The sequence below is a fragment of the Natrix helvetica genome (genome assembly GCF_964273705.1).
Source record: "Natrix helvetica genome assembly, chromosome: 1".
NCBI classification, from domain to species: domain Eukaryota; kingdom Metazoa; phylum Chordata; class Lepidosauria; order Squamata; family Natricidae; genus Natrix; species Natrix helvetica.
Genome location: NC_138548.1, coordinates 227,691,061 through 227,807,633, shown reverse-complemented (window position 1 = coordinate 227,807,633; position 116,573 = coordinate 227,691,061). Strand labels below are relative to the sequence as shown.

Below are 116,573 nucleotides of genomic sequence, written 5' to 3'. Positions count from 1 at the left end.
CCCATCGAGACTCTTACAGCCTCCAAGCAACAGGAGAGCACATCCACAGCACTGCTTAATTTGCCAGGCCTAGTATCATCAGCTACTGATGGTGATAGATGGTCTCCCTCAGCCGTTTCAGGTAGACATTAAATAGGAGTAGGAGAACACAAACCCTGCGGCATCCCAGCTAGTAAGGTAGGAGCTGAAGGCAAGATCTCCTGAGCAATATCGACTACTATCCGATCTTAGGAAGGAAAAGAACCAGCACAATATTGTGCCACCTACTTCCAATCCTGGGAGCCGATCCAGAAGAATACCATAGTTGATGATGTCAAAAGGTGCTGAGAGGTAAGGTAGAGCTAGAATACAGGCACTATCCTCAACCTGCTCCTGTCAGAGATCACCCAAACACGTAACCAATGCCATTTCCGTGTACCACCAGGCTTGAAATTTTAGGCCTGGATAACCTTGAACTACGCCGTCTATATTCCGACCTGAGCTTAGTGCACAAGATAATCTGCCATAACGTCCTACCTGTTAATGACTACTTTTACTCCAACTGCAATAAACACAGGGACTATCAATAGATGCAAACTAAATGCAATCCGTTCTGATCTTGATTGCAGGAAAAAAGATTGTGTTGTAAATGTGTGGAACACCTTTCCTGATCCTGTTGTTAGTTCCTCTAACCTTTTACCTTAAGCTGTCTACCGTGGACCTTACGCGTTTCTTAAGAGGTCCCTAAGGGGGCATGCATAAGCGCACCAGTCTGCCTGCCACCCCTGTCCTACTCTCCCATTTATATGTACTCTTTTTATGTGTTTATGGCTAGGTTTTGCTTATTTATATCTATTTATTTCTGCCATTTTTTCATGTGTTTTCATACTTGTTTCCTTGTATTTGTTGACAAATAAAATAAAAATAAAATTTCCATCCCATAGAACGATTGAATGAATAAATAAATAAATCCATCCTGACTGAATGGGAGCCAGATAATCTGCTTTATATCCAGGATCTGCTGAAGCTGCTGGTTTCTTGCCATTGGCAAGTATGCTTGAAGCAGAAAAAATAAGATGATCAGAAGTTCCCTTATTCTTGAATCAGAACCACCATTGCACCAAAGTCTTCTCTTCGAAGATCATGCCAGAGAAGGACTCTGCAACCCTCCTGATACAAACTACCCTCCGCCAATAGGAACAGCTCATATCGATTTTGCACATGCAGCATCTTTTCCTTTGGAGTTAAGTTGCGGGTTCCTAAGTACACACAACGTGACCTAGAATAGAATAGTCAGTGGGTCAAAGTTAAGCCTAATCAGCATTCTGCTTTCAGGTATGCCCCAGCCCATAAATGAGGCAAGAGCAAGCTAGCGACCTTGTTTTCCATACAGATTTCCAAGAATTAGTAGAAATAGGTTTATTTTCTCCAATTTGGGAAATAATAAATAGCCTCACCTTTACCATCATGTTGGCTTCTTTTTCTTTCTTTTTTTACAACTCTCATTCTACATCCCTACAACAGGCAGGGATCGGGCCAGCAGGAAATAATTGGCTCTAAGCGGTATTGTTTATCCAGTGCGATGATCCATTACGAAACCTCTCCTCTGCGCCTTGCACACCCGACGTGCACTTAACCCAGAAAACATGCAACGTCCTCAACCTATTGGGGGGGGAAAATAGTCCTCGTTTCCTGGTATGGACGGGAGTGAGTTTAATCTTCCGGATTTGCCTTGTGTACAAACGATCGAGGCGTTTGAGGTGTCTTCCCACTCACGCCTCCAAGAGGCATTTGGTATTTTTATCGGGGCCGTTTCCGCCGCCCCAGGGAGGACGACCCCCTTCCCCCGCCCCCATTCAACAAGCGTTTTCTTGATGGAGCTCTCACCTCACAATCAGGAGGTTGTCAGTTCGATCCTAGATAGAAGCAGATGTAGGGGTCTCCTGTTTGAGCAGGAGGGTTGGACTAGATGACCCGCAAGGTCTCTTCCAACTCTGTTAATCTGATAAAACATCCCCATCGAGGGCCGGGTGCCCTTTCTATGCACTTCTGGGGGAGGGGGGCGCTACCGATTTCGAAACAACGCCGTCGGAAGCAAGCCAACTCGCTCTATATGGCTTGCCTAATTTTGAAAAAAAAAGGACGAGGCTCTTTTGGGGGGGGGGGGTAGGAAAATCAGCGGTACTGTCCGTAGTACGGTTTGCTTTTAGGCATGCAGCAAGCGGAGGGGACGGGATCGGTAAGTTAAGGACGGGATTTAAAATGCACTACCTGACTCCGTTGTTACATCTTCGATTCCCCGAAACTTCAACCTCAAGCTGTCTACCATTCCTAAGGGGTCCGTAAAGGGGGCGCGCATAAGCGCACCAGCGTCCCTACAGCCCCTGTCCTTCTGTCCCCATTTATTCGTACCAGCTTCATTCATGCTTATGTTTATTCTTATACCTATCATCTTGTAAACGATTGACAAATCAAATACATAAAGTAAATAAGGATCGGGAAGCAGAACCAACAAGCGAACACCCCAGCCCCGCCCTTGATGCTGAAACTCCTTTCCTCTCAAATGAAGGCTTATCCTCCGGCTCCGAAGCCTCTCCGCCCCCCGCCCCCTCCCGCCCGACGTGATTTCGAGGACCCGACTAAAGCCCAGTCCAGAAAGTTTCGGTTTCTTTCCTTTCCTTTCCCCCTTACGTGTATATATGAAGCGGTGGCTTCGCTCCGACGCCTCAGTCATGGCTGGTTTCGTCGACCCGTTGTCCATGTTCAGGCTGGAAGAGGAGCTGACTTGCTCCATCTGCCTGTGCGTTTTTCAGACGCCGGTGACTACGCCCTGCGGCCACAATTTTTGCTTTTCTTGCCTGTGGATGACCTGGATGGAAGTGAAGGACAAATTCAGCTGCCCCCAGTGCAGGACTTCTTTCGAAAGCCGCCCCGAGCTGAAGAAAAACACGGTGCTCTGCATGGTGGTGGAGCAATTCCAAGATGGCCTCTTCAAAGGGACGTCTGGGGAGAAGGCGGAGAAGGAGAAGGTGGATGGTAGCCCGGCCAAGCCGAGGTCTCCCTCGCCAGTGCCCTGCGACAGCTGCCTGGTGGTCGACGCGGCCAAAACCTGCCTCACCTGCATGGCCTCCTTCTGCCAGGAACACCTGGGGCCCCACCTGGAGAGCCCAGCCTTTAAGAGCCACCAGTTGGTTCCACCCGTGAAGGAACTTCAGCAGCAGAAGTGTGAGGCCCATAGCAAGCTCCTGGAGTTCTTCTGCAAGGAGCACGGCGTCTCCATCTGCTGTTTTTGCCTGCTTTCTCACAAGACCTGCTCCACTACCCCACTAAGAGAGGCCAAGGGAGCAAAGGAGGTGAGAAAGGAGTGGATGGTGGCTAGGTTGTCACGCTGGGTGTTGGGAGACACAGGGCCACTTCGATTTCAGCTAAATGTCTCAGCAAAACCTCTGCTCTCGGAGACCACCTCGGGATTGGGTCCTGCAACATTATCCTGGGACATGTAAACTTTCCTTCATTTGTGAGAAATATGCAGAGTGAGTAACTGGCCTGAGGTCACGAGCTGGCGGTTTGCCTAAGGGGAGACTAGAACTCACCACCTTCTGGTTTTTAACCTGATGCCATAACTACTACACCAAACTGGCTCTTGCAAGTTACCATACAAAGCCAAAATTGCCTTAATTGGTCTTGTGTGTTATGAAGCCCCACTGATAGCGGTGGATTTCTTCATCAGTTGTTGTCCAGTTGACCTTTGGAGTCTGTTTCAGTTCTTTCACAATCTGTTTGCAGGACAGAGCAGAACAGAGTTCTCTGTATATCCATGGGTCACCTTTTCACCGGTGAGACTTGTGGATATTTATTTTCCAGCCACAGGGACTGAGCCAAGGGCCTTATGTATGAAGTGAACATTTTCCCTCCAAAGTGTGAAGTCTGCTTGAAGTGTGAGGACTTTGTTCCAAAATAGTAACAAAGGAGTAATCATTTTTCCGATGATTACTCATTTTGTACAAAGCATCCAGGAACATCTTATTACTGAAATAATCTAGTTCAGTGATGGTTAACCTTTTTTGTCCTCACGTGCCAAAATCACCATAAGTGCATGTGTGACCCTGCTGCGTTTTGGGTCTAGCGGGCCTCCCTGAAGCCTCCTGGGACCAAGAATAGTGCACAGGGGTATGCCGTGCTCCCACGCCCCCAAAACATGCTCATGCAATTCCCACACACCCACATGCGCATGTACCTCCCGCATGCACAGCAGAGACTTGAAAAGCAGTTGGCTGATGGGAGGTGCGCTCGCATGCATGGTGGAGCTGAGCTGGGGCAACTGCTCACGTGCCCGCAGAGAGGGCTCCAGGTGCCATAGTTTCACCATCACAGATCTAGTTCAGAGATGGTTTGGTCATAATATTATGGCTGCCAAGGAAGATTTAGTTAATTAATATAAGCAGTTCCAGAAAGATGGTCTGCAAACATCCATATCTCGGATAATGAGAGTTTAAGAGGGTATAAATCTCAGTTGAAAATAAAAAGACGGGGGCCTATATAAGATGGGGGAATCTTGTCTCTAGAAAACAAAACCAAAAGATCATCTTTATTCTACCATATACAGGTAATCCTTGACCGGGGGAGAATTCCTGTTGCTAAGCAAGGGGGTTGTTCATGAGTTGGGCCCGATTTTACCATCTTCAGTGCAGTTGTTAAGTGAATCTGACTTCCTGCAATGACGTGGCATGTTGGAAGCCAGCTTGGAAGGTCTCAAATGGCAATCAGGTGATCCTAGGACACTTTAACCGTCATAAATAACATGCTTGTTGACATGCGCCTGCAATTTGATTGCAGGACTCATAAGTCATTTTTTTCAGTGCCATCTTTGCATGGCAAAGCGAGTAAATTTGTCACTTTTGATGTAAGATTGGGGTTTGTGGCAGTAGTCACATTCTGCCAGAAAATTTGAAGTTCAGCGTTGACAAGTAGGGTCCTGTTTCAGCTTCCACTTTTATCTACAAAATTGAAATATATTGCTAGGGTGAGCCCTAGATGTAATTGTTCCCATTTTTAAACTGAGGGAAAGACTTGATTCTACTGTATTATTGTCTAATTAGTTTGGAGTCCATCAGAACTACATTGAAATAAATGAATACGTCTACTGAGCATAGTAAGCAAGGTTTATGCTCTGGCCTTAGAATGGAAGCATTAAGAATGGATGGGGAAAATAACTATTTTGTGCCTGGAATATATACAGGCTATAGATTGGGGCCCTATACCAAATAATACGTTAGTCCTTTGAGTGAGATAAAATGTATAGTAATAAGTCTAGAATCTTGCCCAATTTCTCCTTAATTCCAGGTTGTTTCACTCTTTGATTAATTTCCAACCATTGTTTTCTTGTCCTGCCATCTGGTGTTTTGGAGAATAATTTGATCCCTCCTTCTTTTTTGCAGCCCCCCAAATACTGGAATACTGCTACGTCACCCCTAATTGTTCTTTTCTTTAGACTAGCCAAACCCAAATCCTGCAGCCGTTCTTCGTATGTTTTAGTCTCCACGCCTTTGAAAAAAACCAATACTTTGAAAAAAAGAAAAGAAAATGGATTACCAGATTTGTGGCATACGCTGTAAACCTCTGTTTACTGTATTTTGTTCCTGGGTTGTCTCAAAATAGTCACACTGTACACACTCTTGACAAAGAGTGTCACACATAAAGGTGCATACAAGCACCTTTACTAGTCAAGCTTTAGTTGAACTAGCTTGTCAAAAAGCTCATTGACCCAAATTTCCATTTTTCCAAAAGATCCACTGTGAATGTCAAACGTTTGCTGCTTTTTGATGATTCGCCCATCAGCCACCTAGTAATCAGTTTTCAGAAAATCAAAATGACGATCTTTGCCACCCAAAACAGAAGAAAAAGCACTATAAATGTGGGGTATATAATAAATGGGTAGGAGATGATATCCAAGAGTAGTATTCCAGGATATGGGATTTTTTAAAAAAATATTGACTTTTATAATTTCATGGGACCAAAGAAATGCTTTCATAGATTTTAAAGGCAGACAATGCATTTCTGCAGTTTTGAAATTATTTGCAGCCAGATCACTAGTTCATTTGGCCTAACACTCACAACTGGGCAAATACAAGCCATTACAAATAGTGCAAACTAAATTTATAAGGAGGTTGCCTACCTCTGTACATCCGGTACAAACCTCTCTGTTTTTAGTTGGACAGCTGGCGATTGAGGCACAAACAGGGTAGCTAATATTTAATGCCTTTCCTCTGATCCCTTTCATCCACTATTCGTTTTTCTGGCCTCAGGCAGTTACAGGTAAACATTTGTCCTGTGTGGCAGCTAGTTTTACATCCCTTGGAATGTCCTCAGGTTAAGAAAAAGATTAGGGAATGGCTTTTAGATCTAAGATACCAAAATGAGATTAGCCTCATCCCAGGACCACTTAGCAAACAAGTGGAACGTGCCAGATAGCAACTGGCCAATCACATCCTGTTACTTATTTCTTCCTTCCAATTGAGTTCAGCCTATTCTACTATTCTATTTCACGGATGTCAAACTCAATTGCGTCACGGGCCGGATTGTGACAGTTTTTGCCTTTCTCAAGGCCTGGGGGCCAGATTCGACCCACAGGCTGCTTAGATCTGGCCCTGGGGCTGCCCTGGAAACAGTGAAAGGCCAGCCCGCAGTCCCACTTACAGCGAAAACGGAGCACGGGAGAGCCACGGGTGGTCCTCAAGAGCTCCATTTTCACTGGCTGAGGGTTGTTGGAGGCCGGAGCTCATGAGCCTATTTTTATTGGCAGGGCGCTTGCCCCCCCCACCAGCCCCCAGAGGTCAAACACAATCCCGATGCGGCCCTCAATGGAATCGAGATTGATATCCCTGCCCTAAAGTAACAGCAAAATTTGTAATTGCTTATTCATGAGTCAAGGATCCAGTATGGGGCTGTTGTTGCTGAAATAAATAGTAACGATACCTTTAACACCATCAAACAACCTGCCTATCCCAAGTTCTTGGGAAGGATTTGGTAGATGGGTAAAAATGCCAACTCCAATCTGAACATTGATGCTCCTGGCAACCATAATATGAAATTGATGCTTGTGTAAAATAATGGGGGTTTGGATTTGGGGGTGGGAGGTTGACATCCAAGGCTACAAAAAGAAGTAATTGGGTCAGTTTAAAAACCACTGCCATATATGCTCTAACTGTATCTGTTCTCTTACAGTTACAGCTGAAGAAGAGATTGACAGAACTCGGTGCCTTGAATGACAAGGCTACAAAGTCCTTGGAACAAGTACGAGCACAGCAAAAGCAACTCAGCGTAAGGAAAGAATTCTTTTTTAAATGGAAGTTCACTTCTTTTTGAAAGTAGGACGTGGTAATGTAAGGGGGCTCCCCCAGTTTCAGTATATAGAAGCCCACCTTGGAGTTATGCATTGTGTTTAGTGAGATTGTGTATGTATGTGTGTGAGAGAGGGGGGGGAGCTGTTGGGTCAAAGGGCGTGGGTCTTTGCTATTTCAAAGATTGCCTTTTGCTGTCACAATTTACTTGAATTTAATAATTTACTAGCTGATAACTCGGCATTGGCTGGGTATTTATAGAGGTCAAAGTATTTGTCTGACAGAGAGCCATTGATAGGGGCTTTTCTTCCCTCTGCTCCTAGGCCCATCATCCCTGCCCTCTCCCTTCCCCCTCCCATGTGCTCCTCTTTCCCGCCCTGTCTACGATCCTGGCACTTTGCCCTGAAGCGTTTATCTGACAGGGAGCCATTGAGAAGGGCCTTTCTTCCCTCTACTCCCATGCCCATCATCCCTACCCTCTCCCTTCCCCCTACTCCCATGTACTCCTCTTTCCCAGAGTTATGGCAATACAGTAGAAGCCATTGAAAGGCAAAACAGGCTGCATCTTAACAGAACACATACCCCGAGGGGTGTTAGGGGTATCTTACTCCACAGTATTTTTCTCCAGAGAGTAAGTGATCTGTAAACCAAGTTTTGTTGAAATTCCTCAAGGCTCTCCAGAGTTATGCTGAAACATACATACATACATACATACATACATACATACATACATACATACATACATACATACATACATACAGCTTTGATGGATGGATGGATGGATGGATGGATGGATGGATGGATGGATGGATGGATAGATGGGGTAGCTGGGATTCAAATGGGAGGGGGAATGAAGTTACACTTATTTCAAAATATTTTAAGATTGAGTTGTACTATAAAAATGCCTCCTTTGAATTGACTCATGATTTCATGTACACATTGCAGGTAAGTCCTCAGTTTACAGCAACACGTGAGCCCAAAATTTCTGTTGCTAAGTGAAACATTTATTAACAATTTTGTAAAAGTTCATTTTATTCATTTATTGGATTTTTATCCTGCTTTTCTTAATCTTGTAGTTAAAATTTGCTTTGCTTAAGGGTTAGCCCAAGTTTTTGTTTTTGTCAAAAAAAGGGCATGGATAGCATTTAGGAGACTTATAGAGTGCTCCTGGGGGCTGCGGGGGGGGGCAGAATTGAGCAAAGAGCGGCCCATTTTTCACTCATTTCTGTCCTCCCCAGCCTCCAGGAACACTCTGAAAGCCTCCTAAAGGCTCTGCATGGCCATTTTGGTGAAGGGGCGGGGTTTCAGAAGGCAAAAAACCTGCTGTTTTCAGTGTATGAGACGCACCCAGATTTTCTGCCTCTTTTTTGAGGGAAGAAGGTGTGTCTTATATTCCGAAAAATACGGTAGTTTCTTTTTCTGATCCTTGCACTCCAAAAGCGGAGCGGTGAGAGCAGAGGAACAACGGGACAAGAACACGCTGTTTCAGCTTGGCTGACTCACCGAGGCTCCCTGCACAGCACACCTGATCTGATTTTGGAGCCCGGGGCAGCCTCAGTTAATCTGAAGGAGGGCGAGATCATGTCCCCAAAGGCTTCTGTTCCTTGCCAAACCTTTTGGCATGGAGAACAGAAGCCTTTGGGGACACAATATTGTGATCCTTCAGACTCTCCGAGGCTGCCTGGCACTCCAAAAGCAGATTGGGTGTCCTCTGCAGGCATCCTCGGTGAGTCAGCCAAGCTGAGCAGGGCGCACACTCATCCTGCTTCTGCCTCTGTTCTCACCGCTCCACTTTTGGAGCGCCAGGAGCAGGGAAAAAATGTGGCAGAGAGGCTGGAAAATAGACAGCTTGCTTTGGTCATCAAGTTCTTGGAAAGATGAGTCTCCACAGGCTCAGTATCTGTGGAGACCTGGTGGGGCAGGATGGTGGAAGAGGGGACATGAGATATTTCACTGGGTCGGGGTAGGCCTTGGGTGGTCAGAAGCACTAGGTCTCCCATGGTCTTTCCCACCGTGAGATACCTCATGTGCAGTTACAACCTGCACATTCAATTAGTAAATGCATTGGGTAAAGCATTTAACATGATCCCATTAGAAAATCCTCAAGTTACAAATGTAATTGGCAGGCTTTGTTAAATTCGTAACTTGAGGATTACCTGTATGTGAACTTGGTATCCTTTTAAAGATGCTAACTATAGTTTGAGCACGATGGCTGTTCCCTCATCTCCTTGTGCTCAAAACCTATAGAAGACTGCTGCCTTGTGGTCTCCTCAAGAAAGTAATGGGAACAATATTGGGCGATCTCCCATCCTCTCTGTCTCTGGAAAGGTTCATAGAGCTGGTCTATTTTATTTTTATTTATTTATTATATTTACATGCCACCCATTTCATTGGCAAGTGACACTAGGCAGCTGTTCACCAGTTGTTCATTCTTAATTGTGGTCATCAGCTCCCTATCCAGTCTGGCATTTCTTCCTCTAGAGGTCTCCTAACTTTTTCTCCCATTTTTCAGCCTCCTAATAAGTAATGTGGCATTACTTCATTTCCAAATCATTTTTTATTTTGATGATATTGTCCTTTCAGAATACCACTAATCGGAAGCTGGATTTGCTGAAATCAGAATTCCTAGAAATAGTAGCTTTAATTCATGAAGAAGAAATGAATTCGTGGAGGAAAATCAAATTGGAAGAAAAAAGAGTCCTGGATAAATTTGAATATGTCCATGCAGTCCTGGGTAAGAAGAAGAATGAAATCCAGAAGGAGCGAGATGAAATTGAAGTGACCTTGGCCGAGATGGATGACATCACATTTTTAAAGGTAATTTTCAGGCAGTAGAAACTCTTCTGAACAGTGATTAAAGGATTCCCCAATTTCTCCAATTAGGGAGGCCCTTTCTCCAGTGAGGGACACGGTGGCTCAGTGGCTAAGATACTGACCTTGTCAACTAGAAAGGTTGGCAGTTTGGTGGTTCGAATCCCTAGCGCCACATAACATAGTGAGCTCCCATTACTTGTCCCAGCTTCTGCCAATCTAGCAGTTCGAAAACATGTAAAAATGCAAGTAGAAAAATAGGGACCACCTTTGGTGGGAAGGTAATAGCGTTCCGTGCACCTTTGCATTTAGTCATATTGGCCACATGACCGTGGAGATGTCTTCGGACAGCACTAGCTCTTCGGCTTTGTAATGGAGATGAGCACCGTCCCTTAGAGTTGGGAACGACTAGCCCAGATGTGCGAAGAACCTTTACCTTTCTCCAGTGAACTCTTTCCTGAGCTGCTTGTTCTATAGATGTATGGGTTGAACTCCCAGAATTCCCTGTTGCTGAGAATTCAAAAAGTTCCCCAGAAATTTGAACAGAGTGGAGATGGGTGTTTTAGTGTCTTTAGACTAAGACTACAGGTAGTAACGATCCTAGTTTAACCTGCCCAATCTGGTACTCTCTGGATGTTGCTGGTCTTCAGCTCCTAGAATTAATACAATTGAGACATGCCTTTCCTTGCTTGGAGTCTATTAAAAAAAAGAAAATGCAGAATGTATATTTACTTATAAATACTCCACTATTTTATTATGACTATGATCATGATTTATCACTTCTATGTACACTGAGAACTTTTGCACCAAAGGCAAATTCCTTGTGTGTCCAATTGCACTTGGCCAATAAAGAATTATGTTCTGTTCCGTTCCACTCCACACCACTTTCTATATAATGTGTCATGGCCTGTGGAAGGAAGTAGAGCTCTTCATTGGTTGGAGTTCAGATGAGATCTTAATGCTTTTTTTCAGAGATCAGCAAAACTGCGAGAGGTACCCTTCAGCGATGTGTTTGTTCCCAGAATAGAGTTGGATCAAAACCTCCTAGGCGCTGTTTATCAGAAAGCCTGCAACCTCAAAGAAGTTACAACACGGTTTTTGGGTATATCTCAGGAACAGAAGAAAAAAGGTGCTTTTATTTATTCATTTACTTACTGGGATTTTGTATTCACATACATTGTATTCGCATACATTGCTAACCTATGGAAGTGTTAATGAATTAACTGACTTTAGTTAATAAGATTTGTGGAGTAGTACAGGCAGTCCTCGGCTTACAGCAGTTCATTTAGTGACCATCCAGAGTTACCACGGCATTGAAAAAAGTGACGTATGACCATTTTTCACGCTTCCAACTCTTGCAGCTTCCCCATGATCATCAGTCAAAATTCACATACTTGGCAACTGACTCATATTTATGACGGTGGCAATGCCTCGGGGTCATGTAATCAACTTTTGCAATCTTTTGACAAGCAAAGTCAGTGGGGGAAACCTGATTCACTTAAAGACCATGTTACTAACTTAACTGCAGTGACTCACTTAACAACTGGCAAGAAAGGTTGTAAAATAGAGCAAAACTCACTTAGCAAATGTCTCATTCAGCAACAGAAATGTTGGGCTCCAATGTGGTCTTAAGTCGAAGATTACCTGTATTGCTAAACCATTGGTTATCAAAAACCATGTTTGCAAATATATAGTGGGTAAGATGGCTATGGTCCTCCTCCTACAGCAGCGGTGTCAAACTCACGGCCTGCAGGCCAAATGCGTCATGCGCTGGCCACGCCCACTCCCAGTTTAGCGAAGGAAAAGTCGTGATACGTGACGACAAAGTGACGCCGTGAATTTGACACCCCTGTCCTACAGTATTTAACTCTACAGGTAGTCCTCCACAATTGAGCCCAAAATTGATATTGCTAAGTGAGAAATTTGTTAAATGGGTTTTGCCCCATTTTGACTTTTCCTGCCACATTTGTTAACTGAATCACTTCAGTTGTTAAATTAGTAACCCGGTTGTTAAGTGAATCTGGCTTCCCCATTGACTTGGCTTGTCAGAAGGTCACAAAAGGTGATCACATGACCCCGGGACACTGCCACCGTCATAAATATGAAAGAGTTACGAACCAAGCGTCTAAATGTAAATCACGTGACCATGGGGATGCTGCGATGGTCATAAGTTTAAAAAATGTCACATGGGGAGAAGGACTGGGCTGGGCACACGAACACGGCGCAGAGCAGTTCTGAAAAACACATCTTTACTTCATACCAGCCTAAAGTGACCTATGAATGTGGCCCCATTTATCTTTAGACACTGTGCCAATGTTAGTTTGTCCATTGGAGTAAAAAGCACCCAGGCTAGAGTAACAGCCAACCCAGTAGTGCAATTAAATCCTTCCCTCTCTTCTGGGGTATCAAAGAGTTGTAGCAGTAGAGATAAAATTTGGAGATGGGTCTATTGTGTGCACCACCATAAACTTCAGGATAATGTTGCTAGTTAGTGGGTGAGATCTGTTTAACTTGCACATATTTTAATCTTGTATTTTAAAGTTGATATCATAGAGTGTGCCTTATTTTAATTGTGATGCTTCTGACACGAATCAACCAACCAACCAACCTCATGATGAGATCTCCACTTAACTAAAGAGAGTATAAATAAAGCTTAGTTGTATTAAATGAGTGTTTTTCCTGAGAAAAGAAGTGAAAGAAATGTCAGCTGTCTGAAAGGTGCTTTTTCAAAAGGCAGCTGGACTTTGTTTTGCCTTGAGGACGTTTCGCTTCTCATCCAAGAAGCTTCTTTAGTTCTGACTGAGGAAGCTTCTTAGATGAGAAGCGAGGCATCCTCAAGGGAAAACCAGAAAGTCCAGTTGCCTTTTGGAAAAGCACCTTTGGGGACAACCCATGATCTGGACAACTGAGAATCTCCACAGGGAAATGTCAGCTAAGGAAGATGCAGGTGGGTGGGCATAGCTGGAGACGATCATGGGTGGAGGGAGGGCTGTTGAAAGTAACAGTTGAACTTTTTGCTCCAGAATAATCTAGATGCTTTCTGGGATTGCATGGGGGATGTTGGAGGAAAGGAGGAATCGGCAGAAGTCATCATTCAGTCCCTTTTGCCCAGTGGGAGGGGAGCCCTTTTTGAACTTTTCCCTTGTGCATAAATAGAATCCTTTTGTCCCAGATAAGTCAGAAGAATCCCAAAGGTTACCTGTAAATCTATTTAAAGTATTGGAACAGGACAATCCCAGGCTAAATGCAAGGACTACCCTCCCATTATTCTTTTGGTTTACTTATATTTGCCTCATTTATACCCTTTTATCTTTTTTTTTCAGAAGGGCCACAGTGGAAACCCAAATCAGAAACTCCCATATTACAAACAAGGGAATTTATATCTAGTAAGTGAGAACACACACACACACACACACACACACACACACACACACACACACACACTGTTGTAAGTTGAGGACTACCTGTATTTGCTCCTGTAAAGGCAATTTGACAAGTACAACTGTCTTTACAGGAGCCAATGCAGGTAGTCCTCAAGTTACAACAATTCGTTTAGTGACCATTCAAAGTTATAACAGCACTGAAAAAAGTGACTTATAACCCATTTTCTACAGTTACAACTTTTTCACCATCCCCATGATCACGTGATCATAATTTGGATGCTTGGCAGCTGGTTCTTATTGATGACCGTTGCTATGTCCCAAGGTCATGCGATCACCTTTTCCAACTTTCTGACAAGCAAAATCTGTGGGGACACCGTATTCATGCACAACCCTGTTAACAACTTGGCAACTGCAGTGATTCACTTAACAACTGTGGCAAAAAATATTGTAAAATGGGGCAAAATTCACTTAGCAAATGCCTTGCTTAACCACAGAAATTTTGGGATCAATTATGGTCATAAGTCGAGAGAGAGAGAGAGATCCCACACATACACTTTGATGAGATCTTGTAAGTCCCACCCCATCTGTTTTCCAGATGGGGCCTGCTAGGGCGTACAAGGCACACCTGGTCTAGTTGAGCAGAGAAATAACAACACAAGGATCACTTTCAAATGACTGAAATGCTGAGGAACATCATGTTCTTCTGGAATTCACAGAGACCCAATGAATTTAAAGTGTGGGGAGCATTGTATTGGTTGTCATGTACATTTACTCATTCTCATACTTAAAATCATCCCCATTTACCACATCCTTCTCAACTAAGCTGCCACAAACTAGATAGGGGGGCAGAATCCACCAAGTCCATATCCAGGATAATTCAAAGAATGGGTAGGCTCCAGGACCCCCTCTATCCCCCAAATACTTGGTTTGTTGATTCACAACTCCAGTAACTGCTGATGAGATTGATGGAATTACCTTGTGCTCAGCACCCTGCCTACTTCCTCTGTTCTGGCAACATTTCTCCTTTGTTTCTTGTTTCCATCTTACTTACCTATTTCAGAGGGATCCTTTTGACAAGATTCCTGATTTTTGTCATCTTTCCTTATGTTCCTTTAGGTAATGCTGGCACTTTTGTACTCCCATTGAAGACATCCGTGGTGGAAGCGGTATGCCCAGCAGCTGCAGGAAAAACTAGTGAGTATTTCTAGCAAATCATAGTGATGGATATTTTTTGCACATGGTGGAGATTTTGAGAGAAGAGCAGGCAGCAGGAGTCCCTGGTGGAACATTTAGCTTTCTGTCTGAAGGACGCTGTTCTTAAGTGTTCTTGAAGGAAGAGAAGGACAGAAGGAGCTTCCCTCATTGGGTCATTAAATGTTGGAAGTGTTGGAACTTTATGGATCATTACAACCATTGCATGAGATAAAATAGCAGCTAATGATGGGTACTGGCATTTTGTTACTTATGATAATCCTCCCTCCCTTGATTCTTGCCCACAACCCTTTGAGGCAGTCTAAACCAGGGGTGTCAAACTTGCGGCCGAGATGCACCACGCATAGGCCACACCCACCCCAGCTCCGTGAATGGGGAAAAATACGAGAAACATCATGTGACAGCAACGTGTCATCACGAGTTTGACACCCCTGGTCTACACTAACAGCAACTCTCCCAAAAGCAGTCAAACTGAGTTAGGATTTTGGATCATTTCATTGTAACCTGACACATATGTTTTATCACACAAATTATTTACCCTTTGTTTATGTATTGATCAATTAATATGACCACTTACCTATCCAAGGTAATTCAAAATGGAACAAGCCAAAACACCTTTTCAACATTTTTTTTTCAATACTAACATTTATATATACATTTCAGTATCATTCATTCACATCTTGCTTTATGCAGATCTCTCCTCCTTTAGTTTCATCCCTAATCTTTTTATTACATTTATTTTTAATTCCATTCACTCTGGTAGAAGCTGTTTTCCAGTCCTTTTCATCTCTTTCCAAAACACTTTGCTTACATCATTCAGCAAAGGGTTTTCCCCCCCTTTTAATCTTAACTGTTCCTCTCTATTGCAGATTGTATTTTTGCAACTCTCCTTTGTTTCTTCTTCTCCATGTTTTGCAGCCAATCTTCCCTAATACACAATTTGTCTCACCTCATAGCTTTCTTCACCTAATTTTTTTTCATACTTCCTGTTAACTTCACTACGCACTCTGCAATATATCAAATCTTTGCTCATTCTATAGTGATCCAGAATCGTTGGGATGCTGGTAATAATTGTGTTAGCTCACAAGATTACAGTAGAAATCCTAGCTTGGATAGAAAACTAAAAATGAACTTGGAATAAAACTGGGCTTTGCTTGCACTTGTGGCAAATGTGCCAACATTAACTGGTATTCTTCTTTTCCAAGGGAATGATATAGATGCCACTGGTATAACTAAGGGTAATCTAAATTGCTCCCCCCCCAAAAAAGCTTATTTTTTCCTTGTTGCAAAATCTCTTGGGCTGATTTTTTACTTGATTCTGGCCTCTCTATTTTCCCCAAAGCCTTAGCTTATTATTGGATCCCTGCTTTCTACCCTGTTTCCCTGAAAATAAGGCACCCCCCCCCCCAGATAATAAGCCCAATCAGGCTTTTGAGTGCATGTGCTAAAATAAGCCCTCCCCCAAAAATAAGCCCTCCCCCAAAATATTGCAACACAGCAGCAGCCATGAGGTGACCACACTTGCCGCCTCCTGCACCTCAAAAATAATAAGACCTCCCCAAAAATAAGGCCAAACACTTATTCTCAGGGTCAAAAGAAAATAAGACCCTGTCTTATTTTGGGGGAAACACGGTACTATCTACGCATTCAAAATAAACGATTTGTTTATAGCATTTTATTTTTTTGTTTCAGTAATCATGTTGAAATTCTAGTAAATTTACTGGTGTGGTAGCGGTAATTTTCACATAGCTAAAACAAATTATTGGGATAATCAGGTCAAATCGGTAACGCTTTTAAAAACTTCAACAAATCCTAATAAGAGCTAGCCAGAGGATCTCTTGCTTGCCCATTCTGAGAGAGTTGTTCGTCTTGTTTCCCAAATAACTAAATTGACTCGTCTTTTTTCCTTTCAGGAAACAGAAGTCGGTCTTTCAAGCGCTGTAAGTTCAGGAACTCCACTGATTAAAATTTGAGGAATAGCTGCCTCCGCTGAAATTTCAGGAAGTTTAAACAGGGCATTTGTTGGCATGGAGTAGAAATAATTGTGCTGTGGTCTAATTAGTGCAGTTAGTTCAGAACGCAGCCGCGCGGGCTGTGATGGGGAGTACGAGGTACTCCCACGTAACACCTTTCCTGCGCGAGCTGCACTGGCTGCCTGTGGTTTTCCGGGTGCGTTTCAAGGTGCTGATTACCATCTTTAAAGCGCTCCATGGCACGGGACCTAGTTACTTGCGGGATCGCATCCTCCCACATACATCCCTGCGGCCAATACGCTCACACAGGGAGGGACTTCTCCTGGTGCCGTCCACTAGGCAATGCCAGCGGGTGACACCGAGGAGTAGGGCCTTCTCTGTGATGGGCCCAACCCTCTGGAATGACCTCCCCCCCGACATTAGAACCACTTCTGACCTCCGCTCCTTCCGGCAAAAACTGAAGACCCACCTGTTCCGACTAGCAGGCCTGGCATAATTCAACTGTCCCTCCTGGCAAATGTATTATATCTGGTTATTTTAGGGTTTTTTAATTTACTGTATTTGTTTTTAGGGGTTTGAATTTATTTTATATCTGCTTTGTACAGTTCTTTTAACTACATTTTAACCTCCTCCATGTCAATTGTCAACTGTACATATTTAATTTAATTTTATTGTATCCTGTTATATTTTGTATGAACTGTACACCGCCCCGAGTCCCTTGCGGGAGAGGGGGCGGTCTAGAAGCATTAAATATTATTATTATTATTATTATTATTATTATTATTATTATTATTATTATTATTATTATTATTATTATTATTATTATTATTATTATTATTATTAATCATGAGAAAATTGCACCTGTGGCTTTAACCCTATGCCAAGACTTTTTTTTGTACAATTAGATACGTTTGTTTGCTACCTCTGCACTTTCAGTTGTGTCTACCAATTTAATGTACTTCATGCATTTTCAATGGCAAGTTTTAGTCTGATATATTTGGATTTTCAGCTTGTAGAAATGTGCATCTCAAAACAGCATTCTAAATATTTAAGGGAGTAATGGTTACATAGGCCTTCTTAAAATCACAAATATTTATTAGCGGCCTTGGTGTAAAGGCCGCTAATGAATATTTCTCTTACCTTCTGTTGTTTACAGATGTGAAGTTATTGGTTTCTTGTAAAGGATCTCCCACTTTCTAGAGAAAATGCTACATTTTTATATTTCCCCTCAATCGCTTTCATTCCGCAGGGCAAGAGATCTAATAATAGCAATGGCACTTTGACTTATATATTGCTTCACAGTGCTCTACAGTCCTCTCTTAAATGGTTTACAGAGTCGGCATATTGCCCCCAACAATCTGGCTCCTCATTTTACCAACCGCAGCAGGATGGAAGGCTAAGTCAACCTTGAGCCGGTCAGGATCAAACTTTTGGCAGTTGGCAGAATTAGCCTGCAATACTGCATTCTAGCCACTGTACCACCACAGCGCCTAATGAGTTTTAGTGAGATTAATGCTGAAACAGAATAGTTAATAGTAGTAAACGATTACTGCAAGCTTCCCAGGAGAGTGTTAAAGCCAGGAAAACTTAAGTTCACAGACTTAGTTGAATTGAGGTTAGATGGAATTGTTGAGATCATCAGAAAAAGTCTTTTAAAAAGCATTCTTGTTGGAAAGGCAGATTAGTGGTACTGTCACGAAGAATAGTCAAAAGTGACTTCACTTAGGGCCATTGTGTATGTTTCCTAGTTTTCCGAGCTTTAGAAAACTAGATTCTTGTACATTTCACCATACTAATGCTGTCCTCTACTGCCAGCTCTTGGAAATCTTGGATTGTCTGATGGGTAAATGCAAACTCTCCTACCACAACTTTGTGGCCATGGAGGTATGCAGAGCAAATGGAAGCAGAAGGGAGAAGACTGCCACTCCTGAAATGCTATTGACTACCAGATCTGAAAAGAGCTGGAGCATAGATTATATTGAGTAGCTGGTTCAGAATACCGACAGAAGAGGATACTTGTCGCTCAGGATTGAACTGAGAGATTCTTGGTGCTCAAATTAGAAACTATTCCACCAATTGACATGGCAGTGGGGGACAAAACAGAGGACAGATCGTTCTGAACCATCGGGCCCTTGGTGCTCTCTGAGCGTGGTTGTTTATTTGCAGACTAGGCGTCGAAGTGGAGTTTATACTCTGTTTAGACAGTATGAATTTTTATACTCTGTTTAGATAGTATGAATTTTATACTCTGTTTAGATAGTATGGCACTCTTCTCTTTTCAATGTAATATGCATAGTAAGTTTTAATGCATTTGTAAAGGTGTACCTTTTTATCTCGTTTGGTAACTATAGCGGAAAGTCCCAAGCAGAGAGCACAAAGCTGCAACAAAGCTGAGACAAAGAATGAAACAATAAGTCTGGATGCTTTTTTAACAAAACCAAGAGAGGAGCTTCTGGCATGTAAGTAACTACTAGTGTGGCGTAAATTTTGGAAACGATGCAACAGTAATATTAATAGTTATGGTTAACGTTCATCCTGAAAAAAACATTACTAAAACAAAACCGCCCAGCATAAAATAGAGCACATAAAACGATCAGCTTCTAGCTTAAGAGTGGGTTGCTCCAAACTTTGACTTGTTAAGGTTAAAGGTCAGGTGGAAGGTTAAGGCTTTCACGTTTTAAGATTGATAAGCACAAAAAATACCCTCCAAAATAAACACACCATTATAATCTCACGAGTCATGTTTCCGTAAAAAAACATACGTTTCTGACTTCTTTAGGTAAAGCTACGGTATGTTGAGTAAGACTACAGTATGTTGAGTAAGAATAATTTTCAGAAGAAATAGTAATAAGCCCTTCCTTCTGATGTTTAAAAGGTTCATTGAATGTCAGCTTATATTGATGGCAATGACTTGAGAACTGCTGAGTGGACTTTTATTTATTTATCTTTTTTTTTTCGTTATTTTTTTTTTTAACATTTATTTATTTATGTAACAGACATATACAGGTTATCTTATTAGGAGTAACATTTTCTCCCTCCCCTCCCCCCTCCCCCCACCCACCTCCCCATTTCCCCACCCTAACCCTCCCTAACCCAACCCCTGACTTCCCAGATAGAGTCAGAAGCATAGTTACCAGCAAATCTGAAAAACAAATATCCCAATAATAATATGCATATATCAGAATAAGAACAAGATAATACAAAAAAGACAAAAAAGGAGAAAAACCATCATAACCTCCTTTCCAAAACCATTACTACATATTTATGAAACATTTCTCAACCAAATCCCATAGACACTTCCTTTGAACCGTACCTTAATTTTACAAAATCAATCCAGGGATACCAATCTATAGTATACTTATCGTAAGAGTGATCTTTTAGGTATACAGAAATTTTATCCATTTCGGCAAGATTTGCTACCTTAAGTATCCATTCTTCTATAGAGCATAATTCTGCTTTCTTCCAATATTGTGCTATCAGCAGTCTAGCTGCTGTAATCATATACAATATTAATTTAGTTTCAGCAGCAGTGCAGTCAGGTACTATGCCCAATAGAAAAAAAAATTGGGGAGCAAATTTAATTTTTCTTTTAAGAATCTTCTTCTGCATTATCCACTATATTTTAATCCATAAAGCCTTAACTTTACAGCACCAAACCATTCTTTTTTTTCAGGAGCTGAGGCTACAAAACATTGTCCCAATTTCCAATTGTCCAAAAATTTTTGATCACTAGACTTAATATGCGTCTCCTGAAGGCAAATTACATCATTTTTATGCTGTTTCAAATAATAGAAAACCTTTCTTTTTTGTGGGGAATTAAGTCCATTAACATTCCAGGTCAGCAGCCTGGCCATCGTCAAGCTTAGTTTGAAGCTTCTGAAGCATAGCCCTTCTATCAGTAGGAAATCTCTTAGGCCTTACTCCTCCCACGGCTTCTGATTGTGTAGGTACATCAACAGAGATACTCGAAGTTTGCTGTATAGTCTTCTCCATTTTCTTTGCCGTTGCTCTGGTAATTCTCTGTTCTTTAAATTCCAATCCCAAGCCTACTGCTTCTTCCAGTCTCTCCACAAGCTGTTTATCAACTGACGCAAGTGCCGAGGCTGCTATCTCTATTAGCTCCTGCTGAACAGGCTGGATCTTTTCCGATTCCAATCCTAGCTCCCCAGCATTCAGAACCTTGGAATAAAAGTCTCTAGCCTTCTGAGTAGAATCCAATCGATATCTTTTCCCAGAGTAAATCAAAGTAACGCCAATTGGCAATTCCCATCTAAATTGCAGGTTACGTTTCTTCAGTTCATCCGTCAAAAATTTAAACTCTTTGCGCAGCCTAAGCATTTTCAATGGTATTTCTTTCAAAACTTTCACCTCCTGATCTCGCACAGTACATCTCTGATGATATGCAGCCTGTACAATCTCATTACGCAGGTATCTCCTTTCCAGATGAACCACCACATCTCTTGGCAAATTTCGCTGTCTTGCATACCAGGAGTTAACTCTGTAAGCTTTCTCAATCTGTTGGAGAATCTCTTTTGGATCCACTTGTAGAAGGGGGGCAAAAGCCTCCGCGCAAGTCACCCTCAAATCTTCTCCTTTCCCGCTGTCTTTATCCTCTGGCAAACCCCTTACCCGCAAAACAGCCTCTAACTGCTTGTACTGGAACAGCAACTGCTCAAGCTCAATTCTATCCGCCCTCTCTTCCAACTTGTCTGCCCGGTATTCCAATTTTCCAACATCCTTCTGAGTCTCTTTAACCACATCATCCAGGAATTCCAAATTTACAACCAGTCCAGAAAGGGCAGAAACAACATCATTTCTAATATCTTGATTATCCCGAGCTGCCTGATCCCTCATCTCTTCCATAGTTTGGTTCATTTGATCCATTTGGTCCTGTTGGCTTCTCATTTGTTGTTTCAAATCCAACATATTTTTCTCCATATTACCAAACTTAATGTTCAAAGTATCCAATATTTATTTATTGGTAATTGCTGCAAGTGGTGGATTTTGGGATTGAGATTGAGGTTGTGCCAACAAGGACAACTGAGATTGTTGTAAAGGAGAGGAGGTGCCCTTAGGCTTGGTACCTCTCTGTACAGCCATAACTTGCCAAGGCGCCAAGCAAGTCAAGAAAATCCTCTTTTCTTTTCAATTCCAACCACCAGATGGCACTGTTGTATAAGGTTTCAGTAAGAGTCAATTAAGGAGAACAAGCAGAAAAAGAAAAGTAGCCATTTTAAAAGGAAAAAGTTCTCCGTTGTTTTTTTTTTCCCCCAAAGTGAAAGTCTTTGTTATAAAGCTGTAGAATAATAAGAGAAAGCAGAAAAAAAAACCCAAAATACTTGCAGCCACCGCTTCAGTCTCAGTCTGTCCGTTACAATTCAGCACCAATCAACAATGCATGGAGACGTGCCTTCCAGAGCTTGCCCTGCAAAGCAGGGGGATCCAGCTGTTGGAGCTTCCTCTCGGGCTACCTGGGGAGCACCGCTTCTACCTCCTTCCTGGAGGGTCCAAATGGGCTCAACCCAGCCCGAAAAAGCTCTCCTCCGCCTCTTTGCTCGAAGCAGAGGATTTTCGCCCCTGGAAATCGGCGAAACAATCAGCTGTAGATCTGACGCTCTAAAGGGAGCGTCCTTTGCCCTGGTGGCATCCGCCGGAAGTCCTGAGTGGACTTTTAAAATGTCATTGCTTTGGGATTACAGGTAGTCCTCCATTGACAACATTTCATTTAGTGACCATTCAAAGTTACAAAGATACCGGGAAAAAAGTGACTTGTGACCGTTTTTTCACACTAAGACCATTGCAGCATCCCAAGGTCACGTGATCAAAATTCAGATTCTTGACAATTAACTCAAATTTATGACAGTTGCTGTGTCCCGGAATCACGTGATCATATTTTGCAATTTTCTGACAAGAAAAATGAATGGGGAAGCCAGATTCACTTAGCGACTATGTTACTGTTAACAACTGCAGTTAGTGATTCATTTAACAACTGTGGCAAAAAAAAAGATTGTAAAGTGGGGTAAAACTCACTGAACAGCTTTTCACTCAGCAATAGACAGTTTGGGCTCCATGGGGGCATAGGTTGAAGACTTACTTTCTGATGACTTGGTTTTAGTGGATAGCTCCCCTTATGTGTCCATAACTAATAGGGTCAGAAATAGAATAAGAATTCTCAAATTAACGAAATGGTCTCAAGATCCTTTCTTTTTATCTTGTTGATAAATGATCTGGAACTAGACAGGAAAATGTTTTTGATGTCACTAAGTTATTTAGGATGAATAAATAAAGCGATTGCAAGGGAGTCAAAAAGAATTTTACTATGATTTAGTAAAAGTATTATATGGAGGAAGATTATTTGTTTATTACGTTTATCTGCCTTAGTATAGTTAAGGGATGTTCCACTCTTGTCATGCTACTGAACTTGGATTTTGTAGAACAGAAAAAGTGGTACATACAGTGCAACTGAAATGATAACAGGAGCTATGCAATTCCTTTGGTGATGTTTGGTGCCTTTTTGTTTGATTTCTTAAGAGACGTGGTAAAAGCATATATAGCAGTGATGGCAAACCTATGGCATGCATGGCACAGGTGGCATGCAGCGTCCCCTCTGTGGGCACGCGAGCCGTCTCCCTAGTTCAGCTCCACCGTGCATGCACGCATGCCTCCCGCACATATGTGTGGTGCGCAGGCAGGGGAGGCGCAGGCACATGTGGGAGGGGACACGGGCGGGGAGCCATGCGTGCATGTGTGGAAAAAAGGGGGAAAAGAAAGAAAAGGCGTTGACTTCTGACTCCCTTTGGTGCAGTAGAATAAAATAATTACATCAAACCTCAACTTTTTACTTTTACGTAATAGTATAAACTAGCCATTTCTATAATGACAAGCCTATCTAATCGGTAAAACCCAAAATCAAAGTCTCATTTTTTTTCTACCTCAAGCACAAAGTCCAGAAGCAGTTTCCAAGTAGAAACAAAAGTAGTTGTATTTTGGTCTTTAATCAGAGCAGTTGGTTTGGCCGTCTCTGCTACCTCCATCAACTTCTGCAGCCATTCATCCATTGTGGGAATCAAAGTGTCCTTCCATTTTTGTATATGAAGTAATTTTGCTGCCGTCAACATATATAGCAGGGATGTTAAACTGGCGGCCCGCAGGCCAGATGTGTCACACGCAGGCTACACCCACCCCAGCTCCGTGAATGGGGGAAATGTTGCAAAAGTCACATGACGGCAGTGTGACACTGCGAATGTGACACATGTGATATATAGCAATGATAGCAAATCTTTTGGGCACTGAGTGCTGAAAAAGGAGAGCATGCACGGCCAACTGGTCTTTCTGTTACGCATGCACATGCGACAATCAGCTGGAAAACAGAAGACCACCTCTTCCAGTTTCCAGCACTGCTGCACGTGCAAAGGACAAGTGATCATCGCACGCGCATGCGTGCCAGAAACCCAGAAGAGGAATGGGTGGTGCCGTGTGGGCCAGCTGTCATGGCTCTTTGTGCCATTTTGGGCACGCGTGCCATAGTTTCACCATCACGGATATATAGCATCAAATTTCCAGATCCCCCCCCCCCCCCAAGTCTCTTTCCATTAAACCCAAAACCAAAGTTTCTGGTTTTATCTTTATATTCACTTTGAGAATTTTCTGTATTAAGATACGACTTCTAATCCAATATTTCTTTGCTTTGTCACATATCCACCATAAGTGATAAAAGGCCCCTTCTTTGCTTTTACATCTCCAACATTCATTTGAAAAACTTTTATAAATTCTTGAGAACTTATCTGGTGTTAAATAACAATGTTACATTCATCTTATAAAATTTTAAACCTTTCCTCCACATATTCTCCCACTGTTCAAGCGTGACATTATATCCAAAGACCCTTGCCCACTGAATCATATAGTGCTTTACATATTCATTCTCCAAATTCAATAATAATTTATAAACTTTAGCAATAATATGTTCGCGATCACCACTCTTTTCCAAGTTTCTTGCTGTTTTCTGATTTCTCTTCTGATTGTATTTATTCCTAGTTGCTACGCAATTTACTCTGGATCGCCACACGGCTCATAAGAATATTGTATTACTGGAGAAATATACCAAGTTGTCTGTCACAGAAAAAGTACAGGATTACCAACCGCACCCTCAGCGATTCTTAAGCTTCTCCCAAGTGCTTTCTTTCCAGTGTTTCAAGAAGGGAATCCATTACTGGGAAGTTGACCTGGAGAACAACAACTTCTGTGCTGTCGGCATCTGCTATGGTAGCATGCCAAAACGGGGCCCGGAAAGCCGCCTAGGACGCAATAACAGCTCCTGGTGCATTGAATGGGTCAACAATAAGATCTCAGCTTGGCACAATGATAAAGAAACATCTCTGCCCAGCAACAAAACAACGAAGATTGGTGTCCTCCTAAATTACGATGGGGGTTTTGTTATTTTCTTTGGTGTCACAGAGAAAAAAAACTTCCCAATCTATAAATTCAGAATAGAATTCGCGGAAGCTGTCTATTCCGCATTCTGGATGTTTTCTAATGGAGCCACCATTTCACTCTGCCAGCTGAAGTCATAACAGGCTGTGCAGAATGGCTTTGGTGGCCTCACAAAGACATACACCCACACGCTATGATGTTCCCTTTCCAAAGGTTTTCCTCTTGAATGAAGTCTACAAAATGTTTTCATTTTAAGCTTCGTGCTTGCTTTTTGGAAAATTCTGGGGTTATTTGATCAATATTTCAGTCCATTAGCAGGGGTCCTAGGCAGACTCATTGGGGAAACTTGCCTAGAGGGTCCTTAGTGAAGCGAATCCACCAGGTTTATTATTTGCCCCATACCTCTGAGGTCTAAGCCATAACGGGATATGGGTGTATAAAGGTCTTTTTGGAACACCGGCTTCCTTCATTTTGTCTCATGCTCTACTATAGATTAAGAAATGCAGAAAATAAAACTCTTGCATTTTCAGTGACCCAGTTGTTAACTTCTGCACAGGCTGCACTGTTCACAGCTTTGATCAGCTTCTCTTTGGGTTGGGCACTCCTTGCTTCCCATGGGGTGAAACTTTCAGGGGTGTTCTCTTAACCTGCATAGACTTTGCTACCACATTTGGCTGTGTGAACAGTGAGCTCTAAGGGTCTCGTTTTTCAGATGACTGAAAACAAGGCCGTGCTGGTAGACGATGAATCTTTTTCATTCTTCTACCAAACACCTTAGAAAGACGGGAAAGTGGTACTTTGCTAGTCCTGCTTGGAGGAAAAGTGATAATAAAAAGACAGTATTTCCATGCCTGGAATTCCTTTTTAAGACCATGTTCCATGGATTTCTTTTCCTCCTTACCCTCTTTTCAGATGCTCTGAATATGTCAGAAAGGCCATTTTGTGCCATCTGATAAATCCCTGTTTGAGCAGCTTAGTTCTTCAGAATTATATGCACTTAAGCTGTGTACTTAATTATATGTTCCTCAGTAGTTGTCCAATAGCTTTGGATCGTGTTCTTCAGGCAAGTTAGGCCATGAATATCCATGGCCATTTTTGCCAAAAGGAAGTGGTTTAAAAAAATAATCACCTGCTTAACCCATCTACCCATGTTGAACATTGTTCTTTGATTATGGTTGACTAAGATGATGAGGTTCCTACGTACCTCACATTGCTACATACCTTCACAATGATGTTCTAGTGGAAGATTAGGTGTAATGTCTGCATCTAATCTTTTAGATTTTGTTCCACTTTTGTTCCACTGCTTGAGGTAATTAGATTACTCTAATTTCCTGCGTCCTATTCACTGAGCATAGCTTTTGATTACATTAACCAAGGGTTGATGATCATTTAAAGGACTTCTATTAAGGGTGCAAAAGCATTCAGGGTGCCATCTTTAATTTCTGTCTGCAAGCTTCCCAGCTGGCGTTTCAGCTTCAGTATGCTTTCTGTTTTCTTTTTTAAAAAATGAGCAGCAGACCCGGAAGATCCACAGAAGTTGGAAGCGAATGGGTTGGAAACCTAGTTTTAGACTTCTGATAGTTTTCATCCTGGGACAGGGGAGGCACCCAATGCCACATGGTTACGAGAATTGCACATCTAAGCCATTGAGTACTTTGCTAAGATTCCTCATTCATTAGAGGTATTCTAATTGGCATTCGAAGAATCCATAAGACAAATGTAGTGGCTTATGGAGCTGTCAGCTTTCAGAAGTACTTCTGCTAAAAAGTAGAAGGAAGTATCCACATGATAGAAATACATAAACTACAGTTTGGGCAGGACATAATTTGAGATAGAAGGGCAGTCTGACTGTAGCATCCTGACTGATTCAGTTGTAGGTTTATGATCGAGTAAAGCACCCAGTCTCAGGACACCTCTTGTTTTCTAAGTATGTCTTTTATGCCATATTACTTGATTTTTAGAAATGTTTTAAAAGTTAAATTGTGCGGAGGCATTAGAAAAAAAGGTGCTCTGGAAGTTACTGAAGTGGAATGGACCACTGTGAAAAATAAAATGAGTGTTATCCATTCTTTAAGGTAACATGGGAAAAAAAGGCTAAGTGCAAGGTATGAAGTAAAAATAAGAACAGAAGAGTTCCATGAAGGAAAGACAATCTATATTGGATCATGGCTGTAAGAAGATGAAAAAAAATTGGCATGAGAACCTGTGGTTTCTCCTGCAAATGTAACACGTTTCGTGAAGCGGGGTGTGTTTTCTAGGATTGTCCCTCAGAGTCTTGGCGTAGTTGCACATTTATCTTCATGAAAATGAGCTTCCTGGCTTTTGCGTTGTTCTTGAGAGTGTGTGTTCTCATAGGAAGTATCAATGAAGCGTCTTTTAACAAATCAACACTTAGATTTAAACATGTATTTGTAATTTTTAAAAAACCACAAATCTTAAGGCAGCATGTATCCAGCTTGTTATCCAAATTCCGTGTGGATAGCATTTACTGTGGTGTGATACCTTTGTTGGTATTTAAATACCAGGTCATGATTACAGTAGGTGATTAATATTAATATCTAATTAATATTAAAGTCAATGATTATATTGGAATCACCTAATCATCTTGAACTATCTCTGCGACTCTTTAAGACTCTCTTGACATAGTTTATTTTTGTCTTTAAAATATTTATCTGGACACAATATTGTCCTTTGGCTAAAAGTTTATTCTTAATCTTTGTTTCTTATATTACAAACCAGGCTTCTTTCAGATCAGCTCTTGGGATGTTAGTGGGTAGGATCAAAGCATAGTAAAGCATATTATTTTCTCCTGGTTTTAAAAAAAGATAGCCAAAACTCATGCTTTTGAAATTGTGTGTTGTTTGGTTCTGTATCTCCAATAGTCATATTTGCATTATTACATCATTGACACTTGTTATGTAGCCTGTGCCTTAATATTTTTTGCTAAGCTTTTCAGAGATACAGGAGATGTATCACAAGCAATTATGGCATTAATAAAACTTTGGGGAAATGCTTTCTTTGGGACCTTTGCAGAAAAGTTGTTCAGCTTGCTATATTATGGTGTGTTATCTTGACAGTAACATATACAGATTTGTGAGGCAGTTTGTGTTTTTATTTTGAATTATAAGGGGGGGAAACTCTTGTAGTTTGCATTAACGAATAGTGGACTCAAAATCTCAAGCTGATTTCTGCTGAAGTCTTTACCTTGCTTAATGAAGAATCAGCCTGTTGTCTCCCTAACTATAAAAAGATAATGTGATGAACCTCATTGCCTGATCTTTTAATGAATCCATATTTGTTAAATTAACATTAATAAAGTTTATCATGGTTTATCATGGAGTGGTGTTTGTGCTAAACTCAAACTCAAATCTGCGTAGAAAGGTTTCCACAAATGAAACGGACATTCCAAAATATATTTATGTAGTTGAAAGGAATTGAACCCAGTAAAGTGCACATGAACTTATAAACATGCTGCAGTGCCAAAGCCATACTGGCCTGATGTTTCCTCCACATTGGGTAGACCAGGCTGTAGCCATGTTGGCCGGATGTTTCCTCTTTGCATTGGGGAGACCGGGCTGAAGTGATGCGGGCCGGCCCCTTATATTTTCCAGGAAGACCCCGCAGGCCGAATCCTGCAGGCCTTGTGTTTGACACCCCTGATCTGGCCATTTCTCTGCCATTTCCTTCTTAACCACCCCCATGTTTCCACCTCCCTTCTGGGTTCACTGGAATAGCTGTTCCTTCTGAAATAATCGAGATGTCATCATCTGGTCACTGCCAGGCTCCTATTCACTGTCCGTGTCACTTAGACTTTTGTTGGCAGTCCAATTAAAAAGTTCAAGACAGCAATTTGTGACTCCTCAGCCAAGTAGAATTGTGAAAAAGAAAATATTTTAAAAGTCAATTAATTGGTGTCTCTTGAAGGCCCTCATCATTCCCCCTTTAACCAGGCTTTGTCATTGGCCTGCAGGAGCTTCCCAGGTTTCTCTTAGAAGAGTTCATTTTAAATAATGGATTGAAGCTCCTTGTTGGACTTTTGTGTGGGAGACACATTTGTCTATATTCTTTTACAGTGTCACCATCCATTTACATAAAATATAGGCAATTCTATGAATAACCACCCCAAAGGCTGTGAAAAGGAAAAAACGCCATTAAAAAAAAACGCCCATTAACATAGTTTGAAAATAATTCTTTTTTTCACAGTCCTAATTGGCTGAGTAGGTTTCGCAAACTGATATTTATTCATTTGCTTATTACATTTACAGGCTGTCCATCGTAGGGATTCGCAATTCCAACATGATTCAAAAATCCCTATATCGGTGGGTATTTGGGGGAAGAAATTAGTTGCATTAGTCAAACTATATCAGTGCTTTGCAAAATGCTTGCCTTCTTTTTTAGAAATCTTAATCAGATGAAGCCGAGATTCAGAAGGCAGTAAAATATAGATGCCTATTCACACTGTATTATATTCCCACGGATTAGTACCGTCTGTAGATTAGGCAGGAAGAAAGGAGATGGGAGAAAATAAATCCATTTTCTATATCTATTTCTCATTTAAATGGAACAAAGTGAAACCCTTCACTTGTTTCTATAGGGTGATGAAAATTTTAAACCATATTGATCTACAGTACTGTAGGACATCAGCTTGTTTTATACCATTGTTTACAAGATTATCAAGATTATCACATTTGTATGAACAAGGTGATGTGACATTTCTGCTACCTGCATAAATAGAAAAAAGTGTATTGTCATTATGAAGTTGCTGCAGGTATTTGTCATCTTCTGTTCCCTTATCTAAAAAGAGCTGCATGGAATAAATATATAATATAAATAAAGTTGAAATGCTCTAAGATACAGTTAAATATATAGGTACATATGTTAACAAGGAAATATAATTTAAAAATTCAATACTTAATGCTACATGTAATAACACCAGCTAGAATTGTATATGCTCAAAATTGGAAAAAATTGAAACATACCCACAGAGGAAATGGTAATAAAATATTACACTACACTGAGGTGGATAGGTTGACAATGGAAATTAAAGACAAAGGAGAAACAGAACACTACTTAATTTGGGATGCATGGAATAATTGATTAGATAGATGTAAAGATTAGAAAATTAACAATGAAAGACAATTAACGAATTATAAATTAGAAATAAGTACAAGTGTAATAATAGAAGAATGTTTATTGTAAATAATATGGTGAGATGTTATAAAAATGTAAAATAAAATATCATTCTAGATTGATAATTATATAGAGATTTATGTTAGAAATACGGAAATAATAGTTACAAACATGAAACTATATACTAGGAGACATAATAGTATGTACAATGTAAAAAACTGGATATATCCAGTATATCGTTGTTGCAAAGCTGAAACTGTGATATAAAACAAAGAAAACTCTCTAATAAAAATACTTTACAATAAATAAATGCATGTGTACAGATACATCAAATTATTTCCTTTTGGGATGTTATCCTGGGTACAGAAAAGAAGCAGTAAGCCAAATAAATTAAAGGCAAGAAACATGAACATGGAAAGGAAACAATCATGCTGGGGTCACCAGAAGGGCCCATGGATATATTGATTTGTCACCCATTGTAGGTTTGGTCAGTCAAGGCTTTCACATACATTCAGGCAGGGACGTGCGGTCAGGGGAGGCAGGGGAGGCAGAGCCTCACCTCTCTTCATGAAATAATAGTATATAATAATAATATATATTTCGTCCCATCCCTTTTACACGGCTCCCGCTAAGTTCCGGTAAGGAGAAGAGCTTTTGGGGAGTGAAGAGGAAGAGGAGGGAGGAGGAGGAGGAGGAAGTGGTGCGCGCGGGGGGCGGTGCCAGCTGGGCAACCGGCGGAAGCAGGAGGGTTCTCGGAAGCGCCAATAACCTTCCTGCCTCCGCTGTACTTTGCGTACTCCTCGCAACTGCAATAGACGTCCACAAGTGGCAGGGGCTGTTGGGCTTGAAGCCCAAACCCCATTAGCCACAAAAGCCGCTTCTGGACGTATATTGCAGTCGCGAGGAGTGCGCGAAGTCCAGCAGAGGCAGGAAAGTTCTCGTAGTTCCCCAGTCGCTTTCGTGCCTTCGTCATCCGCGAGCGCCGACAACATTTCTGCCTCCGCAGCTCCCGGGCGCGGCCGGACGGATGTAGCCAGAGTGACGCTGAGGCGGTCCGGGCGGACCAAAGAGCGAGCGAGCGATGGAGGTCCTCGGTCGCTCAGCCGCCGGACTGCCTCAGCGCCACTCTGGCTACTTCCGTCCGTCTGCGCCCGCGAGTTGCGGAGGCAGAAATGTTGTCGGCGCTCCCGGATGATGAAGCCACGAAAGCGGATCGCGAGCCGGCGGAGCTCGCTCAGGAAGGCGGGGAATGGGATCACGTGTGCTGAAGGCTGAGGCAGCCTCAGCCTCCAGCACATGTGGTCCTATTCCCAGCCTTCCTGATGACGTCACCAGCCTCACCAGCCATAAACCTCACCGCACGTCACTGCATTCAGTATATGCTCAGAATAGATTGAACTGGAGGGGACCTGGGAGATTTTCTAGTCCAGCTCTCTGGCCAAGCAGGTGAACCTATAACATTTCAGATAAGTGATTATCATCTTAAAAACATCCAGTGATGGAGCATCCATGATTTTTGGAGGCAAGCTATTCCACTGGTTAATTGCCCTCGCTGTTAGGAAATTTCTCCTTAATTCCAAGTTGCTTCACTCTTTGATTAGTTTCCAACCATTGTTTCTTGTCCTGCCATCTGGTTTTTTTGGAGAATAATTTGATCCCTTATTTTTTGCAGCCCCCCAAATACTGGAATACTGCTACCCCTAATTCTTCTTTTCTTTAGACTAGCCAAACCCAAATCCTGCAACCGTTTTTCATATGTTTTAGTCTCCACGCCTTTGAAAAAAACCAATACTTTGAAGAAAAGAAAATGGATTACCAGATTTGTGGCATACGCTGTCCCAAAGTACAGCACTGGTCAATAGGTCACGAGTACTATACAGCGATATGCCCATTTTAATAGTACTCTTTCTATTTTATACAAGCCAAGATCCCTAGTCTAGCGACTGCTTTGCAAGCCAACTAAAAGGCACGTACACTCAGTGTAATGAAATGGTTAGCCTCTACAATTTCTATCTGCTTTCTGTCCCTCTAGTCTAGAACGTGGCTTGCATTTAACAGTCTACAGCAAGTCTACAGCTTGTTTGCATGGGGCCTTTAATCCAAGTTTAGGGATATTTGAGAAACATGTTTTAACTCATTTAGAAATAAAGCTCAGTGTTGTAGCATGTAGTGTGAATATTGATAAGCCAAGAGACATGTCTCAGCAAAGCCCCTGCTAATCCCTCTGAGAGCCCATTGTGTCATGGCATTCCTTATTATGTGAATTAAACCTGAGGAAATGAAGACTGCAGTAAGATGCTTTCATACCTTTTCCAAAAATGAAGCCAACGCAACTGATGAAACGGAGAAGCCTCTAGTAGCTCAGCTACAGTGGGAAAAGTGCTGGTTGTGTGAGAAACCTCTTTCTACAGCCCTGGAGGCCATCTTTTTCTTTGGATCTTCAGGGCTGCCATACTTAGTGCTGTAGGAAACTGGGAGGGAAGATTGCATGGAGTGGTAGAGCTATATAGCCATAACAACATTCTTTTCTCTGGGAGTCAAGGACATACAGCTTGCACCTGTGGAGTGATTGGACCGTGTGATGGACATGTGGGTGCAGGGGAAGGGACTTTGACTTTCTTTTGGGTGGGGAAAACCTGGAAGCTTTCAGATTCAGATTTTCCCAGATGTGCCAATATGACATCTCTAATAAAGTGCAACTTTGAGGAACTTCTAACCTCAGAGTCTTCTTTCGTTGGGGGTGTTACTTGGAACCCTGGTTTGCCATCACGGGACTAGAGCATAAGTAACTGAGCAGAGCCTTAAGATGCAGAGACGGACACAGGTGGCCCCGACTGCCACCTGCTCCCGAGCAGGAATTATGAGCCAGAAGAGGTCTCAGATTGTGAACTGGCTCTCTCAGGGGCAGTGCCAAAGAAATAAAGTCCCAGATCTGAAAGGCCCTAAAACTCAAAGCCACTTAGTCTTGCCAGGTTTCAGCTGAAGCCTGTTGTTCCCCATCGAGACTCTTACAGCCTCCAAGCAACAGGAGAGCACATCCACAGCACTGCTTAATTTGCCAGGCCTAGTATCATCAGCTACTGATGGTGATAGATGGTCTCCCTCAGCCGTTTCAGGTAGACATTAAATAGGAGTAGGAGAACACAAACCCTGCGGCATCCCAGCTAGTAAGGTAGGAGCTGAAGGCAAGATCTCCTGAGCAATATCGACTACTATCCGATCTTAGGAAGGAAAAGAACCAGCACAATATTGTGCCACCTACTTCCAATCTTGGGAGCCGATCCAGAAGAATACCATAGTTGATGATGTCAAAAGGTGCTGAGAGGTAAGGTAGAGCTAGAATACAGGCACTATCCTCAACCTGCTCCTGTCAGAGATCACCCAAACACGTAACCAATGCCATTTCCGTGTACCACCAGGCTTGAAATTTTAGGCCTGGATAACCTTGAACTACGCCGTCTATATTCCGACCTGAGCTTAGTGCACAAGATAATCTGCCATAACGTCCTACCTGTTAATGACTCCTTTTACTCCAACTGCAATAAACACAGGGACTATCAATAGATGCAAACTAAATGCAATCCGTTCTAATCTTGATTGCAGGAAAACCGATTGTGTTGTAAATGTGTGGAACACCTTTCCTGATCCTGTTGTTAGTTCCTCTAACCTTTTACCTTAAGCTGTCTACCGTGGACCTTACGCGTTTCTTAAGAGGTCCCTAAGGGGGCATGCATAAGCACACCAGTGTGCCTGCCATCCCTGTCCTACTCTCCCATTTATATGTACTCTTTTTATGTGTTTATGGCTAGGTTTTGCTTATTTATATCTATTTATTTCTGCCATTTTTTATGTGTTTTCATACTTGTTTCCTTGTATTTGTTGACAAATAAAATAAAAATAAAATTTCCATCCCATAGAATGATTGAATGAACAAATAAATAAATCCATCCTGACTGAATGGGAGCCAGATAATCTGCTTTATATCCAGGGTCTGCGGAAGCTGCTGATTTCTTGCCATTGGCAAGTATGCTTGAAGCAGAAAAAATAAGATGATCAGAAGTTCCCTTATTCTTGAATCAGAACCACCATTGCACCAAAGTCTTCTCTTCGAAGATCATGCCAGAGAAGGACTCTGCAACCCTCCTGATACAAACTACCCTCCGCCAATAGGAACAGCTCATATCGATTTTGCACATGCAGCATCTTTTCCTTTGGAGTTAAGTTGCGGGTTCCTAAGTACACACAACGTGACCTAGAATAGAATAGTCAGTGGGTCAAAGTTAAGCCTAATCAGCATTCTGCTTTCAGGTATGCCCCAGCCCATAAATGAGGCAAGAGCAAGCTAGCGACCTTGTTTTCCATACAGATTTCCAAGAATTAGTAGAAATAGGTTTATTTTCTCCAATTTGGGAAATAATAAATAGCCTCACCTTTACCATCATGTTGGCTTCTTTTTCTTTCTTTTTTTACAACTCTCATTCTACATCCCTACAACAGGCAGGGATCGGGCCAGCAGGAAATAATTGGCTCTAAGCGGTATTGTTTATCCAGTGCGATGATCCATTACGAAACCTCTCCTCTGCGCCTTGCACACCCGACGTGCACTTAACCCAGAAAACATGCAACGTCCTCAACCTATTGGGGGGGAAAATAGTCCTCGTTTCCTGGTATGGACGGGAGTGAGTTTAATCTTCCGGATTTGCCTTGTGTACAAACGATCGAGGCGTTTGAGGTGTCTTCCCACTCACGCCTCCAAGAGGCATTTGGTATTTTTATCAGGGCCGTTTCCGCCGCCCCAGGGAGGACGACCCCCTTCCCCCGCCCCCATTCAACAAGCGTTTTCTTGATGGAGCTCTCACCTCACAATCAGGAGGTTGTCAGTTCGATCCTAGATAGAAGCAGATGTAGGGGTCTCCTGTTTGAGCAGGAGGGTTGGACTAGATGACCCGCAAGGTCTCTTCCAACTCTGTTAATCTGATAAAACATCCCCATCGAGGGCCGGGTGCCCTTTCTATGCACTTCTGGGGGAGGGGGGCGCTACCGATTTCGAAACAACGCCGTCGGAAGCAAGCCAACTCGCTCTATATGGCTTGCCTAATTTTGAAAAAAAAAGGACGAGGCTCTTTTGGGGGGGGGGGGGGGTAGGAAAATCAGCGGTACTGTCCGTAGTACGGTTTGCTTTTAGGCATGCAGCAAGCGGAGGGGACGGGATCGGTAAGTTAAGGACGGGATTTAAAATGCACTACCTGACTCCGTTGTTACATCTTCGATTCCCCGAAACTTCAACCTCAAGCTGTCTAGCGTGGGCCTCACCCCGTTCCTAAGGGGTCCGTAAAGGGGGCGCGCATAAGCGCACCAGCGTCCCTACAGCCCTTTCCTTCTGTCCCCATTTATTCGTACCAGCTTCATTCATGTTTATGTTTATTCTTATACCTATCATCTTGTAAACGATTGACAAATCAAATACATAAAGTAAATAAGGATCGGGAAGCAGAACCAACAAGCGAACACCCCAGCCCCGCCCTTGATGCTGAAACTCCTTTCCTCTCAAATGAAGGCTTATCCTCCGGCTCCGAAGCGTCTCCGCCCCCGCCCCCTCCCGCCCGACGTGATTTCGAGGACCCGACTAAACCCCAGTCCAGAAAGTTTCGGTTTCTTTCCTTTCCTTTCCCCCTTACCTGTATATATGAAGCGGTGGCTTCGCTCCGACGCCTCAGTCATGGCTGGTTTCGTTGACCCGTTGTCCATGTTCAGGCTGGAAGAGGAGCTGACTTGCTCCATCTGCCTGTGCGTTTTTCAGACGCCGGTCACTACGCCCTGCGGCCACAATTTTTGCTTTTCTTGCCTGTGGATGACCTGGATGGAAGTGAAGGACAAATTCAGCTGCCCCCAATGCAGGACTTCTTTCGAAAGCCGCCCCGAGCTGAAGAAAAACACGGTGCTCTGCATGGTGGTGGAGCAATTCCAAGATGGCCTCTTCAAAGGGACGTCTGGGGAGAAGGCGGAGAAGGAGAAGGCGGATAGTAGCCCGGCCAAGCCGAGGTCTCCCTCGCCAGTGCCCTGCGACAGCTGCCTGGTGGTCGACGCGGCCAAAACCTGCCTCACCTGCATGGCCTCCTTCTGCCAGGAACACCTGGGGCCCCACCTGGAGAGCCCAGCCTTTAAGAGCCACCAGTTGGTTCCACCCGTGAAGGAACTTCAGCAGCAGAAGTGTGAGGCCCATAGCAAGCTCCTGGAGTTCTTCTGCAAGGAGCATGGCGTCTCCATCTGCTGTTTTTGCCTGCTTTCTCACAAGACCTGCTCCACTACCCCACTAAGAGAGGCCAAGGGAGCAAAGGAGGTGAGAAAGGAGTGGATGGTGGCTAGGTTGTCACGCTGGGTGTTGGGAGACACAGGACCACTTCGATTTCAGCTAAATGTCTCAGCAAAACCTCTGCTCTCGCAGACCACCTCGGGATTGGGTCCTGCAACATTATCCTGGGACATGTAAACTTTCCTTCATTTGTGAGAAATAGTTGTGATTCCTGGAATTTTCCTGAACAATTTGGGAATGTTTTTTGGGGGAAGTGATTTTGCCCTTGCCTCCTTCCTAGGGCTGAGAGTGAGTAACTGGCCTGAGGTCACGAGCTGGCGGTTTGCCTAAGGGGAGACTAGAACTCACCACCTTCTGGTTTTTAACCTGATGCCATAACTACTACACCAAACTGGCTCTTGCAAGTTACCATACAAAGCCAAAATTGCCTTAATTGGTCTTGTGTGTTATGAAGCCCCACTGATAGCGGTGGATTTCTTCATCAGTTGTTGTCCAGTTGACCTTTGAAGTCTGTTTCAGTTCTTTCACAATCTGTCTGCAGGACAGAGCAGAACAGAGTTCTCTGTATATCCATGGGTCACCTTTTCACCGGTGAGACTTGTGGATATTTATTTTCCAGCCACAGGGACTGAGCCAAGGGCCTTATGTATGAAGTGAACATTTTCCCTCCAAAGTGTGAAGTCTGCTTGAAGTGTGAGGACTTTGTTCCAAAATAGTAACAAAGGAGTAATCATTTTTCCGATGATTACTCATTTTGTACAAAGCATCCAGGAACATCTTATTACTGAAATAATCTAGTTCAGTGATGGTTAACCTTTTTTGTCCTCACGTGCCAAAATCACCATAAGTGCATGTGTGACCCTGCTGCGTTTTGGGTCTAGCGGGCCTCCCTGAAGCCTCCTGGGACCAAGAATAGTGCACAGGGGTATGCCGTGCTCCCACGCCCCCAAAACATGCTCATGCAATTCCCACACACCCACATGCGCATGTACCTCCCGCATGCACAGCAGAGACTTGAAAAGCAGTTGGCTGATGGGAGGTGCGCTCGCATGCATGGTGGAGCTGAGCTGGGGCAACGGCTCACGTGCCCGCAGAGAGGGCTCCAGGTGCCATAGTTTCACCATCACAGATCTAGTTCAGAGATGGTTTGGTCATAATATTATGGCTGCCAAGGAAGATTTAGTTAATTAATATAAGCAGTTCCAGAAAGATGGTCTGCAAACATCCATATCTCGGATAATGAGAGTTTAAGAGGGTATAAATCTCAGTTGAAAATAAAAAGACGGGGGCCTATATAAGATGGGGGAATCTTGTCTCTAGAAAACAAAACCAAAAGATCATCTTTATTCTACCATATACAGGTAATCCTTGACCGGGGGAGAATTCCTGTTGCTAAGCAAGGGGGTTGTTCATGAGTTGGGCCCGATTTTACCATCTTCAGTGCAGTTGTTAAGTGAATCTGACTTGAAGTTCAGCGTTGACAAGTAGGGTCCTGTTTCAGCTTCCACTTTTATCTACAAAATTGAAATATATTGCTAGGGTGAGCCCTAGATGTAATTGTTCCCATTTTTAAACTGAGGGAAAGACTTGATTCTACTGTATTATTGTCTAATTAGTTTGGAGTCCATCAGAACTACATTGAAATAAATGAATACGTCTACTGAGCATAGTAAGCAAGGTTTATGCTCTGGCCTTAGAATGGAAGCATTAAGAATGGATGGGGAAAATAACTATTTTGTGCCTTGAATATATACAGGCTATAGATTGGGGCCCTATACCAAATAATACGTTAGTCCTTTGAGTGAGATAAAATGTATAGTAATAAGTCTAGAATCTTACCCAATTTCTCCTTAATTCCAGGTTGTTTCACTCTTTGATTAATTTCCAACCATTGTTTTCTTGTCCTGCCATCTGGTGTTTTGGAGAATAATTTGATCCCTCCTTCTTTTTTGCAGCCCCCCAAATACTGGAATACTGCTACGTCACCCCTAATTGTTCTTTTCTTTAGACTAGCCAAACCCAAATCCTGCAGCCGTTCTTCGTATGTTTTAGTCTCCACGCCTTTGAAAAAAACCAATACTTTGAAAAAAAGAAAAGAAAATGGATTACCAGATTTGTGGCATACGCTGTAAACCTCTGTTTACTGTATTTTGTTCCTGGGTTGTCTCAAAATAGTCACACTGTACACACTCTTGACAAAGAGTGTCACACATAAAGGTGCATACAAGCACCTTTACTAGTCAAGCTTTAGTTGAACTAGCTTGTCAAAAAGCTCATTGACCCAAATTTCCATCTTTCCAAAAGATCTACTGTGAATGTCAAACGTTTGCTGCTTTTTGATGATTCGCCCATCAGCCACCTAGTAATCAGTTTTCAGAAAATCAAAATGACGATCTTTGCCACCCAAAACAGAAGAAAAAGCACTATAAATGTGGGGTATATAATAAATGGGTAGGAGATGATATCCAAGAGTAGTATTCCAGGAGATGGGATTTTTTTAAAAAATATTGACTTTTATAATTTCATGGGACCAAAGAAATGCTTTCATAGATTTTAAAGGCAGACAATGCATTTCTGCAGTTTTGAAATTATTTGCAGCCAGATCACTAGTTCATTTGGTCTAACACTCACAACTGGGCAAATACAAGCCATTACAAATAGTGCAAACTAAATTTATAAGGAGGTTGCCTACCTCTGTACATCCGGTACAAACCTCTCTGTTTTTAGTTGGACAGCTGGCGATTGAGGCACAAACAGGGTAGCTAATATTTAATGCCTTTCCTCTGATCCCTTTCATCCACTATTCGTTTTTCTGGCCTCAGGCAGTTACAGGTAAACATTTGTCCTGTGTGGCAGCTAGTTTTACATCCCTTGGAATGTCCTCAGGTTAAGAAAAAGATTAGGGAATGGCTTTTAGATCTAAGATACCAAAATGAGATTAGCCTCATCCCAGGACCACTTAGCAAACAAGTGGAACGTGCCAGATAGCAACTGGCCAATCACATCCTGTTACTTATTTCTTCCTTCCAATTGAGTTCAGCCTATTCTACTATTCTATTTCACGGATGTCAAACTCAATTGCGTCACGGGCCGGATTGTGACAGTTTTTGCCTTTCTCAAGGCCTGGGGGCCAGATTCGACCCACAGGCTGCTTAGATCTGGCCCTGGGGCTGCCCTGGAAACAGTGAAAGGCCAGCCCGCAGTCCCACTTACAGCGAAAACGGAGCACGGGAGAGCCACGGGTGGTCCTCAAGAGCTCCATTTTCACTGGCTGAGGGTTGTTGGAGGCCGGAGCTCATGAGCCTATTTTTATTGGCAGGGCGCTTGCCCCCCCCACCAGCCCCCAGAGGTCAAACACAATCCCGATGCGGCCCTCAATGGAATCGAGATTGATATCCCTGCCCTAAAGTAACAGCAAAATTTGTAATTGCTTATTCATGAGTCAAGGATCCAGTATGGGGCTGTTGTTGCTGAAATAAATAGTAACGATACCTTTAACACCATCAAACAACCTGCCTATCCCAAGTTCTTGGGAAGGATTTGGTAGATGGGTAAAAATGCCAACTCCAATCTGAACATTGATGCTCCTGGCAACCATAATATGAAATTGATGCTTGTGTAAAATAATGGGGGTTTGGATTTGGGGGTGGGAGGTTGACATCCAAGGCTACAAAAAGAAGTAATTGGGTCAGTTTAAAAACCACTGCCATATATGCTCTAACTGTATCTGTTCTCTTACAGTTACAGCTGAAGAAGAGATTGACAGAACTCGGTGCCTTGAATGACAAGGCTACAAAGTCCTTGGAACAAGTACGAGCACAGCAAAAGCAACTCAGCGTAAGGAAAGAATTCTTTTTTAAATGGAAGTTCACTTCTTTTTGAAAGTAGGACGTGGTAATGTAAGGGGGCTCCCCCAGTTTCAGTATATAGAAGCCCACCTTGGAGTTATGCATTGTGTTTAGTGAGATTGTGTATGTATGTGTGTGAGAGAGGGGGGGGAGCTGTTGGGTCAAAGGGCGTGGGTCTTTGCTATTTCAAAGATTGCCTTTTGCTGTCACAATTTACTTGAATTTAATAATTTACTAGCTGATAACTCGGCATTGGCTGGGTATTTATAGAGGTCAAAGTATTTGTCTGACAGAGAGCCATTGATAGGGGCTTTTCTTCCCTCTGCTCCTAGGCCCATCATCCCTGCCCTCTCCCTTCCCCCTCCCATGTGCTCCTCTTTCCCGCCCTGTCTACGATCCTGGCACTTTGCCCTGAAGCGTTTATCTGACAGGGAGCCATTGAGAAGGGCCTTTCTTCCCTCTACTCCCATGCCCATCATCCCTACCCTCTCCCTTCCCCCTACTCCCATGTACTCCTCTTTCCCAGAGTTATGGCAATACAGTAGAAGCCATTGAAAGGCAAAACAGGCTGCATCTTAACAGAACACATACCCCGAGGGGTGTTAGGGGTATCTTACGCCACAGTATTTTTCTCCAGAGAGTAAGTGATCTGTAAACCAAGTTTTGTTGAAATTCCTCAAGGCTCTCCAGAGTTATGCTGAAACATACATACATACATACATACATACATACATACATACATACATACATACATACATACATACAGCTTTGATGGATGGATGGATGGATGGATGGATGGATGGATGGATGGATGGATGGATAGATGGGGTAGCTGGGATTCAAATGGGAGGGGGAATGAAGTTACACTTATTTCAAAATATTTTAAGATTGAGTTGTACTATAAAAATGCCTCCTTTGAATTGACTCATGATTTCATGTACACATTGCAGGTAAGTCCTCAGCTTACAGCAACACGTGAGCCCAAAATTTCTGTTGCTAAGTGAAACATTTATTAACAATTTTGTAAAAGTTCATTTTATTCATTTATTGGATTTTTATCCTGCTTTTCTTAATCTTGTAGTTAAAATTTGCTTTGCTTAAGGGTTAGCCCAAGTTTTTGTTTTTGTCAAAAAAAGGGCATGGATAGCATTTAGGAGACTTATAGAGTGCTCCTGGGGGCTGCGGGGGGGGGGGCAGAATTGAGCAAAGAGCGGCCCATTTTTCACTCATTTCTGTCCTCCCCAGCCCCCAGGAACACTCTGAAAGCCTCCTAAAGGCTCTGCATGGCCATTTTGGTGAAGGGGCGGGGTTTCAGAAGGCAAAAAACCTGCTGTTTTCAGTGTATGAGACGCACCCAGATTTTCTGCCTCTTTTTTGAGGGAAGAAGGTGTGTCTTATATTCCGAAAAATACGGTAGTTTCTTTTTCTGATCCTTGCACTCCAAAAGCGGAGCGGTGAGAGCAGAGGAACAACGGGACAAGAACACGCTGTTTCAGCTTGGCTGACTCACCGAGGCTCCCTGCACAGCACACCTGATCTGATTTTGGAGCCCGGGGCAGCCTCAGTTAATCTGAAGGAGGGCGAGATCATGTCCCCAAAGGCTTCTGTTCCTTGCCAAACCTTTTGGCATGGAGAACAGAAGCCTTTGGGGACACAATATTGTGATCCTTCAGACTCTCCGAGGCTGCCTGGCACTCCAAAAGCAGATTGGGTGTCCTCTGCAGGCATCCTTGGTGAGTCAGCCAAGCTGAGCAGGGCGCACACTCATCCTGCTTCTGCCTCTGTTCTCACCGCTCCACTTTTGGAGCGCCAGGAGCAGGGAAAAAATGTGGCAGAGAGGCTGGAAAATAGACAGCTTGCTTTGGTCATCAAGTTCTTGGAAAGATGAGTCTCCACAGGCTCAGTATCTGTGGAGACCTGGTGGGGCAGGATGGTGGAAGAGGGGACATGAGATATTTCACTGGGTCGGGGTAGGCCTTGGGTGGTCAGAAGCACTAGGTCTCCCATGGTCTTTCCCACCGTGAGATACCTCATGTGCAGTTACAACCTGCACATTCAATTAGTAAATGCATTGGGTAAAGCATTTAACATGATCCCATTAGAAAATCCTCAAGTTACAAATGTAATTGGCAGGCTTTGTTAAATTCGTAACTTGAGGATTACCTGTATGTGAACTTGGTATCCTTTTAAAGATGCTAACTATAGTTTGAGCACGATGGCTGTTCCCTCATCTCCTTGTGCTCAAAACCTATAGAAGACTGCTGCCTTGTGGTCTCCTCAAGAAAGTAATGGGAACAATATTGGGCGATCTCCCATCCTCTCTGTCTCTGGAAAGGTTCATAGAGCTGGTCTATTTTATTTTTATTTATTTATTATATTTACATGCCACCCATTTCATTGGCAAGTGACACTAGGCAGCTGTTCACCAGTTGTTCATTCTTAATTGTGGTCATCAGCTCCCTATCCAGTCTGGCATTTCTTCCTCTAGAGGTCTCCTAACTTTTTCTCCCATTTTTCAGCCTCCTAATAAGTAATGTGGCATTACTTCATTTCCAAATCATTTTTTATTTTGATGATATTGTCCTTTCAGAATACCACTAATCGGAAGCTGGATTTGCTGAAATCAGAATTCCTAGAAATAGTAGCTTTAATTCATGAAGAAGAAATGAATTCGTGGAGGAAAATCAAATTGGAAGAAAAAAGAGTCCTGGATAAATTTGAATATGTCCATGCAGTCCTGGGTAAGAAGAAGAATGAAATCCAGAAGGAGCGAGATGAAATTGAAGTGACCTTGGCCGAGATGGATGACATCACATTTTTAAAGGTAATTTTCAGGCAGTAGAAACTTTTCTGAACAGTGATTAAAGGATTCCCCAATTTCTCCAATTAGGGAGGCCCTTTCTCCAGTGAGGGACACGGTGGCTCAGTGGCTAAGATACTGACCTTGTCAACTAGAAAGGTTGGCAGTTTGGTGGTTCGAATCCCTAGCGCCACATAACATAGTGAGCTCCCATTACTTGTCCCAGCTTCTGCCAATCTAGCAGTTCGAAAACATGTAAAAATGCAAGTAGAAAAATAGGGACCACCTTTGGTGGGAAGGTAATAGCGTTCCGTGCACCTTTGGCATTTAGTCATTGGCCACATGACCGTGGAGATGTCTTCGGACAACACTGGCTCTTCGGCTTTGTAATGGAGATGAGCACCGTCCCTTAGAGTTGGGAACGACTAGCCCAGATGTGCGAAGAACCTTTACCTTTCTCCAGTGAACTCTTTCCTGAGCTGCTTGTTCTATAGATGTATGGGTTGAACTCCCAGAATTCCCTGTTGCTGAGAATTCAAAGAGTTGCCCAGAAATTTGAACAGAGTGGAGATGGGTGTTTTAGTGTCTTTAGACTAAGACTACAGGTAGTAACGGTCCTAGTTTAACCTGCCCAATCTGGTACTCTCTGGATGTTGTTGGTCTTCAGCTCCTAGAATTAATACAATTGAGACATGCCTTTCCTTGCTTGGAGTCTATTTAAAAAAAGAAAATGCAGAATGTATGTTTACTCATAAATACTCCTCTATTTTATTATGGCTATGATCATGATTTATCACTTATAACTTCTATGTATACTGAGAACTTTTGCACCAAAGGCAAATTCCTTGTGTGTCCAATTGCACTTGGCCAATAAAGAATTTTGTTCTGTTCTGTTCTGTTCCGTTCCACTCCACACCACTTTCTATATAATGTGTCATGGCCTGTGGAAGGAAGTAGAGCTCTTCGTTGGTTGGAGTTCAGATGAGATCTTAATGCTTTTTTTCAGAGATCAGCAAAACTGCGAGAGGTACCCTTCAGCGATGTGTTTGTTCCCAGAATTGAGTTGGATCAAAACCTCCTAGGCGCTGTTTATCAGAAAGCCTGCAACCTCAAAGAAGTTACAACACGGTTTTTGGGTATATCTCAGGAACCGAAGAAAAAAGGTGCTTTTATTTATTCATTTACTTACTGGGATTTTGTATTTACATACGGTTTGCATACATTGCTAACCTATGGAAGTGTTAATAAATTAACTGACTTTAGTTAATAAGATTTGTGGAGTAGTACAGGCAGTCCTCGGCTTACAGCAGTTCATTTAATGACCAGAGTTACCACGGCATTGAAAAAAGTGACGTATGACCATTTTTCACGCTTCCAACTGTTGCAGCTTCCCCATGATCATCAGTCAAAATTCACACACTTGGCAACTGACTCATATTTATGACAGTGGCAATGCCTCGGGGCCATGTAATCAACTTTTGCAATCTTTTGACAAGCAAAGTCAGTGGGGGAAACCTGATTCACTTAAAGACCATGTTACTAACTTAACTGCAGTGACTCACTTAACAACTGGCAAGAAAGGTTGTAAAATAGAGCAAAACTCACTTAACAAATGTCTCATTCAGCAACAGAAATTCTGGGCTCCAATGTGGTCATAAGTCGAAGATTACCTGTATTGCTAAACCATTGGTTATCAAAAACCATGTTTGCAAATATATAGTGGGTAAGATGGCTATGGTCCTCCTCCTACAGCAGCGGTGTCAAACTCGCGGCCCGCAGGCCAAATGCGTCATGCGCTGGCCACACCCACTCCCAGTTTAGCGAAGGAAAAGTCGTGATACGTGACGACAAAGTGACGCCGTGAATTTGACACCCCTGTCCTACAGTATTTAACTCTACAGGTAGTCCTCCACAATTGAGCCCAAAATTGATATTGCTAAGTGAGAAATTTGTTAAATGGGTTTTGCCCCATTTTGACTTTTCCTGCCACATTTGTTAACTGAATCACTTCAGTTGTTAAATTAGTAACCCGGGTTGTTAAGTGAATCTGGCTTCCCCATTGACTTGGCTTGTTAGAAGGTCACAAAAAGTGATCACATGACCCCGGGACACTGCAACTGTCATAAATATGAAAGAGTTACGAACCAAGCGTCCAAATGTAAATCACGTGACCATGGGGATGCTGGGATGGTCATAAGTGTAAAAAACGTCACATGGGGAGAAGGACTGGGCTGGGCACACGAACATGGCGCAGAGCAGTTCTGAAAAACACATATTTACTTCATACCAGCCTAAAGTGACCTATGAATGTGGCCCCATGTATCTTTAGACATTGTGCCAATGTTAGTTTGTCCATTGGAGTAAAAAGCACCCAGACTAGAGTAACAGCCAGCCCAGTAGTGCAATTAAATCCTTCCCTCTCTTCTGGGGTATCAAAGAGTTGTAGCAGTAGAGATAAAATTTGGAGATGGGTCTATTGTGTGCACCACCATAAACTTCAGGATAATGTTGCTAGTTAGTGGGTGAGATCTGTTTAACGTGCACATATTTTAATCTTGTATTTTAAAGTTGATATCATAGAGTGTGCCTTATTTTAATTGTGATGCTTCTGACACGAATCAACCAACCAACCAACCTCATGATGAGATCTCCACTTAACTAAAGAGAGTATAAATAAAGCTTAGTTCTATTAAATGAGTGTTTTTCCTGAGAAAAGAAGTGAAAGAAATGTCAGCTGTCTGAAAGGTGCTTTTTCAAAAGGCAGCTGGACTTTGTTTTGCCTTGAGGACGTTTCGCTTCTCATCCAAGAAGCTTCTTTAGTTCTGACTGAGGAAGCTTCTTAGATGAGAAGCGAGGCATCCTCAAGGGAAAACCAGAAAGTCCAGTTGCCTTTTGGAAAAGCACCTTTGGGGACAACCCATGATCTGGACAACTGAGAATCTCCACAGGGAAATGTCAGCTAAGGAAGATGCAGGTGGGTGGGCATAGCTGGAGACGATCATGGGTGGAGGGAGGGCTGTTGAAAGTAACAGTTGAACTTTTTGCTCCAGAATAATCTAGATGCTTTCTGGGATTGCATGGGGGATGTTGGAGGAAAGGAGGAATCGGCAGAAGTCATCATTCAGTCCCTTTTGCCCAGTGGGAGGGGAGCCCTTTTTGAACTTTTCCCCTGTGCATAAATAGAATCCTTTTGTCCCAGATAAGTCAGAGGAATCCCAAAGGTCACCTGTAAATCTATTTAAAGTATTGGAACAGGACAATCCCAGGCTAAATGCAAGGACTACCCTCCCATGATTCTTTTGGTTTACTTCTATTTACCTCATTTATATCTTTTTTTTCAGAAGGGCCACAGTGGAAACCCAAATCAGAAACTCCCATATTACAAACAAGAGAATTTATATCTAGTAAGTGAGAAAACACACACACACACACACACACACACACTGTTGTAAGTTGAGGACTACCTGTATTTGCTCCTGTAAAGGCAGTTTGACAAGTACAACTGTCTTTACAGGAGCCAATGCAGGTAGTCCTCAAGTTACAACAATTAGTTTAGTGACCATTCAAAGTTATAACAGCACTGAAAAAAGTGACTTATGACCCATTTTCCACAGTTACAACTTTTTCACCGTCCCCATGATCACGTGATCAAAATTTGGATGCTTGGCAGCTGGTTCATGTTGATGACCGTTGCTGTGTTCCAAGGTCATGCGATCACCTTTTCCAACTTTCTGACAAGCAAAATCTGTGGGGACACCGTATTCATGCACAACCCTGTTAACAACTTGGCAACTGCAGTGATTCACTTAACAACTGTGGCAAAAAATATTGTAAAATGGGGCAAAATTCACTTAGCAAATGCCTTGCTTAACCACAGAAATTTTGGGATCAATTATGGTCATAAGTCGAGAGAGAGAGAGATCCCACACATACACTTTGATGAGATCTTGTAAGTCCCACCCAATCTGTTTTCCAGATGGGGCCTGCTAGGGCGTACAAGGCACACCTGGTCTAGTTGAGCAGAGAAATAACAACACAAGGATCACTTTCAAATGACTGAAATGCTGAGGAACATCATGTTCTTCTGGAATTCACAGAGACCCAATGAATTTAAAGTGTGGGGAGCATTGTATTGGTTGTCATGTACATTTACTCATTCTCATACTTAAAATCATCCCCATTTACCACATCCTTCTCAACTAAGCTGCCACAAACTAGACAGGGGGGCAGAATCCACCAAGTCCATATCCAGGATAATTCAAAGAATGGGTAGGCTCCAGGACCCCCTCTATCCCCCAAATACTTGGTTTGTTGATTCACAACTCCAGTAACTGCTGATGAGATTGATGGAATTACCTTGTGCTCAGCACCCTGCCTCTTTCCTCTGTTCTGGCAACATTTCTCCTTTGTTCCTTGTTTCCATCTTACTTACCTATTTCAGAGGGATCCTTTTGACAAGATTCCTGATTTTTGTCATCTTTCCTTATGTTCCTTTAGGTAATGCTGGCACTTTTGTACTCCCATTGAAGACATCCGTGGTGGAAGCGGTATGCCCAGCAGCTGCAGGAAAAACTAGTGAGTATTTCTAGCAAATCATAGTGATGGATATTTTTTGCACATGGTGGAGATTTTGAGAGAAGAGCAGGCAGCAGGAGTCCCTGGTGGAACATTTAGCTTTCTGTCTGAAGGACGCTGTTCTTAAGTGTTCTTGAAGGAAGAGAAGGACAGAAGGAGCTTCCCTCATTGGGTCATTAAATGTTGGAAGTGTTGGAACTTTATGGATCATTACAACCATTGCATGAGATAAAATAGCAGCTAATGATGGGTACTGGCATTTTGTTACTTATGATAATCCTCCCTCCCTTGATTCTTGCCCACAACCCTTTGAGGCAGTCTAAACCAGGGGTGTCAAACTTGCGGCCGAGATGCACCACGCATAGGCCACACCCACCCCAGCTCCGTGAATGGGGAAAAATACGAGAAACATCATGTGACAGCAACGTGTCATCACGAGTTTGACACCCCTGGTCTACACTAACAGCAACTCTCCCAAAAGCAGTCAAACTGAGTTAGGATTTTGGATCACTTCATTGTAACCTGACACATATGTTTTATCACACAAATTATTTACCCTTTGTTTATGTATTGATCAATTAATATGACCACTTACCTATCCAAGGTTATTCAAAATGGAACATGCCATTAAAGCCAAAACACCTTTTCAACATTTTTTTCAATACTAACATTTATATATACATTTCAGTATCATTCATTCACATCTTGCTTTATGCAGATCTCTCCTCCTTTAGTTTCATCCCTAATCTTTTTATTACATTTATTTTTAATTCCATTCACTCTGGTAGAAGCTGTTTTCCAGTCCTTTTCATCTTTTTCCAAAACACTTTGCTTACATGAGTCAGCAAAAGGTTTTCTTCCCCCTTTTAATCTTAATTGTTCCTCTCTATTGCAGATTGTATTTTTGCAACTGTCCTTTGTTTCTTTGTTCTTCTCCATGTTTTGCAGCCAATCTTCCCTAATACACAATTTGTCTCACCTGATGGCTTTCTTCACCTAATTTTTTTTCATACTTCCTGTTAACTTCACTACACACTCTGCAATATATCAAATCTTTGCTCATTCTATAGTGATCCAGAATCGTTGTGATGCTGGTAATAATTGTGTTAGCTCACAAATCTCAAGATTACAGTAGAAATCCTAGCTTGGATAGAAAACTAAAAATGAACTTGGAATAAAACTGGGCTTTGCTTGCACTTGTGGCAAATGTGCCAAAATTAACTGGTATTCTTCTTTTCCAAGGGAATGATATAGATGCCACTGGTATAACTAAGGGTAATCTAAATTGCTCCCCCCCCAAAAAAAGCTTATTTTTTCCTTGTTGCAAAATCTCTTGGGCTGATTTTTTACTTGATTCTGGCCTCTCTATTTTCCCCAAAGCCTTAGCTTATTATTGGATCCCTGCTTTCTACCCTGTTTCCCTGAAAATAAGGCACCCCCCCCCCCAGATAATAAGCCCAATCAGGCTTTTGAGTGCATGTGCTAAAATAAGCCCTCCCCCAAAAATAAGCCCTCCCCCAAAATATTGCAACACAGCAGCAGCCATGAGGTGACCACACTTGCCGCCTCCTGCACCTCAAAAATAATAAGACCTCCCCAAAAATAAGGCCAAACACTTATTCTCAGGGTCAAAAGAAAATAAGACCCTGTCTTATTTTGGGGGAAACACGGTACTATCTACGCATTCCAAATAAACGATTTGTTTATAGCATTTTATTTTTTTGTTTCAGTAATCATGTTGAAATTCTAGTAAATTTACTGGTGTGGTAGCGGTAATTTTCACATAGCTAAAACAAATTATTGGGATAATCAGGTCAAATCGGTAACGCTTTTAAAAACTTCAACAAATCCTAATAAGAGCTAGCCAGAGGATCTCTTGCTTGCCCATTCTGAGAGAGTTGTTCGTCTTGTTTCCCAAATAACTAAATTGACTCGTCTTTTTTCCTTTCAGGAAACAGAAGTCGGTCTTTCAAGCGCTGTAAGTTCAGGAACTCCACTGATTAAAATTTGAGGAATAGCTGCCTCCGCTGAAATTTCAGGAAGTTTTAACAGGGCATTTGTTGGCATGGAGTAGAAATAATTGTGCTGTGGTCTAATTAGTGCAGTTAGTTCAGAACGCAGCCGCGCGGGCTGTGATGGGGAGTACGAGGTACTCCCACGTAACACCTCTCCTGCGCGAGCTGCACTGGCTGCCTGTGGTTTTCCGGGTGCGTTTCAAGTTGCTGATTACCATCTTTAAAGCGCTCCATGGCACGGGACCTAGTTACTTGCGGGATCGCATCCTCCCACATACATCCCTGCGGCCAATACGCTCACACAGGGAGGGACTTCTCCTGGTGCCGTCCACTAGGCAATGCCAGCGGGTGACACCGAGGAGTAGGGCCTTCTCTGTGATGGGCCCAACCCTCTGGAATGACCTCCCCCCCGACATTAGAACCACTTCTGACCTCCGCTCCTTCCGGCAAAAACTGAAGACCCACCTGTTCCGACTAGCAGGCCTGGCATAATTCAACTGTCCCTCCTGGCAAATGTATTATATCTGGTTATTTTAGGGTTTTTTAATTTACTGTATTTGTTTTTAGGGGTTTGAATTTATTTTATATCTGCTTTGTACAGTTCTTTTAACTACATTTTAACCTCCTCCATGTCAATTGTCAACTGTACATATTTAATTTAATTTTATTGTATCCTGTTATATTTTGTATGAACTGTACACCGCCCCGAGTCCCTTGCGGGAGAGGGGGCGGTCTAGAAGCATTAAATATTATTATTATTATTATTATTATTATTATTATTATTATTATTATTATTAATCATGAGAAAATTGCACCTGTGGCTTTAACCCTATGCCAAGACTTTTTTTTGTACAATTAGATACGTTTGTTTGCTACCTCTGCACTTTCAGTTGTGTCTACCAATTTAATGTACTTCATGCATTTTCAATGGCAAGTTTTAGTCTGATATATTTGGATTTTCAGCTTGTAGAAATGTGCATCTCAAAACAGCATTCTAAATATTTAAGGGAGTAATGGTTACATAGGCCTTCTTAAAATCACAAATATTTATTAGCGGCCTTGGTGTAAAGGCCGCTAATGAATATTTCTCTTACCTTCTGTTGTTTACAGATGTGAAGTTATTGGTTTCTTGTAAAGGATCTCCCACTTTCTAGAGAAAATGCTACATTTTTATATTTCCCCTCAATCGCTTTCATTCCGCAGGGCAAGAGATCTAATAATAGCAATGGCACTTTGACTTATATATTGCTTCACAGTGCTCTACAGTCCTCTCTTAAATGGTTTACAGAGTCGGCATATTGCCCCCAACAATCTGGCTCCTCATTTTACCAACCGCAGCAGGATGGAAGGCTAAGTCAACCTTGAGCCGGTCAGGATCAAACTTTTGGCAGTTGGCAGAATTAGCCTGCAATACTGCATTCTAGCCACTGTACCACCACAGCGCCTAATGAGTTTTAGTGAGATTAATGCTGAAACAGAATAGTTAATAGTAGTAAACGATTACTGCAAGCTTCCCAGGAGAGTGTTAAAGCCAGGAAAACTTAAGTTCACAGACTTAGTTGAATTGAGGTTAGATGGAATTGTTGAGATCATCAGAAAAAGTCTTTTAAAAAGCATTCTTGTTGGAAAGGCAGATTAGTGGTATTGTCACGAAGAATAGTCAAAAGTGACTTCACTTAGGGCCATTGTGTATGTTTCCTAGTTTTCCGAGCTTTAGAAAACTAGATTCTTGTACATTTCACCATACTAATGCTGTCCTCTACTGCCAGCTCTTGGAAATCTTGGATTGTCTGATGGGTAAATGCAAACTCTCCTACCACAACTTTGTGGCCATGGAGGTATGCAGAGCAAATGGAAGCAGAAGGGAGAAGACTGCCACTCCTGAAATGCTATTGACTACCAGATCTGAAAAGAGCTGGAGCATAGATTATATTGAGTAGCTGGTTCAGAATACCAACAGAAGAGGATACTTGTCGCTCAGGATTGAACTGAGAGATTCTTGGTGCTCAAATTAGAAACTATTCCACCAATTGACATGGCAGTGGGGGACAAAACGGAGGACAGATTGTTCTGAACCATCGGGCCCTTGGTGCTCTCTGAGCGTGGTTGTTTATTTGCAGACTAGGCGTCGAAGTGGAGTTTATACTCTGTTTAGACAGTATGAATTTTTATACTCTGTTTAGATAGTATGAATTTTATACTCTGTTTAGATAGTATGGCAGTCTTCTCTTTTCAATGTAATATGCATAGTAAGTTTTAATGCATTTGTAAAGGTGTACCTTTTTATCTCGTTTGGTAACTATAGCGGAAAGTCCCAAGCAGAGAGCACAAAGCTGCAACAAAGCTGAGACAAAGAATGAAACAATAAGTCTGGATGCTTTTTTAACAAAACCAAGAGAGGAGCTTCTGGCATGTAAGTAACTACTAGTGTGGCGTAAATTTTGGAAACGATGCAACAGTAATATTAATAGTTATGGTTAACGTTCATCCTGAAAAAAACATTACTAAAACAAAACCGCCCAGCATAAAATAGAGCACATAAAACGATCAGCTTCTAGCTTAAGAGTGGGTTGCTCCAAACTTTGACTTGTTAAGGTTAAAGGTCAGGTGGAAGGTTAAGGCTTTCACGTTTTAAGATTGATAAGCACAAAAAATACCCTCCAAAATAAACACACCATTATAATCTCACGAGTCATGTTTCCGTAAAAAAACATACGTTTCTGACTTCTTTAGGTAAAGCTACGGTATGTTGAGTAAGACTACAGTATGTTGAGTAAGAATAATTTTCAGAAGAAATAGTAATAAGCCCTTCCTTCTGATGTTTAAAAGGTTCATTGAATGTCAGCTTATATTGATGGCAATGACTTGAGAACTGCTGAGTGGACTTTTATTTATTTATCTTTTTTTTTTCGTTATTTTTTTTTTAACATTTATTTATTTATGTAACAGACATATACAGGTTATCTTATTAGGAGTAACATTTTCTCCCTCCCCTCCCCCCTCCCCCCACCCACCTCCCCATTTCCCCACCCTAACCCTCCCTAACCCAACCCCTGACTTCCCAGATAGAGTCAGAAGCATAGTTACCAGCAAATCTGAAAAACAAATATCCCAATAATAATATGCATATATCAGAATAAGAACAAGATAATACAAAGAAGACAAAAAAGGAGAAAAACCATCATAACCTCCTTTCCAAAACCATTACTACATATTTATAAAGCATTTCTCAACCAAATCCCATAGACACTTCCTTTGAACCGTACCTTAATTTTACAAAATCAATCCAGGGATACCAATCTATAGTATACTTATCGTAAGAGTGATCTTTTAGGTATACAGAAATTTTATCCATTTCGGCAAGATTTGCTACCTTAAGTATCCATTCTTCTATAGAGCATAATTCTGCTTTCTTCCAATATTGTGCTATCAGCAGTCTAGCTGCTGTAATCATATACAATATCAATTTAGTTTCAGCAACAGTGCAGTCAGGTACTATGCCCAATAGAAAAAAAAATTGGGGAGCAAATTTAATTTTTCTTTTAAGAATCTTCTTCTGCATTATCCACCATATTTTAATCCATAAAGCCTTAACTTTACAGCACCAAACCATTCTTTTTTTTCAGGAGCTGAGGCTACAAAACATTGTCCCAATTTCCAATTGTCCAAAAATTTTTGATCACTAGACTTAATATGCGTCTCCTGAAGGCAAATTACATCATTTTTATGCTGTTTCAAATAATAGAAAACCTTTCTTTTTTGTGGGGAATTAAGTCCATTAACATTCCAGGTCAGCAGCCTGGCCATCGTCAAGCTTAGTTTGAAGCTTCTGAAGCATAGCCCTTCTATCAGTAGGAAATCTCTTAGGCCTTACTCCTCCCACGGCTTCTGATTGTGTAGGTACATCAACAGAGATACTCGAAGTTTGCTGTATAGTCTTCTCCATTTTCTTTGCCGTTGCTCTGGTAATTCTCTGTTCTTTAAATTCCAATCCCAAGCCTACTGCTTCTTCCAGTCTCTCCACAAGCTGTTTATCAACTGACGCAAGTGCCGAGGCTGCTATCTCTATTAGCTCCTGCTGAACAGGCTGGATCTTTTCCGATTCCAATCCTAGCTCCCCAGCATTCAGAACCTTGGAATAAAAGTCTCTAGCCTTCTGAGTAGAATCCAATCGATATCTTTTCCCAGAGTAAATCAAAGTAACGCCAATTGGCAATTCCCATCTAAATTGCAGGTTACGTTTCTTCAGTTCATCCGTCAAAAATTTAAACTCTTTGCGCAGCCTAAGCATTTTCAATAGTATTTCTTTCAAAACTTTCACCTCCTGATCTCGCACAGTACATCTCTGATGATATGCAGCCTGTACAATCTCATTACGCAGGTATCTCCTTTCCAGATGAACCACCACATCTCTTGGCAAATTTCGCTGTCTTGCATACCAGGAGTTAACTCTGTAAGCTTTCTCAATCTGTTGGAGAATCTCTTTTGGATCCAGTTGTAGAAGGGGGGCAAAAGCCTCCGCGCAAGTCACCCTCAAATCTTCTCCTTTCCCGCTGTCTTTATCCTCTGGCAAACCCCTTACCCGCAAAACAGCCTCTAACTGCTTGTACTGGAACAGCAACTGCTCAAGCTCAATTCTATCCGCCCTCTCTTCCAACTTGTCTGCCCGGTATTCCAATTTTCCAACATCCTTCTGAGTCTCTTTAACCACATCATCCAGGAATTCCAAATTTACAACCAGTCCAGAAAGGGCAGAAACAACATCATTTCTAATATCTTGATTATCCCGAGCTGCCTGATCCCTCATCTCTTCCATAGTTTGGTTCATTTGATCCATTTGGTCCTGTTGGCTTCTCATTTGTTGTTTCAAATCCAACATATTTTTCTCCATATTACCAAACTTAATGTTCAAAGTATCCAATATTTATTTATTGGTAATTGCTGCAAGTGGTGGATTTTGGGATTGAGATTGAGGTTGTGCCAACAAGGACAACTGAGATTGTTGTAAAGGAGAGGAGGTGCCCTTAGGCTTGGTACCTCTCTGTACAGCCATAACTTGCCAAGGCGCCAAGCAAGAAAATCCTCTTTTCTTTTCAATTCCAACCACCAGATGGCACTGTTGTATAAGGTTTCAGTAAGAGTCAATTAAGGAGAACAAGCAGAAAAAGAAAAGTAGCCATTTTAAAAGGAAAAAGTTCTCCGTTGTTTTTTTTTTCCCCCAAAGTGAAAGTCTTTGTTATAAAGCTGTAGAATAATAAGAGAAAGCAGAAAAAAAAAACCCAAAATACTTGCAGCCACCGCTTCAGTCTCAGTCTGTCCGTTACAATTCAGCACCAATCAACAATGCATGGAGACGTGCCTTCCAGAGCTTGCCCTGCAAAGCAGGGGGATCCAGCTGTTGGAGCTTCCTCTCGGGCTACCTGGGGAGCACCGCTTCTACCTCCTTCCTGGAGGGTCCAAATGGGCTCAACCCAGCCCGAAAAAGCTCTCCTCCGCCTCTTTGCTCGAAGCAGAGGATTTTCGCCCCTGGAAATCGGCGAAACAATCAGCTGTAGATCGGACGCTCTAAAGGGAGCGTCCTTTGCCCTGGTGGCATCCGCCGGAAGTCCTGAGTGGACTTTTAAAATGTCATTGCTTTGGGATTACAGGTAGTCCTCCATTGACAACATTTCATTTAGTGACCATTCAAAGTTACAAAGATACCGGGAAAAAAGTGACTTGTGACCGTTTTTTCACACTAAGACCATTGCAGCATCCCAAGGTCACGTGATCAAAATTCAGATTCTTGACAATTAACTCAAATTTATGACAGTTGCTGTGTCCCGGAATCACGTGATCATATTTTGCAATTTTCTGACAAGAAAAATGAATGGGGAAGCCAGATTCACTTAGCGACTATGTTACTGTTAACAACTGCAGTTAGTGATTCATTTAACAACTGTGGCAAAAAAAAAGATTGTAAAGTGGGGTAAAACTCACTGAACAGCTTTTCACTCAGCAATAGACAGTTTGGGCTCCATGGGGGCATAGGTTGAAGACTTACTTTCTGATGACTTGGTTTTAGTGGATAGCTCCCCTTATGTGTCCATAACTAATAGGGTCAGAAATAGAATAAGAATTCTCAAATTAACGAAATGGTCTCAAGATCCTTTCTTTTTATCTTGTTGATAAATGATCTGGAACTAGACAGGAAAATGTTTTTGATGTCACGAAGTTATTTAGGATGAATAAATAAAGCGATTGCAAGGGAGTCAAAAAGAATTTTACTATGATTTAGTAAAAGTATTATATGGAGGAAGATTATTTGTTTATTACGTTTATCTGCCTTAGTATAGTTAAGGGATGTTCCACTCTTGTCATGCTACTGAACTTGGATTTTGTAGAACAGAAAAAGTGGTACATACAGTGCAACTGAAATGATAACAGGAGCTATGCAATTCCTTTGGTGATGTTTGGTGCCTTTTTGTTTGATTTCTTAAGAGACGTGCTAAAAGCATATATAGCTGTGATGGCAAACCTATGGCATGCATGGCACAGGTGGCATGCAGCGTCCTCTCTGTGGGCACGCGAGCTGTCTCCCTAGTTCAGCTCCACCGTGCATGCACGCATGCCTCCCGCACATATGTGTGGTGCGCAGGCAGGGGAGGCGCAGGCACATGTGGGAGGGGACACGGGCGGGGAGCCATGCGTGCATGTGTGGAAAAAAGGGGGAAAAGAAAGAAAAGGCGTTGACTTCTGACTCCCTTTGGTGCAGTAGAATAAAATAATTACATCAAACCTCAACTTTTTACTTTTACGTAATAGTATAAACTAGCCATTTCTATAATGACAAGCCTATCTAATCGGTAAAACCCAAAATCAAAGTCTCATTTTTTTTCTACCTCAAGCACAAAGTCCAGAAGCAGTTTCCAAGTAGAAACAAAAGTAGTTGTATTTTGGCCTTTAATGAGAGCAGTTGGTTTGGCCGTCTCTGCTACCTCCATCAACTTCTGCAGCCATTCATCCATTGTGGGAATCAAAGTGTCCTTCCATTTTTGTATATGAAGTAATTTTGCTGCCGTCAACATATATAGCAGGGATGTTAAACTGGCGGCCCGCAGGCCAGATGTGTCACACGCAGGCTACACCCACCCCAGCTCCGTCAATGGGGGAAATGTTGCAAAAGTCACATGACGGCAGCGTGACACTGCGAATGTGACACATGTGATATATAGCAATGATAGCAAATCTTTTGGGCACTGAGTGCTGAAAAAGGAGAGCATGCACGGCCAACTGGTCTTTCTGTTACGCATGCACATGCAACAATCAGCTGGAAAACAGAAGACCACCTCTTCCAGTTTCCAGCACTGCTGCACGTGCAAAGGACAAGTGATCATCGCACGCGCATGCGTGCCAGAAACCCAGAAGAGGAATGGGTGGTGCTGTGTGGGCCAGCTGTCATGGCTCTTTGTGCCATTTTGGGCACGCGTGCCATAGTTTCACCATCACGGATATATAGCATCAAATTTCCAGATTTCCCCCCCCCCCCAAGTCTCTTTCCATTAAACCCAAAACGAAAGTTTCTGGTTTTATCTTTATATTCACTTTGAGAATTTTCTGTATTAAGATACGACTTCTAATCCAATATTTCTTTGCTTTGTCACATATCCACCATAAGTGATAAAAGGCCCCTTCTTTGCTTTTACATCTCCAACATTCATTTGAAAAACTTTTATAAATTCTTGAGAACTTATCTGGTGTTAAATAACAATGTTACATTCATCTTATAAAATTTTAAACCTTTCCTCCACATATTCTCCCACTGTTCAAGCGTGACATTATATCCAAAGACCCTTGCCCACTGAATCATATAGTGCTTTACATATTCATTCTCCAAATTCAATAATAATTTATAAACTTTAGCAATAATATGTTCGCGATCACCACTCTTTTCCAAGTTTCTTGCTGTTTTCTGATTTCTCTTCTGATTGTATTTATTCCTAGTTGCTACGCAATTTACTCTGGATCGCCACACGGCTCATAAGAATATTGTATTACTGGAGAAATATACCAAGTTGTCTGTCACAGAAAAAGTACAGGATTACCAACCGCACCCTCAGCGATTCTTAAGCTTCTCCCAAGTGCTTTCTTTCCAGTGTTTCAAGAAGGGAATCCATTACTGGGAAGTTGACCTGGAGAACAACAACTTCTGTGCTGTCGGCATCTGCTATGGTAGCATGCCAAAACGGGGCCCGGAAAGCCGCCTAGGACGCAATAACAGCTCCTGGTGCATTGAATGGGTCAACAATAAGATCTCAGCTTGGCACAATGATAAAGAAACATCTCTGCCCAGCAACAAAACAACGAAGATTGGTGTCCTCCTAAATTACGATGGGGGTTTTGTTATTTTCTTTGGTGTCACAGAGAAAAAAAACTTCCCAATCTATAAATTCAGAATAGAATTCGCGGAAGCTGTCTATTCCGCATTCTGGATGTTTTCTAATGGAGCCACCATTTCACTCTGCCAGCTGAAGTCATAACAGGCTGTGCAGAATGGCTTTGGTGGCCTCACAAAGACATACACCCACACGCTATGATGTTCCCTTTCCAAAGGTTTTCCTCTTGAATGAAGTCTACAAAATGTTTTCATTTTAAGCTTCGTGCTTGCTTTTTGGAAAATTCTGGGGTTATTTGATCAATATTTCAGTCCATTAGCAGGGGTCCTAGGCAGACTCATTGGGGAAACTTGCCTAGAGGGTCCTTAGTGAAGCGAATCCACCAGGTTTATTATTTGCCCCATACCTCTGAGGTCTAAGCCATAACGGGATATGGGTGTATAAAGGTCTTTTTGGAACACCGGCTTCCTTCATTTTGTCTCATGCTCTACTATAGATTAAGAAATGCAGAAAATAAAACTCTTGCATTTTCAGTGACCCAGTTGTTAACTTCTGCACAGGCTGCACTGTTCACAGCTTTGATCAGCTTCTCTTTGGGTTGGGCACTCCTTGCTTCCCATGGGGTGAAACTTTCAGGGGTGTTCTCTTAACCTGCATAGACTTTGCTACCACATTTGGCTGTGTGAACAGTGAGCTCTAAGGGTCTCGTTTTTCAGATGACTGAAAACAAGGCCGTGCTGGTAGACGATGAATCTTTTTCATTCTTCTACCAAACACCTTAGAAAGACGGGAAAGTGGTACTTTGCTAGTCCTGCTTGGAGGAAAAGTGATAATAAAAAGACAGTATTTCCATGCCTGGAATTCCTTTTTAAGACCATGTTCCATGGATTTCTTTTCCTCCTTACCCTCTTTTCAGATGCTCTGAATATGTCAGAAAGGCCATTTTGTGCCATCTGATAAATCCCTGTTTGAGCAGCTTAGTTCTTCAGAATTATATGCACTTAAGCTGTGTACTTAATTATATGTTCCTCAGTAGTTCTCCAATAGCTTTGGATCGTGTTCTTCAGGCAAGTTAGGCCATGAATATCCATGGCCATTTTTGCCAAAAGGAAGTGGTTTAAAAAAATAATCACCTGCTTAACCCATCTACCCATGTTGAACATTGTTCTTTGATTATGGTTGACTAAGATGATGAGGTTCCTACGTACCTCACATTGCTACATACCTTCACAATGATGTTCTAGTGGAAGATTAGGTGTAATGTCTGCATCTAATCTTTTAGATTTTGTTCCACTTTTGTTCCACTGCTTGAGGTAATTAGATTACTCTAATTTCCTGCGTCCTATTCACTGAGCATAGCTTTTGATTACATTAGGTGGTGGAACCAAGGGTTGATGATCATTTAAAGGACTTCTATTAAGGGTGCAAAACCATTCAGGGTGCCATCTTTAATTTCTGTCTGCAAGCTTCCCAGCTGGCGTTTCAGCTTCAGTGTGCTTTCTGTTTTCTTTTTTAAAAAATGAGCAGCAGACCCGGAAGATCCACAGAAGTTGGAAGCGAATGGTTTGGAAACCTAGTTTTAGACTTCTGATAGTTTTCATCCTGGGACAGGGGAGGCACCTAATGCCACATGGTTATGAGAATTGCACATCTAAGCCATTGAGTACTTTGCTAAGATTCCTCATTCATTAGAGGTATTCTAATTGGCATTCGAAGAATCCATAAGACAAATGTAGTGGCTTATGGAGCTGTCAGCTTTCAGAAGTACTTCTGCTAAAAAGTAGAAGGAAGTATCCACATGATAGAAATACATAAACTACAATTTGGGCAAATCTAGATTTCTGCAAGACATAATTTGAGATAGAAGGGCAGTCTGACTGTAGCATCCTGACTGATTCAGTTGTAGGTTTATGATCGAGTAAAGCACCCAGTCTCAGGACACCTCTTGTTTTCTAAGTATGTCTTTTATGCCATATTACTTGATTTTTAGAAATGTTTTAAAAGTTAAATTGTGCGGAGGCATTAGAAAAAAAGGTGCTCTGGAAGTTACTGAAGTGGAATGGACCACTGTGAAAAATAAAATGAGTGTTATCCATTCTTTAAGGTAACATGGGAAAAAAAGGCTAAGTGCAAGGTATGAAGTAAAAATAAGAACAGAAGAGTTCCATGAAGGAAAGACAATCTATATTGGATCATGGCTGTAAGAAGATGAAAAAAAATTGGCATGAGAACCTGTGGTTTCTCCTGCAAATGTAACACGTTTCGTGAAGCGGGGTGTGTTTTCTAGGATTGTCCCTCAGAGTCTTGGCGTAGTTGCACATTTATCTTCATGAAAATGAGCTTCCTGGCTTTTGCGTTGTTCTTGAGAGTGTGTGTTCTCATAGGAAGTATCAATGAAGCGTCTTTTAACAAATCAACACTTAGATTTAAACATGTATTTGTAATTTTTAAAAAACCACAAATCTTAAGGCAGCATGTATCCAGCTTGTTATCCAAATTCCGTGTGGATAGCATTCACTGTGGTGTGATACCTTTGTTGGTATTTAAATACCAGGTCATGATTACAGTAGGTGATTAATATTAATATCTAATTAATATTAAAGTCAATGATTATATTGGAATCACCTAATCATCTTGAACTATCTCTGCGACTCTTTAAGACTCTCTTGACATAGTTTATTTTTGTCTTTAAAATATTTATCTGGACACAATATTGTCCTTTGGCTAAAAGTTTATTCTTAATCTTTGTTTCTTATATTACAAACCAGGCTTCTTTCAGATCAGCTCTTGGGATGTTAGTGGGTAGGATCAAAGCATAGTAAAGCATATTATTTTCTCCTGGTTTTAAAAAAAGATAGCCAAAACTCATGCTTTTGAAATTGTGTGTTGTTTGGTTCTGTATCTCCAATAGTCATATTTGCATTATTACATCATTGACACTTGTTATGTAGCCTGTGCCTTAATTTTTTTTGCTAAGCTTTTCAGAGATACAGGAGATGTATCACAAGCAATTATGGCATTAATAAAACTTTGGGGAAATGCTTTCTTTGGGACCTTTGCAGAAAAGTTGTTCAGCTTGCTATATTATGGTGTGTTATCTTGACAGTAACATATACAGATTTGTGAGGCAGTTTGTGTTTTTATTTTGAATTATAAGGGGGGGAAACTCTTGTAGTTTGCATTAACGAATAGTGGACTCAAAATCTCAAGCTGATTTCTGCTGAAGTCTTTACCTTGCTTAATGAAGAATCAGCCTGTTGTCTCCCTAACTATAAAAAGATAATGTGATGAACCTCATTGCCTGATCTTTTAATGAATCCATATTTGTTAAATTAACATTAATAAAGTTTATCATGGTTTATCATGGAGTGGTGTTTGTGCTAAACTCAAACTCAAATCTGCGTAGAAAGGTTTCCACAAATGAAACGGACATTCCAAAATATATTTATGTAGTTGAAAGGAATTGAACCCAGTAAAGTGCACATGAACTTATAAACATGCTGCAGTGCCAAAGCCATACTGGCCTGATGTTTCCTCCACATTGGGTAGACCAGGCTGTAGCCATGTTGGCCGGATGTTTCCTCTTTGCATTGGGGAGACCGGGCTGAAGTGATGCGGGCCGGCCCCTTATATTTTCCAGGAAGACCCCGCAGGCCGAATCCTGCAGGCCTTGTGTTTGACACCCCTGATCTGGCCATTTCTCTGCCATTTCCTTCTTAACCACCCCCATGTTTCCACCTCCCTTCTGGGTTCACTGGAATAGCTGTTCCTTCTGAAATAATCGAGATGTCATCATCTGGTCACTGCTGGGCTCCTATTCACTGTCCGTGTCACTTAGACTTTTGTTGGCAGTCCAATTAAAAAGCTCAAGACAGCAATTTGTGACTCCTCAGCCAAGTAGAATTGTGAAAAAGAAAATATTTTAAAAGTCAATTAATTGGTGTCTCTTGAAGGCCCTCATCATTCCCCCTTTAACCAGGCTTTGTCATTGGCCTGCAGGAGCTTGCTTCCCAGGTTTCTCTTAGATGCTGTTCATTTTAAATAATGGATTTATTGAAGCTCCTTATTGGACTTTTGTGTGGGAGACACATTTGTCTATATTCTTTTACAGTGTCACCATCCATTTACATAAAATATAGGCAATTCTATGAATAACCACCCCAAAGGCTGTGAAAAGGAAAAAACGCCATTAAAAAAAAACGCCCATTAACATAGTTTGAAAATAATTCTTTTTTTCACAGTCCTAATTGGCTGAGTAGGTTTCACAAACTGAAATTTATTCATTTGCTTATTACATTTACAGGCTGTCCATCGTAGGGATTTGCAATTCCAACATGATTCAAAAATCCCTACATGGGGGGTATTTGGGGGAAGAAATTAGTTGCATTAGTCAAACTATATCAGTGCTTTGTAAAATGCTTGCCTTCTTTTTTAGAAATCTGAATCAGATGAAGCAGAGATTCAGAAGGCAGTAAACTATAGATGCCTATTCACACTGCATTATATTCCCACGGATTAGTACCATATGTAGATTAGGCAGGAAGAAAGGAGATGGGAGAAAATAAATCCATTTTCTATATCTATTTCTCATTTAAATGAAACAACGTGAGTAGATATAGTTCATACCTTTTTAAAATGAAAATTATCAGTACTTTTGATCAGTGACGTCATCAAAGTAAACAAACCCACGTGCTGATTACGTCACCAGATCACGCCCCTAAGCGGAAGTGACGTGCACAGCCCCCACCCTCCGGATGTGGCGTGCATAGCCCTCCTCCCCGGCTGGGATGTGTATAATTGACCCTCCGTGGTACAGGGTTCACAAAGGTCATAGCCCTAGCCGGATATTTGTATATTGGCCTAAGCCCATCATGATGAGTAGCCCTAACAGATAAGGCGTTGTGCAATATCCTAGCCCTATTTTTTCAGATAAGACGTGTTGAAACTTACCCCATCAGGAAAGATGGCAAGATTCTGTGTACATGATTAGTTTAACCCTAGATTAATTCTATGGACATTCAAGGGGGAGGGTGGGTTGTGAAATAAAAAATGTTTTTTATTTGTAATCATTCTCCTAAGGGCTGCATTTAAACCCACATTTTTTCCCTAGAAGGTATTTATTTCTAGGCAATGTTGGTTTTAATTTTTGTGGAGACAGGGGTCTGCATTTAACCCACCTTTATTTTTCTAAAAGGTATTTATTTCTAGGTGGATTTAAAAACATTTCCTTGAAGCCTGGGGGGGGGGGGGGAAACACAGCCCTTTTAAACCCTGCAGCTGGTTTTTACCTTTGTAAAATATAAAGTCACATATTTTGCCAATTGCACACTCAAATACTCATGTAACCGTTTTGAAGCCCACCTACAGGAAAAGACAAGGAATATTAACAGGAATTAAAATGTTCACAAGAGGAAACTCACCAGGTTGCATGCAGGGGATAAGTCTTGTTCAGGCATGCCTGGGAAAATGCCCTGGCATGTCACACCCACCCGCCAACCTGACCCCCTGTGATTCTGGGCATGCGCAAGAGACGTGTGGGACATGTCCGGGCATGCCTTACCCACCCACCCACCCACCCACCCAGCCCACTCCCCTGTGATTCTGGGCATGCGCAAGAGCCATGCAGGGACATGCCTGGCCATGTCATACCTCCCATGATTCCAGGCATGCGCAAGGCTCACTTGTCATTACAAGGGCTACAAACTACAAGGTAGTTTGCCTTAATTTCAGCAGTCTCTTGAAGATGGCAACCTCAGATGGAGATTTGTTTGATATAAATTTGACCCCCAAACCTCCGAAGCGTGGGCGTAGAATAAGAAAAAGACCTGGATTCATTGAAGAGAATGAACTTATAAAGCCTTGTTATTGCAGGTTCTGCAAAATATCAAATGGTAAGGCAATATAAAAATTAAGAAAACACTATTTTGCTTAGTTGAAACATCCCAATCTAATTCTATCTTATTTCCTGTTTTAGAAACAGTGGAGCCTCAAAATGTCAGCATGCCACAAGTTCTGAAAGCATGTGTTATTAAAATAATACATCATTGTTTAATGGGATGTTTAAAATCAGAAGATGTTGTAGATGGAAACAGTGAAACCGAACTTATTAACAAATTATGTATTCGGCTTTCTATGCCGCATGTTCTCTGGATCATCATCAGTATTACTGACAAAGTGAATAAATTATATTTCACCCGGGATACACTTGGTGATCTCAAGACATTCATACAGTGTATCGAGAAGAGTCATAACCCGCTGTCATTAATGTCAAAGATTGAAGCTGAATTGCCATTGGCTCTGAAGAGGATCATATGCCAGAATGTAACAGAAATTAATTACAAGAAACTGTTAAAGCTATGAAATTTATTATAAAATGTGCTTTACAAAACACATGAAAGGTGCATTACGTTTTTTTCTTTTTCTGACCCTACTGTTTAATCTTGTCAGATGTTAAACACAGAGATACAGTTTAATGAAAGCTCATGTGATGTTATTCATTCGGGATTTCCTATGCTGGTTGGGGCAGGGGAGGGCTGGTCAGTGTTTGCAAAAAGTCTGAAGAACTCACCAACTCTGACGGGATTAATTTGCAACATTATCTTCTATTCAACTGCATCTTCCGGATAGACAGGGGGGACAGTTTTGCAAAAGGTGTGAAGAACTCCCCTTTTCTGATGTGATTAATTTGTGACGTCACCAGGGTGTATAAAAGTAGGACCAATACTTGTCTAGTCATGTTTACTGGTTTCAGGCATAACCATACCTCTGGATCAATTTGAGCTGCTAAGAAGACCCCTATTCAGAATGGAAGCTACTATTGTAAGTAATTTTATGCCTAATTTTGAAACACTTAGATGCAAAGTGGTTTTTATAGAGTTCTTGTCTGCCTGCTTGCTTGTTTGTTTGTTTGAATATTTTCTTTCACTAGAATGAATTGACAGATTCAGAATGTTTGATGGGAGCTACAATTGTAAGTAGTTTTATGGCTATTTTTTTGAAACACTGACCCCTCTTAGATGTAAAATGTGTTTATAACATTCTTGCTTTCTTGCTTGTTTGTTTGACTGTTTGTTTGTTTTTCACTAGAATGAATTGACAGACTCAGAATGTTTGAAGGCATATGAAGGTATTATCTTTCATACTTTCATATATTTAGATTCTTATAAACATACTGCAACAATTCTGACTATTGGGGGTGTTTTCTTTTCCTCCAGAATGGGAGGACGATCAGCCATTCGTGGATCTCACAATTCCTGCAGAACCCCAGGGGTCCCCACATAACATGACCCCTCAGCCTTCCACAAGCCACACAACACGAATGATGTTAGGAGGTATAATATCTATCATTTTACCCAGCTACAACTCTATTAGTATTATTTTTAGAAACTAAAGGTATGTGTGTGTGTGTGTGCGTTGGCATTACTTTATTATGTTGGCAATAACTTTTTGTTTGTTTGCTTGTTTGTTTAACCAGAGCCGTCCTGCAAAAAAGCAAAAATGCATGGCACCGGACTTCCTGCATCCCCAGCAGACAGTGTTAGTTATGATTCGATGATTGTCTCTCAACCAGAAGAAGATACATGCCATTCTATGCCTCAGCTACAATCCTCTAGCACTGCAAACTCTCAGAATATGAACAATGTTTATCTGGATATGGTGCAGGCATGGGAAAATCCTATCCGAAATTTCAGAGCTGTGGAATACTATCAGCGATACAGATTTGTTAATCTTGACCAAATCCGGTCCTTTGTAGTTGCTATAGAGGCTATTCATAATGTGTTACAGATTCTTTTGAATAATGTAGCTATGAACATAGGCCCAAATGATTTTGTTCAACTCCGGTTGGATGCAGAGGGTTTAAACCATCCTCTCTTTTCTCTTAGGAGGTGTGTGAATGATTTAAATGCTGATGATTTTCTGACCAGTGTTGAAAATCTGCTTCAAAGTAAGGCGGAGATATTGTGGGGGGGTAATTTGCAATTAGTTGTTACCATCGTGAAGAACAAGGAGGGAGGAGGGCTTAGGAAGTTAAACACTTTGCTACTCACCAGAGTACTGGAGAAAAAAAGACAGCACCTAGTAGATTTCAATGTGGAAGGCGAATTTCTTTGTTTTGCTAGCTGTTTGCTCTGTCTGATAGGTGCTGATGTTAGAAATCAAGAAATTATTACCAGGGCCAGGGAACTTCACAGCAGACTGGGTATTTCCACAGAAAACAGGATTGACTTTTCCCAGATACACATCTTTGAAAAACATTTACAGGTCACTATAAAGATCTTGTTTTATATGCAGGATGGGTGGCGGTTTTTTGTCACAGGTTGCCCACAGCAAGAAAAAATAGTATTTATATTATTACACAACAAGCATTACTATGGTATAAAAAATATCAAGGGCTTTCTGGGTGAACGCTATTTCTGTAAATTCTGCCACACGCCCTACCACCACAAATTTAGTCATGGCTGTCAATATATTTGCAGAGCTTGCCTAAAGCAAGAATGTCAGCAGATTGAGGTGGAGAAGATGTGCTGCTGTAGGTGCAAAGTGCATTGTCGGTCTAAGGAATGTGTTGAAAGGCACACACAACTCGCTAAGGAGGGAAAAGTAGACTGTAAGAATAAGGAATATTGTGAAACGTGTGGGGTTTATGTCTTTACCCCCCACAAAAAGTGCAAGGAAGTCAAGTGTGGGCAGTGCTCTGAGAAGGTTGAAAGCTTGGAAGGTCATTTATGCTTTCTAAAATCGTTGGACCGACCATTAATTGGCGAAAGATACATCATTTATGACTTTGAATGCTGCCAAGAAACAGGCACACATATACCTAATTATACATGCGCCAGGGATATGTTGAAGGATGAGGATGATAAAGATGTTGTGAGGTGGGGTTGTTATGGTATTAGATGCCTAGAACAGTTTGTAAAGAAATTTATAAATCATAAGTTTAAAGGATGTACTTTTATCGCACACAACTCCAAAGGTTATGATGGGTACCTAATACTGAGGCAGCTGATCCGTGAAAAGGTTAGGGTTCAACTTATAAGTCAGGGGGGAAAACTTCTGTGTATTACCCTTCCAGATTATAAGATTGGGTTTATCGATAGCCTGTCATTTCTACCACTTAAATTATCCAAATTACCAAAAGCTATGGGGTTTCAAGGCTGCAAAGAATATTTCCCCCACTTGTTCAATACAATGGCCAATCAAGACTACGTGGGACCACTCCCTGAAACCAAGTATTACAGCCCAGAAACCATGATGCCCGGGGAGAGAGAAGAATTCCTGAAATGGCACACTGCTAATAGAGGTACTGTGTTTAAACTAAAGAAGGCTCTGGCTTACTATTGCAGACAGGATGTAGATATATTAAGAGAGGCCTGCATTCGATTTAGGGATCAAGTGATGAAAATGACTGAGCGTGAGTACCACTGTGGGGTTGGGGGGGATATTGTTGAGGAGATTCAATGCATTGACCCCTTCCAATATATCACATTGGCATCTGTCTGCATGGCTCAGTACCGTTTCATGTATTTGAAAAGCAATACCATTGCTTTAGATCCTTTGGACAATTATCACAATACACAGAAAAGGTATTCAGCTCCAGCGATTCAATGGTTGTTGCATATAGAACACACTGAGAAGCTCAATATTCAACATGCTCTGAAGGGCGGTGAAAAGAAAGTGGGCAAATATTTTTTGGATGGTTTTGCTATCATAAATGGAACCCCCACGGCTTTTGAATTTCATGGCTGTTTTTTTCATGGGTGCCCTGTCTGCTACTCTGAAAAAGACTTCAACAAATTACTTGATTCAACATATGGCAGCCTGCACAGCCGTACTAGGATTAAAGAAGAGTACCTCAGGGCACAGGGTTATGCTGTGCGCTGCATCTGGGAACATGAATGGCGGGCCATGGTGGAGGATGACACCTCTTTGAAGCAGTTTCTAGTCGAGAATAAGCTTCCAACTCCTTTGAATCCTCGAGATGCTTTTTTTGGTGGTAGAACAAATGCTACATGTCTGTACTACAAACCAAAACCTGGTGAACAAATCTTATACTACGATTTCACCAGTTTGTACCCTTTTGTGAATAAGACCAAGGAGTATCCAGTTGGGCACCCTCAAATCATCTATCAAAACTTTGGGGACATAAAACAATATTTTGGGCTAGTCAAAGTCAAAGTGTACCCGCCAAGGAATCTCTATTTCCCAGTCCTACCTCACAAATCAGGGGGCAAATTAATGTTTAGTTTGTGCGCAACCTGCACAGAAAAGCTGCAAACCTCCCCCTGTAAACACAGTGATGAGGAAAGAGCTCTGACGGGGACACGGTGTACTGTTGAATTGAATGTAGCCTTAGAAAAAGGTTACAGAATTGTTGAAATTTATGAGGTCTGGCATTTTGAAAGAACTTCAAATGAGCTATTTTCAGGATATATGAACATGCATCTTAGACAGAAACAGGAGGCCAGTGGTTACCCTGAATGGTGCAAAACAGATCAGGATAAAGAGCAATATATTCAGGATTACGAAAAGATGGAAGGTGTCCGTTTATGACGTGACCACATTGAAGTAAATCCTGCTAAAAGACAGATTGCCAAACTCTTTTTAAATTCGCTGTGGGGCAAGTTTGGCCAGAGCACCAACCACCTGACCACATCAGTGGTGACAAACCCTGAGGAATTATTCAAATATCTTTTTGTACCCTATTATGATGTTTCCTCATGTGAGTTTGTGGATACAGAGACAGCCGTCGTGATGTGGAAAACAGCCAAGAACCACCCCACCAAATCCTCATGCACTAATGTATTCATTGCCAGCTTTACGACTGCCTATGCACGGCTGGAATTATACAGACTACTGGAGGGGCTGGGTGATAGGTGTCTGTACCATGACACCGATTCAGTCATCTTTGTAAGTAGAGAGGGGGCGTGGACACCCCCTTTGGGTGATTATTTAGGACAACTGACAAGCGAAATTCCACCAAACACTACGATAACAGAGTTTGTTGCGGCCGGCCCCAAAACGTATGCTTATGCTTTGTCCAACGGTGAAGCGGTGGTAAAGGTGAAGGGAATCACACTAAATTGTGGTAATAGCAGTAAAGTTAACTTTGACAGTTTGAAAGATTTGGTAGACGATTATTGTCTGTCTGATGCAGAGAGAAAAAAAGAGATCAGGGTAGAACAGTTGGGGATTGTCAGGATTAAGAAACAGTGGACCCTAGAAACAAGGGTCCTCCGAAAAACTCTAAAAGTAGTGTATAATAAAAGGTTATTAAAGAGTGAGGATTACTGTACACTGCCTTACGGCTATTAAGGATTATGGAAAACATTGCACAATTTGTACACCCTTTTTCCTGTATTATAAGTGGACCGTCCAATTCTGGCAAATCTTTTTTTATCAAACAAATGTTAGAACATGGCGATGCGGTATTGTCTCAAAGTCCTCAAAATATTGTATAGTTTTATAGCTGTTGGCAACCTCTGTACAAAGATCTGCTTAATAAATTCCCTTATATTAAGTTTATGGAAGGTCTACCGTCTTCTTTTGAAGATGATGTCTTGTTTCCGACAAATCAAATAACTCTAGCTGTGATAGATGATCTCATGGCATCTGCCGGTGACAGTGACCAAATAGAGAAGGCTTTTACACAGTACGTTCATCACAGAAACCTTAGCATTATTCTCATACTACAAAACCTGTTTTTTCAAGGTAAGAAAATGAGGACAAAAGCTCTGAATTCCAAATATTTGGTATTATTCAAAAGCCCCCGTGATCAGATGCAAATTGTCACACTGGCCAGGCAGATGTACCCCACTAACACAAAGTATTTTTTAGAAGTATTCCAAGATGCCACTCACAAACCACATGGCTACCTATTAGTAGATTTGTCAGCCACCACTCCAGAATCCTATAGGCTAAGAACAGGTCTCTTCCCCCCTGATTGGCCTACAGTTTACACAATGAAAAAGAAGAGTAAAAAGTTGTAGCTCGGTTACCTTAGTGCTAGTTCATTTAAGATGTCAGAGAGGTTACGTAGAAATTGGGGGCTTTTAAAAATCTTAGTAAAGGCCGGACCAAGACAGAGAAAAGCCATCTTATGCAATGCTAATAATGACCTGGTGGGGTCAATAGCAGAAATAGCACTGAATACCCTAAAAGGAAATCTTCCTCTGAAACCTTCACAATTCCGGTCTCTAAAGAGTAAGAAGGGTGTCATTAAAAAGTTGAGTGATAGAAAGGTTTCACTCAAAAAGAAGAAGCAGATCATACTTCAGTCGGGTGGTTTTATAGGGCCCTTACTAGGGGCGGCTATTCCTCTGTTGACTAGCCTGTTAGCAGGCTAAACCATGGACCATGCCGAGAAAATGTATCTGGTGTCGCGTCATCAGATGGAGCAGCTACAGGGCAGGACGCCTACTATGGGGACTACAGCCACTAACCGGTTGGATGATGAGATGCGCAACATCCTTCAGAGGCCTGATTTGAGTGATGATGACAAGATTAAGCTCTACAATTCTGTACTGCAGAGGTATCTAAGACTGACCAGGCAAAATGAGTCTGAAAAGGACAAACTGAATCTCATTTATCCACCGGGACACCCTCAGCCACTTCCAACATTACCAGAACAGCCGCCACATCCAACTCCACAGGGCACAGCTATGGATGATATCCTAAGCGGTGTGAGCGCTCGTTATAGGAAAAATGCAGAACTTTTGCTGAACAAAATGAAGCAACACCAGGACGTCTCAACCTGGGATGATCGCGGTACCTTTTTATACAAAGGTGTACCTGTTCCCGGTACTAATATTTTAGACTTGGTGAAAGGCGCCTCGCAACGCCGAGCCCCTACTGAGAAGCGGAAACCTAAAGGATGGGATGATTTTATGAATGCTATGGCAGAGGTGAATGTTCCAACTTCTGTGTTGGGGTCTACTGCTGTTAAAGAGCAAATAGAAAAGTTGAAAGATACTCTGGTTGTTAAGGATGAAACTGCTGCTAGCCCCGACTCTGTTATGACAGCACCTTTTGGGGCTCAGAAGCCTATGTTTACAGGCACCCCCACTAGCCCTTGGACAATAAAACCTAGAAGTCAGCTCAGGTTTGGTGACTGGCTCAATTTTTAAAATGAATAAAAACACTGATACACGTAAAAACGTTTAAGTCTTTTTCTTTATTTTACAGTAAGGCATGCATGCCTGCATGCACTGGTGACGGTTACAGATTCCAAGCCCCCTCCCAACCTTTATAGTTTTTACAAACAGCTTTACCATTTGATCATTTTTAATATCAGCATTGGAGTACATCTTTAAAATATTTTCATAGGTCACTCCTTTAATACGGTTCAGTAGAAAAAACGCACAGTGTTGTCCGCAGGTCACAGCACTGGGGTGTTGCAATTGCCGTTGGTGAAATGTGTACTTCTCAGCTTGCTGCTCTAAAAACATCACTATGGAGCCAGGAAAGTCATGGCTATCCGGAGGTCTTCCATAAGAATCAAAAAATTCACCATATCCGGGAGATGGGAAGTAGAGGGCCAGCCAGTGTTCGCCAGGAAATGTGTGAGGATGGGTGTTTACGATTAATCCAAAAGGTCTTTTGGAGATTTGTCTCTGGGGTAACAGGTCACAAGGGTAGACCCCTAGAAAGGTAGTATTTCCAGAGAACAAGTGGAGGAGCTGCTGTGTATCCATACTCACATATAATCAAAAAGTACATTCCTTGTGTGACTTATTTCAATAAGATTTTCAAAGATTGCATAGAGTATCATGTTAACGGTGTTGGGGAGGGGCTGTGCAAATCTAATTTCGGCTCTGAAGTTACCGTTCCTGATCAATGAATAGTGCTCAGAGCATCCCTGATCAGGACTCAGGTCAAAACAATACAAAGTATACCCTCGGTTAAACTCTTCCCGGCTGATTAACATCGGTCTGTCTTTCATGCCTTTGCCTGTTGCTTGAACCATCTGCATGTACTCTCTCACAAAAAGACCATGCTCATAATTGGGCTGAAGAGGCTTTGCGGGGATCTGTTCGCCATCACAATGCAGGGCGCAAAAACTGACATTGCAGTGTTGAAAATTGAATGGATTTCTTTCATAATCCCCACTAAAAGCTGCATTGTCCACAAACCCAATCACTAATTGTTTAGGTAGTTGGCCCAGAAATAGATTTTCCTGATTACACACAAGACTACCTGCGGGAATGCTGTAAACCTTCAGCCCCACTCGATCAATGGGGTATTTGGCATTGGAGGTGAGCAAAGCTTCTGCATGGCCAAGACGCACTCCCGGGGCTACTTTTACACGTTTTACAAAGAGAGAAGCAGCCAGGAGTTGCACTTTGTAATTCTCATTGCCATCCTTCATCACACAAAATTCATTTCTGCTTCTTGTGAGTTTGACTTTCACATCTACGCCATTAATTAGCAGTCTGTCTTGAAAAAACAGATCACTATGCAGAGGCCCAAGCAGGTCCCATTTACGACTACCGGCCGTGTGTCTGGCTCTCGCTTTGAAACCAGAGTTCCCAGCCGCTGTCAGTAGCAGTGACGTGCGGTGAGGTTTATGACTGGTGAGGCACTGACACAGTGCTGGGTTTCAAATATTTTTAGACTTGTGGACTTCAACTCCCAGAATTCCACAGCCAGGCATGCTCAGTTCCAATTTAAAGCGACAGCATTTGTTTTTCTCCTTTGCTCCTTCTTTCTTTTTCTTTTTCTTCTCCTTCCCCTTCTTCCTCCCTCTCTCCCTTCCTCCCCCTCTCTCAAACACACACACACACACAAACACACACACACACACACACACAGAAGTTGGATTGGACTATCTCTCCTACCCCTTCCCTCTCTCACTCACTCACTCTCAAACAAACCCCCCCCACACACAAAAGTTGGATTGGATATCTTTTCCAGTGGCTTGAAAGCAGCTCCTCTGCCATCCCCCCCCCCATTCCCCTGCTGCCTTTCCCAAACGCCTCCACCATTGCAAATGCAGCCTGCTGTCTGGGTGGGAAATGCCTGGAACACAATAAAGCCCACCCACCACCTCCTGCTGGCAGGCTGGGGTGAGAGGAGAGGCAGAGAAGCCGGAGGGGAGCCGAGCCGAGCCTTCCAAAAGAAAGAGGCTGGGGGGAAGTGTGTGCACTACAGCATGGCTCTTTGCCTGGCTTCCTGCCTCCTCCTGTGGTCTCCTCAGTGCTCACTTGTGCTCTTCCTCCCCAAGTGTAGTTTGATTGCAGGTGGAGCCACGTTGCCTTTTCAAACTTGTAATCAGTGAAGCTGGGCTAGATTTTTATATAGTTTTATCCAGCTGTGTGTGTGTGAGAGAGAAATGAATGGGGGCCTGGGGAGGAAGTCACTACACTTGGGGAGGGAGAGCACCAGTGAGGTTAAGCAGAGTCATCCACGGTGAGGCAGCAAGTAGCTCAGCTTTTTCCTTTTACTTTTTTTTTCATGATGAGAGTGGTGAGGCTGTGCCTCACTTGCCTCACCTGACTGCACGTCACTGGTCAGTAGAGTACTCTCCATGAGGTCCGAATCATCTTTGTAAAAACCCCCAGAAGTAAATTGGGTGCCCAACGCATCACCACCAAAGTTGAGAATCAGTTCAATTATGGCCCTATACGAATAGCAATGATGGCTCTGTGTAATGAGCCGATCTCCCAATGTAACATCCAGCTGGTTAAACAGCGATGCTATGGGGTAGTTGGCCAGGGCCACCCTTGCCCCATCATCAATATCCGACCCGTCAGCTTTTACAATCTTGCAACTCACATACAGTAGGGTGTTGTTTAAATCAGTGTAATGCTCACCATGCCCTGTGATGAAAAATTCCAGGGGGGCGTTGGGCGTTAGCGCTGATAAAGGAGGGATCTCGATATAGGTACTGTTTTCAATACTGGTCTGTGTAGGCGCCAGTTGAAAAAGATCCAGTTCAGATTTAACACATTCCTCTGAAGCAGAATGAATAAATGCCATAATGTATTAGAATATGTCTTCCTTGTCACAGGGTTTCCTCTTCTGTGCACGTTTCCTCTTGGTATGACGGGGCTTTTTCACAAGTCTTCTCTTTTTAAACGGAATAGGCGGGCCCAATGCGTAATTCTTCCTGGCTATGACCAGCCCTGATCCATCCTGCCCGTTCTCAACAACACGGGATACAAGATGGCCCGCAACATCTCTAGCGATGTTTTTGGCAGCAGATTTCACATGCGGCTTTATGATTTCTAATCCCCGCCTCAAAAAAGGCATTGCTTTTCGAAAAAGTCCACGGAACAACCCTCCTAAACCGGTCCCGTACATAATGGGGGCTCCTCGGAAGCCTGGAAGGCCTCCCCCAGCTTGTGCCCTGTAGTAAGCTACGTAGTCTTGAGGTCTCCCGTGCTCCTTGTTTACAACCATCCTTCACTTTTCCGAGGCCTAAAATGAAGCTTGACAATCACCTTCCCGTGATAAAAATGCACGTTTTTGTCCTGGTCGGTTTTGATTTCTATAGTAACTGTATCAATGTGATGTTTGCTGACTGGCACATAATGTGGACGGTCATAGGTCACAGTTATGAAATCATTGTCTTGCCCCCGCACAGGCACACAGCGTAGTAACGGCACATAGAAGTCACCTACTATCTGGAGCTCTACAATGTCTGTGTAAACATATAAGGTGCTGAATCCTGGGAACATACCTAACAGATGTCCAAGTTCTCCGCTAACTAGAATGGTATGCGGTTCATCTCCTTTAAGATTAATTTTTCGACCCACTGAATCATAATGTAGGGTTGTCTTAGGTCCATCCTTGGCATTTGATATAAGCTTGTTCATATTTTCTAACAGTTGTCGGATGCTATTATAGTACCCGCTTCTCAAAGAAAAATGCCATTTCTTTCTTTCGTTAGCAATTTCAAAATATCCAGGAGAAGTTAATGTGTGCCAACTATGCGGATACTGTATCTCTGCTAGACCTACTTCCCATGACCCTGGAAGATCCAACGATCTCGCTAATTGAATAGTAAAATTAGAATTTTTGTTTTGGGGGAAAATTTCTGCTGATGCATTGCTGGGGAGGGTGATGTAAAAATCTGACATTTCAAAGATGTTGTACTTCAGTAGCCTTAACCCAACTGTTGAACTTCTCTGGCCAGCCATTCCATTTGACTAGAAACTCTCTGCGTCTCCCCCGCCCTCTTTTTTGGATAATTTTCTCTATTCTGTATATACGCTGATGGTCAGCAGGAACCTTTTGGAGCTCCTCAAAGTAAAAAGCTCCATCTACAGGGTCACCTGTGTAATCATTTAATCTATACACCACTCTTTCCCCCCTTGTCCCCAGTTCTTTGACGATGAATATCTCATCCGTATAGGTTTGCTGATAGCCCTTTTCAAACTTCCCCTTCAGTCTAGATACCCTGACATGATCCCCCACCTTAAGACACTTTTCCTTTCTTTTACTTTTTAAACTTACCCCATAAAGTCTCAGCCACACATCCCTTTCGTTAGACAAATTTACGGCTTTAGGAGCAGTCCCAATGCTACGATGGTAAGTGCTATTGTACCCCTGAAGAGTGTCTGCCAAAATGTCCACGTACCGATGGGTATTCCTAGCTGTGAAATATCTCCAGAGTTTGTTTTTTAGGGTTCTATTAAACCTCTCTATAACTGCTGCTTTAGTTTCACTACGGGTGACAAAATGATGAATGCCATAACGTGTTAAAAGTTTCTTCAGTGGCGTATTCAAGAACTCTTTACCAGCATCTGTCTGTATTTTTCGGGGTGCACGTCCTGTTTCAAAGATATTCTGGAAGGCGGATGTAACTTCCCTCCCTGATTTATCAGATAAAGGGGAGGCCCAGGCATATTTAGATAACACATCGATAACTGCTAAGATGTATTTTTTTCCCTGGTTCTCTTTAGAAATTTTGGAGACATCTATGAGGTCGGCCTGCCATTGATGATCTAAGCCAGACACTACTGTTTTATTTCTAGGAAAGTTAATTCTTGCAGGCTTATGAAGCGTATGAGCATCTTGCCCTGACAGCCATGTCTTGACTTGCTTCATGGTCAGGTTTTTATCATGTTTTCTAGCTTCCTGAAAAAGGGTATTTACTCCTCCATAACTCCCTACATATCCTGGAGTATAATAAATATGGCTTAGAACTTTTTCATGCATCATTATATTGAAAGAACACTGACAAATGGATCATGCGTTGACATTAACACAAACTTTTATTGGTTATACAGAGTTCAAAGGGTCATGCCCCCTCCATCAGAAAAATAGCCCTCATCACTACTATCAGAAGCAGAATATAGAGGTGCATAACACGCTATTTTACAATTCGTTGTGTCTGTATTCCACAAATCATGTCCGCATCTGCAAGCAAACCAGTCTTTACACAAATTGCAGCTCTTTAGCTCACTGGGTAGATAGGGTGGTCTCTGGGATAGCTCAGAATCCCAGTTATAGTCTAGATCATAAAAATCTGCAGAAGCTTTATGGTCGCGGTAATTACCACTGGAATATAAAATCGGGGTGTCTTGAAGAGTTTGTTGTCTAGGAGTTATTATTTTGGAGTCTGCAAAATATAAATCACCTCTTGTTAGTGAGTTATCCACTCCAGTGTCATTTACAATATCATAAAAAACAAAAACAAAACAAAAAAACATATTTACTTACCATTGCTGGAAGATAGTGAAGCATCATTCGCTGTTTCACATACTGTCCGGTAAGTACTCTGGACATCATCGTTAAAATTACAACACTCCATGCTGCAGCCGTGCAAAACAGGTCTGAATAAAAAATTTTCTTTATCATAACCTTTGCAACAGGGTTTGCTGCATTCTGGCGGTTGGGGTCTTGTGTCAGAGCATGTGATGCTGGCTTTTGCTGCTGTTTTAAAAACATCTTTGGAATCTGAGGTTGCCATCTTCAAGAGACTGCTGAAATTAAGGCAAACTACCCAGCCCTTGTAATGACAAGTGAGCCTTGCGCATGCCTGGAATCATGGGAGGTATGACATGCCCAGGCATGTCCCTGCATGGCTCTTGCGCATGCCCAGAATCACAGGGGAGTGGGCTGGGTGGGTGGGTGGGTGGGTAAGGCATGCCCAGACATGTCCCACACATGTCTCTTGCGCATGCCCAGAATCACAGGGGGTCAGGTTGGCGGGTGGGTGTGACATGCCAGGGCATTTCCCAGGCATGCCTGAACAAGACTTATCCCCTGCATGCAACCTGGTGAGTTTCCTCTTGTGAACATTTTAATTCCTGTTAATATTCCTTGTCTTTTCCTGTAGGTGGGCTTCAAAATGGTTACATGAGTATTTGAGTGTGCAATTGGCAAAATATGTGTCTTTTAGATTTTACAAAGGTAAAAACCAGCTGCAGGGTTTTAAAAGGGCTGTGTTTCCCCCCCCCCCCCCAGGCTTCAAGGAAATGTTTTTAAATCCACCTAGAAATAAATACCTTTTAGAAAAATAAAGGTGGGTTAAATGCAGACCCCTGTCTCCACAAAAATTAAAACCAACATTGCCTAGAAATAAATACCTTCTAGGGAAAAAGTGTGGGTTTAAATGCAGCCCTTAGGAGAATGATTACAAATAAAAAACATTTTTTATTTCACAACCCACCCTCCCCCTTGAATGTCCATAGAATTAATCTAGGGTTAAACTAATCATGTACACAGAATCTTGCCATCTTTCCTGATGGGGTAAGTTTCAACACGTCTTATCTGAAAAAATAGGGCTAGGATATTGCACAACGCCTTATCTGTTAGGGCTACTCATCATGATGGGCTTAGGCCAATATACAAATATCCGGCTAGGGCTATGACCTTTGTGAACCCTGTACCACGGGGGGTCAATTATACACATCCCAGCAGGGGAGGAGGGCTATGCACGCCACATCCGGAGGGTGGGGGCTGTGCACGTCACTTCCGCTTAGGGGCATGATCTGGTGACGTAATCAGCACGTGGGTTTGTTTACTTTGATGATGTCACTGATCAAAAGTACTGATAATTTTCATTAAAAAAAGGTATGAACTATATCTACTAACGTGAAACCCTTCTACTTGTTTCTATAGGGTGATGAAAATTTTAAACCATATTGATCTATAGTACTGTAGGACATCAGCTTGTTTTATACCATTGTTTACAAGATTATCATATTTTTATGAAGAAGGTGATGTGACATTTCTGCTACCTGCATAAATAGAAAAAAGTGTATTGTCATTATGAAGTTGCTGCAGGTATTTGTCAACTTCTGTTCCCTTATCTAAAAAGAGCTGCATGGAATAAATATATAATATAAATAAAGTTGAAATGCTCTAAGATACAGTTAAATACATAGATACATATGTTAACAGGGAAATATACTAAAAAAATTCAGTACTTAATGCTACATGTAATAACACCAGCTAGAATTGTATATGCTCAAAATTGGAAAAATGGAAATATACCCACAGAGGAAATGGTAATAAAATATTACACTACACTGAGGTGGATAGGTTGACAATGGAAATTAAAGACAAAGGAGAAACAGAATACTACTTAATTTGGGATGCATGGAATAATTGGTTAGATAGATGCAAAGATTAGGAAATTAACAACGAAAGACGATTAACGAATTAGAAATTAAAAATAAGTACAAGTGTAATGATAGAAGAATGTTTATTGTAAATAATATTATGGTAAGATGTTATAAAAATGTAAAATAAAATATCTAGATTGATAATTATAGATATTTATGTTAGAAATACGGAAATAATAGTTACAAACATGAAACTATATACTAGGAGACATAATAGTATGTATAATGTAAAAAACTGGATATAACCAGTATATCGTTGTTGCAAAGCTGAAACTGTGATATAAAAGAAAGAAAACTCTCTAATAAAAATACTTTACAATAAATAAATGCATGTGTACAGATACATCAAATTATTTCCTTTTGGGATGTTATCCTGGGAACAGAAAAGAAGCAGTAAGCCAAATAAATTAAAGGCAAGAAACATGAACATGGAAAGGAAACAATCGTGCATAGAGTTTAATTTCCTCTTTAAAATCTACAGGGATGGAGCAACCATAACTTTCTTTTGGGTGGGGAAAACCTGGAAGCTTTCAGATTCAGATTCTCCCAGATGTGCCAATATGACATCTCTAATAAAGTGGAACTTTGAGGAACTTCTAACCTCAGAGTCTTCTTTCGTTGGGGGTGTTACTTGGAACCCTGGCAAACTAACTGTTGTCACTGCAGAAACTTTCTCTTTATTTCCAGGTTGGATCTCCCTCTGCCAAGCTTCCACTCATTGCTTCTTGTCAGTGGTGGGTTCCGGATCCCATTGCAACCAGTACGCTGCAACGGGGCCCGGTGTCTACCACGTGCATGCATGCAGCACGCACATGTGTACTTACCGCCCATGACGCTCCAGCTCCTCGGCGGAGCATTGCACAGGCGCCATACACTCCGTGTGTATGCACGAAAGCCCTGATCGGCTCAAATACAGATAAGGCGGGCAGGTAGGCCCTCCGGAGCACCATACCGGAATGGTATCTGGTGCTCCCAGCAGGCACCGGAACACCCATGCTGGGGTGTACCAGTTGTATCACACCACTGCTTCTTGTCCTACAATTTGTTACTATGGAGAATAGACCTCCTCTTCTCTTTGGCAGCCCAGGTATTGGAAGACTGTTATCAGATCACTCCTAACCCTTTTCTTTGCTAGGCTAGACACACCTAGTTCCCTCAACCAGTCCTCGTATGATTTAGCGTCTAGATCCCTTATTATCTTGTTGCTCTTCTCTGCATGCTTTCTGGGGCCTCAGGATCTTTTCCCACTATATTTCCACTACATATTTCCATTCTTAATTGCATGTAATAAAAGGAACAGAAGCAAGCTCTAATATACAGATATTTTCACTTCTTGGAGCAAACATTGATTCCTCATCATAAATCACATGCTTCCCACTATCAGCAATTGTAGCTGTTAAATTTCCCGTCATTTCAGTTCCCAGCCAAAAACACGATGACCTCTGCAAGAAAGTAAGAGAAGAAAGGAAATGATCAAGCAACTTTAGCAGAGAAATGCCAGGGTACTGGCCATCCGAATCTGTTGCATTCAGGAAAGTGTAAGAAAGCAAGTTAGAATATTGCTTTGATCGACAAATCTTTTCTGAGTGTAAAGCAGATTTTTGTTCCTGTTTCTTGAAAAATAGGGTGGGGAGACAGTTATGGGTAAATGTGAAAAATTACAGGCAAAGCCTGGGCTCTGCCACTAATCCACCAATCTTTAACCCCCCCCCCCAAAGTCTTTATTTCATTTATAAGCCACTTTTCCTCTTTGAGCACTTAAAAAGGCAACCCACTTTTAAACATTTATGTAAGAGTACATCTGTCTCATGTTTTTTTCTCTTTTATTTCTTCATTCTGCTCTGATTAATATGTTTCTCCCTGGCTCTTCTCCCTCCCTACCAGCAATGCCTTACAAAAAAAATCATAACTTTATGATATCCTGAACTGGCTCAGTTCCCAGTTTTAGAGGTATATAGTTCAGCAAGTACTATGCAGAGTTGTTCAATAGATGGAGTACTAGTTATAGTGTATGTCTAAAAGCCCAAAATATGGCATCCCTTTGGATTTTGAGCTCCAAAAGTTAATATAAATTGAATACCTAAAAATAAATTTTATTTTTAAAAAAGGTTACGCAAAGACATTTCTTAGTCTTCATTGAGCCAACAGACTCCTAATTGCCTCTCTGCTAGAATTCCAAATTATTCTACTTTTTGGGTGTCATAAGAAGTGATAGTGCTTTTTTGTTCTGTTCTGCTCTGCTCTAGGAATCCATGCGAATGGGGCATGTGATCAATATTACTTTGCTCAAGAAGTTCACTTTGGAATATTAGAACAATTTTTACACGCAAAGCATTTATCTTACTGAAACATCAGTCAGCAAGAAAGTAAGTGTCAGCAAGGTTGTTAGCTACTTAAACTTCAGTATTTATCACTGCTGCAAATGTCGGTAAGCATGAGAAGCTCCATATTATCATAATGATGGCATACAAATAGACAAAACTAAATTACAACGGGATTTCCCTAATGATGGCTCTGTGACATTTGTTCTAGCCAGATTTAATTAATCTATTCAGTTTTAGCACTGCTTAACTCCAGAACCACCCTGGGCAGCTCACAACATAATCAACAAAATAAAATACAATGACTAAGGAAAGAAACAACAACAAAACATCGTTAAACAGAGAACAAAAAATAAAGAACCAAATAGCAGATTCAGCCAAAAGACACAAAAAGACACACACACACACACACACACACACACACACACACACACACACACACACACACACACACACACACACACACACACACACACACACACACACACACACACATATATATATATATATATATATATATATATATATATATATATATATGCTGGTTTTGTTGTATTCGGGTCTTTTCCCGTGTAAGGTTGAGATTGTCTTTGCAACGTTTCGGCAGGATCTCACCTGCCATCTTCAAGCGTGGGCTTAAAATGTGATCGGAGCTGCCGTCTTTCTGTAAGTCTTGGTGGGAGGGGATGGGGTGCTGGCTTTGTTTCAGTAAGTGGAATGATTGGTTGTGTGGTTGTATCATGATTGGTAGATTGTTGCTGATTGGTGCAGGCTGTGTGTGCATTGTTGTTTTGTATTGTAACGGCTTGGGTGGTGGGTGGTGTTCGTTTGTTGGCTAGGGCTGGTTTCCAGATGTTTGGTAGGCGGGAGGTATCATCACATTTGTTCATGTTGTGGGGGTGTTTCTCTATTTCGATGGCTTCCATGATTATTCTCTTGTGGAGGTGTTCTGTTTTGGAGATTAACCTGGCTCCTTCAAAGTTGATTTCATGTCCTGTAGCTTTAAGCTGCTGGAAAAGGGAAGTTTTTTTCTTTTTTTCTTACTGCGTTCTTGTGTTGTGTGATGCGTGCATTTATCCTCCTGTTTGTTTGTCCTATGTATATTGCTGGGCAGATTTTGCATGGTATTTTGTAGACTCCTTGGTTTTCTAGCTGGATTTTGTCTTTGGGGTTTCTTAAGATGTTGGCTATTTTTTGGTCAGTGGTGAAGGCTGTCCTGATATTGTGCTTGTGGAGAATTTTGCTGATTTTATCTGTGGTGCCTTTGATGTAAGGGAGGAGGGCGATGCCATTGTCCTGTTCTGTGTCTTGGTTTTTTGGGGGAGTCTCCTTTTGGATTAGGTTGGTGATTGTTTTTCTTTGGAATCCATTGGAGACTAATACATTTGTGAGTTTGTGTAATTCAGTTTTCAGGTGGTCTTTGTCGGCTAGGCGTTTGGTTCTGGAGATGAGGGTCTTGGCTACAGAGTTGATCTGTGCAGGGTGGTGATGGGATTGTGCATTTAAGTAGCGGTTGGTAGCGGTTGGTGTGTGTTTTTTTCTGGTAGATGGTGTGTCCTAGGGAGCCATTAGGTTTTTTGTAGATTAGGACATCCAGAAAGGGAAGTTGGTTGTTTGCTTCTATTTCCATGGTGAATTGTATTTTGGGGTGTAGGTTGTTGAGATGTGTGAGGAAGTTGTCCAGTTTTTGTCCAGTTTTTCTTTTCCGTGTGGCCAAATCACGAAAGTGTCATCAACATATCTAAGCCAGAGTTTGGGTTTGTGTTCAGATTTGTCTAAGGCATTGGTTTCAAAATGTTCCATGTATAAGTTTGCAATGACAGGTGAGAGGGGTGATCCCATTCTATCTGTTTGTATCTTTGTCCATTATGGATGAAGTATGTGTTGGTTAGGCAGTGGTTGGTCAGGTCCAGGATGTGTTTAGGGGGGTTGTGTTTTTTCTGGATGGCTGTCAAGGCTTCTTTTATAGGCACTTGTGTTACAACCCCTGGTATGCCTAAATATGGGAGGAAGGTCACTACTCCCTCTTTCTGTCCTTCGGCTCATCACAGAAGACCATGCAGGCAGAAAACCATATTTTTATTTTTAATGTTGCCTTTTTATATTTATGTTGTATTTGTACTGATAAATAAATAAAGGGAGACTAGTATAGATATATTTCGAGCTAATTAGCTCTCATCAGCTAGCCATACCCTTAGGTTCAAATCCCAGTAAGAGTATGGCTAGCTGATGAGAGCTAATTAGCTCGAAATAGATCTATACTAGTCTCCCTTTATTTATTTATCAGTACAAATACAAGATATATATATATATATATATATATATATATATATATATATATATATATATATATATATATATATATATATATATATATATATATATATATATATATATATATATAGTTTTTGCAACTTGATATCAAAACATTCCTTCAGCAGAGCCATTGTTATTTGCTCCGTTAAGAAGTGAAGTGTTTCCTGTTATTACTTTTGTGATCTTCACGACAGACTTGGAACATCAGACAATGTTTCTAGATGTATTTGTAATTCAATGGCCACATATGGCTATAACCTTGTAGAGGGAATAGGGAATGGCCTCAAAGGACAGGAGGAAGAGTTGCTACCAAGGCAATGGTCAGATAAAAGAAGCTTGAGCCCAGGCCAAGAAGATAAGAAAATATCTCAGACAATTTCCTCCCTAGTTCACATGAAGATAAAGTGGGCAAACGGAAAAACATATCCACTTGCAAGATTCTGTTACTAAACAGGTTGACTGAAGTAGTTAAATAATTTGTCTGAGGTAATTAAAATTAAAAACAAACTAGAAAATAAAGGAAAATAAACATACCTTATAGCCAGCAATGTGAGGGGGAAAATCTTGGACATTACATGACTTTTCTTGGAATTTTATTCTGAAATAATGGCAAGTCACAAGTTCTCAGGTTGTGATTTGGGGTGTTGAGCAAAGCTACAAGGAAAAAATGCTACTGAGTGCTTTTGAGCTCCTGCACCTTTTATTTCCAGCAGAAAATTGTTTTCTAAAACTTCTGAGCTGAAATGTTATAGGAATGTTTCTTGAGGATCTGAAAATAAACTTTACAGCAAAACCCCCATATGGTTTTAGTCTAAGAATGAAGAGCAAATGTAGTGCAAAATAAAACAAAAGGGTCAGTGCAGAAATCCTCATGGGGTTATGTGGGAGCAGATGTTTTAACTTCTTTTATAACAGATGCAGGAAGCATATAGAGAAACAAGAATTGCCTTGAACGACAGTACAAATATACCAATTCCTGGAAGATGCCTGTACATGTAAACTCAATACTTGGCAGATGGCTGCAAATTTTGTTTTCTCAAGTCTGAACATTTACCAGCCTTATGTGAGCAATGCCTTCCAAAGCAGCTGATCCTTTTGGCAGGGATAAAACTTCCTTTCAATATCTCAATATTTGATTTTGTTTTTGTTTTGAGGGGAACGTATTGCTTACACATAATAATATGCGGCCATGAGCTCAGGTGTAAAAGTAGGAACTAGATCCAGGCTACACGAAATTCCCTTTGAGTGAAAATGTTCTCCACTGGGTTTTAAACTTCTTTGGTTTCGGTTCATACTGGCTGAAAAAAAAAATGCTGTTCTTCAAGGCAAGGCCTCCTACAGCTTCTCAAATATCATAGTTGATCGGATGCAAAGTGCAACTGCAAGCCAAATGTTAAATGTTTTTGCATGTAGTGATTGACCTCAAACTTTTATTAATTTGATATTATAACAGTAATGTTGCTTTAATGTGGTTTTAATGCTTTCCTTTGATTAACTGCATCTAGATGAAACTGTTTACATATGCCATCTACAAAGCAATAGCAATAGCACTTAGATTTATATTCCACTTCACAGCTCCTCTCTAAGTGGTTTAGTGTCAGCATATTGTCCCCAACAGTATGGTTCCTCATTTTACCGACCTCGGAAAGATGGAAGGCTGAGTCAACCTTGAGGCTAGTGAGATTTGAATTGCCAAACTGCTGGCAGTTAGCAATCAGCAGAATTAGCCTGCAATACTGCATCCTAGTTTTCCAAATTGGTTTTCCCAGTTGCAATGTATGGCTGTGAAAGTTGAACCATAAGGAAGGCTGAGTGCCAAAGAATTGAGGCCTTTGAACTATGGTGCTGGAGAAGACCCCTGCGAGTCCCTTGGATTGCAAGGCGATCAAACCGGTCAGTCCTAGAAGAGATCAACCCTGACTGCTCTTTAGAAGGCCAGATCCTGAAGATGAAACTCAAATACTTTGGCCACCTAATGAGAAGGAATAACTGAAGAGCCTAATGCTGGGAACAATGAGGGCAAAAGAAGAAGGGGACGACAGAGAATGAGATGGTGGATGGAGTCACTGAAGCAGCAGGCGTGAGCTTAAATGGACTCTGGAGGATGGTAGAGGGCAGGAAGGCCTGGAGGAACATTGTCCATGGGGTTGCGATGGGTCGGGTATGAAATTGCAACTAACAACAACAACTGCATTCTAACCACTGCACCACCACGGCTCATAAGGATGGACAAGAAATAATACTGCTCTTCTGTACAGCCAAACACAATGCAATGCCCAGTGCAAAAGGATCGAAATTGTATATTTCTCTATGATAGCAAACTGTAAATTAAATGTAGTTGCTGAAAATAATTCTGCAGTTGCTGGCCAAAAAGGGGACAAACTCTCACAAGATCTTGTGCTAATTCTGGCAGCTTAATGATCTCCACAGTTGGGATGAGATATTTCTGACACTTTTTTTTAAAAAAAACAAAGTTTTATTGGTTTTTTGGTGAAGATATTTCTGACACTTCTATAAGCCAAGCATAGTCTGAATGTATCTGGCCCAGCCTTGTGCAAGGAAAAGCTACATGCAGAATTAGTCTTCTAACCTTCTGATTATTAACATAATGTTTGGAACTGAAATCTTCCAGCCACTCTTTTGTTCAAAGCCAGGGAAACAGGAAGGATTTTAGGAGGAAGCTGATACTATGATGCTGGAACTAGCCCATCTGTTGCCATCTGAAAGTATGGAGGCACTTGATCTCTGGCCTTCTTTACCTCCAGCTTAATCGACAACTCCCTTTGTCCTTTGACTCTGATGCAGGAGGTGGCCATGGAGATCAGGCCTTGAGGGTATTTTTCAAAAATCAGGCCTGTACAACATCAAAGAGTAAATGCCTGAACTCCTTTTGAAAGAGAGCAGATTTATAGCCCATCGACAATTGAAGACATGCAATTGCCTTGCAAGATGCAAGATGAGAAAGACATATAGTCCAAAGTTGGGGGTTACAACAGAGAAGGCCTGCCTAACCATCCCTCCATTTCCTAAAGGGCAAGTCTAAGCCATCTTCAGTTGAGGTTTCACATATACCAACCAACCTGTGCCATGCTGGATCATCATTTCAGAAATATGTATTTATTTAAACCTGAAAAACAGAAGGACTACAGGCAGGTAAATAAACCACGGGAGCAGGAGAGATTTCAGAATTCCTTCCAGCTTCTCCATTGTGTTTCTTTGTGGCAAGTTGGCAAGGAGTATTGGAAAACCTTTATTTCTTTCCTTTCCTTCTGTTGGAAGAAATTTCAAAAGTTCAACATATTCCAAGCCCATGTGCAAATCTTAGGAAAACGCACCATTAAATCCAGGCAGTTAATTCTCAGTAAGCATGCCTAGGAACTAAGTGGTCAATGACTCATGATTGAATATAAGGTAAAGGTTCCCCTCGCACATATGTGCTAGTCGTTCCCGAATCTAGGGGATGGTGCTCATCTATGTTTCAAAGCTGAAGAGCCAGTGCTGTCTGAAGACATCTCCGTGGTTATGTGCCTGGCATGACTAAATGTCGAAGGCGCACGGAACACTGTTACCTTCCCACCAAAGGTGGTCCCTATTTTTCTACTTGCATTTTTACATGCTTTTGAATTGCTAGGTTAGCAGAAGCAGGGACAAGTAACGGGAGCTCACACTGTTACGCGGCGCTAGGGATTCGAACACTAAACTGCCAACCTTCTGATCAACAAGCTCAGCGTCTTAGCCACTAAACCCTATGATTGAATATACAGCCTGCCTATATTTAAAAAGCATAAGATATTAAATAATTTGAAATGTCTTTCTAGTTTGCCCTATCTTTTCCCTTTCCTTTCCTCTCATTGAATATTCTTGTATATATTCCCTTCCCTGGAATATTTTTGTATTTCTCTTTTTAAATATGAAGAACTGGATGTATCAGCCTGGTTTCAAAGAATTCTCTTTTTAAAATAATTCTCTCTATTGCTCCATTGAAAATATTGTGTGCTTCTGTTTGTCTTTCATCATTTTAAATGTTTACTCAATGAATCAGCCTTTTTCAGCCTGATGCCCCCTAGCTGCATTGTACCAGAATTCCATCAATCCCAGTCTGAACAACATTGCTACAGGCTGACTAGGGAAATGTTGTGTCAGTCACTGGCATGTTAACTAAAAATAAAGGGACACAAAAAATAGGTGCCAAAGTTACTTTATTATAGCTCATGGAAATAGGCATTCAAGATGGCACAGGAAAGAGTAGAACATGGCTTCAGAAACACACACAGATTTTCTTCAGTTTAAATTTACATAGAGAAATACATGATTTATTGACAAACATAGGGGAACAAATGGGAACATTCGTAGAAGGTATGAAAATAGTATTTCTTAAAAACAGTGCTTAGAAAGTATGAAGCAGATGTTCTTGAAGACACATCTCTAAAATAAGTGCTACCATGTTTTCACTTTTCCATGATGGAAAGAAAATAAGGGGTGGGGGGGAGAGGAATGCCATATAATGACAAGAGCAAAATGTAGTCTTGTTTGCAATGGAATCTATGCCACAAAGTAATTCTCTCTAGATTGAAGTTTCGTTTCTTCACTTCTGCAGCTGCCAAACATACTGTATATTCCAGAACCAGGGCAGATAAATACAAATAGCTGGGAAAACTATCCTAAAGGTATTCCTTATCGTAGCTTATTTGTAAATTAAAAAAACAACAACATTGTTAGCTTCTTTAGAAGCGGCTGCTTTTAATACTGAAAAGCAATATAGCAATAGCACTTAGACTTATATACCGCTTCATAGTGCTTTTACAGCTCTCTCTAAGCGGTTTACAGAGTCAGCATATTGCCCCCAACAATCGGGGTCCTCATTTTACCCACCTCGGAAGGATGGAAGGCTGAGTCAACCTTGAGCCTGGTGAGATTCGATCTGCCAAACTGCAGCTAGCACTCAGCTGAAGTAGCCTGCAGTACTGCACTCTAACCACTGCGCCACCTTGGCCCTTATAATATAAAATTATTTGGAAAAAAAATGTAAAAGTTTCCCTGACACGACAACATTGAGAGTCAAGGGTGTGTGCAAGTACTCTCAGATCTTCTGACGGGTTTTCTTAAAAGCAGTTCTTGTGTCAGTAGTCAAACATATGAAGTTAGAGCAAACGTTAACAAAGCCGTTTTCTCAATATCAGAGAAGAAAAAAATGTACTTGAACAGTAAATCCATTGGGGAAAATCAAACATTCAAGTCAACTTCACCTACAGAATAAATGTTATATAATACCACCAAAGAGCAGCTGGGGGTGAAAGCTCACGACCCCAGTTTGCTTATCCATTGAATGATCAAACACAATTTTTCTCGCACGTGCTAAATCCCCACATGGAGACACCTGGAGGGAAAGATGTGCGAGAATATTTTCAAATGGCTTAACAGGATTCTGGAATGGCTTTCGGTTTCTTTCATTTTAAATACAAATACAAAATTAATAAAGCCGATGATTGCAGTCCGAAGACATTAACCCTGATAGAAAAAAGATTTCCACTAAAGGAAAGTTATGTAAACTAGAAACCAAAGGATCCCTAGGCTATACCAAAGTGAGGTATTCAGGACACTTATAAATGGTGGAGTTATGTACAGTAGTGGCCAAAATTGAGGAAACCCTTTGGGGAAAGTACAGTATTTTTGAGGTTTGATGGCAATAACACCACATGTTTTGGGGAGTAGTATCATAAAATTATATATCAATGGAAGGATAATTTAATCAAGAATGTAATGCAGTAACTTTTATGAAGGATTTGAGAGATAAAAGTGGCTTTTTTCATGGAATTCTAGATTTTAGGCCAAATTCCTGGAGTCTTGCACTCAACTTCACATTGCATTGCACCATTTCATCTTGTATACACCCGGATGGTTTTCTTCTGTCACTTAGGCACAGTTTCTTAATTCTTCTATCATCACTCGCTATTGTGTACCTTTTCCTGCCTTTACCAGTGTGGTTTTGTAGTGACTGAGTCTCCTTATACCTCTTCAAAAACTTAAGAAATGCCACCTTTGGTTAAGTTTCCACCATTTTTTCCTCTAATTTCTTTATCACTGTAGCCTTGTTCACTTAATACCACCATTTTACATCGCTTTCTGGGTAACCGGTCAACTCTTTGCACTATTACTTTAATTTTATTATGTTTTACAAGCTCGCTAAATGAAAGAACACACACACACAAAAAAACCCAAACGTACTTGATAGCAATCACATAACACACTCCCAAATGTCCTCCTCTCAGCTTCAATATATGACATCAGCAACTGAATCCTACTGATATCTGATTGGCTCATTGCCAAAACAAGATGACACCTGATTGGCTCTCTAAACACTGATGCTCATTGGCTACAATCAGAGGAAGGAAAGCTACCTGATATCAACCTAAGCAAGTTATGCTTCTTTTTTCTGGTTATTTGGCTATAACTTTTCAGAGAGTACAGATAATTGAACAAACCTTGTTGCATTACATTCTTGATTAATTATCTTTCCATTGATATATAATTTTATGGTACTACTCCAAAAAAAATAATAAAGTAGTGTTATTAGCCATCAAACCTCAAAAATACTTTTCCAAAAAGGTTTCCATAATTTTGGCCACTACTGTAGGTCACTTGGTCCCTTCATTAGAAACTGTCCCCCAATTTCACAATGATGGCAGCTCAAAATTTAAAAAAATAAATAAATCACCACTGTGAAATTCAGGTATATGACCAGAGGTGGTTATCTACATCAAAGTTGACATCAAAAATAGTTCTATACCAATTTAACACAGTCATTATTTAACAAAAAGCCCTACGTCTATAGCAGCAAGTGTGTAAGTCTTAAAAAAACACTCCTAAAATAAGCCATTATTAGAGATCTCTAATAATGTCTCATGCAAAATAGGGACAATAAGCTATTTAATTGTCAAAATATTAGAAGTTCCATCATAGATGGATGGACTTACAGAAGGAAATGAAACTGGAAGGAGCCCCTGGGAATATGGCTTTATGTTCTCTCTACGTATTTCATTTCCTTGCTTTTATTTCTTGATCTGATTTATATTCTGCGTTTCCACTGGAATACTCAAGGGAAGATAACTCCTGTACATCAGCAAAGTATAAGTCAATCATAGACTAAGAAAGGAAACCTGGATGGCTTTTTAGCTACTGTTCACCACCAGTTGCCACTGAGCTCTGCTGGCTGGGCTGCAAGGCACTGTACTTCAGCCTCTTCTGGGGGACGAGTAGCTTCCCCTCACTTGCCATACAGCTTCGGGTGCAGTTCAATAAGGTAAGTCACCCACAGCCGATGAAAATATTCGCTTACTGCGCATGCAATATGGCTATCCTTCCTTTTGCTTCAGCGCAATGGCTGAGCGCTCAAGAACGTGCAATGCCTCCTTAGAGAATGCCAGGTAATTCCAACGTCCTACCTTAGATAGCCCCAGCAAAGCAACACAATACTAATGGGACACACAACTGCAACTCTTCGACACAAAGACAGGTAGTGAGAATGGCAGAGACTGTGCATCTCTAAGTGTATCTTATATGCCAATTAATCCACATAGAAAATAGAAGCTTTGAAGCACTCAAGGGGTAGGCATTCCTTACATGCTACGGTCACTTCCATCTATACTTTTGGGGGTTGATTGTCCATATTCTCTATTAGTATTTTTTTTAAACAATGCAAACTAAACATGCAGACCAGTCACACACCTCAGATTCTTAAGAATGCACTGCAGCTATACAGATTTACATTCAACAACATCAGGTTAAAAAAGATGTTCTCAGAAACTCAAAGCTTCAACCAAGATTTCCACAACGAAACCTGAGACAGATGCAGTAATTGCAGAGAAGAAGCACTTCCTGAGGGAAGGAAGAAAGAGGCAAGGAGAGGAGGGTGGAAGGGAGAGAAAGAGAAGGAGAGATGGTAGGAAGGGGAAAAGGAAGAGTAGGAATAGGGGAGAGGTAAAGGAAGAAGGAAGGGGAAGGAGAGGAGTAAGGAAGAAAGTAGAGAAGGGAGAGAGGGAGAAAAGAAAGGGAAAATAAGGTGGTGTTAAAACAGGCAGATGGGATGGTAAATAAAGCAACCCAAATGGTAGATTATAACCTTTTAAATGGAATAACGAATGTACAAGAATGACAAAAGTAAAGAAGAACTATGTGAATGTATACCTATAATTGTATGTAAGAGAATAAAAAACTTTTCAAAAAAACCCAACACTTCCTGATAAGAGCTTCCTTAAAAAATAAAAAAACACAATGAAATCGAGTTTGACACCCCTGCTGTAGGTGGTAGTTTCCACTGCAGCGGAATCACAGTAAGCACAAGTTCCACTGACATCCTGTAGAACTCAACGTCAAACCGGTAGCTGCCCCTGCCATCTTAAGTGCCTGCCTTGGTCCCTTGAAGATGACGAGGCCCTAGGATGCCACGCTGACCGTCTTTGGAAATGCTCATGAAGGAGCTTTTCCCTCTACTGGCTCCCTGTGTTCCTGGTCACTTGTCAGAGGCCTGAAGCAGCATTTCCAATTCATCAAATGGGCTCCTCCATCACGGACCCCTCCATCCTCAGGTATTCCACCACCACTACCACCACCTTCATCTTCAAACCATCCACTACCTTCAGCAGGCTCAGTTCCTGTTCCTGTCTCTGACCCTAGTTTCATGGAGATCCACCTTATTAGACTTTCTTGTGCAACATCTTCAAGAATTGAAAATGGAAACTGACACCTTGATCCTGGATTGTCCATGACCTTCAGTCTGGCAAGCTTAGTCTGCATCAATGTGCCGACCTTCTGCAAGAATATGCCCAGCAATGGTTTCTCCATAAATGATATTCCATTTATAGTCCAAGAGCACCACCCAACGGCGGAGCAACAAATCCATACACAGAATGAATTATGCCGTCATCCAACGCCTTATAAGCTCGAGAAAAAATAAGTTGCTTCTACCATGCTATCCAGATGCTTGAAGAATGTGTATCACAGCCCCTTTCTATTCCACCAGAGATGAACAACTGCCTGTCGTCAGTCTTTGAGACTCCCAGCACAATCAACAGTGCACAACCTGTGCACCCATTTGCAATGTTGTGGTCCTTTCTGGATCAAAAGTCACTTTGACTTTGTGGGACATAAGTTCTAGTGCACATTTAAGGAACCAGCAAATGTCGTATGTACTCAGTGTCTGTTATGTTTCAAACAAAAAAATATCTCAATGATTTTGTATTCAAGAGAGCATCAGTAAACTCTAATCAATTGATAGATTTTTAAAAGCCCACCTCAAACGACAGATTCTAAATGACATACTGACCAGCCTTTCTTCACTGAAAAACGTCAGCCAAAGTGGTACAATTTGCTTATATAGAATTCATTTGTATTTGGTCCGTTACTTGATAACTACATGGAATTGATTATGTCTGCTATGGACACAAGATGCTTCTTACAGTTATGTAAGAATACTCTAGGTAACAGCAACAGCAACAGAACAACAAGTCATTCAACAAATCTCTTTCAGAGTTCTGTCAACTTATTTTCAAATCCATATAAACGACAGGACATTCAAGATCAAAATATGGAAGTTAATAAATAGGTTTACAAAACAATATAACAATTCAGATAAAGAAAATGCATCTAATGGTTAGATCTTTGTGTCTGGCATCATATTCAAAAGCTAGCTATATGCTTCAAAGTTTCTTTCTTGGTCTACTGCTGATAAAGTGCATATGCCTATATTTTTTTCATATACAGTAGTCGTCCTTGACTTACAACCTCTATTGGGCTGAGAATTCTGGCCGTTAAGTCATTGCAGTCATTAAGCGAGATGCCCAGGCTTGCTCAATGGCCACAATCCCAGTCCTCCAAGTGCAGTGGCTAAGTGACGGCATGGGTCATTAAGTGGATGGATCAAAACTGTTGCCTGTCATTTTGCCAGTCATATTCCAAAAATCTGAGCTTCATTTCCCTGGCCCACTTCAGACTTCCTGGGGTCCCCAAAGATCTGAGCGTTTTTCCTCTCCCGCAGCAAGATTGCTTTCCTCCCCTCCGTGTTAGCCTCTCTACTCTTCAGATACACTGCATTTGCTAGCTTTCTGGTTAGGAAGGTACCGTGTTTCCCTGAAAATAAGACTGGGTCTTATTTTCTTTTGTCCCTCCGAAATAAGCGCTTGGCCTTATTTTCAGGGAGGGCTTATTATTTTTGAGGTGCAGGAGGCAGCGAGCGTGGTCACCTCATGGCTGCTGCTGTGTTGCAATATTTTCAGGGAGGGCTTATTTTAGCGCATGCGCTCAAAAGCCCAATGGGGCCTATTATATGGGGAGGTCTTATTTTGGGGGAAACAGGCAAATGTGATTTTTTTCTGAATAATAGAAAGGCTGGAAAAAATAGAGAAACAGGAAGCTAATAACATGTTTCTGAGTGGTGAAGAGAGTCTCTGCTAGCATTTAGAACAATTGTGAGGGGGGAAAAACCCACCAGCTGTTGTGATGCTTCTAAAGGCAAGAGAAAGGTCGGAAAGAGCCTTTTTTACTGAAGTGTTTACGGAAACATTGTGTTTTTTGGTTTTTCTGTTGGAAAGCTACAAACCCGACATTTCTGAAGTAGGTAGAAAGGTTAAAAAGAGGATCGGATATTCAGAATGCAAGCTTCTTTTCTCCACTCCAGTGTTGGCGTTCCCTACTGCATGGGTGTGTGTGTGTGTGAGAGAGAGAGAGAGAGAGAGAGAGAGAGGGAGACACTGATGCTAGGCTGGAGAAAAATCTCGAAGGTCTTTGTTTCTCCAGCCCCATGCAGGATGTCCCCTCCACCTCCAGGAGAGGAGGGGGATCCCTTTTGCAGGTGACAGAGGCCTGGTGACTTCTGCACTAGGTTTCTGGGGAAACCGGGAAGAGAAGATTGCAAATAGCAATAGCATTTAGACTTATATACCGCTTTACAGTGCTTTTACAACCGGTTTACAGAGTCAGCCTATTGCCCCCAACAATCTGGGTCCTCATTTTACCCACCTTGGAAGGATGGAAGGCTGAGTCAACCTTGAGCCTGGTGAGATTCCAACTGCCAAATTGCAGGCAGCCGGCAGTCAGCAGAAGTAGCCCGCAGTACTGCATTCTAACCACTGCATCGCCCCAGCTGACAATCACGATTTCAGGACACTTAGCAACCCGTCGTAAGTGCAAACGAGTCGCCAACTCCCTGCCTGAAATGCCATCATGGGACTGCAGGGACGGTGTGGAAGTATTAACTTCAAGGATGAGTAGTATGTAATTTTGCTTAATAACTCTGAACTGTCCTCAAGTGACGAGTTGTAACTTGAGGACTTAAGTGTATGTCTTTTCTGATTATTCTGATTAATGGCAAGAATTTTATAACAGCTTCTGATAAAGCATGAGAAGGAACAAGGGTATTTTTAGTCTTCCCCCAGCGAGGATGTCACAGAGGACAGAGCATTCTCTACAACCAGTAGAAGAAAAATGCAGACTAGCTGATCTGACCAGCAATGCTCTCAAGTACTGGAGAGTATTTCATCTAGTGGCACTGCTTACATAAACTGTTTGTATTTTACTATTATCTTGTGTTGGAGATGTGTTTTCAATATGGACTTTTATATATCTGTTGCTGCGCTTTGGGTGAGACGGAGGGGGTATCTAAATTGAATAAATAAATCTTGTACAAACAGAAGATAATCAGGGACCCAATATCCTATGAATAATGTACGTACTTATCCATGTAAACTATTAAAGTAACAATAATACTATGATAAATACTATGATAACCATTAAGTAGCAAGAAGACTGAAAAAAATAAAATTGCAGTAATTAATAAAACTGTTCAACACACATATACTCTTGCTGCCTCTAACAGATGCTCGTCCCTTGCGTTCACTCAGCTACAAGTAACCAAGACCCTCATATTCAACATACCAGTTCATGCATTGGTATCTCACAGAACGTATTTAACCGTGCCTGACTTATCAAAACATTTAAATACTTCCCTACCATCAAATAAGTGAATCAATCTTAATTTAAGCTACATCATAGTTTCAAAACATGGATTTATATTACTCAAGTGGCTAACAAGCTTTAAAAGAGGCCTTTCAAGAGAGAGACACACACAAAATTCCCTAAAAGGACAAGAAAACCAGTGTTTGGATCAATGGCACAATTTACTAGGACTGTGTCTTATCAACAGAAATTTAGCCCTGTGCAGATGTTATTTTTGTACTATCTAGGCATAGACAATTCCTGATAGATTGCGCCTACAGTAAAGCAATAGCAGTTGTGTATTTAAGCATTTAAGCATGCTCACCTTATACCTATTTACATCCAGTATTCCTTTGAGCAAGTACATTCCATTAACAGATTCTTCTAACTCCCCCACTCCTATTAAGCCCTTGACAAGCAACTCCAGAATGTTGGGGGACCCCCTGGAATAATGCGGTTACTATACTGGAGGATTGAGGGGGAAATTAATAAAAATGCTCTCCCTATTCTCATTCAAATAGCCAGGCTGTCAAAAAGGTGGCATTTTTTGAGGTTATCGGGAGCCGCCAAGTTTCCCCCCCTCACCCCAGTGGAAAGTGCCAAAATATTAAAAACACAATAATACAAATAGCTGGAATACCACAAAAATCACCTATTCTCATACATCTGAAAGTTCTAAAAGAACAATGCTGAAATCTCAGCGTATCTTTGTTCTTATCTAAATTCGTATAAGATCCCGTAAGGTGTTGGCTACCATGTTTTCCCGAAAATAAGACAGGGTCTTATTTTCTTTTGACCCCCCAAAATAAGCACTTGGCCTTATTTTCGGGGAGATCTTATTATTTTTGAAGTGCAGGAAAGCGAGTGTGGTCACCTCATGGCTGCTGCTGTGTTGCAATAGTTTTGGGGAGGGCTTATTTTCGGGGGAGGGTTTATTTTAGCGCAGGCGCTCAAAAGCCCGATTGGCCTTATTATCCAGGGTAGTCTTATTTTCGGGAAAACAGTGTAACTTCCTTACATTTTGCATTCTAGCGGCGACCTGCGTTTCCTATCAAATGAATCTAAAAGCAATTCCCAAAGTTGTAACAGTTAACTGAGGAGTCCTAATTAGAACTGTCCTTTCTGTACGTAAACCAGTGTAACAGACATTAGAAACAAAGCACATCATAAAAAAAACACAACCTAAAAAATTAATATTCCAAACAAACAACATTTTCCGATGAGAACTCCAACTGCGTTACCAATATTGACTGGATAGGCAGCATACAAATCTAGCCCTCGCTCTATTTAGGATTGCAAAAAAGATAAGAATATCAACCGGCGTGGTCTGCAGCAGGTTGGCCACCAATAATACTACTTATTCAGCAACACCGAACTCGGAGCTGACTGTGAACCTAATGCAGACATTGTTTTTGCCCACAGGAGCGCTCTGCAACATTTATGAAGATTTTTTTCCCCCCCATACAACTTTCCCCCATTTTTCACCCTTCCATTTTCAAAAAGAGAGCAAAAAATAATGGTCCCGGCACCGTCCCGTATTAGGGTCTGGAAGGAAAAATGGAATGCGTTACCAACAGAGGCGAGGAAAGGAGAAAAAAGGAACAGCTGACTCCATATAATATTCCTGATCAGGCAGTGCTATGTCTGCACGAGGATAGCATCTGAAACACCCCACCCCACCCCACCCCATCATAAATGGCTTTGTGCAGTTAGTGGAAGAACTGCCTTCAAGCCTCAAATTACAAAGCTGGTAACGATTACTATTACGCAGGACTATACACACTTTTTCAAGGTCTACTAAAAAGAGCATCGGTAAACGGTTACCACGAAAGGTGCCTCCACCCTGCTATGTTTTTCTTCTTGATGCTATATATATATAGATGTATCTCTATCAAAGCTGGAATGCTGAACTTGGCTCAGATTTTGGGATGCACCTCAAAAGTCTAGCTTTTTTTTTTATTATTCCTGTGCTGTTCGTAAAAGCAGAGATGGCACAGCCTCTGTGAGAGCCACGATTGTAGTGCAAGGTTTTTTTTTTTTTTTCAGCAGAAGCCATGCTGAACTACCATTTACTAGTTAGCAGGCCAAGCCTGGATCAAGATCTATGTGTCTTCATCAGTTTGATCTTTTGTCGGCTCCTGTTCAGACACACTGGACACTTCGTCGTCTGTCTGTTCACCCGAGTGATAGAGCATCAGTGCGTGGGTCTTGTGAGTAATAGTGATGGTGCAAGGGCCTTGTGCCCAAGGTTCCCCATCCACCTGCATTGGCATCTTTGAGCTCTTCAAGATCAACTGAAATGGAAAAACAAAAGAGAAGTTGAATGGGAGAACTAAGTCAGTCCAGGAAACTGTTTTCACACAGAATGCTAATTAACAATAGCACTTAAGATTTAGATACCGCTTCGCAGTGCTTTACAGTCCTCTCTGAGTGGTTTAAGAGTCAGCGTATTGCCTCCAACAATCTGGGTTTTCATTTTACCAACCTTGGAAGTATGGAGTCAACCTTGAGTTGGTGAGATTTGAACTGCTGAAATGCTGGCAATCGGCAGTCAGCCTACAATATGCATGCTAGCCACTGCGCCATCACAGCTCTATACTAAATATATTTAGAATGCCCTAAACAATGTAATTAATTCTCCCCTATTAATGTTCCTCTATTCAGGGGAGTAACCAAACTATATGAACAAATTCCTTTCCCATGGTTTCTTCAGGTTTGCATCTCTTTTGTATTTATTATTAGAATGTTATGCCTTTATTACTTTTTAAATAACTTAAGGCAGTGAACAGACTTAATACTCCTTCCTTCCTTCCCCTATTTTTCCCACAACAGCCCTATGAGGTGAGGTGAGGTGGAGGTGGGGAGGGAGGGAGAGGGAGGGTGAGAGGGAGGGAAGAAGAGGGAGAGAGAGAGAGAGAGAGAGAGAGAGGGAGGGAGGGAGGGAGGGGGAGAGAGAGAGAGAGAGAGAGAGAGAGGGAGGGAGGGAGGGAGGGAGGGAGGGAGAGAGAGAGAGAGAGAGACTGGCCCCAAGTCACTTTCCTTTGTAACCAACAAAGAGAAAGATAGCAAGGTGGCAGGAGAGGCTTTCCAAAAGCAAAAATCTAGTCTGCAGATTGCTTCCTCTTTGGCATGAAAATGAAAGCTAGAAAACTCATGAGAGCTTATTGAAAAAAGTGGAACAATTTCTAAACTCTTCTGGAGAGAGAAATAAATAGGAGATTTTAAAGAGGATAGAGCTGAATGAGACAACAGTATGCCCTGAACAAGAAACAAGAGAAAGAAGCCCTGCCTTTCCCCAACACATTTTCTGTTTCATTCTTGAGCTCCAAATAAAAGATTCAATCCAGAGTATGGAAAACAGCCACAGAGATATGCAACCTACCCTTACTGTATGGGCCTGTCCCAGCCGGACAGGATTTGCAAGCTTCACTTGAATTTGTGCACAGTGAAATGAGCCATTGACTCCAACAACTTCCAGCAGTCCATCATCATTCCTGGAGTAGGACAAGGAAAGCTTAGGATCAGTAAAGACATCCTGGACCCAATTGTCAACGAGGTTGCCTGATTATGTGTACCACAGCCCTGCCAATAGTAAATAGCAACTCCCACCCGTCCCCAGACGGAGAAGGTGTGCTGAGGTAGGTAGGTACAGCCTAAATTTCGCTTCCCAATCCAACTTCTCAAGCCTCTACTTGAAGAAGAGTGTTTGAATGTCAGAAGGAAAGGAGGTAGAAAACTGAGGTGATGATCTAGATCAGGGCTGTCAAACTCGCGGCCTGCGGGCTGGATGTGTCATGCGCTGGCCACGCACAGCCCCCGTTTAGCCAAGGGGGAAAAAGTCACAATTCGTCACGTGATGCCATCGTGACGATGTGAGTTTGACACTCCTGATCTAGACGTTGTTACCTGGCAAGAATGAGGAAGTGTGAACACCAAGCCAAGAATTGGGGTTGGAACAAATTATTCTGTGGGATCCTTGGGACCCTCAAGGCTTGGTTTTTTGTTTTTTTATAGATTTTTCATTACCAAATCAGGTAACGTCATCAGTGCTATCTCTTCTATTGGAACAAATTATTCCTTTTTGTTGTTAGTTGTGAAGTTGTGTCCGACCCATGGTGACCCCATGGACAATGTTCCTCCAGGCCTTTCTGTCCTCTACCATCCTCCCGGAGTCCATTGAAGCTCACACCTACTGCTTCAGTGATTCCATCCAGCCCCCTCATTCTCTGTCGTCCCTTTCTTCTTTTGCCCTCAATCTTTCCCAGCATTAGGCTCTTCTCCAGTGAGTCTTTTTAAGTGATTCATTTTTATGATGGCCAACTACCGTATTTTTCAGAGTGTAAGATGCACCTTTTCCTCCCAAAAAAGAGACAGAAAATCTGGGTGCATTTTATACACTGAATAAGGCACTTTTTGCCTCCCAAAACCCCGCTCCCTTCACAAAAATGGATGTGCAGAGGGTTTGGGAGGCCTAGAAAGTGCTCCTGGGGGCTGGGGAGGACAAAAACAAGCGGCAAATGGCTGATTTTTACTTGTTACCCTCCACCCCACCCCCAGGAGCACTCTACACACCTCCTAAAGGCTATGCATGCCCTGTTTTTGGCAAAAAGGGGCCCTGTTTTCATGAAAAAAGGGGCGTTTTCTGCTCGTTTTTGCACCCCCCCAGCCCCCAGGAACACTTTGCAGGCCTCTCAAACTCTCTGCATGCCCCGTTTTTCACAAAAAATGAGGCATGCAGAGGGTTTGGGAGGTCTGCAGAAGGCAAAAACATTTTTTTAAAAAATTACCTCTTCAAAATCTTGGTGCGCATTATACTTTGGTGCATATTATCCTCTGAAAAATACGGTAAATGACATGCCCAACTTACCAATAGAAGGAAGGGGCATTCCTTTCGTTTATATGACTGTCCTGGGTTAGGGAAAGTCCTAGAATCATCCCACACGATCCTCCATATAGCAAGTAGCTTCAGGAGCTGTGCTTTGAAGCTGCCCGTGTGCCGACAGCTGCGGGGGGGGGGGGGGCAGGGCTGCAATCAATTGATTGTTGAGGAAGCCGCCGTTTTGGAATTTATTTTTCAAATGGACAGTAAGTTCTGCCTTTCGTTTCTTAAACATTTGTTATTATCTTTATTAAACCAAGAGAGGCTCTCTTTAGCCACAGCCTGTTATTCCTTTTTGAAGATCTGTGCCATTTGGGGGATTTTTTTCATTCTTAAACAACAAGGAAAAAGGCTGCTAAGGCAAGCTAAAATAAGGAAGTATGAAGTATCTTTTTAAAAATACCGAGTTATACAACTATCAGATGATCCTGCCTGGATGAATCACCCCTGGATACAAGAGTCTCTGAACCTTCCCAACTGTATATAATTTATATGCAACTTATTACTAACCTACCTTGCTGGAGGATAAAGTTCATCCCCCATTCCTTCCCATAGTCGACAGCCACCTCCCCAGTAGGCAATATTTAGCACTATGATCCCCTCCAAACTGGGCAAGTCGATTTTCTCTCCATCCAACTCTACCTTTAAAGATATACAACAGGGTGTTAGTAAGTTACACCTGCGAGAATGAATTCAAAAGGTTAGCTATCTGGGGGCAAATCAGAAGGGAACATAAAGGAAGGCGAGCAATCAGTTTGTATCGCCTCTGGGCTCATCCATGATGCTAAGCCAGAGATAAATATGATTTGGGAAACGTGTTCCCATCAAACCACTACCAATTTTGCAAACAAGCAAAATAATCCTAGCTTATTTGGTCAGTTGTTATTTTGCTTTCCCTTGTTTTTTCAAACACTGCTCTTGCATTGTAAAGTCTTTGAATTGGTCAGGGCCTTGAATGGAGCACAAAACACACCAAGAAACTCCATGTGGTCTAGTCTGTTATGGAAGATCAATTTATTTATTGGCCCCATTCATACCTCATGCTAAGCCAGAAACAAACCAATCACATTCTGATTTCATATAAAGGATTGACTCTCCCATGTGATTTAAAATGAATTGATCCGGGGAAGTTTCATGTATATGGTTACAAAAGCAAAAATAAACACAAGTGAGCATCCAGTGATTGCTGTCTAGGACCAAAAAAGAATCCTTATTTAAAAAGCTACTAAACGTATTTATTGATGCCCATCTGCTCAGAATGCCACTAAAGCCTTTCCATGTACTGTACATTCTTGATTTAATGGATGCCATTTCTGATTCCACCTGTTTATAAATGACAAGCTATTTCTCATGTAAATTAAATTTCTAGGGAAGAGAGGAAACATGATTATCTTACCTCAATCTTTTTGTTTAGATCCTTACATTCCTGAACTAAGCAATCTTTGGTTCCATAAAAAAAATACACAGCCTACAAGACAAACAGAGGCGGGATTTCAAAGGAGGAGAAGACTAGACAGATGGCTCCCCCCCCCCCCCCCCGTTACAGAACACAACTAGTTTCCAAATGCTTTTGAAGTACACAGAATTATTGCATAGGAATATTTTGAATGAGCTAACTACCATGAACAGATTTTTAAAATTCTAATGCAAAGGGAAAAAAATCCTCTTTCTTTCTACAAGCTACTTGGTTATATTTTTCACTCCACTCCCACCCAAATCCCCGGCCACCTGAAACAATGCATAGCACCACTAGTGATTCTGGAGAAGAAGAAAAAAACATTTTCTGCAATTTCCTAATTTGGGAGCATCCACATTCCAGTTATCATATATAAGCTTTATACTACCCCTTGAAGATTTCCTTCATGGTAGAATTTGTGAACTCTTTATCTTCTGATGAGTCAAATTACATTGATAACAACATACAGGTAGTCCTCACTTAATAATCATCATGCTTTGCAACCATAATGTGCAAGGAATACCTGTGCTATGCTCCTGTCAGACTGAGATAAACTAAGAATGTCCTAAATTAGACAGTCATGAAAACCACAGAATCCCATCAAAGAAAATAAAGTATGCTTATGCGTATCTACAAGAAGATTGGATAAGATATATTCTTCAGAAAGTACAATATTTTAGTGTAACAATCAATACTGAACTAAGACTAGATGATTACTGCTAACTTTCAGCTACTGTATTTTTCGGAGTATAAGACACACCTTTTTCCCTCAAAAAAGAGGGTGAAAATCTGTGTCTTATACACTGAATACAGCATTTTTTTGCCTCCTGAAACTCTGCCCCCTTTGCAAAAATAGCTGTGCATAGCCTTTAGAAGGCTTGCAGAGTGCTCCTGGGTGTTGGGGAGGGCAAAAATGAGTGAAAAACGGGCCATTTTTCGCTCGTTTTTGCCCTCCATAGCCTCCAGAAGCACTCCATAAAGCCTCCTAAAGGCTATGCATGCTCTTTTTTGACAAAAAAGGGCCCGTTTTCATGAAAAATGAGCCGTTTTTGGGAGGTCTGCAGAGTGCAAAACCTTTTTTTTAAATTTGCTTCTTCAAAATCTTGGTGCGTCTTATACTCCCAAAAATACGGTAGTTACTTCCTCTAAATACTGTAGGGTACAGTACAATGTACAATGGGTACAGTTTTACTATGTGTATTTAGCTGATTTAGTTGGAAGAAGGAGAGGTAAATTCAGGTAATCCTTGAATTACAAGGATTCATTAAGTGACCATTCAATATTACAATGGCACTGAAAAGTGATGTATGACTTTTTCAGAGTTATGACTGTTGCAGCATCCCCGCAATCACGTGATCAAAATCTGGACACTTGGCTCATATTTATGATGGTTGCAGTGTCTCGGGGACATGTGATTTGCAATCTTCTGACAAGCAAAGTTAATGGAGAAGCCAGATTCATTTAACAACCGTGTTTACTAGCTTAAAAACTGCAGTGATTCACATAACAGCTGTGGCAAGAAAGGGCATAATCACGAAACCACTGTCTCGCTTAGCAACATAAATTTTGAGCTCAATTGTGATTGTAAAAGTTGAAGACTACCTATATTGGAATTCGGAGCTCACTCAACTCACCTTGTTAATAATCCTGCTAGTAAAAAGAGACGGAGTCTTCTCACGGTGCTCATGAAAGTTCAAAGCCATGAGGGCATCTGGACCTACCGAAAAATAGTTATTCATTGTGAATACCTGCAAAGAGGAGGAGAGGAAGAGGGAGAGGGAGGGAGGGAGAGAGAACACCAACCATCAATCAATGCAAAGCTGGAAAAGAATAAATTTTCAAAAAAATTGTAAGAGTCGGTTTTGCAAAACACACACATCAAGGAACACTATTTGCTTTTTTTTTTTTAAAAAAAAAAGACCTGGGGCTTAAGTAATGCCCTGAAGCTGAAGAAGGAAGTCCAGTCGGGTCAGGCAATGTTGTTTTTGAAGAATGTGTGTGGAGCTGAACATTCTGTTCTGCCTCCTGCTCAGCACTGCTGCGCCTCACCAACATTAAAGGGAAAAAATTCTGATGTCTCTGCCGCTAAGGAACAACAGGAAGACTAGACCAAATTTTAGAACTATTCTCTAGCAGAGAGTAGGATGGTTGAGAATTACACCCCCTCTGAAAAACTATGGGGGGGGGGGAATCTCTGCACTAGCAACATTCTTCTCTTCTCCTGAAATGTCACAAGTTCAGACGGACATGGATATTTCCCATTCCCAAACTGTCAATTACAAGCCTTCAGAGGAAAAAAAGGTTAATGTAGTTTTTTTCCCTATGAGCTGGCAGAATCTTACAAATCTTCACACTAGGATTGCTCTAAATTTTACCCAGTTCTCCTGAACAAGCATGCTTGCTTAAGAATCTTTCCGGATCCAAGGATCCCAGAATCTAGCAGGTCCAAGCAGATCACTAGAAGTTACCCACCTACCCAGAGAGGATCAGGTTCTTAGGCTATAACATTTTAATCACTGTGCAAAAACATTTCCAAGCCTTACCTTCAATTTTCTTAAGTTGTAGTATCCTTTGTTTATTACCTGAACCTTCCACCTAAGAAAGAACGCAGAGGTTGGCATCTTACATGGCAAAACAAGCAGAAAACGAAGAGATAAGAATGGCACTCTGAATAAGTCGCAATGTTTTTTAGGGGAAATGAAAAATTGCTGAACAATTTTTTCAATACATTTTTAGGACTTCCTGGGTTCATTTTGTGATTTACCTGGGAGTGGCAGGCCCTTAAAGATGCCACTTGAATGGGCTGATCTATTCACAAAATGTTTATCTTGGTGGGCACATCTTGCCATATAACTCCTTTCACCTGAAGGCAAACTGCAAAGATTGTTCCTTGCTACTTTTCTAGCTTCTCAAGACTTGCACCAATTCTTAGAATAGCATTGACTTTTTATGGAGATGTGGGTGCTTTTCTATATTTTTAGTTTTTAAAATACCTATCTGAAGCCCAGAGGAATTCTTGTAAGCAAAGACGGTGCTGAAGATTGTTGCGTGGTTTTACAGGATGCTGGCTTTCAATGCATTTAAATGTAGAACCTAAAATATTAATTAAAATCAGGTGGGGCAGAAAGACCAGCAGCTGTGAATGGAGATGACCACGGGCATCTTAATAATCTAGGTGCCACACACCGCCTACCTATGTACAATACTATCCCTTAACTTTTGTTCATTAAGAATGGATTAGCTAGCATAATGTTGCTTTTTGTCTCAGAGATCCTTGAAAATAATTCCACCTTGACTGTCAGGTGAATATAATAAACACAGACTTGGAGGAAACATTATGCGGGAAATGGAAAGCTTTGATAGGTCACAGACCAAGCTGCCTTACCCTCAATTGGCAGAATCCAAAAATGCCCTGCCTGATTTAAAAAAAAATCCACCAAGGGGATTTTGTGCTTATATACATGCATACATACATACACATACATACATACAAACATGATATTATATATGGCTTAAAACAATATTAGAAGTAGAATAATGAATACAAGAAATGTTCCAATGCCAGTGCAACCATAATGTAAACCTGTATTTAATGAGAAAGTTCTTCCAGCTTCCTAAAGACCCACATGAAAGCCCTTGGTAAACTTCAAGAGATTGGGTTCCCGATCCAATTCAAGGGGGGATTCTATTTTGGAAGGCAGGAGCTGGAATTTGAGAGAGGTTTTGCTTTGAAGCACTCACCTGTCCAACCGGATTTCATCTGCATCCATTATGTTGTGTAGAATCTGCTCCACTGGAACTTCCCCGGCATAGCCAGCGCCCCAGCCGAGGGTATTTGATAGGTCATTACCTGTGCCCAGGGGTAAAATCGCAACCCGAGGGACATACCTTTCTTGTCCCTGTGGTATAGAAGCATTAATTCAGGGTTAAAAGTTGAGATTTTATATGCCTGGCTGCCTGACCTCTTTGATCCTTGAAATTTCAGAGAGCGCTTGAATTGCCACTAATTGCAATTCTGCTTCAAGGATTTTTCCTTAACAGCGCGTCTGGGCTGAAAAACTATATACCTGATAATATTTGCAAAGCCTCTTGAGGCTTCAGCCTAAGAAGGAACTGAAATATATACATACATACATTTCACTTTTATCCCACTTTTATACTTTGTAAGTAACTCAAGGTGGCGAACATACCTGATACTACTTTCTCCTCCTATGTTTCCCACAACAGCCTCAGGCTGGGCTGAAAAAGAGTGACAGGCCCAAAGTCACCCAGCTAGCTTTTGAGCCTAAGGCAGGGCTAGAATTCACCGTTTCCCGATGTTTAGGCCAGCATCTTAACCATTAGAACAAATCAGCTCTTAGAAGCAGCCTTTTTGCATTAATATTTGATTTAGGGACAAGGATTTTCATGGCTGAACATACCACTTGGGGTGGGTGGGGTGTGGGGCAGGGAATCCATGTTGTAGTCTCCATTCTGAGGGTGTGATGAGTCAGCAGTTAAAGACACTGAACTTGTCAGCTGGAAAGCCTGGATTCAAGACCTGAGCGCCACACAATAGGGTGAGCTCCTGTTCCTGCCCATCTAGCAGTTCAAAAGCTTGCAAATGTGAGTAGATTAATAGGTACCACTTTGGTGGGAACATAACAGTGTTCGATGGATATAATCGTATGGTATAGTCATGCTGGACTATACTATACGACTTTAGTATAGTCGTATACTCATGCTGGACACATGACCATGGAAAATGTCTTCAGACATTCGCTCCTTCAGCCAAGAAATGATGATGAGCACTGCGCCCAAGAGTCGGAGTTGACTGGACAGGGAAACCTTTACCTTTACACTCCATTTTAATTTTCAGGAAATTAGCATACTATAAAGAGCAAATTTTAAAAATTTGTCTGACACAGGAAAGAGGACAGAACATATTGTAGAAAAAGCATGCTTCAAAACACACATTTCAGTCATGGGTGGGGAAATAGATTTTTATGGTAAAGCTATTATATTGCTGCATTATTCTGACAATATTTTACTGGAAGAGATGCAACGAACTGGCAAAGAAGCAAATCTGTGAATAACAAAGAAGAAAAGGGGTTGCCAAGGTATTCTGAAACACCATACCTTTAATTTCATGCCATCAATTGCATCCAGGACCCAACCCACCGTGCCATCTCCACCACAAATGAGGACTCTGGCAGAATTGCTAGGTAGCCAGGTACAAAGCTGGAGTGCTTTTGCTGGAGTTGTTTTGGTTAGGTCAAATACCTAAAAACACATTTAAAATATATATTTAGTTATATGACACTGTGGAAAGCATTTTTTTCAGATTAAATAAATGCCTACAAATATAGGTTCTGGTCATTCTAATCATCTAATCTAACCTAACCTAACCAATTTAGACAGTGCTCATTTCACTACCAAGTAATTCTGCCGCAAGCCATAAAACCATATAAAAGGGACATACTGTACTAAAAAACAGAATTAAAAAGAAGGAAGAACAAAATAAGAACAGGGTTAAGAGAGAAATTAAAAAGTGGAGGGTGGGATATCAAGCCACCAACCACCCCAGTGCCTCTCTCTGATCCCCACAACACTTGGCAGAAGGCAAGACTGGGGGTCAGACTCACCTCTGGGGACAAGATAGTCCATTAGGTTAAATGAGGCCTATTCATCTAAGCCATGAACTATGACCTTAAAAGCGACAGAGGAATATTATTTTTGCTCTATGGATTATTGGAATTTATTCACCGCAGAGGTAACTTTGAGTACCTGGAATCATTTAAGCATGTTTTCCAGTCCTGTGCAACCTGAAGGAACAGCATGTTGAGTTCAGATAATTAACGGAGGAAGAAAATTCAAAATATTTCCAATGGTAAGTTGAAGATTTTAGCAAAGGCTTGAAATGTATAACAAAGCATGGAAGGGACAAGGAAAGCACACTTGTTGTTCTTTTCTTTTTTTAAATATTAAAGAAAGTGTTCAAGAAAAAAGCTATAGAGGCAAAAGCTGTAATTAAAAAATAAAAAGTTAAGGAGTAAGGGTCCTTCTACATTACCACAGAATGTACTGCAAGTGCACTCTAATTATTCTGCAGCATTCATTAAAGTTTCACCACCAATGGCACCAGAGGTGCAGAACCAGCAACGACCCAGGCTGGACACACCTCCAAACTGGTTCCCCAGTCGCCACTGTCTCTTGTTTTTGAGTTCTGCACATGTGCAGAAAAAATTCCATGCGCACAGAGTGCGCATCCAGCACAGACATATGCGAACCGGCAGTAACACCAGCTAGAATCTACCCCTGAATGGCACATTATCCAAGTGGTGACTATGGAAAGAAAGTGCTATACAAATCCTTTAGTAAGGAAAAGATTTGCCACCTTGTGCTATTTGTTAAATTTTGTGAGCAACAGGGCTGGTCACAATGTAGTCTCCAAAACAATTGGGAAAGCATTTTTCAAATGATATGGCATATTGTACGGCAGATGTAAAATGATATGGTCACTATATTTATTTATTTAGAACAGTGTTTCTCAACCTTGGCGACTTTAAGTCCTGTGGCTGGGGGATTCTGGGAGTTGGTCGACAGGACTTAAAGTGGCCAAGGTTGAGAAACACTGATTTAGAAGATTTATATACCGTGCTTCCCCCAAAATAAGACAGGGTGTTATTTTCTTTTGACCCTCCGAAATAAGCGCTTGGCCTTATTTTCAGGGAGGTCTTACTATTTTTGAGGTGCAGGAGGCAGCGAGCGTGGTCACCTCATGGCTGCTGCTGTGTTGCAATATTTTCGGGGAGGGCTTATTTTAGTGCCTGCGCTCAATGGGCTTATTATCCAGGGAGGGCTTATTTTCAGGGAAACAGAGTATCTGTGGAATTCATTCTCAGTGTCTTGAGAAACCCCGCCAAACAGTATCCTGCTCATTTCTATACTGCAATGTTATGCATGTTTCTTCAATTGAATCCATCTTGACCACAGTGGTAATAATTCCTTAAGTGAGTTTTAAAGTTTTTTTTTACCCTATTTAAAAAACAAAAACAAACCTTAAGGATGTCTTAAGTTATGTTTGATTTCTCACTTAAGGAACAAATCTAGATCATCTTTAGTTTCATTGTATCAATACAATTACCTGAATTGGATTTAATAATATCTTGAATTGTCCTATCAGTGTTTCCCCCATATTGTTTCCACTCCGAGTATTGACCAGAATTATTACTGGGGTCCAATTTTTCCCATAAGACTCAGATAGCTGGGGGGGGGAAAAGGCAGAAGCAAGCTATTTAGATCTGTATAGTCACAAAACAACATCACGCTCTTATTTTTTTCCTCATGTTGTTGAAAAATTAACTCTTAAAATTGGAAAAGAGAAAATGTACTCTTGCAAATTACTTAAGAGAAAAATAAATTGCTTTATAATTTGTAGGAAACACCAATTTTCCTCTTTAATGTAAGACTAAACCATGATTCACATATATGATTTATTCTGATTTTTATATGATTGCCATTTTGAAATAGTCAACATAACCTACAGCCTGTTAGAACTCAAACATATAATAAATCCTTTCTATTTGTCCTGGTAGTGCTTAATATACAGGTACAGAAAAGTTAATATCCACAGTAGATGTTAGAGCCTATATTTAGATTGCAAAACTGACCTGGATAAGCAAGCTACCGTATTTTTCGGAGTATAAGACGCGCCAAGATTTTAAAGATGCAAATTAAAAAAAAAAGTTTTTGCACTCTGCAGACATCCCAAAAACGGCCTGTTTTTCTCAAAAATGGGCCCATTTTTTGTCAAAAAAAAGGGGGGGCATGCATAGCCTTTAGGCGGCCTATAGGGTGCTCCTTGGAGCTGGGGGGGGGGAGAGCCCTCCCCTGTCCCCAGGAGCACTGGAAGCCTCCTAAAGGCTATGCACAGCCATTTTTGCAAAGGGAGTGGGGCCAAAAATGCTGTATTCAGTGTATAAGATGCACCCAGATTTTCACCCTCTTTTTTGAGGGAAAAAGGTGCGTTTTATACTCTGAAAAATATGCTAATTTATATGTCATTTGCACAGAGATTGAAATATAATCTAGAACACCCAAATGGGTGCCTTAAAAGCTGGACTTTCTTTGATAGAGCCATAGTAAAATCAACCTCTATCATTTTTGCCAATTAACAAGTGGTAACATTTATTTTATTCTTTGATCTTACTATAGGATGAATTTTTACTTCCCAGTCATTCCAGGAGCAGCTGAGTAAAGTTATAATCTACTAACACGCGTTTTATTATCTTTTATCAGGGGCACTACAGTAGCTGCCAAAACCTTTATCATAGGAATATCTTCGTACACCATTAACCAACTATTAAGAAGTGCAAGGGTCCTGTTCTATAACTACATAAATTATATATTAACTCAAATCTTCAAATGTAACATTAAAAAGCACAATTAAGATATAGATTTTCAACAGAGCAACCCAGTCTATGAAACATAAACTAAAGTATGGATAATAAAAGCAGCTGTCATTAACATAAAGATAATGCTTTGTGAACTTTTCTGGAGAAGCTATTTCATACCAAGTTGCTAACAAGCCCTTTATGGAAGTTATACATTGTACTGATGCAACAAGTTCTTCCTTTCATTTTCTCCTCTTTTATGATTTTTCTCAGTGAACTACAGAATTAATCCAATACATGTGTTCTATTTTTCCTCTTCATTTTGGTCTGACACAGGTCACAGCATGCAAGGCCTCACCAGCTGGGTCTTGAGAACAAACACCGTAGCACTTACCTTGTAGTCATTCATGTGTTTACTTTTACGCATCTGACAGACTTTGAGCAAATAAATTGGGGGGATAATGAGGTTGCGAAACTCTCCCAATTCACACTTCCCATTCTTCAAAGAACTCTGCATGCAATCATCATGTACAGTTTGCTGGCACCAAATACACCTGAAAGTAGAACAGTCAGAACAACAATCAGAACAAAGAAAGACGGGTTCCATTATCATCTATTATTACCGGGCAATTAGGGAAACATCATTTTTGAGGGGCTTAAACAAAAAATGGTGCAATGACTCAGCCACTGAATTAAAGCACATCAACGCTACTCTTTCCTTATTAGTTTCACATGGATGTTGCTGAAAATAAGTCTCTCCTACATCGACCCTCACTTTTCCAGCAACTTTGCATGATTGCCAACATTGTTTCAGTGTTCTTCTGTGAGTGGCAAAGGTAGTTTTGTGAAAATATTTAGGCGAGTAGGAAAGATAATTGAATCAATAAAAGGGATGTTTAGATATATCATTCGATGTAACCAAGTGGAATACTCTCTGAGTTTAGTACAGCCAAACCCAAGCATTAATACCACAGAGCAGAAAAGGAACGAAAAGAAAGGACTTCGATAACATCTTGTTCTGACAAAGCATAAATTAACTTATCAATAGTCAGGTAGGTCGTTTTTAATAAAAGGAAGCTTGGCTTAAAACAAAACAAAAATGGTGGGTTGGTATTATCACTTCAGACCCAATTTAGAAAAAAAAAAAGGAATAAAAGTCCAAGAGAAATAATTCCCAAAAGCAGGCTCAATACCCTCCAAGCAACAAATGGACAATATATGTTCTATCAAGTAAACATGGATCAGTTGGAGGCTTAGTTTATTTTGATAATCCAAAAATGAGCCAGTTAGTCATTGAAAGAGAAAATAACATTTATAATTGTTCATATATGTTATTTTGAATGTCACTGAACAATGTTTCTGGCAATATTCTAATAAAAATACTTTCTCCCTGCAGGGTTGAACAACGAGCTAAATCACATCTGTTTGATTCTGAAAAAATAACAGATGTATTTTTGTCTTTTAAAATAGAGTAATACAGGATGATCAAACATCAAATGAAGGCAAAAGGTCTTAAATTAAGAATTGGCAGAAGATAGTTTTCAACAGCCGACAGAATAGACACTCAAATTCTGCACAAAAATAACAAATGAATTAGTAAGGGATAGTTCAAATAGATTTATTAAAATACAGAGCAGTTCTGCTATATATTCACAGATAGAAGAACTGATATGCTATTGAAAAAGAATACCTTTCATATTGCATTATGGCATTGTATGTAATTTTAGGTTTTTAAAAGCTTCATTGTCACACTGTGGAAAAATAGTCCTCAATTATACCAAGAAAGAAAAAGACACAGTACAGACATCAACAATTATATTCTCTGGTCCTTTCAAGTGAAGAAGAGTTGCAGAAGCCCACTATCAACCTATCTTCAGGGATATTGTGATTGTGGCTACAACATCCAAAATTCCCAGCAAACATTGATGACGTCTGTTAACTCTGGCACTGGTTCTTAATGAAATACCACACAGGTTTTATAAATAAAGCAAAATGCAGTTGCAATACAGGTAAAGGGCCCCAAGTTGAGGAAGGCTGAGTAATAGTCTAAAACGATTAGTGAGTGAAGATGTGTACAAAGCAGATGCTTGTGAAAAACATTCCAGCGACTACAAATAAAGTGGTAGTCACATGCTAAATTAAGATTAATATATTCAGAGAACAAACAGGTTTATTTTTTCCTTTCTTGAAATGCAAAAAGTTTCTTATTGATTGTATTTAACCTACTACATTCTTTTCATTTGTTTTTCAAATGTGAATATCTACAAAATATGGTTCTTAAAAAAAAAACAAAGGGAAATTTCTACCCAACAAGACTTGAGATACTATTTAGAAAACTAAATGGCTTTAGTTCTCAGGAGTGTCTTCAGGAAATATTAAGGATATGCGACTCAACCTCTTGTGGCTCTTTTTATACCAGGATTTTTGCAAAGTAGAACTGCATTGCACTTATCTCCCAAAGCTTGTTTCCAGTGAAAACTTTGTTAAACCCCGAGCACCATCAGAGGTAGCTTTAGCAAAACCCTGTCCTATTCATGAGCCCCAGGGAATTGCAAGCCGAGAATCATTCATAATTCAATTCTATGAAAAGAATATGCAAAAATCTCCCCAATTAAAAATGTGCCATCTATAATTAAAAAGCGACAATTTAAACAAACTATAATGGGTGGCTTGCATAAAACACAATGTAATGAACAAGTCCCAGAAATTTAAAGAGGATAAATAAGGAAGTGACATCGCTGTGTTATTTCCTCTACCACTGCTCAGATATTTAAATCTGCAGCATTACCTGTAATCACAGAGCTTAGGTTGAGTACCACATTGTAGTTTGCACACCACACAGTAGCTACACAGTGGAACATTGCCTCGGATCCAATGGTGCACCATAGAAGCCGGTCTCCCATCTTGGTTTCTTGGCACAATTTCCTTGCATAGGAAATGGCCATCAGCTTTCTTCAGGCATTCTTCATCAACACACAGCCCACAGCAGTTGCAGAAAGCTCCCTGGAGAATATGTTGAGTGCAGACACAGCAATAGGTAGGCTGGCTAAAGAAGTCTATATCTTGCCAATCATGCTTGCTTTTAAGCAAGACAACCTGCAGAAGTCCTTGCCTCCGAGATCGCCGAAAACTGCACCACAAGGTGAACATCACTGGTACCATCACTGAACACAGAGTCCAGAAGGCCAAACTCCATTCTGGAAGGAATCCTGAAGATGATTTAGATCTGCTTTCAGCCTCTCCCATCTTCTATTGATTTACTGTCACTCTAGATAATTAATTCAATCATGTAAGATAACACTAACTTGCAGGCCTAAAATAGTCTTTACTGTTATTACCTTATTAATTGGCCCAGTATAAAAATTACCAAGTGTGTTCATTTCAATTATCTTAATTATCCTATCACTGTATATCAAGAAATAGTTTTTCCTTAAATCAAATGAATCCTTTATCAAAAGAAGAATTGATAGCCTCTTTAGACTAATAATTTACTCCTTTGACAATGTCAATTTATTCTTCACAGTGACAACAGTACTCACTTACCGGCTATAACCAATGTCTTTCCCAGTTTATTAAGTAAACAAAATACTAGGCCAATCCCCAACTCAAACTGCAACCATCTCAATTAAAAAACAACAACAACCTACATTTTCCTCCTTGCTTCTAACAATGCTATCTTGTTTCTTTCCTTCTTTGTTCAACACAAAGCTAGCATATTTCTTATTCCTGACTATCAAAGACCAATTATTTGTGAAGGAGGACCCATTCAGCAATTCCATTATACACACACGCATAGCATACTCACAACCGGGATGAAACAGAGCTTGATTCCCCTCTCATTTCCAATGTCAGTCTGTGCATCCCCAAGTCAGTCAGTTGCAGCAGCTCCAGAGCAAGTCATCTGAAACAGAGGAAAATGAAGAGAAGTTCTTTTAAAACGACTGTCCCTTTCATTTATTCGACCAGAGTTTCTCCTCCTCCCATCTCTACGTTTAGCTGCTAGCACCTGCAGCCCAGAACCACACAAAGTGTCTAGGAAAGCAGGTTACTTCAACCAATCGGAATTTCAAAATTCTCCTTTATAACAAGTGTCGTCAGCAACACACTGGGAGGCAATTGCCCAGCTGGACGCAGGATGGATTGTTTTCTGAACCCTGCCTGCCCTGGAAGGCAGAGCCAAGAGGATCCCATCGACTGCCGAAGGTGATGGAAGTTGTAGTCCATCTTATAAAAAGAGCGGGGAAGGCTGTTCTAAGGAACTGCTCCCGGCACAGCCTCTTTCCATCCCTCGGCCCCCGTCCGAGACGTCCCGTCCCTCCCCCGGCACCTCCCCTACCTGGTGCCCGCAGAGAAACAATAGCACTCAGCCGGCATAGAAGTGGGCGACGGCGGCGGAAACGGAAGAGGCGGGAGCCAGAGGTCACTCAACCGGAGAGGAGGGAGGAGGATCGGAAGGGAGGGTGCTGATGTGGGTTGCTAGGAGACGAGTCAGCCACTCACCAAAAGCGCTAGAATGGATGCAAGATGCTGGGGAGGGGAATTTACAAGATTGGGAAGAACAATGATGGGGAGGGAAACATCGCTTTCTTGTGCTTGCTTGCTCGGAAATAAGCTGTGGAGGCTAACTGAGTGAGACACCCTTTGAGTTTCATGGCTTATTTATTTTATTTTTATTTGTTTTTATTATATATTTATTTTTATAATTTATTTATTTTTATCTATTTATTTTTATCTATTTATTTATTAATATTTATTTATGTTTATATTATTTATTTATTTTATATTATTTATTTATTTATTTATTTTATATTATTTATTTATTTTATATTATTTATTTATTTTATATTATTTATTTATTTATTTATTTTATATTATTTATTTATTTTATATTATTTATTTATTTATTTTATATTATTTATTTATTTATTTATTTTATATTATTTATTTATATTTATTTATATTTTTGTTTATATTATTTATTTATTTATATTATTAATTATTTATTACCTTTGCTGGAGGCCACTGTTTTCTGTTTCTGTTGCCTTCCAATCACATTTCTTACCATTGGTTTTCAATAATCCTCTTAGGGCAAATCAAACTCTTAAAGTGGAGATTCACCCAGGACTATTTTTTTAAAAAAAGTTTTGCCTCCTTCTAGACTTGAGGGCACAGGATTGTGGATGAAACGCTGCCTTGGGTACACTAAGAATTTCCTTTAAAAAAAAATGGGTCATGGGTGTATTACTGAGTATGGTGCAGGCCAACCAGTGAAAAGGGAGTGAGTGCCATCCAATGGCTTAGATGATACTGACATGTTATTTAATCTGCTGTATGTAGCCAGTCACACCAGTGGGTATTCTACACTCATTTGGAAGAAGTGATAATGTTGTCCTTCACTTTAATCCACCCTATGAAGGAGTATAGCCATAAGATGTTCATAGGAGAAGCAGAGACAATGGGGTTTGGTGCTTTTTGTTTTTAAGGAAGTGCCATAGATAAAGCCTATGAATGAAGCCACATACTTCATTCTATTAATATGTGATAAGGCTTCTTGTCAGAAAAGGTATTATATTCACCCTTCATTTTATTCTTGCCTCTGTTACTTTTTTTTACCTTTTCCTTAAGGATAGCCAGAAATAGAAGCAATTAGTGCTAAATACACCAGTATCTTTTCCATCAGTAGTTCTTTGGATCTAAGCCATTAACAATATCTCTGATAATAGCAAGCGCCTTTGTAAAATGATTTAACAAACCTCTACAACAACAAAATGATACAACATATGTTTATGATCATAAGTGACAATGATTGAAGTTGTAAAAAGACACACATCCTCTTGTGTAAGAGCTTTACGAAGACTTTCCTGTTCTCATTGCACCGAAGTGCAGTGTACTACCTTTAGTGTATAGGATAATTTGGAGTAATTGGGATAGAACAAAAGAGAATTCAACACAGGACTATTATTTTCAATAGCAGACACTTCCCTTTTAAATAGAAAGTCACCTTGTCTGACTCAAAGATTTATGCCAGGCTACATTTGCAAAAGTTAATTTGAAATGTCACATGGGAACAAACCTCTCTTATTTATGAATGTTCTACTTTTTAAAATGACTGCTTATCTAATAGTGTATCTGACCAATAAAATGGATAAACTTGTTTCAAAATGGCTAATCTTCCAATCACGCTTCATTTTTCATGGTGCTTTAGGTTCCTGTAATAAGTAAATGGCTCCATTAGATTTTCTGTGTAACATTTAATCTTCAAGCCAATTTTACCTTTGCTCATTTTCATGCTTAGATGTATAGCATCTTTAGATGACTTTCTGACCAGGAATTTAAAAAGCTAGCATGAAACAACAACTAAAGTGATGATGGGTTAAAATAAGAAAAAAAAAACTGGTGTTGGATCTTTTTAATCTGTGAAGACTGATTGCTAAATTGATCCTCCCTTGTGAACACATCGCAATTCTAAACACTCTATGGA

General features: G+C 41.2%; 3 protein-coding genes across 4 annotated transcripts; 2 read left to right on the top strand and 1 right to left on the bottom strand.

Moving 5' to 3' along the window:
* The first annotated feature begins 2,609 nt into the window (after positions 1 to 2,609).
* Positions 2,610 to 28,458, top strand: LOC309382082 (E3 ubiquitin/ISG15 ligase TRIM25-like). The gene is made up of 9 exons (XM_081933550.1): positions 2,610 to 3,332; positions 7,204 to 7,299; positions 9,903 to 10,136; positions 11,103 to 11,259; positions 13,454 to 13,516; positions 14,630 to 14,707; positions 16,639 to 16,665; positions 19,050 to 19,157; positions 24,733 to 28,458. The coding sequence occupies exons 1-9, from the start codon at positions 2,679 to 2,681 to the stop codon at positions 25,266 to 25,268; spliced, it is 1,953 nt and encodes a 650-aa protein (XP_081789676.1). The 5' UTR covers positions 2,610 to 2,678; the 3' UTR covers positions 25,269 to 28,458.
* Positions 28,459 to 35,866: 7,408 nt separating this feature from the next.
* On the top strand, positions 35,867 to 61,543 carry LOC309384133 (E3 ubiquitin/ISG15 ligase TRIM25-like). The gene is made up of 9 exons (XM_081937328.1): positions 35,867 to 36,598; positions 40,313 to 40,408; positions 43,010 to 43,243; positions 44,226 to 44,382; positions 46,561 to 46,623; positions 47,717 to 47,798; positions 49,746 to 49,772; positions 52,083 to 52,222; positions 57,793 to 61,543. The coding sequence occupies exons 1-9, from the start codon at positions 35,945 to 35,947 to the stop codon at positions 58,326 to 58,328; spliced, it is 1,989 nt and encodes a 662-aa protein (XP_081793454.1). The 5' UTR covers positions 35,867 to 35,944; the 3' UTR covers positions 58,329 to 61,543.
* Positions 61,544 to 87,582: 26,039 nt separating this feature from the next.
* DGKE (diacylglycerol kinase epsilon) lies at positions 87,583 to 114,490 on the bottom strand. Of its 2 annotated transcripts, none has more exons than XM_081933250.1 (13): positions 114,429 to 114,490; positions 113,898 to 113,993; positions 112,881 to 113,360; positions 110,487 to 110,646; positions 108,844 to 108,963; positions 106,836 to 106,979; positions 105,459 to 105,616; positions 104,261 to 104,312; positions 103,352 to 103,465; positions 101,658 to 101,729; positions 100,776 to 100,903; positions 98,765 to 98,876; positions 87,583 to 97,676 (listed from the first exon to the last, which is right to left on the bottom strand). In XM_081933250.1, exons 3-13 carry the CDS (start codon positions 113,336 to 113,338, stop codon positions 97,485 to 97,487), a joined length of 1,710 nt encoding a protein of 569 aa, XP_081789376.1. In that variant the 5' UTR covers positions 113,339 to 113,360; positions 113,898 to 113,993; positions 114,429 to 114,490; the 3' UTR covers positions 87,583 to 97,484. The 2 variants fall into 2 exon arrangements, with proteins under 2 accessions (XP_081789376.1, XP_081789377.1); XM_081933251.1 differs by having other exon boundaries at positions 112,881 to 113,301.
* Positions 114,491 to 116,573: the final 2,083 nt, after the last annotated feature.

Bases quoted from the DNA above. Each gene is read 5' to 3' on its own strand.
- LOC309382082 (XM_081933550.1), top strand. From the start codon at position 2,679: ATGAAGCGGTGGCTTCGCTCCGACGCCTCAGTCATGGCTGGTTTCGTC. The intron at 10,137-11,102 runs GTAATTTTCAGG...GCTTTTTTTCAG, and splicing joins ATGACATCACATTTTTAAAG to AGATCAGCAAAACTGCGAGA. The intron at 16,666-19,049 runs GTAAGTTCAGGA...TGGTAACTATAG, and splicing joins AAGTCGGTCTTTCAAGCGCT to CGGAAAGTCCCAAGCAGAGA.
- LOC309384133 (XM_081937328.1), top strand. From the start codon at position 35,945: ATGAAGCGGTGGCTTCGCTCCGACGCCTCAGTCATGGCTGGTTTCGTT. The intron at 49,773-52,082 runs GTAAGTTCAGGA...GCATTTGTAAAG, and splicing joins AAGTCGGTCTTTCAAGCGCT to GTGTACCTTTTTATCTCGTT. The intron at 52,223-57,792 runs GTAAGTAACTAC...ATTTATTCCTAG, and splicing joins AAGAGAGGAGCTTCTGGCAT to TTGCTACGCAATTTACTCTG.
- DGKE (XM_081933250.1), bottom strand. From the start codon at position 113,338: ATGGGAGAGGCTGAAAGCAGATCTAAATCATCTTCAGGATTCCTTCCA. The intron at 108,964-110,486 runs GTAAGTGCTACG...TCCCCCCCCCAG, and splicing joins AACACATGAATGACTACAAG to CTATCTGAGTCTTATGGGAA. The intron at 103,466-104,260 runs GTAAGGCTTGGA...TCCTCTTTGCAG, and splicing joins ACAACTTAAGAAAATTGAAG to GTATTCACAATGAATAACTA.